Source organism: Neovison vison, chromosome 12, assembly GCF_020171115.1.
Source record: "Neovison vison isolate M4711 chromosome 12, ASM_NN_V1, whole genome shotgun sequence".
Lineage (NCBI taxonomy): Eukaryota > Metazoa > Chordata > Mammalia > Carnivora > Mustelidae > Neogale > Neogale vison.
In genome coordinates this window covers 120,512,918-120,657,096 of record NC_058102.1, presented here as the reverse complement: position 1 = coordinate 120,657,096, position 144,179 = coordinate 120,512,918, and the positions used below count along the sequence as shown (strand labels likewise).

The following is a 144,179-nucleotide window of genomic DNA, read 5'->3' as shown; positions in this document are numbered from 1 at the left end:
GCAGCTCTATAATTCAACATCTGTATACACTACAGTGTGATCACCATTACAAGTCTAGTTACCAAGCATCACCATACAGTTGGATTCCTTCACACCATGCCCCCTTCTCCTCTGGTAACCACTAATCGATTCTCTGTATCTTTGAGATTAATTTTGTTGGTTTGGGTTTCTTGGGTTTTTATTTGGCTTTATTTTATTTACTTATTTATTTTAGATTTCAGATAGAAGTGAAATATAGTATTTGTCTTTCTCCAGCATATTTTACTTAACATAATACTCATATTCTACCCATGTTGTTGCAAATGGTAAGATTTCATTCTTTTCTGTGGCCGAGTAATATTCCACGAAGCATCCACCTTCAGCTCAGGTCATGATCTCAGGTCCTGGGATCAAGTCCCTACCTCGTACTCCCTGCTCAGTGGGGATCTGCTTCTCCCTCTCTCTCTGCCCCTCCTCCAGCTTGTGCTCTCTCTCTCTCTCTCTCAATAAATAAATAAATAAAATCTTAAAAAAAATGAACAGGAAGAAATCGTGAACAACCTAGAAACTGGACACTCAGAAATACAACCTTTCTCTTGGTTATTTTAGGGATTTCTGCCCTTGCTTGGGAGCTGGTAATCCTTTTCTGTGAAGGATCTGGCTCTTTACTATCAAGAGCCAGATAGTTAATATTTTCTGCTTCATAAGCTATACTCCCAAGGACTCAGCTCTGCTGTTACAGCAGGAGGGCAGTCAGGGACAACAGCTAAGTAAAGAGGTGTGGCTATGATCCAATAAAACTCTACTCACAGAAACAGGATATCTTCCAGACTTGACCCTGGGGTTCTTCTTTGCCTACCCTGCTCTGGATGAGTCTGTGTATTTAGGAAAGCAAACTATTGTTGTGCACCTTGACAAAAAGCTCTGCCTGGCAGTGTGGGAACCATGCTTCAGAGCACTTCCCTGGTTCTTTGAGATGAACAGGAAGGTGTTGTGAGCCTGGTCCTGCCCCATGCAAGGCACAGCTTGCTTCCTTATGTGATGCTCAACTGTTTGTTTTTTCTTCCTTGATATGGCCAAGTGTTAATGTAGATTAACTTTGGGACAGCCTGTGAAAACTTATCCCAAGTCCTCTGGTATAAATGTAGCCCAGAAGGAGGATGCTCTGAGATGGGGTGGGTGATACACAGCACTCAAGGACACTGCTTAAATATGCACATTGATATCCACCAGAAATCTTGGTTGCAAAGGACAGAAGCTGACCCTAAGCGTGGGAAACAGAAATCAGACCGTGTTAGCAGGCTCTCCAGGACTTAGGGAAATGCTATGTGTCCAGGTTGCCTTGGACAGGAGCACAGCACAGTAGCGATGGTGATGGACGTCCCCCACCACCCCCACCCACCGCTCCGTCCTCGGGGCCCCTGCTTTGGAGTCAAAGCTCTGGGCACAGAGTGTGAGCCACACGCCATGCCTGGCTGCCACAGAGGTAGAAACAGAGCATGGGCCTTCCTGGTTCTGTTTGCCACCTGCCCTAAGACCACACTTCATGGTGGGGTGGGATTGCCTCAAAGCAAGATCAGGTAGCAAAAAGAAAGAAGACGGACAAAATGTTTTCATCTGCTACAACAGCCATACCATCTGGGTTTCATAGTCTGCCTGCCGGGGAATAGTAAAACCCGCTGTGAACTTGATGAAGGGAAGGACTGTGTCTCTGCTTGCTCTCTCAGGCCTGTCCTAGGTGCCTGTCTCAGTCCTCGAGTGATACAGGCTCATCGCTGATCATCTGGGAAGCACACCATGGACCCTGGGAGCTCTGGCCTGGTACAGCATTCTTAGGGCTGGGGTGATGAATCATCATGGGGTCACTGCCAATACTTCAGTAGGTCACACTTCTGGTTTTTTGTTTGTTTGTTTGTTTGTTTGTTTTTCTTTCCTTTGAGAGGGAAAGAAAGCACAGGGAGGGGAGCAATAAGGAAAGAGCATCAGGCAGGTTCCTTGCCCAGTGCAGAGTCCCAGGGTCCTGGGATCGAGCCCCACATCGGGCTCTCTGCTCACCAGGGAGCCTGTCCCCCTCCCCCCCCCGCCTACATCTCTGCCTATTTGTTATCTCTGTCTGTCAAATAAATAAAAATAAAATCTTTAAAAAATATGCTTGACATCACTAAACATCAGGGATATGCAAAACAAAACCACAATGAGACATCACCTCACACCTTTCAGAATGGCTAACATAAAAATATGCATGGAAAAACAAGTATTGGCGAGAATGAAAACTGGTACAGCCACTCTGGAAAACAGTATGGAAGTTTCTCAAAAGTTTAAAAATAGAAGTACCCTAAGATCCAGCAATCACACTACTGGGGCATTTACCCCCCAAATACAAAACCACGAATTCAAAAGGGTTACATGCACCCCTGTTTATAGCAGCATTATTTATAGCAGCCAAATGATGGAAAGAGCCTAAGTGTCCATCAATTGATTAAGGGATAAAGAAGAGGTGATATATATACACAATGGAATATTGACCAACCATAAAAAAGAATGAAATCTTGCCATTTGCAATGACATGCGTGGAGCTACAGAGTATAATGCTAAGCAAAATAAGTCATTCAGGGAAGACAAATACTCCATGTTCTCACTCAAATGTAGAATTTAAGAAATGAAACAAATGCTCAAAGGAAAAGAAAGAGAGACAAACCAAGAAACAGATTCTTAACTATAGAAAACAAACTGTTGCTTACTGGGGGGTGGGGTGGGGTGGGTAAAATAGGTGAAGGGGATTGAGTAATGCACTTGTTGTGATCATCACCAGTGATGTACAGAATAGCTGAATCACTATATTGTGCACCTGGAACTAATATAATATATATTAATTCTACTGGAATGAAAATAAAGTAAAATAAAATAAAAAGAACATAAACTAAAAAGAACATAAACTAAAATAAGATAAAATAAATTCCAGATTCCTAGGAAAGAAACTCACTGACACATTTTAGATCAGGTGCCCTGCCCTGATCCAATGATTTCTTAGCATTATCAGCTTCTCCCTTAAATAATGTTAGCAGGAGCTCGTAGTCCCAATGAAGCGTGTCAGGGTGTGGGGGATGAAGGTTGAGGAACAAGAGGTATGGGTTAGGTGAAGCAAAGGCAGGGAAAAAAGCTGACCAGACGATGTAGCTGTGGCCAGGACAGTCTGTATATTAGGAAACACATCTCTATTAAAAATGCACTGATCCAGGTGTACCTGGCTGGCTCAGTCGGAAGAGCATTCATTGGGGTTGGGATTTTGAACCCTACATTGGGTTTAGAGACTACTAAAAACAAACTAACTAACAAAAAGAAATAAAGAAAGAAAGAAACTTGCATTAAAAAATTCGGGATGCCTGGGTGTCTCTGTGGGTTCAGCCTCTGTCTTTGGCCCAGGTCGTGATCTCAGGGTCCTGGAGTTGAGCTCCAGAGAGCAGTGAGCTCTCTGCTCAGCGGGAGCTTGTTTCCCCCCCTCTCTGCCTGTGTCTCTGACTACTTGTGATTTCTCTCAAGTAAATAACGTCTTAAAAAAATCATAAAAATAAATAATGCACTGGGGCTACCTGGGTGGCTTAGTCAGTTAAGTTTCTGCCTTTGGCTAAGGTCATGATCCTGGGGTCCTGGGATCAAGTCCCACAACCCACTCCCTGGTCAGCGGGGATCCTGCTTCTCCCTGTGCCTCTGCCCCTCCCACCAGTCATGCTTGCATTTGTGTTCTCTCTCTCATGTTCAAATCAATAAATAGAATCTTAAAAAAAAAAAAAAGAGCACCAAATTGATCTAGCAGCTCCATTTCTGGGTGGATACCTAAAAGAATTGAAAACAAAGTCTCCAAGAGATGTCTGTATACCTGTGTCACAGCAGCATTACTTAAAGTAGCTAAAAGGCAGAAGCAACTGTACGTCAAGAGATGAGCAGATAATCCCAATGGGTACACACAGAGTAGAATATTATTCAGCCTTAAAAAGGGAGGAAATTCGGGATGCCTGGGTGGCTCAGTTGGTTAAGCTGCTGCCTTCGGCTCAGGTCATGATCCCAGCGTCCTGGAATCGAGTCCCACATCGGGCTTCTTGCTCAGCGGGAGCCTGCTTCTCCATCTGCCTCTGCCTGCCACTCTGTCTGCTTGTGCTCACACTGACAAATAAATAAATAAAATCTTAAAAAAATTATTTATTTATTAAAAAAAAGGGAGGAAATTCTGAGTCATGCGACTGCATGGATGCACCATGAGGACGTTATGCCAAAGAAAAAATGCCATTCACAAGGAAAAACACTGCATGAGTCCATCTCTATGAGGTAGCTAGAGAAGTCACATTCATAGAGACAGCAGAATGGCCAGGGGCTGGAGGCAGGGAGGATGGGGAGTTAGTGTTTCATGGGGCAGAGTTTCGGTTTGGGAAACTGGAGAGAGGCCTACATGAATGGGGTGATGGGTGTAGAAAGGGCTAAGTCTAATGGTTGAGGCGCTCATAGTAACTTTTACTTAATGGTAATGTAATGGTAACTCCTCCGTTATGTGTATATTTTACCAAAATCCTAAAAAACAAAATAAAAAAAATTTAATACAGGAAAAAGAAAACGCACTCAAATTTCCTAAGATACTAGAATACACCCTGACGCTTCCTGGCGGTGTACGGGAGAAGAATGAGGCAGGAACAAGTCAGCCGCAAGAGAAAGGGAGCCGGGGACAACAGTAGAAAAGACTGTACAACAGACACCTCTAGAAATGTTAAGTTGCTGATATCCTACCACACCTGCCTATGTAGAACATATGCACACAGACATGCACACATATGGACATACACATAAACATTCCTTTGTTGTTTTGGTGGGGTCACTGTCATAAATAAACTGCATACATTGTGACACTGTCAAGTGGCCAGTGGGGCACATCCCCAGACGATCAGATGATTTCAGGTGATCAGAGTGCCGTGAATCTAGCCACAGTGTTTCCATGGCAGATTTTATAGTATGTGAGAACTTCCGGATATAAAATCACTGATGTAAGGAGCACCTGGGTGGCTCAGTGGGTTAAAGCCTCTGCCTTCAGCTCAGGTCATGATACCAGGGTCCTGGGATCGAGCCCCGTGTCAGGCTCTTTGCTCGGCGGGGCGCCTGCTTCCTCTTCTTTCTCTGCCTGCTTCTCTGCCTACTTGTGATCTCTGTCTGTCAAATAAATAAATAAAAACTTTGAAAAAAATCACTGAGGTGAGCAAAACTAAGAGAAATACCAAATGAGAGGTGCAGCTTTCAAAAAATTGGCATAGGGACACCTGGGTGGCTCAGTCAGTTGGGCGTCTAAGAGTTCAGCTCGGCTCCTGATCTCAGGGTTATGAGATGGAGCCGTGAGTCTGGTCCGCGCTCAGCAGGAAGTCTGCTTTTCTCCTCTCTCTCCGTCTTCCTCTCCTGACTCGTGTTGTCTTTCTAAAATAATCTTTCTAAAAAATTGGCATATGCATATATATATAGTCACATATATAGTTAGTTTTACATAATATATACATGTATATAGTTGTGCAAAGTGTTTCTTCTCAGTTACTATATCCTAGGCATAACATCCTATCATTTTCTATCATAATTCCCAATCATAGATCACAGAAATATCCCCATTCATGTTAACCCTAATGCAGTTTTGTTTTTTTTTTTAAGATTTTCTTTCTTTCTTTATTTGACAGAGATCACAGGCAGTCAGAGAGGCTGGCAGGCAGAGAGAGAGGTGTTAGGGTCCGTGATCAAAGGAACGGGACTGACACAAAGTGAAAATCAAACAAAGCTTTATTTTGTGCCAAGCATCAAAAATCAAACTAACTGGTAGGGGCCATCTCTTACGAAGAAACAACGATGATGATCCCAACAAGGTCACTCCCAAGAAGGCCGCTCCAGATGAGGCTGCTCTGGACGAGGCCGCTCTGTAAAGGCTGCTCTGCAGACATGCCACTCCGGACAAGGCCGCTCTGCAGATGAGGCCACTCCCCGGTCAGAGCCGCTCCCAAGATGTGGCCACTTTGGATGAGGCCACTCCCAAGATGAGGCCGCTGCTGACGAGGTCGCTCCCCAGACAGGAGCTGCTCCAGGGAGGCCGCTCCCCAATCAGGGCCGCTCCCAAGAAGAGGCCACTCTGGACGAGGCTGTTCCCCGGACTAGGCCGCTCCCAACGATGAAGAGGCGACGATGACAGCGACAATGACAAGGAGGACAACAACCCCAATGACACAGACTCTGCTCCCCATGACTCCACTCTGACAAGGCTTCTCCCCTCTGGGGAGGCTACCGCTCTGGATGTGGCTGCTCGCCAACGAGGCCGCTCCCCAGACAAGGTTGCTCCGGACTAGACCACTCAACGACAAGGTCGCACGCCGACGAGGACGCTGCCCGGAATGACACCACTCCGGCGAGGCCCCTTCCAGTGGGGCCGAGGCTCAGGGCGACAAGGCTGCTCATGGCTCGGGGTGGCAAGGCCACTGGGGCAGCGAGGCCGTTCACGGCGGGGCTGCGGCTCGGTGGTGGCGAGGCTGCTGGCAGCTAGGCAGTTTCCCGTGGCTCCGCTGCCCAGGGCTGGGGCTCTGACGGCTTTGATGACTCTCCTACTCCTCCTACTCCTCAGCCTCGCAAACTAATCTTTATAGGGGTGGTTGACCCTGGCCCACACGCAGGGGGTCAATGGGATTTAAACTCACCTCAGTAAAAATATGCGTGCCCCACTGATTGGATATCTTCACCTGGCATGACCCACCCTTGTATCTAGGCTTTGCAAGTAAGTTCCTATGGGAGGGGCAGGGTCAATCTAAGTTCACTGCATAGGGTCAATCTAAGTTTACTGCAACAAAATGGCTCCCTCTGGCCAATTGGGCCCTTACATTCCCCCCTTTTCTTTGGAGATTAGTCAAATCCTTGACTTTTCAGCCCGTTCTATGTTATATTGAGCATGTAAGACTAACATTTTATTGCTCTAATTTTCTCTTATATGAATGACATTAGTGCACAGTTGGCTCATTTTTCCTAATTCCGTTCATCTAATTTCCCACCTATACTTTACATAAACAAGTAACAATAGGAGCAACAATAAACTCACAGTTTTTTTAGTCTTAGCTTTAGTCCATGGTCAGTGGGGCCTGTCGGCTGCAGCTTCCATCTCTGGGGGGCGTCCTTACTCTCGGCTCATTTGACGTGACTCACATAAACCCAGGCCCTAATGCCTTCTACTTTTACTGCCGTCGGTGTGGTCAAGGTAACAGTAAACGGTCCCTTCCAGCGAGGCTCCAAGTTCCCCACTTGATAGTGACATATCCATACCAAATCCCTGGGTTGGTAAGAATGTGGTTCCACCTCCGTCTCTGTCTCAGTGTGGGCAGTTTGGATTCCTGCGTGGGCTTTTTTAAAGACAGACTGTAATGCCTGCAGTGACTGGAGTCCAGACTGATCAGTCATTTCTGCTAGGGCAACCTCCTGTAGGCGAGAACAGAGCGTGGGGGGTCTCCCAAACATTATTTCAAATGGGGTCACCTTGTTTAAATAGGGTGTACATTGTGCCCTGAGGAGGGCGAAAAGAAGGAGATCCACTCATCCACTGCTAGTCTCCGGAATTAGTTTTGTCAAGGTCTCTTTAAAAGTCCGGTTCATTCTCTCTGCTTGCCCAGAACGCTGGGGCCAATAGGCACAATGTAGTTTCCAATTAGTGCCCACAACCTTGGCCAATGCCGTGAGACTGAACTCACAAATGCAGGGCCATTTTCTGACCCGATCGCAAGAGGCAGCCCAAACCTAGGAATTATTTCTTCTAGTAGCTTTTTGGCCACCACTCCTGCCGTCTCATGTTTGGTGGAAAAAGCCTCCACCCAGCCTGAAAAGGTTTCTATAAAAACCAACATATACTTGTGTCCATATTTTCTGGGTTTCATTTCTGTAAAATCTATTTCCCAATAAATTCCTGGTTCTTTACCTCTTTCTCTTTTCCCTCTTCCCATTCTAGTTCCTCCCACATTAACTGCCTGGCATTGAGCACATCTATCAACTACATCCTGAACCATATGCCCTAATTTAGAAACCTGGAATCGCTTGCCTATAAGGTCCTTGAGTTTGCGTATCCCCAAATGAGTACCCTGATGTGTCTGGTCTACTAACTTTTTACCTAGTCTTTGAGGAAGAATTATTTTTCCTGCTTTAGTCTTAGCCCAGTCCCCTTCGTAGTCTAATTTAGCCCATTTTTGTAAATACTTTAAATCTTCCTCTGAATAGTCCGTTTTTTCTGGTAGGACTAGAGCCGGGAGTGTAACCAGCTCTTGCACTGTTTCTCGGGCTACTTGCTTTGCGGCTCGATCTGCTAATTGGTTTCCTTTTGAAATCAGATCAGTCCCCTTTCGGTGTCCCGAGCAATGCATAACAACCACATCTTTTGGGTCCCAAATAGCCTGGAGGAGAACCAATATTTCTCCTCTGTTTTTAATTCCTTTTCCTTCTGCTGTTAATAGGCCCCTTTCTTTATAAAAAGCCCCATGTATATGGAGAATAGCAAAGGCATACCTACTCTCCCTATAGATGTTGGCGGTTTTACCTTTGGCCATCAGCAGTGCCTTAGTGAGTGCAATCAGTTTGGCTTTTTGTGCCGAAGTTCCACGTGGCAGGGCTGCTGTCCAGAGTTCCTGCTCAGGAGAAACCACCGCAGCCCCCGCATACCTCTTTCCACCGACCATGTAGCTACTCCCATCTGTGAACAGAGTCATCTTGGCATCCGGGAGGGGAATGTCTCTGAGATCCGGCCTTATTCCTGTGACTTGGTTAGAACCTCCCCACAGTCGTGTGGATGGTCAGCCAGCTCCTCTGGCAGCAGTGTGGCTGGATTTAGCACCACTGGAGGGCTGGAAGGTCACTCTTGGTTTGTTGAGGAGGAGGGCCTGAGACCCTGTCACTCAGGTGTTCATCATCCATCAGTTGGGTGAAGTCCAGAGAAGGCCCTCCATAGCATGGGTGATGGTCAAGATGAGATTTTGACCCAAAGTCAATTTACTTGCATCCTTGACCAGGAGGGCCGTGGCATCAATTATGCAAAGGCACGGGGGGAACCCAGCTGCTATTAGATCTAGTTTCTTGCTAAGATAGGCTACTGGCCTTTACCAAGACCCCAGAGTCTGAGTTAAAACTCCTTTGGCCACCCCTGCTTTTTCATCCACATACAAGTGGAAGGGCTTGGTAACATCTGGGATGGCCAATGCTGGGGCACTCAGTAAGGCTGTTTGTAATTCCTGAAGTGCTCCTTCTGCCTCAGCTGTCCACTCTATCATAGTGAGCCCTCCTTTTGCCAGTTCGTAGAGAGGTCGGGCAATCTCCACAAACCACGGTATCCACAGCCTACAGTAGCCCACCGTCCCAAGAAACTCCTTCACTTGTTAGGATGTTGTGGGGTGGGGCTATCGGGTGATCACCTGTTTCCTGGACTCAGACAGTGAATGCACTCCCTCGTGGAGATCAAAGCCTAGATAAGTGGCATGCTCTGACAGAGCTGTGCTTTCCTTGGTGACACCCAATACCCCTTTTCCTGCCGAGTCTGTAAGAGAGCTCTCGTCTTCTGCAAACATGACTCATAGTCCTCAGTGGCTACTAGCAAGTCATCAACGTACTGTAACAGAGTGACTCCTGGGTTGGAGGTTCTGTACTCACACAAATCCTCATATAGGGCCTCATTGAAGATAGTGGGCGAATTCTTGAACCCTTGGGGAAGTCTTGTCCAGGTGAGCTGGCCTTGGAATCCTTCCTGTGGGTCAGACCACTCAAAAGCAAAAAGGTGCTGAGAATTCCTTTGCTAAAGACATGCAGAAAAAATGCATCCTTGAGATCTAAGATGGTATACACAGTTCTTCTGGGGCCCAGGAGGGAGAGTAGGGTATAGGGGTTAGGCACTTTCGGGTGGATATCTTCAACCCATTTATTAACTTCCCACAAGTCCTGGACAGGTCGGTACTCCCCAGTCTCGGCCTTTTTGACGGGCAGCAAAGGTGTGTTCCATGGAAATTTTCAAGAAACTAGGATCCTATCTCCTCGGAGGCGGTTAATGTGTTTTCTGATCCCTTCCTTTGCTTCCCGGAGAAGGGGGGTACTGCTGAACGCGAACAGCCGTAGCTGTCGCCTTTAATTGTACCACCACTGCGGGTTGTTCCTTGGCCAAGCCAGGGGGCTTCCCTTTTGCCCAGACCTCGGGAAACTCGTCTTGTAGGATTTGGAGAAGGCTCCCCCTCTTTGTCTCCTCTGATTTTGAGACTGGCTTGTAAAGGAGGTATTCATCTACTGCTGCCATAAGCACTTGTACAGTGGGTTGTCTCACGGTTACAGTCATGCCTCCTTCCGAGAACTGAATGCCAGCTCTTAACTTGTGGGGGAGATCTCCTCCCATCAAGTTATATGGGGCATTAGGGAGGAACAAAAATTGATGTTTGACTATTCCCAAGGCCAAATTTAAAGTCCTTTCTGTTGCTCATTTATTTCTCTCTGTGCCATTTCCTCCTTGTATCCAAACTTCCTCTCCAGATAGTTTTCCCATAGGTTTAAGTAATGATGAAAATTGGGCTCCTGTGTCCACCAAAAAATCAACTGATTTCCCCTCCACTTCAATTTTTACCCAAGGTTCGGGGAGGGGCTCCGAACCATGGCCCCTTCAGTCTCTGGTGGAAAGCATTGCTGTCTTCCTTTTGGGGCACTCCCTGGCCCAATGTCCTTTTTCCTTACAGTAAGCACACTGATCTGAATCTAAGTCTTCCCGCCTGCCTTCTCTGTGCTTAGGCTTTTCCTTCCATTTACTATCCCCTACCCATCTCCTCCTCACCTCATGTAATGCCAAAACCTTAATCAGTTCTTTTGTTTGTTTTTCATCCTCTTGTGCATCCCTGTTGTTAAACACTTTTTCTGCTATTCCCACTAACTCAGTCAGATTCTTCCCTTTAAATCCTTCGATTTTCTGAAGTTTCCTCCTTATATCTGGCGCTGACTGACTGGCAAAGCAAGATTCATTGCCCTCTGATTTTCAGGTGCCTTAGGATCGATCGGGCTATACATTTTGTAGGCTTCAATTAGCCTTTCTAGGAAAGCTCCTGGAGACTCATTCTTATCTTGAGTCACCGTACTAATTCTGGTTTAGTACCAGTGCAACTTTTACTTCTGGAAATTCAATTCCAGGATTTCAACATATCAAAGACCTGTATTTGTTCTGAAAGTCTCCCATATGAATTTCCTTTAAGGCGGAATTCACCTTACGAGAGAATTAAAACAATTACAAATGACAAAAAACTCAGAATAGATATGGTTAAATATCAAATGATGACCCTTATCTAAACATTAAAACTTTAGGAAATGTATAGAACCTCTGGAGTAGTTACAGCATTTACCCAAGGTTTATCATTGATTTAGCAGTACTTCCTGAGTAACTTTGCATATCAGGGAAATGCCTTATGAGTCAAAGAGCTCTCATTTATAGTTCTGGGTTGACAAAGAAAACCATTTACATTTTCTTAGAAACATCTCAATCTCTAGTGAAGATTAAATATTAACCAATTGTGAACTGTTGCAATAGAAGTTAAGCACAAAACATGTTTACCAACAGATTTCAAAAGCACAAACGCCTGGGTGGCTCAGTGGGTTAAGCCGCTGCCTTCGGCTCGGGTCGTGATCTCAGGGTCCTGGGATCGAGTCCCGCATCGGGCTCTCTGCTCAGCGGGAAGCCTGCTTCCCTCTCTCTCTCTGCCTGCCTCTCTGTCTACTTGTGATCTCTCTCTGTCAAATAAATAAATAAAATCTAAAAAAAAAAAAAAAAGCACAAACCTAGTTCCAGCAACCTGCGCCCTAGCACTTCATCCCACTTGTCATCCAAGCAAAACTTCAAAGCTTCAAGTTACTGAAGACTCAGAAAGCTACTTTAACAATTACCCATTAAAACCCCGAGACAGACAGTTAACCATCAGCCCAGCCATCCCTCTGCCAACAGACCTCATGTTCCACCTGGGCCCATTCCACTTCAGATGCCATGCTTTCCCCGCCAGCAAGGGGGAGGGGCTAGGCAGTCCCTGTCAGGCCAGAGAAGGCAAGGAATTCCCCTGAAACAAAGGGAGTTTCGGCAGCTGCTTGGGAATATTCCTTAAAGTCTCTGTCTCGAGGTCGATTCATCCCACAGCATCAGTTCTGCTTACCAAAAGTGGCCCACTAGGCCACTCATATTCCACACCCAGCTCCAATGAGCATCAGCATTGGGCACTTTAACCTGGCATTAGACTAACCCCAGTTGGCTCCAGTTATAGCCCTTAACACACGAAATGAATGAGGGAGAGGCCCCACATCTATTATGAGGAATGGAGAGACGAAAGTCAGTGTCCCCTTACTCTCTGCTTTCCCCATTCCTTCAGTCATAACAAACAACACAACAGACAACAAAAAGACAACAACAAAGACAACCAGTCCCTCGTCAGGCTTCTTGTTCCAACTATATATAAATGGAGAAAAATACATGGCATTTTAAAACAAGTTTTCTCCTGGAGAGCAGGAGCATAAGTGAATTTTAGTTTTGAAAAATTCTTTCTCTAGTTTCAATTTTTCTACAATGGTATCACCAGGGAGCCTCCAAGAGGTGCAGTGCTAACCGTAGGCTTCTATGCTAATGGTGGAAGAGGGGAGCCAACAGGGTGGAGAAGAAGGGAGAATCGCTTGAACAAGGTTCTGGAATAGTCAAGACAGGAGATAGGGGTCACTGCCCAAGGGGAGGGCTGGCCTTCGCTGGGAGCCCTGAACTGCCCCCATAGCTGAGACAGTCCAGGAGAGCTGCAGGGAATGGCCAAGGTAATGGCCATCTGTTTGATGCACGGATGAATCTGACCAACTTTAAACCTTGCTGCTAAATTACTGGGATACGATCATCTCTTCTTCTCAAGAAAGAATGGCATATTTGAATCTGGGATTGATTGCAATTTCTCCTTCATATAATGAAAGAGTTTGCGGGCACCTGGCTGGCTCAGTTGGTGGAGCATGAAACGCTTGGTCTCCAGGATGTGGGCTCTGGCCTGAGCTGGGTGTAGAGGTTACTTAAAAATAAAATCTTTTAAAAATGGTCATAGGTGTGCACAACTCTTAAACAATTTAATTCAAGTTTCTTTGGTCACGCTCATTTGTTTTTAGCTGCTCAAATATGGCTATTGTTAAAAAATCATTTTCTTTAACTTCTTACACATCTGGGGAGAAGTATTCCTCGGATGGTTTTGAAAATCGTTGTGTTTCAGTATTTGTCTTCAAGGTTACTTTCAGTGTTTGGGGAAACCAAGCACATTGCTTGAAGAGGATTTTGCTTGAAGGTGATTTTGAAGTGATCTTCAAAAGTCCAACTTCAATAAGAATAAATACCAAATGCTGAAGGAGAAAGAAATGATCATTCTTGTGATAATGTTGGTTTCCTTTACTGTTCCATTTCAAATGTTCTCAGATATTTTTATTTTAATAACACAATTATTAAAGATGTGTACTTAAGAAATTTCCAAATAATTCAAATCACTGTTTTTTTTGTTTTGTTTTTTGTTTTTTAAACTGGGAACATTCATAAATTACCTACGGAGAAATTATTGTTCTAATTCCCCCATGGGATCTTCAATGAAACATTTTAAACCCATCATCCTTTAATTTAAGAGAGGCAGCAATAATTGGAAGCGTTCAAAGATTTTCTTCGTCTCTCTGAACAACCATCCACTTAAACCAGCTCACAGTAGAGCAGCTGGGATTTTCACACACTTGTAAAATGAGGTATTTGGGGGGAACATTAAAACTACAGGTGTAGGTAGTCTCATCTCACTGTCTGTTCCCATTGGTCAGGGAAGTCAAAAACTTTCAGGGCCTGTGTGGGTAAATGCCTTGACCTTGAAATAATCTGGGTTGGCCTGGATTGAATTTACATTTGCAGTGCCCACTTTCTACCAGGCGAGGGCGGTAAGGACCCACGGAGTGACCCATGCCTGATGGAGGAGCCCTTTTTCTCAGGAGCAGAAAGATGGAGAATCTCTTTGCTTTACCTACCAAAGGCCAGATACTTCACTTTTGAAAGATCCCCCCGGGGCTCCAAGCACCCCGGAATGGACCCCTTCTCAGGAGGAGACCCCCGGACCCAAAAACCGAGCCGAGTCCACTGGTCAGATGCAAACAGCACGAGGTTTATTGAGTAGACACAGGTACCTGCGGGCGGTCAAGTCTTAGGAGGACTCGCGCGCCAGCCCTTAGTTCAGGGCCTTTTTATGGGGTTTGGGGAAGCGAAAGCATACGTACAGAAGCGGAAGCATGGTTACAAAGTTTTCATTGGCTGGTTTGAATGTAAAGGCATACTTGGCGCGCGGGAATACCCCTGATTGGTTCGCTCAGCATCCTTCATTTACATAGTGGGAAGTTACTTTCATTGGTCGTTAACAAAAGGGAAACAGACAGTATTGGCTAGATTTCAATCCTTCATTAGCATGTAGACTGACCATCGGCATTGGCCAGACTACAATCCCTTATTAGCATGTAGACTGACCTTTCAACATTCCTTGTAGTATCTTATCACTTTTTACAACATGGGAGGAATGTTTAAGGGAGTGGGAGAAGGGGGTGTTGGCTAAGCAAAGAGAAGGGGGAAGGAGGGGGAAAGGGAGGGAGAAAACCCTTTTCATTCCCCCATTTTCTTTTTGGCCCGAGTAAAATCTTTTACTTTACTAGGGGCTAATCTTCCGCTGCCCTATTGCATGATATTGTTGGGTTAATACCATGGTTTGGACAAGCGACAATCTATCCTTTACGAATTGGGTTATTCTGTTAATGATGCATGGCCCGAAGGAGGTTATTAGGGAAGTAAACCAGGGTGAACGATTTCAAACTCCTTTATACCAAGACTGTTGGGATTCAAAGTCTCTTTTACGCTTATTTAGCCTTTTCTTCAATTTGTCTGGAGTTTCTGTTACTACTCCAGTCTGGTCGGCAAAAAAAACAGCATTCTTCTCTGAGAGCAGCACAAAGGCCACCCTCTTTTAGGAACAGTAGGTCTAAGTCTCTTCTGTTTTGTAAGGTAACTTCTTTGTTGCAAATCTCAAGGACATTTGCAAACAAAGGGAGACTTCTGCCTTACAAGACTGTGATCTCTGCAATATAAACATTTGTTCTTCTTTCAGGGCAGTTAGGGGTGCCTGTGAAATGTCATACATATTACCAAGGGGAGTGGGTGGAGAGGGGGTGCAAGGCGCCAGCCCCTGCTCCCTCCTCAGCCAGCCTCCTGAACAATTTTGACCCTTAAATCTTTAAGGTGGTTGAAGGTGGAAGGTCTTATCTTCTGTAACTTCTTCCTGCTGAATAGGGGCGTAGAGCTGACCCTACCTACTCAGGTCAACATTGATCAGTGGAGGAATGTATAGGGGAGTTACGAAAGGTGGAGGCAGCTGAATCCAGCGCTGACAGTGAAGAAGTATCCTTGCGCGTGGTAAGGATCATCTGTCGTGGTGAAGTCATTGCAGCAATGGAGTCTCGGCACCAAGTAGAGAAACATTGAACAAAGCAACATATTAAGGCTAATAAGGCAATAAGAATGAGAAGCCCAAAAAGGAGATTTGGCCGCAGTCCTCCTCCAAACCAGTAAGCTAACCAATTGCTGAGAGAGAGAGAAGGATCTTGTAGAGCCTTAATCTGGGCATTCATATCCTTTATTAATCCTGTGACATTTTTGTGATAGTCTGGGATGTACACACAACGTTCTGTCTTGATAATTGCACATATGCCACATGACATCCTCTAGTCCCAAAGATGGAACAAAAATGGATGCTAAGTGATCATACCATTTAAAAATAGATCGCATCCATCTTTGTTTTAAGTTGGGGAGATTAGCTGGAGTTGTAATGGTTTTAGTAATGCGCCCATGAATCCAGGCAAATCCCAAGGTACAGCGACCTATCCACCCTGGAGGAAGCCAGGGCCACAGGTTTGTTTCACATATCCAGTGGGGTCTGTTTGGAGCTGGCCATCTAATGCCAGGTCACCTTGTCCAGTCAATAGCCTGGAGTACTATTACTTGGTAACACATTTCTAATGATAGCCGTCCCAGATATCGTGTGTTATTTGCCCAAATATCACTCGTATGATTTCTTTGTTCCCAGCATAAAACTGCCTTCTGACTGAGCCGTCCAATCGTGGGTGTAAGCCACAGATATGCATCACAGATCTGATATACGCCATCTTCAGTATAGCGATAAGGAGGGTTTTGTAACTTAGGCCCATATTTGATTGGGGAGTTATGGCTTGATAGCAATCCCCTTTCCTTCCAAATAGCTCCATGGGCATGTAGTACCAGGAAGGCATATTTGGAGTCAATGTTAATGTTTATTCTTAGGCTTTGGCAATTGCAAAGTGCTAGTGAACACTACAGTATACCTAGCTTTTCTTATTTTTTTTTATGAAAACTATTGTCATCAGTAAACTGTCATTCATCCGGCATATCTGTAAGTATAGCCCAGTATTTAATTAGTCGGCCTTCATCATTCTTTGGTGGCCTTTGAATTCTAAGAAAAATCTGGACCTGATGTGAACTCATTAGTTAGGGGCTGTTTTAGGTTTCGCTAAAGCATCTGTTTGCAATTGCACCTCAACAGAGGTGGCCTCTAGGATAAATATGACTAAGGGATGAAACCAATAAGAAGACCTTTGAGTGGTCCAGCCTTAACAATATCCTGATTACAGAGGATCACTGGCAAGTGAGAAAACTTGTCAAGAGATAAGGGGAGTTCCCCATGCATCATCCGATCTAATCATAAAGAAAGTGGGGTCATCCATTATCTCTATAAGTCCATAGTTAATCCTATGGAGTGCAATAGGCTGGCCTTTAGGCAATTTTATTATCCCAGCCACACACAAGGTGTTAGTTATAAAATTGTAGGGGAATCAATCCCATTTTCCAGTTGTTTAATCATGTGCCGTGGGGTCTGCTAATATCCCCTCAAAATAAGATCGACTAAAGGAGCTATTGTACAACTTCTCTGAAGTTTACCTCAAATTATTTAGCTTAGGTAAACAAACATTTAAAGACAATCAAATCTAGAATTTAACATCCATAAAGGTGTGTTACTAAAACATAATTTTTCTCTCTAAAATAACCCTCATTTACAGAGATAGCCAAATCAGGACTAAGTCACTTGTGAAACAAGTCCAGTTTTAACAAACTTGGCCCATTATTTACATAAGCTCAGCAAGAACAGTTGAGTGTGATCATATAGATCTTTTAGAATCTGCTTTGCTGGAACTTCTTATAAGGAATCTCTAGGTTGAACTTCTAGTAGCCTCTCCAGGCCAGAAGCCAAGCCACGTACTTGCCATCAGGCATGCCTGTAATACCTGTCGATTTGGGCATATGCCTCTTCATGAGATTCTGCACCTACCAAGGAGTGACATTCTTTACTCACCTGGTGAGGCTGCTGGGAACTCTGTAAACAAGGTATCAGGCCAATAGTCCCAAGGGGCTTTATGGCTCCAGGTTTCATAAAGTCAACCTTAGTTCCTTTAAACTGTCTGGTCATATCCGAGTCTTTTCAAATATGACATTCCAGTCAAAGCCTTGGTAAAATAACCAGTTTCCAATGCTGTCCTGTTACAAGGAGAACAGATTCTTATTGAACTTATGCAAATGACTGATTGCCATGGAAGAAAGAATACTTACTGAGACCTTTTGGTTTCAGAGGGTTCAGATAGAGAGAAAAGTTGAATGCTTTGACTCGTTTACAAAGGAGCACTTTTACATCTCTATAAGTTACAGATAACTAGGAGGAAGTATCCCTAGTCTGGAAGAGCAAACATTAGAGAGAACCAGCAATGTTTAAAGTAAGACAAAACATTAAGAGACACAACACTATAATCTTTTAGTTCATTTAGTTCCATGTTACTAATTCTGGTGAATGCACCTTTAGTTAATTTTGGAAATCCTTACCCATTTCAGTTTTAGGATTTTCAAGTATATCAAATATCTGTATTTATCCTGAAAGTCCTTTATATGAATCTCCTTGAAGATAAAACTCATTTTACAAGAGAATTAAAACAATTATAAATGACAAAAACTCAGAATGGATATGGTTAGAGCTGAAGAGACACGGGAGTTTACAATTTAGCTGCAAGGAAATCAGGTTACTTCTGTGAGACATAACATTTCCCTAATTACAATATCAAGCGGTGATCTCTCCAAACGTTAAAACTTTAGGAAGTGCGTAGAATCTCTAGAATAGTTATAGTATTTTCCCAAATGTAACCCAAGGTTTATCATTGGTTCAGTAGTACTTCATGAGCAACTTCGCATACCAAGGAAAAGCCTGAGTTAAAGAGATTTACAACTTAAATCTTGTCAACATTTGCTAAAATCTTATAAAGTTTTGAAGCACATGCCTAAATATAATTAGGGATGTTAAACACCTGATAAAACAAAACATAGGAACTGAGTTTTCTGGGCAGGCAAAGAGGAAACCATTTACATTCTAGTAACAGCAGATCAATTAATCTAAGAAAACATTGTCCTTTTGAACAGAGACAATTTCAGTCGTGTACCAATGTAACTTTAAAACCCATCCATTTCAATCTTAGTCCATTCTTGACCATAGCTAAAATTCCTTTTCTGAAGATTTCCCTTCACAAACCTTCTACAACTTTCCTTTGCATTCAGGTTTTGTCCCAAGCCATTTCCTTCCAAACAACCATCTCATTTAGGACAAAATTTATCTTCCCTTACCTTCAACAAAATGTATTCCCATTCCTTAAATCTTTCTTACATATCTCCTACTTTCCTACATACAGAGTTTCCCTTTATTTCCATCAGTCTTAGTTACACTAAGCAGAACTTTGTATTCTTAGAAACACCTTTAGTTATTAGCCATTTGTGAACTGTTACAACAGAATTCTTCAGGTGGCAAATTTATGAATCAGTTAAGTGGAAAACAAGTTTACCAGCAGATTTAAATACTCTTAGTTTCTTTGCAGTTAAGAAGTCAAAAGCACAAATCTACATCCAGTAATTAATGACTTAGCATTTTATCCTGTTTGGTTAAGATATAGATGTCCACAATTCAATTCCGTTTGTCATCCAAGTAAAACTTTAAAACTTTCAGGTTACCAAAGACTTTGAAAGCTACTTCAGCAATTACCCATTAGAACTTTGGGACAGACAATTAACCATCAGTTTAGTCATTTCTTTGCTAACAAATTTTAATAAATAACACAAGCTTATTCTGACACCATTTACTACTGTTAACTTAAAAGACAGGTCTTATCTTAATTAAACCAACAAACTTAACTTAGTTCCAATAGTGATTTACGTTTCACCTGGGCCCACTCCACTTTGAATGTTTACCTGAGACATGCATGGGAAGATCTGGAGTGGGGGTTTTAGGTCCAGGGGGTGCTCTTTTTGCTCCTTGACAGTGGAGAGAGGAGCCATGGTGCATGATCTAGAGGCTAGTCATGCAGGCTGCACGCACGTTGGTGCAGAAACACGATAAGGGGGAAACAGAGGAAAACAAAGTGCTGCTAGGAGGCAGAGAAAGGATTCCCGGTTTTGGAGCTCATAAGCCCCAACAGAGGAGCAGATGCCATGCTTTCCCACCAGCAAGGGGGGAGGGGTTAAGCAGTCCAAGTCGGGCCAGAGAACACAGGGAAACTTCCCCGAAACAAAGAGAGTTTCGGCAGCTGCTCGGGAATATTCCTTATGGTCTCTGTCTCGAGTTAGACCAACCCCAGTTGGTTCCAGTTATAGCCATTAACATGGGAAGTGAGTGAGGGAGAAACCCCCACATCTATTAGGAGAAACTCAGAATCTCTCCAGTGACCTAAAGTGAGACTTAAGGGGGTGGTAAGTGTTTGCCCCATTTTAGAGTCAAAGAAAACACCAAGGACAATAAGTAAGACACACAAAACAGTTAACAAGAAGGACGCTGCGCGATTTCGGTACAAAACCGAAAGCAAAAACTCAAGCGGAGATCCCGGGGGTCCGGATTCCCCCTCTCCAACCAAGGCCACGTATCTCTCTGATACAGGCTGAGCTCCAAATGCCCCGCTGCCCCGGGGCCCAAATGTCCCGAAGGACCCAAATGTCCCGCCCGGCGGGACTACAAACGCCTCTGGAACGTCTTCCAGGGCTGCGAGGGAGAAGTCCGAGCCCGTCAGCTCCTTCTGGCCCTCGCCAAATACAAATGGATCCGATGGAACCCCAAACCAAACGCATGCGCAAATTCACAAGTAACAGGTTCAGACGCAGCCACAGACACAACGAACAGACACAACGAATAAAGTGCTGGCCAGCTTACCTCCTGACAGTGGGTCGGTGGTCCTTGGGTGGGGGGTCTCGTATCCCAGGACGAGCCCCCAAATGAAAGATCCCCCCGGGGCTCCAAGCACCCCGGAATGGACCCCTTCTCAGGAGGAGACCCCCGGACCCAAAAACCGAGCCGAGTCCACTGGTCAGATGCAAACAGCACGAGGTTTATTGAATAGACACAGGTACCTGCGGGCGGTCAAGTCTTAGGAGGACTCGCGCGCCAGCCCTTAGTTCAGGGCCTTTTTATGGGGTTTGGGGAAGTGAAAGCATACGTACAGAAGCGGAAGCATGGTTACAAAGTTTTCATTGGCTGGTTTGAATGTAAAGGCATACTTGGCGCGCGGGAATACCCCTGATTGGTTCGCTCAGCATCCTTCATTTACATAGTGGGAAGTTACTTTCATTGGTCGTTAACAAAAGGGAAACAGACAGTATTGGCTAGATTTCAATCCTTCATTAGCATGTAGACTGACCATCGGCATTGGCCAGACTACAATCCCTTATTAGCATGTAGACTGACCTTTCAACATTCCTTGTAGTATCTTATCACTTTTTACAACATGGGAGGAATGTTTAAGGGAGTGGGAGAAGGGGGTGTTGGCTAAGCAAAGAGAAGGGGGAAGGAGGGGGAAAGGGAGGGAGAAAACCCTTTTCACTTTAAACTATGATAAACAAAAGCGCCTCTCCTGAAGACCCCTGGCAACCCAGTCACCGAGTTCAGGATCAGGTTCCAGCCCTGGGATGATCAATTTGTGGGTGATGAGGTGAAGAATTAAGGGGGGAAGGCCCAGGATATTTCTGTCAACCTAAAAAAATCTGAGAGTTTGGGTGGGGAGGAATCATGGATAAAGGATAGAGAACCCAAAGATGAAGACCAAAGTGATGAGGAAGCAGGAGGCTGGCTGAGGACAAAGCAAAAGCTAGCACCTTGCACCCCCTCTCCACCCACTCGCCTCGGTATTACGTAATACATATGACATTCCTCAGGCACCTCTGGCTGCCCTAAAAGAAAAACAAATGGTTAACTTGCAGAAATCACAATCCTACAACACAGGATTCTCCCTTGGTTTGCAAATGTCCTTGAGATTTACAACAAAGAAGTTACCTTATCAATAGCCCAATTTCCAAAGGCACATAACTGTTCCTCAAGCCCTAATGTCGCCTTCCCCTCCATAAAAACTGAAGGAGGCTGAGGCAGAAGGAAAAGTAAATAAAGTTAAATTTCTTCTAAACCTAAATCTCACTAACAAGGACGCTTGATAGCAGGAATGTCACATTCCACCAGGAGACTCCCCATTGTCTTTATGTTAGTGCCTCATTAGAGGGACAGTGGCCTTGGCTTGATAGTAACCAGGCCTTCAATATCCTGACAGTCTTCTTTACCCCAATGGCCCTTCTGAACACCCCTTTGTCCTCACCTACCCAACTCCTGTGTATATAACCAGCCACTCCTCACATCCCTAGGACAGCATCTCTGTCTGGTCTGCCCATGGGTCCTGTCCCCGTGCTCTAATAAACCACCCTTTTGCACCAAAGACGTCTTAAGAATTATTTCTTAGCCATCGGCTCTGAACCTCACCCCACTGAACCTCACCTAGGTTCAAGAACTTCATCATTTTGGCGACCACGAAGGGACTGTGAATCTTTACATTTGGACTCTGAGCTTCGGTGTAAATTTGGTGAGCACTTTCTCTTTTCTTCCTCTACTCTCATTTCAGGGGCTTTTCAAGGAGTATGGTCTTATTGGAACACTTGCATGTCAATTGCTCAAGCTGTAATCCTCTAGCCCGTGACTATTCTACAGGGAGGAGAGCGCCTGCCTTTTGGCTGTAAGTTAGTACCCTGGCTGGAATGGCAATAAGACCCAGAAACTTGATACCCTCTCTTTATTCCTGTTCTTATAGGAAGTCGTCTCTCTTGGGCATGGGACAGCCACCTAAGTCACAAGGATGGCTGCCCATCTTAAGACTCCCGTGTGAGGTTTCCTCCTGATAGATCTAATGTGATCCCCTCCACATCCCTGGTCTAGTCACTTCTGGCAGAGGGACCTCCACTAGGAGCTGGCCGAAACCAGTACCCGACTGAAATAAAATGCAACCGGGGACTGTTTCCTAGGGAAGTTGGCTGCAAGGACCACATGTGTTGGAATGTCGCATAGACCATGATGGATTTCAGTCTTTACTGTTTCTTGTCAGTGTCTCCTACAGACTACTTAAAGCTATGAAATTGAGTAATTTCCCCTTGCCAAACTTTTCTAGTATTTGTGTGGGTTAAAATGGCAGGGCAGTGCAAAGTGAAGGATGGCACAGGATCCTAGTCCATTCACCAGGCACCCATCAGCAGACTAGGATGTGATGGGGAAGGGGAGGGATGCCGGCACACCCCCCCAGGGCCTTTTATGGCAGGAATGCCTTCTCAGGGAAGGCAGGATGGTGATCAACAACAATTTCTGTTGAGGGACACCTCTGGTCGCTTTTAACACATGGGAACCTCTGACTTCTCCTGCATGGGACGCCACCCAGGGGTCGGGGCGGATTTGGGTAATGGACCTTCTTTGCTTTTTAGGAACATGGGATCCTCCTCTTGTGTGTCCAAGGACTCTCCCTTGGGATGCCTCTTAACCCACTGGAATCAATTCAGACTGCAAGTTTTAAGAAAGAAAAAGATGATCTTCTTCTGTAATACTAAATGGCCTCAGTACTCCTTAGGAGATGGAGAAAATGTGGCCCGTAAATGGGACTCTAAATTTTAGGGCAATCTATCAGTTAGACCTCTTCTGCAGGGCAAAGGGAAAATGGACTGAAGTTCTGTATGTCCAAGCCTTTATGGTCCTAAATCAGGATCCAAACCTGCGGGCCTCTTTAGAATGTGTTTAACCCTCAGAATGTTTAACGGGCCCCTTCCTTCGCAGGATATATTGGATGATGATTGTCTAAACAGGCCAATTCCTCTCAACAAACCCGGGATGTTGAAGGAACTGCCAGACAGTCCCCAAAAGGAGGACACTGACTCTGATGCTATTCCTCCTCCTTATAAACCCCAAGAACCCTCTGCCCCCAGCCCCACTGGACATACCAGGAGCGGGACTCCCTATTTACCAGGAGCTCCATCTAAGTATGGGATGCATCCTCTTAGGGAAGTTACCAATGGAGAAACAGGCACAATTAGAGTCCATGTCCCATTCTCCATGGCAGACCTGGCTCAGATGAAACAACGATTAGAGCGGTATTCTGAAAATCCCTCTCAATTTATTGATGGCTTTCAGGAAGTATCTATTATGTTTGATTTGACTTGGAAGGATATATTTATCATTTTAACTCGCTGTTGCACCCCTGAGGAAAAGAGACGAATCTGGGAGGGAGCACAGGAGTTTGCTGATGAACTGGCAATGAGAGACAGGGGTCGTTACCCAGTTGGGGGTACTGCTGTCCCTAACATTGAGCCACACTGGAACTATCAGGAGGATAGTTCAGGGAGAGAAAAACGGGACCATATGATCACTTGTTTGATAGAAGGAATAAAAAAAGGACTTTCTAAACCTGTAAACTTTGACAAACTTCAGGAAGTTACACAAGGAATTGATGAAAATCCAGACCTATTTCAGGGGCGACTGGTAGAGGCCATCTGTAAATACACGAATCTGGACCCAGCCTCACCTGAGGGAACAACCATACTGAACATGTATTTTATAAGTCAATCGGCACCTGACATCCGCCGAAGACTAACTAAGGTGGCTCTAGGTCCTCAAACTCCCACCCAACACCTATTAGAGGTAGCAACCGAAGTCTTTAACAATAGAGATGTGGCCTTCAGGCAAGAAAAAGACCGGAGGACTAAATTGCAGGGTAAGATACAGGCTCAAATAATGGCTGCCACTGTTGCGGATTCCCCACAGAACCAGACTAACAAGGGGCAAAAGAAGGGGCTGGCAGCGGGAAAGGAACTAGGTGAGTCCACATGCCATACGTGTGGCCAGGTCGGACACTGGAGCAAAAGATGTCCGACCAAGCACTCTCCCTCAGGGCCATGTCCTGTCTGTAAAGAAACAGGACGTAGGAAGAGAGACTGTCCTCGTCTCCAGAGAGAGAGAGGGAGACAGGAACTCATCTCCCTGCCCGAGAGTCACGCCGGAGGAACTGGCATGACGGGGCCCTGAGACTGGTCCGGCTCTCTTTGTCATCAAGATGACTGAGCCGCGGCTTACCCTGGATGTGGGAGGTAAGTTTATCAATTATCTTTTTGATAGTGGAGCCACTTTCTCTGTCCTTATTCAGCACTCCGGCCCTACTTGTCCTTCTAGCCTTAAAATTGTTGGCATAGAGGGGGAAACTAAAACATGCCATCAGACAATGCTTTCAACCTGTAAATATAAGAGTCAATTGGTAACTCATGTTTTTCTAGTCCTTCCGTCTTGTCCCACCCCATTACTCGGACGAGACTTAAGGTATAAACTGGATAGCCGATTTGCTCTTACTATAGAAGAGGACGGTTTGTTCTCTTTAACGTCTGGAGAACTTGGTCCATACCCTACTATCCCTTTCAATGTCTGGAAGGAAGTAAACCCACAGGTCTGGGATATCCCAGGACGGGCTCTTACAGCCCAACTCGTCAAGTTGACCTTAAAGGACCCAGTCAATATACCTCATAAGAAACAGTATCCTTTAAAACCTGAGGCCAAAGCTGGGTTACAACTGCTTATTGATAAGTTTCTGAGACACGGTATATTAAAGCCTTGTCATTTTCCTTATAACACCCCAATTTTACCAGTAAAAAAGCCAAATGGAGAATATCGGATGGTACAAGATTTAAGAGCAAGATAAATGAGACAGTAATGCCTATTCATCCCACAGTGCCAAATCTGTAGACTAATCTCACCCACGTCCCTGGTGATGCCAACTGGTTTACAGTACTTGACTTAAAAGATGCATTTTTTTTTGCATCCCATTAAGTGAGGAAAACCGCTATTTGCTTTTGAGTGGACTTCACCCTCAAACTCACAGGCTGCTCAGTTAACCTGGACAGTCTTACCACAAGGATTTAAGAACAGTCCTCATCTATTTGGAGCTGTACTTAGCAAAGATCTCCATGATGTATCCTTATCCAAGGGGACAATAATTCAATATATAGGTGACATTTTAATCTGTAGTCCCACAAAGGAGACATCTGATGAGAATTCTATAACTTTACTTAACTTTTTGGCAGATAGAGGATATCGTGCATTCCCTAAAAAGGCACAAATATCTCAAAAAAAGGTACACTATTTAGGATACGAACTGACACCTGGTCGCCGTATTCTATCTACTGATAGAAAAAGGGCCATACTAGATCTCGAGCCTCCAACTACAAAAAAGAAACTTCACACTTTTCTAAGTATGGCAGGTTTTTGCCGCCTGTGGATTCCTGGGTTTGGACTTTTAGCCAAACCATTATCTGACTCAATTAAAGGCCTCGATGAGGAACCTTTGTTCTGGACTAAAGCTCAGCAGACAGCCTTTCAACATTAAAAACTAATCTTCTGTCAGTTCCAGCTTTGGCATTACCAAATTTGGAGAAAACTTTTACTCTATATGTGGCAGAAAAGCCAAGCCAAGCCTTGGGAGTTCTCACCCAAAAATTAGGGAATGAAACAAGGCCCGTGGGCTTTTTTCAAAGTCACTTGACAATGTAGCCCAACGGTGGCCAGCTTGTCTTTGAGCAGTGGCTGCCACAGCCCTCCCAGTAGAAGAAGCCTCAAAGCTCACAATGGGACAGTCCCTGACAGTGACGACTCCGCATCAGGTCCAGAGTGTCTTAGAAACCAAGGGTCACCAATGGATGATGGGAGGCTGCCTTACTAAATACCAGGCTATGCTCTTAGATACGCCTGAAGTAATACTTAAAACCCATCAAACTTTAAACCCAGCATCTCTGATGCCTCTTCCTGACCATCCTACCTCCATAGAACATAATTGCTCAGAAATTATTGATCTTGTCTATTCTAGCAGGCTGGATTTAAAGGACTCTCCTATTGAAAATGCGGATGATAACTGCTTTACTGATGGCAGCAGCTTTATGGATAAGGGAGAAAAAAGGGCTGGATATGCTATAGTTAGTTTAATTAAAACAATTGAGGCAAAACCTCTTTCAATAAACACTTCTGCCCCCCAAACCAAAATAATAGCACTTACTCATGCTCTTCAGTTGGCAAAAGGCCTAAGAATTAACATTTATACTGACTCCAAATATGCCTTCCTGGTACTACATGCCCATGGGGCTATTTGGAAGGAAAGGGGATTGCTATCAAGCCATAAATCCTCAATCAAATATGGACCTGAGATCATAACCCTTCTTGAGGCTGTACACCTGCCCAAGGAGGTGGTGGTAATTTACATCAAAGGACATCAAAATGATACGACCTTAAAATCTAAAGGAAACAATTTAGCAGACCATACAGCTAATGAAGCGGTGAAAGGTAAACAGATATTAAGCCTTATACCAGTCTTAACCCCAATGGAGTCCATAGCGCCAGTCTATTCAGACCAAGAAACTCATATTACTCAAGAGAGAGGATATGCTAAAAATGCACAGGACTGGCTTGTTAACAATGAGGGAAGATTTTTTATGCCTAAAAATAGCCAATGGGAAGTAATAGAGAGCTTGCCCCAGGCTACTCATTTGGGCAAAGATGCTTTAAAACATTCAATTAAAAATATATTTGATGGAGTAAATTTGACAGCCACAATAAAACAGGTTTGCCAACCCTGTATTATCTGTGCCCAAGTAGATCTGGAAGGTGCAGTTTGCCCTTCCCCTCTCTTAAAACCAGTCCAAAGGCATGGATCCTACTTGATTTCACACAAATGCCACCTTGCAAAGGCTGTAAGTATCTATTAGTATTTGTTGATACTTTCACCGGATGGGTCGAGGCCTTTCCATGTAAAACTGAAAGAGCCGTAGAAGTAACTAAGTTTTTTTTTTTAAGGATTTTATTTATTTATTTGACAGACAGAGATCACAAGTAGGCAGAGAGGCAGGCAGAGAGAGAGGAGGAAGCAGGCTCCCTGCTGAGCAGAGAGCCCGATGCGGGACTCGATCCCAGGACCCTGAGATCATGACCCGAGCCGAAGGCAGCGGCTCAACCAACTGAGCCACCCAGGCGCCCAGTAACTAAGATTTTGTTGTGAGAAATTATCCTTAGATTTGGCCTTCCACGATCTCTTCAAAGTGACAATGGTTCTTTCACTGCTCAAATAACTTAACAAATAGCCCAAGCCTTAAAAATTAAATATTTCTTACATTCAGCCTGGCATCCACAATCCTCTAGGAAAGTAGAAAAAACTAATCATACTTTAAAACGTCATCTTACTAAACTTAGTCTAGAAACGCAGGAAAATTGGGTTACTCTTCTACCAATAGGACTTCTCAGGATGAGAACTGCTCCAAAACAACCTCTAGGGTTCAGCCCTTTTGAGTTCTTATATGGAAAACCATTTATTTCTGTAGATCTGCTATTAGATGAAGATTATAATGCCTTACTAAATTATTCACTGGAAGCTGGTTTAATTCACAAGTTATTCAATGAGTATACTAATCATATACTCTCCAAACCTGATTTAACTATAACTGAAAACCCACACCATGTAAATCCTGGAGACATGGTTTACTTAAAAAATTGGAAGTCAGGGGAACGTGGGTGGCTCAGTGGGTTAAAGCCTCTGCCTTCGGCTCAGGTCATGATCCCGGAGTCCTGGGATCGAGCCCCACATCGGGCTCTCTGTTTAGCGGGGAGCCTGCTTCCTCCTCTCTCTCTCTCTGCCTGCCTCTCTGCCTACTTGTGATCTCTGTCTGTCAGATAAATAAATAAAATCTTAAAAAATAATTGGAAGTCAGATACAACAGAAAACCTACATCCAAAATGGAAAGGTCCATATCGGGTCATACTATGTACTCCCATTGCAGTAAAACTAGGAGGACATTCTTCATGGGTTCATATATCTAGAATAAAAATTGTGCCTCCTTCACAGGAACCCAGGAAACAAACTTAACATGACTTCGTACTCCTGCAAGCCCATAGAAGACCTCAAACTTCTCTTCAATCAAAAATGAAGGTTGTAGGGGCGCCTGGGTGGCTCAGTGGGTTAAGCCTCTGCCTTCGCCTTGGGTCATGATCCCGGGGTCCTGGGATCAAGCCCCACGTCGGGCTCTCTGCTCAGCAGGGAGCCTGCTTCCTGCTCTCTCTCTGCCTGCCTCTCTGCCTACTTGTGATCTCTGTCTGTCAAATAAATAAATAAAATCTTTAAAAAAAAATGAAGGTTGTATATATTCTCTTTATCTTTCTTTCACCTATCTCAGCTGACAATTCCTTTCTACAGTGGGCACAGCATTTTGCTGAACTACAAAATCAAACAGATTGTTGGATATGTGGAATTTTGCCTATTTCAAGTACGTCTGGGTTACCCTGGTTGTTTTCCCCTTTACAGGGCACTGATTGGCGTTCTCTGCAAAATTATATTTCAGATATAAAAAATGGAGACAATACGTACCGGAATAAATCTATTACTAATCAAAATGTTTCTTCCTGGCCCATGATCAGTAAAACATGGAATTCACCAGGACATAACCAAACTTTTTCCTATTCTCAAACTATTAAAATCCTAACTGACCTTACAAGCTCACAAATTAATACCCACCAACTAGGGCCTAAGCTACAAAACCCTCCTTATCGCTATACTGAGGATGGTATATATCAAACCTGGGATACATATTTGTGACTCACACCCATGATTGGATGGCAGTTTTATGCTGCGAACAAAGAAATCATACGTATGATACTTGGACAAATAACACACGATATCTAGGATGGCTATCATTAGAAATATGTTCCCAAGTAATAGTGTTCCAGGCTACTGAGTGGTTTGCTACTGATTGGGTAAGGCGACCTGGTTAGGTGGTCAGCTCCAAATGGAACCTACTGTGTATGTGGACTAACCTGTGGCCCTGGCTTCCTCCAGGGTGGATAGGTCGCTGTACTTTAGGATTTGCCTGGATTCATGGTCGCATGACTAAAACCATCACCACCCCAACTAATCTCCCCAATTTAAAGCAAAAATGGACACGATCTGTTTTTAAGTGGTATGATCACTTAGCATCCATTTTTGTTCCATCTGCGGGACTAGAGGAGGTCATGTGGCATGTAGAAGCCCTTAATAAATATATTACAAAGGCACTCAATGATTCACTAAACAGCATCTCCCTACTTAATACTGAAGTCTCACAGATACGCAAGGCAGTCCTACAAAATAGGATGGCATTAGATGTCCTGAGAGCAGCACAGGGTGGCACATGCGCAATTATCAAAGCAGAATGTTGTGTGTACATCCCAGACTATCACAAAAATGTCACAGGACTAATAAAAGATATGAATACCCAGATTAAGGCTCTACAAGATCCTTCTCTCTCTCTCTCAGTGATTGGTTAGTTTCCTGGTTTGAAGGAGGACTATGGCCAACAATTAAAAATCTCCTTTTGGGCTTCTCATTCTTATCACCTTATTAATCTTAATATGTTGCTTTGTTCAATGTTTCTCTACTTGGTGCCAAGACTCCATTGCTGCAATGATTTCACAATGACAGATGTCACAATGACAGATGATCCTTACCACGCGCAAAGACACTTCTTCACTGTCAGCGCTGGATTCAGCTGCCTCCACCTTTCGTAACTCCCCTATATGTTCCTCAACTGATCAATGTTGACCCGAGTTGGTAGGGACAGCTCTATGCCCCTATTCAGCAGGAAGAAGTTACAGAAGATGAGACCTTCCACCTTCAACTACCTTAAAGATTTAAGGGTCAAAATTGTTCAGGGGGGAATGATGAGGGAGCAGGAGTCTGGCTGAGGACAAAGCAAAAGCTGGCACCTTGCACCCCCTCTCCACCCACTCGCCTCCTCAGGCACCTCTGGCTGCCCTAAAAGAAAAACAAATGGTTAACTTGCAGAAATCACAATCCTGCAACACAGGATTCTCCCTTGGTTTGCAAATGTCCTTGAGATTTACAACAAGGAAGTTACCTTATCAATAGCCCAATTTCCAAAGGCACATAACTCTGTTCCTCAAGCCCAAATGTCACCCTCCCTTCCATAAAAACTGAAGGAGGCTGAGGCAGAAGGAAAAGTAAATAAAGTTAAATTTCTTCTAAACCTAAATCTCACTAACGAGGACGCTTGATAGCAGGAATGTAACATTCCACCAGGAGACTCCCCATTGTCTTTATGTTAGTGCCTCATTAGAGGGACAGTGGCCTTGGCTTGATAGTAACCAGGCCTTCAATATCCTGACAGTCTTCTTTACCCCAATGGCCCTTCTGAACACCCCTTTGTCCTCACCTACCCAACTCCTGTGTATATAATCAGTCACTCCTCACATCCCTAGGGCAGCATCTCTGTCTGCCCATGGGTCCTGTCCCCGTGCTCTAATAAACCACCTTTTTGCACGAAAGATGTCTTAAGAAATCTTTCTTAGCCATCAGCTCTGAACCTCACGCCACCGAACCTTACCTAGGTTCAAGAACTTCATCAAAAGGGCTGGCCTTGCTCTGGATGTTGACGACTGTCCACCCTGCCTCAGAGGAAATAGGCAGCAGCTAATAAACTAATTTCTGAGTCCTGGCCTGCTTTTCTCCGTGAGTACGGCGGTTTCACCAAATTACGTAAAGACATCCCTTCAGAAACTATACCATGTTTAGGGGCATCCAGGTGGCTCAATGCGTGAAGTGGCTGGCTCTTGATTTCAGCTCAGCTGGTGATCTTAGGGTCTTGAGATAGAGCCTGGCCTCTGGCTCAGCACTCAGCACGGAGTCTGCCAGTTCCTCTCCCTCTGCTCCTCCCCCTGCTTTCTCTCTCTCTCTCAAATAAATAAATAAATAAAATCTTTTAAAAAATAGAAATGATAACATGTTTATAAGGTGAGACATTCTGGAAGTTACTCTTTAAGACAAAGAAATAATGAGAAAAACGAGAGAGAGCAAAGAAACAGTGAGATGCTGTGTCAGTCACCTGCAGAGACTAGATGGGAAAGATATTTCAGAAAGAATTTCTAGTTCTTATAGCCATTATGGACAACAGTATGGAAGGTCCTCAAAAAATTAAAAATAGAACTATCATATGATCCGGGAATCCCACTGGATTCCAGTTCCAAAGGAACTGAAATTAGATTTCAAAGAGATATCTGCACCTCTATATTCATTGCAACACTTTTCACAAGAGCCAAGATATGCCAACAACCTAAGCGTCTGTCATCACGTGAAAGGATAAAGAAAATACAGTAGGCACACACAATGAAATATGATTCAACCCTAATTAGGAAAGTGATCCTGCCATTTGTGACAACAAATGACATTGTGACAACATGGAAGGAGCTTGAGGGCACAATGCTAAGCAAAATAAGCCAGTCACAGGATTAATACTACCCACTACCACTTATAGGAGGAATTTAAGAGTCAAACTCACGGTGTGGTGAAAAAATAATGAATACTGTTTTTCTGAAAATAAATAAATTGGGAAAAAAAAGGTGTGGTGAAAAAATAATGAATACTGTTTTTCTGAAAATAAATAAATTGGGAAAAAAAAAAGAGTCAAACTCACAGAAGCAGAGAAAATGGTGGTTACCAGGGGTGAAGAAGGGAGGGGAGAGTGGAGAGGGGATGGTTTAAGGCTACCAAGTTTTGGGTATGCTAGGTAAATGATTCTGGAGATCTACAATACAGTATAGTGTCTGTAGCTTGCAATGCTGCATTATCTACTGAAAATTTGCTAAAAGAGTAGATCTTATGGCTGTGTCCTTACCACCTACACACAAAATAATCAGGGCAAGAGTCTGGGAGGGGACTTTGAGAGGTGATGGATGTTTATGACCTTGATGATGGTGGCCGGAATCCTGTATACTTGTCTGTGAAGTATTTACACTGTTGGAAAAAGAAGAAAAAGAGACAGAGAAAGAGAGAGACAGAAAGGGGAGAAGAGAAAAGAAAAGAAAGAGAGAAAAGAGAAAAAATGAGAGAAAGAAGGAAGAAGGGGTAGGGAAGATGGAGGAAAGGAAGGAAAGAAGGGAGGGAGGGGGGGAGAGAAAGGAAGGGAGGGAGAAAGGAAGGGAAGAAGGAAGGAGCGTCTGGCTGGCTTGGTTGGTAGACCTCATACCTCCTCAGGCTGGAGTCATGAATTTGACCACCATGCTGGGTGTAGAGAGTATTCGAATAAACTTAGAAAAAAAAAAAAAGAAAGAAAAAGAACTTATAGTTTGTTTTTTTTTAAGATTTTATTTATTTGACAGAGATCACAAGTAGACAGAGAAGCAGGCAGAGAGAGGGGAGGAAGCAAGGACCCCTGGGGAGCAGAGAGCGTGATGCAGGGCTCTATCCCAGGACCCTGAGATCAAGACCGGAGCTGAAGGCAGAGGCTTTAACCCACTGAGCCACCCAGGTGCCCCTAGAACTTGTAATTCTTAAGGAAATTTAAAATAATACTAGACTATGTGGATCAGACGTGTTTCACAAAGTCATTTATTTCATGTACCTTTTTTTCCTTTTCAATGAAAGCCAATATGTTTCTAGTATTTCACACTGCAATCCCAACAAATTAAACGCATTTTTAAACAGCACGTTACATGTTTCTAGTATTTCACACTGGATTCCCAATAAATTAAACGCACTTTCTGAACAGCACGTTACTTCCAGGACTGAACATCTGAAATGCTACTTTGGCAGCAGAGAGACCGACGCGTGGGATAACCTAGACTGACAGTTTGGGAAGGTTGGTCATGTTTGGCTCATTTCTCATTGGGCGACCTTCACCGGGTTGCTAAGCCCTTCAAAACCAGTTTCCCTGCTTTGTGTGGCAGGAGCTCTGTGATCCCGGAGGGGCTGGACGCGCGGACAGGAGGTCCGCTCGGGTCCGTAGCCCAGTGCGTGGACCCTGAGGCCCCGTGCATCCCCGCACAGGGCGGAATCCCCGGAGTTCCGAGGGCTCGGCCAGGCCGCTTCGGCTCGGTGCTCCTCCTGGCGCCCCGAGGGAAGACTGAGGCCCGGCTGACTCGTCTCCTCGCGGGAGCCATGAACCAGTCCCATGCAGGCACTCGCCTGCGCGTCGTGCTCGGACACCTCGGCCAGCGCTCGGCCGGCGTCGGCGTATCCTTTGGGGTGCGCGTGGCTCGGGCTGCAAGTGTGGTGGCCTCCAGGGCTCTTGGCACAGCCGCCCAGCGGACTCTGCCCCTTCCTGCGCGCCCGCGTCCCGGCGTTGGTGTCAGCTGTTCCGGGCGCCCGCGGGCGCAGAGGCAGGGGAGCCGGGGGCAGAAGCGTTCCCAGCGCGGGTAGCCCCGAGCTCCCAGCCGGGGGCCCGGCCTGCCCGCTCGCTCGGCGGCCGCGTGACGTGCCGGCCTCAGGGGCTGCTGTGGCGCCGCCCCAGGCTTCGCGGCCCTGCTAGGGCCTGTTTCCCTGCCTGGCCCGGGGAGAACGGAAGTTCTTCCTGAGGGCCTGCTCTCAGCTAGTGTGGCGTTCTCTGCACTTGGCCGCGCGTCCTCCGACGGCCCAGAGTCCGAGGCGCGCGAAGCCCAGTCCCCGTCGCTCGTAAACAGGAGCGCAGGGCTGCCTGGAGCACCGGGGGCGGGCGGGCCGGTGGACCCTCAGGCAGCAGCGCGCTGGGGCGGGGGGAGGGAGGGAGGCACCGGCCCGCACCCTCGGGCTCGTCTTTCCTTGAGGAGAGCTGTGCGAGCTGCTCCGCCAGGGCGTCCCTGAGCCCCGCAGGAGTGGATACGAGGTCTCCCGCTTGTTCTTTCGGAGTTACTCTCGGAGGCGATGTGTGCGCCACCCGTGTCGGATCCCGGAAAATGTCACTACGGGACACGGACGTCAGAATCTCTATGGAATTGTTTCTCCTGCTCCGATTCAGTGCTCTCTTTCAGGGGGTACTTTGGGGGCGAAGAGGACACTGCGTGGGATTTCCCCGTAAGTGATGGTGTTAGGCTGTGTTTTGCTGTGTGCAGGATCCTGAACTCCTTCCTAAAAATGCTTCTACGAATGTCTCTTTTTACTTTTATTTTACTTTTACTTCCAGCCACGATGTAGCAGAACCACTGTCCACCTAAAATGCCGTCGCAGATCAAGGCGATTATGTAATCTCATTTGACCAGTGAAAACACAGAAACCGAGGCCAGGAGATATTAAAACTTTTGACCAAAGACATTTAATTAACGAAACCAGGGGTTGACAAAGTGTGTTCCCAGGACCAGCAACAACTTCCCCTGGAAACTTGTTAGACATGCGGATTCCCAGGCTCATGTGGACTCCCCATACTGCGGAGTGGGGCCCAGCATCTGTTCTCACTTGTTTCTGATACATGCCCACCGGTGAGAGCCACCAACGTGTGGGGACTGGAGATAACTGGAACCAGAATGAAGGTTTCCAGGTCCAGTCTGTGACTACTATGAAAATTCTGGGGTGCCTGGGTAGCTCAGTCCCTGAGACCTCTTGATTCTGCTCAGCCCTTGATCTCAGGTTTGTGATTTCTAGCCCGGCATTGGGCTGCATGCTGGGCAGTGAGCCTACTTAAAAAAATAATAGTAATTAAAAAAATATATTTGGATCCTGTTGGTGCTTCTCTAATAGTCTTGAGGCTAGAGCTGCTTTTTCATCTGTGTTTCCTAGAAGAGCACTATTCTGTCAATCTTCTACCATGGTGGAGATGTTCTACACCAGCATTATCCAGATCCATTGCTAGGATCCCCATGTGGCCACTGAGCACTTGAAATATGGCTAGGGGCAGTTTTCCTTTTCATTCTCCTTTTTCTTTTCTTCTCACTCTCTCTTTTTAAAAAGATTCTACTTATTTATTTGACAGACATAGCTCCCAAGTAGGCAGGGAGGCAGGCAGAGAGAGAGAGGAGGAAGCAGGTTCTGTGCGGAGCAGAGAACCCTATACAGGGCTCGATCCCAGAACCCCCGGATCATGACTTGAGCTAAAGGCCGAGGCTTTAACCCACTGAGCCACCTGGGCGCCCCTTTATTCTCTTCGATTTAAATAGACAGACGAGGCCAGGGGCTCAGGTATTGGACAACTCTGCCGAAACAGTCAGTGAACATGCGTGTGGTTGGGGCTTAAAAACAATCCTGCAAATCACGTGGCCGTCTCTTCCCAGCCTTAACTGGTTCTAAAGAGATGTGGGTTCTGGCATAGGGCAGGGCTTTTAAAGCATAAAACACAATGCATCTTTAATGCAGAGATGCATCGAGAAAAAAACAAATATGACCTATAATTCCAACTCTCACGGATCATTATTCGTCCATGTTTTGGTCTGTTTCTTTTCTGTGCATTTACATAATTACAGCCATCCTGTATAGATAGCTTTTTGCACCTATTTTTATCCTGTTTACTAACATTATATACTAAGGACATGAAACATTTCCACATCATTGAAAAAACTCTCCGAGGAAAGCAGTCACCACCCCAGAACCCACAATGGAAGGAGAAGAATTGTGGACTGAAATATTGCCTTCTGGCCACCACATCTTGCTAGTAGCTGACAAAGGTCATTAGCTCTTTGCCTAGGAAAACAGAGGACAATACTGTTCCCAGTTACATAAAGACAAGACAAAAATAACATGTTTAAGAGTAATGACATTTTTACACCCACTCCTTAAGCTAAAGAAACAATGAAAAAATTAGAAGAGGCTAAGTAAATTTGCTGTCGTTCTCTGGATAGAAAACTAGAAGGAATTTCTAGCTGTATCTTAAGATAGTTAAAATTATACTAAAAATTATACTAAAAAGTTAAAATTATATAAACTATGTGACTCATACTTTAGAGCCTAGCCACTGTTTATTTAATAGAATTTTTTTTTTGAAGAGTAACAAGTCAAGCTGTTTGTTTCTTGTATTTCAGAATGGATTCCCACTAAATTCAATTTCTCTTTGGAAGAGCACATTTCTTCTTACTGCTATATTTGAACCTTACAATTTTTATTTGTTCGGCAGTTTTGTGGAAGGAATAGTATGTGGAAGAAACTAGTGGAAGCTATGAAGTAAAGAGTATGGGTCGAGTCTGGCCTGAGGCCTGCTGGATGATCTGGGACCCAGTTACTGAGCCCTGTGAGTCTCATTCTCCTGCTCTGGGCAGCAGGGATGGTGATAAAGGTCTTGGGACTTTTCCTCTGGGCTCTGTGAAATGAGACAATGTAAGCAACCGTGCGTGCCTGTCCGCAGCTATGTGTGTAACCCAGTCTTCCATGATGAGAGCTAATTCAGGGCAGACTGTTGTTTCTAGAAAGAGTTGACTCCTAAATTTCATTTTATTTGCCTTAATTCACTACCTAGGTAGCTCACTGCATTTCAGGAGCTGTTTCTCCTAACAGTTTCCATCCTCCACAATTCCAGTAAGTAGATTGAATTGTCATTAGTAACCATACAATGTGTATAAAGCATTTCCTAGGGGTAATTAAGATATAAAACACATCTCATGTTGTCTGGTGAAAATTCATTACACAGGGGCACCTGGGTGGCTACTGGGTTAAGCATCCAACTCTTGATTTTGGCTTAGGTCATGATCTCATGGGCTGTGGGATCGATCAGTCATGGGTCAGGCTCTGTGCTCAGCAGGAAATCTGCGTCACCCTCTCCTTCTGCTCCTGCCCCTGCCCTCTCTTTCTCTCCCTATCTCTACAGAGAATAAATAAATTCGTTTTTTTTTAAAGATTTTTTTTTATTATTTGACAGAGAGAGACACAGCCAGATAGGGAACACAAGCAGTGGAGGAGGGAGAAGCAGGCTTCCCACCAAGCAGGGAGCCCAATGCGGGGCTTGATCCCAGGACTCTGTATCGTTCCTGAGCCGAGGGAGACGCTTAACAACTGAGCCACCCAGACGCCCCGAATAAATAAATTCTTAAAAAAATTCATTATACAAATCATCTGGTGCCAGGACAAGTTCTAATTAGAACTCAAATTATGAAAATTTAAAGATGACAGTAATTTTATATGTATTTTAAAGTTCAGAAAGAGGAAAAATATCAGAGTTGTATAATCTGATTTTGTTCAAATTCAGACATGTTATACCTGATTTAAGTTAGCCTATGGCTTGTGGTCCTATTGCTCTATTAGCTAGCGTCTTTGGTTTATCTTAAATTACCTTTGTAGGGGAAGACATCGATCTCCATGGAGTATTCTCATAGAGCCCCATTTCCAATCTGGAAGAATGGACTGGGTGATCTGAGTTTGTGCATATGCTATGCACTTACTTGGATTTTATCACTTTGATTTCTTCTGAGAAGATATGATCTAGACAATTTAAAGTATAAAATGTATTGAATTTGTCTCCTACCTGAACAACCATACGTAGTCATTATCGAAGAAATTTGAAAGAGAAGAAGTGGAATTAAGAAAAATCATTCACAATTCCATTACATAGAAGCAATCACTTAAAAAATGTGTTTTTAAAATTTATTTGCATTTTTTTTTCAGGTACCTTTTTAAAGATCTTATTTATTTATTTGAGAGAGAGAGAGTGAGAAAGACTGGGCGTGAATGACAGATCAGGAGCAGGGGGAGGGGCAGAGGGAAAAGCAGATTCACTGATGAGTAGGGAGTCCGATGTGGGACTCGATCCCAAGACCCTGGGATCATGACCTGAGCCAAAGGAAGATGCTCGACCAGCTGAGCCACCCAGGTACCCTGTGTCTTGGTTTTACACAAATCTAAGTCTATTTTATTATAGTAAGTCTGTACATGCTATTTTATGTTCTTCATTTTCTTAGAAGATTTATTTATTTAAGAGAGAAAGTGCACACATTGCAAGTTGGGGGAGAGGCTGAGGGAGAGACTCTCAAGCAGTCTCCCCACGGAGCCCATAGACCATTTGGGGGCTCGATCTCAGACCTATGAGATCATGACCTGAGCTGAAATAACCAGTCCACGCTTAACTGACTGAGCCCCCCAGGGGCCCCAGCTCTTCATTTCTAAGGCCGGTGTCCTATCCCATTGAGCAGATATAATTCATTATTCTTCTATTTTTTGGTAACAGTAGTAGTTACCATTTTAGATTTAAACCTTTTAAAAAATGTTCAGATTAGGGGCCTGCCTGGCTCAGTGGGAAGAGCATGTGACTCTTGATCTCTGGTTTGGGAGTTCGAGCCCCACATTGGGTATAGAGATTACTTTAAAAAAAATAGATAAACCCTCCCCTCTAGACTTGTTTAAAAAGGAAATTTCAGATTATTTTCTTAGAGTAAATAAAAGTAGAAATGCTTGGTGGAAGAGTATGAACATTCCTCAGGCTCTTGATACATGTTGTTGGGCGGTGATTTTTCAGTTACACTTATTTGTAATTCCTTTTTCTCCTTTAGGTATACTCGGGATAATAATGTTCTAAGCCTAGAACAGAGGAAGTTTTATGAAGAAAATGGGTTTCTCATCATTAGAAATTTGGTGTCTGATGCTGATATTGAACGCTTTCGGTACAGTAACCCTTCGTTGTTGTACAAAACTATGTGTGTTTGCAGTGGGAATGTGAGTAACATTAGCGTCTGTGTTCAGGTATTTTTTGGTGATTGGCCCATTGGGAAGCGGTTAGGGACATGAGCTCAAGATCCGGACTGGCTGGCTTTCTTCTTAGCCAGACTACTTCCTGTTGTGTGTCCTGGAGCAACGTACTTTCTACTCCTCTGTTTTCACACCTGTACAATGGGGATGATAATATTATCTACACCCTAGTGTTGTTGTGAGGACTAGATAAGGTGAAGTACACACAGATGTCTTTGAACGGGGCCTGACCCAGGCTAAGCGTGAGAGAAGTTATTTGCCGTTATTACTCAGGTACACCACAGCACAGGTGGTTCCTCACTGTTCTGTTGGGCTAAGGAATAGGGGAGTCCCCGCAGTGAGCTCCGGCCTCACAGTGAGGAGACAGGGGCTGCTGCGCTGGTCATTTTCTCTCTCCATCCTCAGAACTACTCAGCCTGACCTGGAGGTCAGTCTGGTGCAGAGACACCCCCCTGCTCTATCTCTGAGACTCTTTCCACAGAACTGGCCAGACAGGTGCCTGGAGCCTGCAGTCATGACATCATCTGCCAATTTAATTTTCTAGGAACGAGTTTGAAAGAATCTGCAAAGGGGAGGTGAAACCACAGGGAATGATGATAATGAGAGATGTAAGCATTGCAAAATCAGAATTTATTCCAAGTGAAAAGATGGTTTCAAAGATCCAAGTTTTCCAAGAAGATGAGGAACTCTTCAGATACTGCACTCTCCCTGAGGTTCGAGAACTTTCCTGCGTATTCTTTTTCTTTAAGTGAATAACGCATCTGCATGCTTGCCTGTAGAATTGCTTACACTTTATCTGGCCCCTCTGTTTTGTGGCTGGTGAGCAGTGGTTCTCAAATGGAGGTGGACATTTGGTGGTGCCTGGAGCTGTGTTGGCTTGGCACATGGTGGGGACCGTGTGCTTCTGTCAGGGTAGAGGTGGGCATGGTAGGTGGGTGAGCTGCTAATGGAGCCCAGAGATCCTACCATGTGCAGAATAGTCCCTCCCCCAAATGATGACTTATCGAGCTCCAACTGTCAGTCGTGGGCAGATGGAGAACCCTCTTCTGGAGTCTGGTCATCATTCTTGGTTGCGAAGGGCAGGAATTCTGCCTTAGAGACGGAGCCTCTCTCACTGTGGATATGGGCACTGTGGAGGGACACTGCAGATTCTACTCACTGGACATCCATTTATTGTTTCTTTTTGTCTAATGAACTGGTCAGTAGAGGTTTAAGTTTGTGTTCAGATTTAAACTCATTTTTTAAAAAATCAATATTTTTTAAGAGTAGTTCAGGTTTACAAAGATATCCACATAGTAGTACAGAAGGGTATAAGATGAAAAGGAAAGTCTCCCACCCTCCAGCCCCACTCACAGTAAGCTTTCTGGTGTCTTCAACTAGAAGTCTCTCATGGCTATGCGGGTGCATCTGTCTACCCCCACCTTTTGTGTCACATGGGAACATACTGGTTGTCCACTTTACAAGTGTAGTTTGTACACTTATAGTAGATCTTACACATCCTTCTATATCACTTATACATTCATCTATATTATACTTTTAAATTATTGTGTAACATCCCATTGCATAAATGTATCACAGTTTATGAACGATTTATTTAGAATGGTTTTAAAGGACACATTGCATATAGTACATACTGGAAATTATAACCCCAAGTGCTATTAGAGTATTTGCCCAATGGGGGCACCTGGCTGGCTCCACTGGTAGAGCAGGCTACTTTTTTTTCTTTAAGATGTATGCGTTAATTTTAGAGGGGAGGGGTGGGTGGAGGGGGAGGGTCAGAGGCAGAGGGAGAGAAAAATCTCAAGCAGACTCCCTGCTGAGCACAGAACCTGACATAGGGTGGATCTCTGGACCCTGGTATTATGACCTGAGCTGAAACCAAGACTCAGTTGCTTAACCGACTGAGCCTCCCAAGTGGCCCAAGCATGTGGTCTTGGGTTGTGAGTTCGAACCCCAGGCTGGTTGTGGAGGTTAATTATAATTTAAAAATTTTTTTTCAAAAAAATGGGACAACTGGGTGGCTTAGTTGGTTAAGCATCTGCCTTGGGCTCAGGTCAGGATCCCTGGGTCCTGGGATGGAGTCCTACATCAGGCTCCTTGCTCAGTAGGAAGCCCTTTTCTCCCTCGACTTACTGCTTTCTTTCTTGCTCTGGGAAATAATATGACAAATAAATAAAATCTTAAAAAAAACATTTAAAATAATTTTAAAAATAAAGAAAATTTGCCTTATAAAAAACACTGTGTACAGGTAAGCCAGCTATGAAGTCCAGACCCTTGGCTGGGGGACAGGCGGGGATATGACTTCCCAGCCTCAAGTCCTGCTATGGAAATGGAAGTTGTGTGCATCCACCAAAGAGGAAAATCTTGACGTTAGAGGCAGCACAGGGTAGAGTTAGTACGGCCGGGACATCCAGGTTTCCCACCGCTCTAAAATCTGAACCATGCACTTGCTGGTTCATGCAATGATTTTTAGGAGGTGGGTCCCGATTTTAGTAGTTAGGCATTTATTTTAATGTGTATTGGAAAAAATAACCAGCACATCCAACCTAGGACCTCAGGAATATTATTAATCAGGATAAGACGTAAGTTAATTTGGATAAATTGTTGGCTAACTATATTGGGCACCTCTGTAAAGTATGATAGAAATGGTAAAATGGCTCTTGAGGGTCACTGAGGTTTAGAAAATACTGGTCAGAGGCACCTGGCTGGCTTAGTTGAGAGACCATGAAATCCTTGATCTCAAGGTCCTGAGTTCGAGCATCATTGTTTTATTAGGGATTATTTAAAAAAGAGAGAAAGAAAATACTGGCCTAAGGAAATTGCAAAAGTTGACACGCATTATAAACAAACAAGTAGGATTTCTAGGATTTTGGTTTCATTTCAAGCATTTCCTGCTCAAGTTGCCAATATTCCTTCTACACAGGATCAAACAATGAGAAAGCAGTAGAGAATGCTTCATTTTTTGGAGTCAGACAGAATCGAAGATTCAATACCATCTTTTTCATTGAATTGGCTCCGCAAACAAGGGCAGTTTATTATCTTTGGGCTTATTTGTGTGGGTGTTCACTTTAAAGGATTATTCATCCATGGGGGCATTACTTTTCAGGGAACGCTGTGTGGGTTTAGGTGGGCTGATGCATAAAGCCCCCTGCAGGTAGTCGGCATACACCGCCGACTCCTTTCTGCATGTACCCCTCCCTCGGTGGGTTAGAGGTAAAAAGGTAGCACCCCAGTTGCTCTTCTCTTTTCCTCTGGGCTATGCATGGCTGTTGCACATTGGGGCCTCTCATGGTCCCTTGTTTTTTTCTTAAGTAGGCTCTATGCTCACTGTGGGGCTTGAACTCACAAACCCCAGCTCAAGAGTTGCATGCTCTACCTACTGAGCCAGCAGGGCGCCCCTCATGGTCCCTCCTTATGAAGAATCTTAGTGGGGGCAGAGAGAAAGCTTCCTGCTCACTGGGCAACTAAGGACAGTTCCAGTTGAAAGAAGGTTTATCGCTGCCCTTCCCAGTTGATTTCTCAGAGAAACACATGCTTCTCTCTTTTTTTATTTTTTAGATTTTTAAAAATTTATTTATTTATTTATTTGACAGACAGAGATGACAAGTAGGCAGAGAGGCAGGCAGCGAGAGGAAGAGAAGCAGGCTTCCTGCTGAGAAGTGAGCTGGATGTGGGGCTTGATCCCAGGACCCTGGGATCATGACCTGAACTGAAGGCAGAGGCTTTAACCCACTGAGCCACCCAGGCGCCCCCACCTGCCTCCCTTGTAGAAAAAGTGGTTAGGGTTCCAACTGCCTGGAAAAGCCTGTTTAATTCAGAGTCTTGCAGACATACCGTTGCAACTTTTTCATGCTTTCAAGCTTTGTTTGCAATGTTGTAAAATACTAAGTGGTTTTTAAATATATATATATATGTTTATTTGTTTGTTTGAAGGGCAGGGGCAGAGGGAGAGCATCTCAGGTCGACTCCCCACTGAACAAAGGGCCCAGTGCAGGGCTTGATCCTGTGACTGTGCAATCATGACCTGAGCAGAAATCAAGAGTTGGAAGCTTCACTGACTGAGCGAGCCAGGTGCTCCTACCAAGTTTTGAATGAAAGCATCTTGGCTCTTGTACAGATAATTGTACTTTGTGCCGCTTTTGTGCATTGGATTTTTCGTCAAACTTTTTTTCATCTTTTCCCTTAGATTCTGAAATATGTGGAGTGCTTCACTGGACCGGATATTATGGCCATCCATACAATGCTGATAAACAAACCTCCAGATTCTGGTAAAAAGTTATTATTTGTTATGGAGAAACCCTCGTCCCCAAAGAAATAAAAGAGGAAAAGAGAGAGTTTAAGGTGTTCTAAATCTAGCTGTGTGTGTAACTGCTTAATTCGGATAACTAAATATATTTGTCCTTTTACTTGTCTTAAAATAGCAAATATCATAACAATAGTGAGGTAGAATAGCAATTTGAGATGTTAACTGTAGGGTTATTGTTGGGTTTCTGGAAGACTGACTGGCTTGCTGCTCAAAAGTTTGGTTTAATAAACATGACTGTTCATATACTGTAGGCTCCTATTATTATAATTCTCAACCCTAAGCTTTGTTAACTATTTTACCAATGATGGTGTGAATTCTGTTTTCCTGATTGAAGATATTATTATTATCAAAATTAAGGCTTTCTTATAAATCACATTCATCACTTGACTTAAAATGTCTTGTGATTGCTAAAATGTAGCTCCTAAGATCTCACTACCAGAGAAACTGATTCTGAAGCGAAAACCCAGGAATCTGCACTAAAATAAAATTTTAAGTAGGCACCATGCCCAGCGTGGAGCCCAGCCCGGGACTTGAACTCATAACCCTGAGATCAAGACCTGAGTTGAAATTAAGAGATGCTTGCTTAACTGACTGAGCTACCCAGGCACCCCCAAGACTCTGCATTTTTAAAGCCAACAGCTCTTGGTCCATGCTGAGAAATTCTACTCTACTAGCAGTAATAAATTGGTCCTTCAGAATTCTTTATTGTTTTCCACTTTTGAGGCCAGGAGAGTTTTATGTGACTAGCCTGTAGTGTAGCACCATGAAACCTCTCCTACCCTGGATGTCTTGCTTAGAGACATTGGGGTTGGGCGTAGGGGAACAGTACCAAGTTCAGAGTGCAAAACAGGGAACCACGTAAATGTGGTTCTGTGATCTCTGATTCTACATAGTGACTGTTCACCAAGTGCTCTTAGTTCTGTGAATAACTTCTTGGAAGCCTTTTATTAATTTAGTTACTCGATAGTGTTTGTATCAGCCACTTAGAGGGCTAACAGGGAACTTCAAATTTGGTTACTCTCTTCAGTTGACCAAACTTTTCTTTGAGTGCTAGGCTTTATACCCAAACCAGAGTTACTAAGGAATAAAGCACAATAGACATCATAACATGTTATGAGTTGCTAGAGAATGGTGTGAATCCCTGGCTCACAGAAACCCAGAAAAAAAGTGTAGGATCTGGAGTCACCCTGTCGATTTGATATTCCAATTTGGTGCTTATCTCTCCAGGCTGATTGTCTGTAGTGTGGTTTCACTTCTTTGGGTTTTGAAGGGATAGACACCGATCTGGTTTTCAGGCAGAGGAGATGAATTCTGAGGTTCAAGTGTGGTTTATTTATTTATTTTTAAAGATTTTATTTATTTATTTATTTGACAGAGAGAAATCACAAGTAGGCAGAGAGGCAGGCAGAGAGAGAGAGGGAAGCAAGCTCCCTGCTGAGCAGAGAGCCCGATGCGGGACTCAATCCCAGGACCCTGAGATCATGACGTGAGCCGAAGACAGCGGCTTAATCCACTGAGCCACCCAGGCGCCCCGGTTCAAGTGTGGTTTAACAGCAGGTTCTGTTTCAGGCAAGAAGACATCCCGCCACCCCTTGCACCAGGATCTGCACTATTTCCCCATCAGGCCCAGCAATAACATAGTTGGTGCTTGGACAGCCATGGAGCACATCGACCGGAACAATGGCTGCCTGTGTGTGCTCCCGGGCAGTCACAAAGGCGACCTGAAGCCACATGCTTATCCCAAGTGGGAGGTATAAATCCCTTCCTTCCTTCCTTTTCTTTTTCATTCCTTCCTTCCTTCCTTCCGTCACTTCCTTCCTCCCTCCTAGGATTTTATTCATTTATTTATTTGAGTCAAACACAGAGAGAGACAGGGATAAAGGGAAACAACTCGTGATATTTGCTCGTGATACTTGTGAGAGGTGGCGTGGGCCGAGAGAGGTAGAGGGGGAGGAACACGGACATGTAGACTCTGGTGAGCACTAGCTCAACATGCAGCTTGATTTTGTGACCCTGAGATCATAAGCTGATCCCAAAATCCAGAGTCTGATACCTGACTCCCTGAGCCACCAATGTGCCCCTAGAAGATAAATCTTAACCAGAATATTTATTGTTCTGATTTTATTTTTATTTATTTATTTTTGAAGAATTTATTTATTTATTTGACACAGAGAGAGATGTTACAAGTAGGCAGAGAGGCAAGCAGAGGGAGAGGGGGAAGCTGGCTACCCACTGAGCAGAGAGCAGAATGCAGGGCTTGATCCTAGGACCCTGAGACCATGACCTGAGCTAAAGGCAGAGGCTTAAACCACTGAGCCACCCACGCGCCCTTTTGTTTTAATTTTAGATCTGATTCCATGCAGAACTTTAACAATGAGAAGGAATTTCCTTTCTTAGCAAAACATTGTTTCCAGTTTTGCAGCCAGGATCAGGGAAAATTCAAAGATGTCAGGTAGAATAATCATTTTTCTATCAACAAGTTTTGGAAAGCTGACCAGTGTGGGGAACTGTGTAGAATCTAAAATCATCAAGCTTCATTGCAGAGGTCAGATTAAACACCCACAACACCAGACACATGTATCAGCTGCCAAGTAATTCTTACCCACTGATTGCTAGATCTCAGTATAAAGACGAGGGAGGAATCATCTCCTTCCTGTTAGAGAGACCAGCGAAGGCTCTGGGGAAGGAAGAGTAGTATTCCACTGCCTGCCGGTTGCATGGTTTATGGATTGAACTATTGAATGCTTTTTTTTTTCAATTTATTTATTTTCAGAAAAACATTATTCATTATTTTTTCACCACACCCAGTGCTCCATGCAAGCCGTGCCCTTTATAATACTTTTAAGCCCACGAATGGTGTAAGATCAAATCGGCTCTTCCAGAATATAATCCTGAGACCTAGAGCAGGAGATACTGGAGGTGTGGAGTCCAGAGGCAGAGAAACCAGAGAGGAGACTATGCGTGTTGTAGGCCTCAGACAATAAATTCTGAAAACCCCAGAAAATCATGTGTTGTTCAGGTGGGAAGAATGCATGTGGGGTTTTTTTTTGTAGGAAGTAAAGAATATGGCTTTTAGGACTTGTCTCAATTAGTTAAACTGAATTCTTACACTAAGGATTAGTGCCATGTGAAAATCTTTGAGTCTGGATTCTGATATAAAATCTGAAATTGTGACATTCATAAACTGTTGAGGTTTATGGAAAAACTGAGTTGAGGTTTAGGGAAAATTTGTTGCAGGCAACAGAAGTGGGCTGCAGCTGACATAAGCCAAAGGGTGTGTTTGGAGGGTCACAGCACATGCTGATTCGATGGAAAGGCTGGCTGGCTCTGGTAAGCAGGAAAGTGGGAGTGTGTCAGTGGGAAGTCAGGATGGGGCACCTGGTGGGGGTAGTTGAACCTTGACCATGACCAATGCCTTTGATCAATCCTCTGTTCACATACAAAGTGATGACAGTGGGAGGTCAGATTGACTGCATAGGTTACATGTGCACCTAGCCAGGAGAGAAGTGCACTGGATGAAAGGCCCAACACAGTCCAGCAGGGAAGAATCCTTCCCCCAGAAGAATGTGAGACAGTCTTATGAAGGGGACTGGGATACTGTGCTCCCCCCATAACCATTACTTAAAGCAATAGCTAACATTGGAAGTAGTTCTAAAAAAGCACAGTGTTCTAATTTACTATTCTTTCTTTACTCTGGTTGTGACATGAGTGCTTTCTGAGCTGAGGAAACTTGAACATTTTCTCTCTTCTGGCTTGAGAAAACAGTTTGCTTCCCAGAGGTACCCCTGAATAATAGAAGAATGATTTAGGCAAAGTTATGGGGGAGAAGAATATCATGTGGGGAAAGTGTGATTACAGATTCATGCTGGAAAGGGGATCTCCCATGTTAACTTCAAAATGCAAAGTTGGTCTAGATCTTCATTTATAATTCGGTAATGAAGGATAAGTGGAAATTTCATATTCTTCATCTGGGCCCCCAAATCCAGGATTTTTACAACCAGATGTCTGAGAAGTTTTTGTATATTTACAGTTGCTTTGAAGAATCTTTTTATGTCTTTCTCTTGGCAGAACTTAGGAAACCTTTGCTTTTCCTAATGAGCCATTGACAAAATTCTTAATCATTGGGTTCCTCAAATATAGTCTTGTTTCTCTCTTATGTGTTCTAGGGAGGAGTTAACATAATGTTCTACGGGATTCAGGACTATGATAAAAACTGCCCCCGAGTGCATCTTGTGATGGAGAAGGGAGACACTGTTTTCTTTCATCCTTTGCTCATCCATGGATCTGGTTGGAACAGAACTCAAGGATACCGGAAGGTATGCATTCCCATCACTGTACTTTCCAAAGATGAATATATTAGAATCAAAAATGTCAAGATACGTGAAACTATGAGATTTGTGACACTGAACTAAACTGGCGTTTAGTCTGGTTTATTTACCAGGAAATCTATTTGCTACCTCATGCTTTTAGGTTCATATCAGTAAGAAGCCAGGTGACCTCAGGATCTTAATCCTGCTGATAATGAATTATGAACATTCATAGAATTGCTTCAGAAGAAGAACATACTTGGGATCCATAGCCTGTGCTTTTGGAAACAATGGCTGGCGTATAAAAATCATAAAATCTGGAATGTATATAGCTCATAGTAACCACATAAGAGGAAGGTTTATAAGAGCCTTGTTGTTTGGAAAATCATTTTTGAAGGGCAGGGGGTAGGGTGGGGGGACGGGTGAGCCTGGTGATGGGTAATAAGGAGGGCACAGATTGCCTGGAGCACTGGGTGTTATACGCAAACAACGAATCATGGAACACTACATCAAAGACTAAGATGTACTCTATGACAACTAACATAACAATAAAAAAAGAAAAAGAAAAGAAAAAATATCCATCATTGCACAATGCCAGCATTTGAAATAAAGACTAGATTGGACTCTCTACCAGCATGGCCCTCAGAGGTGTGCAAGCAGGGAGGTATAGGGACAGTGATATAAATAATATGATTGTTCCTGAGTTTCACTAATTTTGGCCTTTTTTTAAAAAAAGATTTTATTCATGACAGAGAGAGATAACGAGAGAGGGAACACAAGCAAGGGGATAGCTGGAGAGGGAGAAGCAGGCTCCCCATTGAGCAGGGAGCCCGATATGTGGCTCAATTCCAGGACCCTGGGATCATGACCTAAGCTGAAGGCAGACACTTAACCAACTGAGCTGCCCAGGTGCCCCTAATTTGGGCCTTTTATCATGTATCCTTAGCCCCAAAATTTAACTTGGAATGAAAAATGGAAATTTATGTGTATGTGTGTGTATTAAAAAGGGAAGCCGAAACAATAATCTGAGAGTTTACATGAGTCAGAAAGTTATAACACGTGCTACATGAACAGGATCACAAACTGAGATAGGATAACTACATATTGAAGATTCCATGTTAAAAAGTTGAGTATGAAATGATTACTGTATGAAAATAAAAGTTATATAATGTTAAACACCCCAAGTATTATGAACGCTAATACCCCAACTTTGCCATATTTCAATAGTGTTTCAGCTAGTTAAATGTTTGGGAAAGTATGAACCCTTAAAAAAGAAAACCACAAAAACACATGTACATGGGTGTGCCCTTTTCCTCTTTGGCCTCAGGTGTCACTCCTCCTTGGCATGGTCTGGGGGCTTCTGTGGGAAATGGAGTTTGTGACTCCACTGCATAGAAATTCGATGTTCTGGGCAAAGCAGGCAGTCCCTTCAGTAGGCAGTCGCCTCAAGAGAACTAACCTGAAACTAGGAAAGTGAGTTTTAAGTTTAGATTAGCTTATAACTTTTTCAAGAATGGAGAGAACCAAGTAACCTCCATCTTACCTTCAGACAGAAAGAAGATGGGGATCATATGTGATGCTATTGGACTCAAAGCGTCCATTTTATTTCAAAGGGGTGGTGTGTATATTATTGTCCTTTGCAAGGTATTTTGTGGGTTATTGTTTGTTTTCATGATCCGTAGCCATTGAAATGACAACTCACCAGAAACTCAACTGAGTAACTAACTTCCCTAAGAAAATGGTGAAGAACCCTAGAACACATTCCTGTTTAGGACTTGAGGACATCCACACAGTAGAAAGATCACATGTTGAAAAGTTAAAGTCCTCTTACTCATGTCATTATGTTCCCCGCCCTTTTTCAAAACAAGTTCGCAGGAAGCTAAAAACCTCTTGTATTTCTCAGTCAGACTTAAACTGTACCTGGGGAAAAAGAGATACTGAACCCTGAAGAGATTAACACAGGACATCATGGAACATTCTAGAAATCAAATGCTGAGTGAAATAGCTGACTTTCTCAAAGAAGTCTCCCAATTCGGTAGCTGGTGTTAATGGAATGGGTTTTTTCCCCAGTATTAACCCTGTCACTCTGCATAGGCAATTTCCTGCCATTTCGCCGGGGCAGACTGCCACTACATTGATGTGAAAGGCACCAGTCAAGAAATCACTGAGAGGGATTTTTCACCAATAGGAAAAAAATTATATGGAATTCCAGATGACACCAGACTTCAGGTATGCTTTTCTGAGATGATAGGTTAAGACTTTTTTGTCTTCTTTTCTTCAGATGCTTAACAACTCTCATACCTGTTGTAATTTAGAAGTATAACGTGCTTTGTTCAGAGCGCCTTGCAGAAGCATTGTTGAGACCCACTAAGAATTATAGTGGAATTTTACCTTGTACGCGCTTCCCCAGCTGGGGCATCTGAGCACCCCGTTGCTTTTTTATGTCTTTGGCCACCCTGTGGTATGCAGGCTATTCTGTTCCAGGATGGACAGGTAGAAACAGAAAACAGATCTGGAGAAGAGCAAATGAAGGACGAAGGCTACCTTCTTGAATGCACAGAAGGAAAGTCAGAGGCTTGGGCTCTCACCCATAGGCTTCCTTTATTTGTATAGAACAGAATATTGACGTATCTACAAATCCAAGGAGCCTCCCAGAAAGCCATTCCTAAGCAGGTTTTGTTTGGGTCAGTTGGCATCTGGAGTTTCATGGAGCAGACTTCAGAAACCACTGATGCTTATCCGTGGGGGATAGAGACATTATTTCATAGACTTTCTACTTAATACACATCACTTGTAAATTCTTTGTAACTAGAACATTCAAAGCTGATGATGATGGTCACCAGACAAACTGTAGTCAACACAAAAATAAACACACTTTCTTTGTAAATGAAGTCCATTTTAGCCGCTGAACCAAGAGGCTGATCTCATGTTTTAATTTGCATTCATCATAAATGCATGCATTTCCTATGGGGGAGACCCCCAAGGAGACCAAGCGTCATGATAACTCTGGGCCTTCCAGTACTCTGAAGAGTACCATACACCAGCACTAAGCTACCGTGCCATTAGGAGTCATCTTCTGAAACTCCTTCCCAGCTTAAAATCTGACTTCTCCCTTGCCCCTTCTCCCTTTAGCATCTATGACTCTATCTCACATCTGCAAAGGCTCTCATTTCACACCGTAGATGGTAGACCCTCTGTCCTCCTCCCTTGGTCCAGTGCTTAAAGTGCATCATATTTTGTCAAGTGGGGCTTCCGTGCAACACTCTGAATTTTAAAGCAGAAAAAAATGCATATATTATGTTTGTGGTTTGTCAGGTTGTAGTAAGTGATTGCCTTCTGTATTTATTTCATTTATTTGAGAGAGAGAGAGCGCAGGAAGGGCGGCAGGTAGGCAAAGGGAGAGGGAGAAGCAGACTCCCTGCTGAGTGGGGAGCTTACTGAGGGGCTGGATCCCAGAACCTTGAGATCATGACCTGAGCCAAAGACTGATGCTTAATGGACTGAGCCACCCAAGTGCCCCGCCTGTACTTATTTGAAAATGTTAGTCTTGCAGATATAGTTCCTCAGCTTTACTTAGAATAATGATATTAATTTCTGCTACATAGTTCTTTGTGAGTTATAAGAGCTCTTTCATATTTCTAGTCTTACTTTCTTCACAAACCCCGTGGATCAGTCATTCTCATCTTTTTTTTTTAAGATCTCTTTATTTATTTGAGCGAGAGAGAGTGCACACAAGCAGGGGGGGGAGAGAGGAGGGAAAGGGAGGGAATCTCCAGCAGACTCCTCACTGAGGGAAGAGCCTGAGACAGGGCTCGAACCCAGCACCCTGAGATCATGACCTGAGTCGGACACTTAACTGACTGAGCCACCCAGGAACCCCTCACTCCGTGCACTTAGGGAGAAACTGAAAAGTCCAAGAGGTTGGCCTGAGTGATGTAAGTGACAGAGGTACATTTTGGAGTCAGGTCCAATTCCCGAACTGTTTTTTCCACCTGACCTAGCTGTTTGCTCAAACATAAACAAGAAAAAAAAAGTCTGAATTGTTTTATTAAGAACAAAGGAAAAAGAAATCCCAAATCAAGCCATAACTCATGGCATCACTTGCATGTAGGAGCAGATCACTGTAAATGAGGCAGTGTCTAAAGGAACGCAGGACAAGGGGCAGTGTGGACTGTTGTGACCAAACACTGTGTTCAGCCTGCTGAAGACACCTGTGGTCAACAGCAGCACCAAATAACACAGGCTGACCTTCTGGGGACTTTGCTCTCTTAGTTTGGTCAACACTATTCTAGATGTGGGCAAGTACATTATTTGGAGTCTTAGAATAAGGTTTATTTACCAGTTGATAGGACTACTGTGCCGTTTTTCCATTTAACTGTCAGTGGATGCTAGAAATCTACTTCGTCTCATGCTGAACAGATCCCTGTGTTCCATCAACTGACTGTGCTTGGTTTTATTTCCAGGATGTGCTTAGATTTCGAGTGCGGCTGGTGAAAGGAAAGAGGATCAACTTATGAGGTAGCCATCGGCTTGAGCTCTTCGAGAGAAAACAGAGCAAATCAAGGTGCCTAGGGAAAATGTTTTTTAACAAGCTATCCTGATCTTTTCTATCACTTGTTCTCCAAATCATGACAGGATAAGGTACTTGCTGGTATGTGGTTAGTTCTGTGTGCAGACCTGTTGCTTTCATGGAGGAAGATATCTTACAGTGGCTGATTACTGTTTTCAGGAATACTGGGGGTTGCAGCTAATAAATGTGTTTCCTGTCTAATTTAAGTGTGTTCAATCAGTTTCTTGATTCAGTTAGCTCTTTGCCCAAGCAGAAAGGTATCCTTTGAAACTCAGGGTACGTGGACTCTTGCATCCCTCTTCTGGAAAACCCACCACCCCCTGACTTCATGGCACAAGAGATTTATCAGATCTAGAGCACCATCTAACACAGGCACGTGTAATGAAGGGCATTGTGGAGTAGAAATAAGGGGGATGCTTGTGCTCTGACACAGGATTTCTTGCATGACTTCTCCAACCCAGGCAGCCTCCTTAAAAAAAAAAAAAAGACTGGATCTTTCCAAGTTGTTTTTCTCTGTTCCTGAAGAAGGAAGACTAAGGTGGCTTCATCTGCTATTTTTTATTGGGCAAGGCAGCGGAAAACCCTCCACATTTATGAACGATACCTAAACTCTTTCAAACTACAGGGACAGTTTTAGATAGTTTAGGTTTCTAGTGGGCATGAACTGGCAGAATTTATTTTATTTTGAAGATTTGATTTTTTTTTTTTTGAGAGCGACCTACACACACACATGCACGCGCACGCACGTGCACGCATGAGCAGTAGGGAGGGGCGGAGGGAGTGGCAGAGAGCCCCCTGAGCAGGGAGCTCCACAAGGGGCTCAATCCCAGGACCCAGTGATCAAGACCTGAGCCTAAGGCACAGGCTTAATCCACTGAGCCACCCTGAGGCCTCATGGAGGGTGTTTTTATTTTAGTCAGTGCCAGATTTGTACACAAATTGGGGGCAGAAAAGAGACATAGTCTTGATTTTTAAAAATAACAATTTGCTGAGAAATAACAAGAGTTCTTTTCTTGTTAATCTGCTAAGCACGGGTTTTCCTAAAGAGTTTCACTGTTTTTGTCAGTTTCTTTGTGAGGGCAGCCTATTTAAGTTCAGGTCCAGCTGGAAACTGAAGGCAAGACTATCCCTGACAGGGCTCAAGGAAACTGCTTTACGGAATAATTGGACATAAAATGTACATGAGGAAAGCCTGTGCAAACAGCATGTATGGAGCCCTGTTTCACCAAAAAGCCTTTTCAAACTAATTTCAAATGTAAATAAGTTAGAAAAAATAAACTTCAATAGGAAAACCGTAGCACAATTTGTTGCTTCCCTTATGCATTTTTGAGCACATGCCAAGGAGTCAATCAGGAAACAAGTCATCACCCATTTTATCTGTGTTCCTCTTGTCCATTCATTCATTCACAAATACCCAATCATCCGTTCCGTGTCATGGGACTAGATGTGGAACAAAGACGGCACCGGGATGAGTTAGGACGGATCGTTTGGTCTGTGTGGACCCACCTGGAAAAGGTGGGAGCGAAGGTCAGCAGCAAAATGAAGAGCTGGAAGGGGACTATCGGGGCATCTGGGCAGAATAAGGAACAGCTGGTTTCACAGTGGGTGGAAAGGGGATTTACCCTGGGAGTATGTTTTATTTGCCTGGAGACTAACCTCAAAGGACTATAGGAGGTACTCAAAGTGCACACCAAAGCGAATAGAAAGGATCCTCTTTTATTTGTGAACACACAAATAAATGGAAAGATACTTTGTGCTCATGGATGAGAAGAATGAATATTATTAAAATGTCCACACTACCCAAAGTAATCTACTGATTTAGTGCAGTACTTATCAAAATTCCAATGGCATATTTCACAGAGTAGAAGAAATAATTCTAAAATTTGTATGGAATTACAAAAGATCCCCAAACCACCAGAGCAATCTTAAGGATAAAAAAGAAAGGTATCAAAAGCTTCCGCACAGCAAAGGAAACAGTCAAAAAAACAAAGAGGCAACCCACGGAATGGGAGAAGATATTTGCAAATGACAGTACAGACAAAAGGTTGATATCCAGGATCTATAATGAACTCCTCAAACTCAAACCACACGAAACAGACAAACACATCAAAAAATGGGCAGAAGATATGAACAGACACTTCTCCAATCAAGACATACAAATGGCTATCAGACACATGAAAAAATGCTCATCATCATTAGCCCTCAGGGAGATTCAAATTAAAACCACATTGAGATATCACCTTACACCAGTTAGAATGGCCAAAATTAACAAAACAGGAAACAACATGTGTTGGAGAGGATGTGGAGAAAGGGGAACCCTCTTACACTATTGGTGGGAATGCAAGTTGGTGCAGCCTCTTTGGAGAACAGTGTGGAGATTCCTCAAGAAATTAAAAATAGAACTTCCCTATGACCCTGCAATTGCACTCCTGGGTATTTACCCCAAAGATACAGATGTCGTGAAAAGAAGGGCCATCTGTACCCCAATGTTTATAGCAGCAAAGGCCACAGTCGCCAAACTATGGAAAGAACCAAGATGCCCTTCAACGGATGAATGGATAAGGAAGATGTGGTCCATATACACTATGGAGTATTATGCCTCCATCAGAAAGTATGAATACCCAACTTTTGTAGCAACATGGACGGGACTGGAAGAGATTATGCTGAGTGAAATCAGTCAAGCAGAGAGAGTCAATTATCATATGGTTTCACTTATTTGTGGAGCATAACAAATAGCATGGAGGACAAGGGGCGTTAGAGAGGAGTAGGGAATTTGGGTAGATTGGAAGGGGAGGTGAACCATGAGAGACTATGGACTCTGAAAAACAGTCTGAGGGGTTTGAAGTGGCGGGGGGTGGGAGGTTGGGGTACCAGGTGGTGGGTATTATAGAGGGCACGGCTTGCATGGAGCACTGGGTGTGGTGAAAAAATAATGAATAATGTTTTTCTGAAAATAAATAAATTGGAAAAAAAAAAAAGAAAGGTATCACCCTCCCTGATTTCAAACTATATCACAAAGCTATCGTCAAAGAGTATGTCACTCATACTAACACAAATACACAGATGAATGGAACAGATTGAGAGCCTAGAAAAGACCCACACATATATGAACAATTCATCTATGACAAAAGAACCAAGAACATATTATGGAAAAAAGATAGTTTCTTCAACAACTGATGCTGGGAAAACTGGAGAGCCACATGCAAAAGAATGAAACTGGAACACTGTCTTACACCACACACAAAAATTAACTCAAAATGAATCAAGACTTGAATGTGAGACCTGAAACCATAAAATTCCTAGAAGAAAACCAAGGCAATAACCTCCTTGACATGTGCTTTAGTGACTTCTTTGTGGGTATGACTCCAAAGGCAAGGGAAACAAAAGCAAAAATAAACAAATGGGACTCCATCAAACCAAAAAGCTTCTGCCCAGCAAAGAAAACCATCAACCATCAAAAAGAAAAGACAACCTACCAAATGGGAGATGACATTTGCAAACCGTATATCTGATAATGGGTTCTTATCCAAAATACATAAGGAACTCATACAACTCAACAATAAAAAGACAAATAACCTGATTAAAAAAAAGTGTAGGAAACCTAATAGACATTTCTCCAAAGGACACAGATGGCCAAAGGCACTAGAAAAGATGCTCGACATCACTAAGACGTCCCCCTGTTCACTTATATACATATATACATATATATCTATTATATAGATATCTATATGTGTGTAAGGTCCAGATGTACAGCTTTGTAATTCAACATCCATATAGACTACAGTGTGATCACCATTACAAATCTAGTTACCAAGCATCACCATACAGTTGGCTTCCTTCACACCGTGCCCACTTCTCGTCTGGTAACCACTAATCTATTCTCTATATCTTTGAGATTAATTTTGTTGGTTTGGGTTTCTTGGGTTTTTATTTTGTTTTATTTATTTATTTGTTTGTTTTTTAGATTTCAGATAGGAGTGAAATATAGTATTTGTCTTTCTCCAGCATATTTTACTTAACGTAATACTCTCACATTCCACCATGTTGTCGCAAATGGTAAGATTTCATTCTTTTCTGTGGCCGCGTAATATTCCACGAAGCATCTGCCTTTGGCTCAGGTCATGATCTCAGGGTCCTGGGATCAAGTCCCTACCTCGTACTCCCTGCTCAATGGGGAGTCTGCTTCTCCCTCTCTCTCTGCCCCTCCTCCAGCTTGTGCTCTGTCTCTCTTTCTCTCTCTCTCTCTCTCAATAAATAAATAAAATCTTTAGAAAAAATGAACAGGAAGAAATTGTGAACAACCTAGAAACTGGACACTCGGAAATACAACCTTTCTCTTGGTTATTTTAGGGATTTTTGCCCTTGGTTGGGAGCTGGTGATCCTTTTCTCTGAAGGATCTGGCTCTTTACTATCAAGAGCCAGATAGTAAATATTTTCTCCTTCAAAGGCTATACTCTCTGTGTCCCAAGGACTCAGCTCTGCTGTTACAGCAGGAGGGCAGTCAGGGACAATAGCTAAGTAAAGAGGTATGGCTACGATCCAATAAAACTCTATTCACAGAAACAGGACATCTGCCAGACTTGACCCTGGGGTTCTTCTTTGCCTAGCCCGCACTAGATGGCTCTCTGTATTTAGGAAAGCAAACAATTATCATGCACTTTGACAAAAAGCTCTGCCTGGCAGTGTGGGAACATTGCTTCAGAGCACTTCCCTGTTTCTTTGAGATGAACAGGAAGGTGTTGTGAGCCTGGCCCTGCCCCACGCAAGGCACAGTTTGCTTTCTTATGTGATGCTCAACTGTTTGTTTTTTCTTCCTTGATATGGCCAAGTGTTAATGTAGATTAACTTTGGGACAGCCTGTGAAGACTTATCCCAAGTCCTCTGGTGCCAGAAGGAGGATGCTCTGAGTGGTGATACACAGCACCCAAGGACACTGCTTAAATATGCACATTGGTATCCACCAGAAATCTTAGTTGCAAAGGACAGAAGCTGACCCTAAGCATGGGAAACAGAAATCAGACCGTGTTAGCAGGCTCTCCAGGACTTAGGGAAATGCTATGTGTCCAGGTGTGTCTTGGGCAGGAGCACAGCACAGTGGCGATGGTGATGGACGTCCCCCCATACCCGCCCACCGTCCCGTCCTCGGGGCCCCTGCTTTGGAGTCAAAGCCCTTGGGCACAGAGTGTGAGCCACACGCCATGCCTGGCTGCCACAGAGGTAGAAACAGAGCATGGGCCTTCCTGGTTCTGTTTGCCACCTGCCCTAAGACCATACTTCCTGGTGGGATGGGATTGCCTCAAAGCAAGATCAGGTAGCAAAAAGAAAGAAGACGGACAACATGTTTTCATCTGCTATAACAGCTCAGACTATGAATCTGGGTTTCATAGTCTGCCTGCTGGGGAATAGTAAAACCTGCTGTGAACTTGATGAAGGGAAGGGCTGTGTCTCTGCTTGCTCTCTCAGGCCTGTCCTAGGTGCCTGTCTCAGTCCTTGAGTGATAGAGGCTCATCCATGATCATCTGGGAAGCACACCATGGCCCCTGGGAACTCTGGCCTGGTGCAGCATTCTTAGGACTGGGGTGATGAATCATCATGGGGTCACTGCCAATACTTCAGTAGGTCACACCCCTGGTTTTTTTGTTTTTCTTTCCTTTGAGAAAGAAAGCATAGGGAGGGGAGGGACAAGGAACGAGAATCAAGCAGGTTCCTTTCCCAGTGCAGAGTCCAACGCCGGCTGGATCTCACAATCCTGAAACTGTCACCTCAGCTGAAATCAACAGTGAGACCCTCAACCGACTGCACCATCCAGGTGCCCCATAACTTCTATTTTTAAATAAAATTATAAAATAAAATAGAATGAGGGGCTCCTGGGTGGCTCAGTGGGTTAAAGCCTCTGCCTTCAGCTCAGGTCATGATCCCAGGGTCCTGGGATCGAGCCCCACATCGGGCTCTCGGCTCAGCAGGGAGCCTGCTTCCCCTGCTTCTCTCTCTCCCTGCCTCTCTGCCTGCTTGTGATCTCTGTCCGTCAAAAAAAAAAAAATCTTTAAAATAAAATAGAATGAAAAAATAAAAAACAGAGAAGAAATCAGAGAGCACCACATAAGGAAAACAATGTTTTCTGTTTTATTTTCTTTTAAATATTTTATTTATGTATTTGTCAAAGAGAGAGACACAGAGCACAAGCAGAGGAGCAGCAGGCAGATGGAGAAGCAGACTTCTAGCTGAGCAGGGAGCCAGATGCAGGACTTGATCCCCCGACCCTAGGATCATGACCTGAGAGAAAGGTGGACACTTAACTGACTGAGCCACCCAGGCGTCCCCATACAGATGCTCTTTACTCACAGTTGCAAAGAAAACCATGGGCTGTGTTTTATTTTCCTTGGTGAAGCTTGGAGGATATGCAATGGCAAATGTCTACCTTAGTCTCAATTCCTTAAACATCAGGGCTGGAGGCAGAAGTGGATGTCCCAACTCTTGTTAAAGATTTTATTTATTTATTTGACAGAGAGATCACAAGCAGAGGGAACAGCAGGCAGAGGGAGGAGGGAGAAGCAGGCTCTCCACTGAGCAGGGAGCCCCACGAGGAGGACTTGATACCAGGACCCTGGGATCATGACCTGAGCCAAAGGCAGAAGCTTAGCCAACTGAGCCCCCCAGGCACGTGTGGATGTCCCAGCCCTTAGGTGGGGAATGCTGTCCCAGGAGACCAGAAAGAGGGACAGGGACGTCAGGCAGGAAAGGGCAGGGAGTGCATGGCAAATGGCCAGTGTGTCACAACAAAGAGCCTGTTCCTTTATCCTAGGGCATTACACAGAGGCTTCCTGGAGTCACTGCTGTGGGAGGAAGAGTGAGGAGGCAGTTTAGCAATTTCACTGCTGAGCCTTCCCCTTCTATCAGGATAAGGATACCCTGTGCTTTGGGGTTGTATTTCTGGCCCTCTAAGCACTGCTAAGGAAGTTAACCTCTGAGATTCCTCTGTGGCCAGTCTGTACCATGTATGGGATGCCTTGGCAGTTGATTATGTTTGAATAATTTCAACTTCTCCTTTAACTAAAAGCAGCAGCAGCTAACACCTGTATTATGCATTACTATGCACCGAGCACTGATGTAAGCCCTGAACTTGTATTGATGCTTAAAAATATATATATATTTATTAAAATATATATTTATTTAAAAATTTATTTATTTATTTATGAGAGAGAATGGAAGGAGGGGCAGAGGAAGGAGAGAGAGAATCTTAAACAGGCTCCATACCCAGTGCAGAGCCTGATGCAGGGCTTGATTTCATGACCTTGAGATCATAACCTGACTGGGCAAGATTTGGGCACTTAACTGACTGACCCACCTAAGTTTCCCATATTGATGCTTTTAATTTTTGTAACAATTCTACAGTCAAAGCACAATCATTATCCCTATTTTACAAATGAGACAACTCAGCACAGATAGGTTAAGTAACATGCCTAAAGTCACATAGCTAGCAAGTGGTGGGGCCAGAATTGGAACCCCAACAACTGGGCCGCAGAGTCCTTGCCACTTTGTCATTGGAATAATGCATTAAATGATCATTTATACACTTTTAGTGAATGATTTTACTCCATATAATGTTAAGAACCTCAAATTTTTCCAAAATTTCAGCTATTCCACAATTTAACTTGTATTTCTTGAAATGCAACACTGGCAAACAGTAAGAGTAATCTTTAATATAGATATTGATCATGTTCATGGTAGTCAGTATTGTAAAGGGATTCTATTGAATGCACAGAAACTGTGTCAAGCAATCCATTGATAAATAGTGGGGAATGAATAGTTTATAGAATCAGAATATATAAGACATAACAGAGAAGGTCTTAAGGATCAATCCAATCTCCTGATTTCATTCATTCATTCAGTTATCAACACTCTGTGTGCAGGCATACACTAGACGTGAATCATGTAAAGATGATTAGGACATGCTTTCTGACTTCAAGGAACTCACCTCTGGGCTATGAGAGCCCTCAGCTCAAAGGGTGGTGGAGGAGGTTTTTCTCTGGGCTCATACATGTGTCTGCAATTTACTGATTGTTAACCAAGAAAGGAGAATTAAAAACCCCTAATGGTACTTTCCTGTTATATATAAATTGTTCTATATAAACATCTATAATAATTTAATTTCTATAAAGAGAATGTGTTCATATATTACAGTAGTTAAAAATTAATTTTTAAAAGTTCATGCAAATGACTCTTGGTGGTAAAACCACAATGTGTTTTATTTCACTAGGCTAATAAGCAAGGGGGTTTGAGGATTTCTTTTGTTTTGTTTTGTCCTACAGAAAATAGCAGATACTAATACAGAAGCAAGTCATTAAGTCTGAATCTGTTTGAGTTGGGCAAGTTCAAACCTTGGTTGCAGAACCAGTTTGAGCACAGGGGGACCTTTATGATGAGGATCCTGGGTCACTCCATGACATGGAGAGAGTTAGACCACCGGGACATAGTGCTTCAGGGAATCCAAGTCTCCCCTTCTCCCACAGCTGCTTCAACCTCTCTCCCCACAAACTAGCTTCTCCTGATGCTAGAAAGGGGCTTTCCCCACAGTGCTGAGTTTATGTCTCTCCTGTCCAACAGAGTAGTCAGACACTGAAAATCTTTGTTTAAATTTCAGATTCCTTGCAATCCCTATCAAAATACCAACAGCATTTTTCACCAAATTTAAACCATCCTAAAATTTATATGGAATCACCAAAGACCTCAAGTAGCCAAAACAATTTTGAAAAAGAAAAACAAAACTGGAGGTATCACAATTCCAGATTTCAAGTTATATTACAAAGCTGTAGTCAAAACAGTATAGTACTGGCACAAAAGAAGACACAGATCAATGGAACAGAATAAAACCCCCAGAAATAAAGCCATAATTATATGGTCAATTAATCTTAGATAAGGCACAAAGAATATCTAATGGGAAAAATTTTCTTCAACAAATGGCGCTGTAAAAACTGAGCAGCTATATGCAAAAGAATAAAATTGGAACCACTTTCTTACATTTATAAAATTAAATTTGAAATGGATTAAAGACCTAAATGTGAGACAGGAAACCATTAAAATCCTAACAGAGTGCACAGGCAGTAACTTCTCTGACATCAGCCATAGCAACATTTTTCTACATATGTCTCCTGAGGCAAGGGAAATAAAAGCAAAAATAAAGTATTGTGGACTACATCAAAATAAAAAGCTCCTGCACTGTAAAGGAAACACAACAAAACTAAAAGGCAACCTATGGTATGGGAGAATGTATCTGCAAATGACATATCTGATGAAGGCTTAGTATCCTAAATATATGAACAACTTCTGCAACTCAACACCCCAAAACAAATGATCCAACTAAAAAAATGGACAGAAGAAATGAACAGACATCTCTCCGAAGACATACAGATGGCCAAGAAGACGAATGAAAAGATGCTCGACGGGGTGCCTGGGTGCCTCAGTGGGTTAAAGCCTTTAACCAAAGCCTCTGCCTTTGGCTCAGGTCATGATCCCAGGGTCCTGGGATCGAGCCCCACATTAGGCTCTCTGTTCAGCAAGGAGCCTGTTCCCCCCCCCCCGCCTGCCTCTCTGCCTACTTGTGATCTCTGTCTGTCAAATAAATAAAAATAAAATCTTTTAAAAAAAATGCCCAACACACTTATCTTCAGTGATCTGCAAATCAAAACTACAATGAGACATCACCTCACACCTTTCAGAATGGCTAAAATTAAAAAAATGCATGGAAAAACAAGTATTGGCGAGAATGAAAATTGGTACAGCCACTCTGGAAAACAGTATGGAAGTTTCTCAAAAGTTTAAAAATAGAACTACCCTAAGATCCAGCAATCACACTACTGGGGCATTTATTCCCCAAATACAAAACCACAAATTCAAAAGGGTTACTGTACCCCTGTTTATAGCAGCATTATTTATAGCAGCCAAATGATGGAAAGAGCCTAAGTGTCCATCAATTGATTAAGGGATAAAGAAGAGGCGATATATATACACAATGGAATATTAACCAACCATAAAAAAGAATAAAATCTTGCCATTTGCAATGACATGCATGGAGATAGAGAGTATAATGCGAAGCAAAATAAGTCAGTCAGGGAAAGACAAATACCCTATGTTCTCACTCAAATGTGGAATTTAAGAAATGAAACAAATGCTCAAAGGAAAAGAAAGAGAGACAAACCAAGAAACAGATTCTTAACTATAGAAAACAAACTGCTGCTTACTGGGGGGTGGGGTGGGGTGGGTAAAATAGGTGAAGGGGATTGAGTAATGCACTTGTTGTGATCATCACCACTGATGTACAGAATAGCTGAATCACTATATTGTGCACCTGGAACTAATATAATATATATTAATTCTACTGGAATGAAAATAAAGTAAAATAAAATAAAAAGAACATAAACTAAAAAGAACATAAACTAAAATAAGATAAAATAAATTCCAGATTCCTAGGAAAGAAGCTCACTGGCTCATTTTAGATCAGGTGCCCTGCCCTGATCCAATGATTTCTTAGCATTATCAGCTTCTCCCTTAAATAATGTTAGCAGGAGCTCGTAGTCCCAATGAAGCGTGTCAGGGTGTGGGGGATGAAGGTTGGGGAACAAGAGGTATGGGTTAGGTGAAGCAAAGGCAGGGAAAAAAGCTGACCAGACGATGTAGCTGTGGCCAGGACAGTCTGTATAATAGGAAACACATCTTTATTAAAAATGCACTGATCCAGGTGTACCTGGCTTGCTCAGTCGGAAGAGCATTCATTGGGGTTAGGATTTTAGCCCTACATGGGGTTTAGAGACTACTAAAACAAACTAACTAACTAACTAAAAAAAAAAAAAAAGAAAGAAAAATAATGGGGGGTGCCTGGGAGTCTCAGTGGGTTAAGCCTGTGTCTTTGGCCCAGGTCATGATCTCGGGGTCCTGGGATCGAGCTACGCATTGGGCTCTCTGCTCAGCGGGGAGCTTGTTTTCCCCCCTCTCTCTGCCTGCCTCCCTGCCTACTTATTATCTCTCTCAAGTAAATAAAATCTTTTAAAAAAGAATCTTTAAAAAAAATTATGCACTCGGGGTGCCTGGGTAGCTCAGTCAGTTAAGTTTCTGCCTTCAGCTAAGGTCATGATCCTGGGGTCCTGGGATCAAGTCCCACAACACACTCCCTGGTCAGGGGGGAGCCTGCTTCTCCCTCTGCCTCTGCCCCTCCCTCCACTCATGCTTGCATTTCTGTTCTCTCTCTCATGTTCAAATCAATAATAATATCTTAAAAAAAAAAAAAGCACCGATCCGATGTAGCAGCTCCATTTCTGGGTGGACATCTAAAAGAATTGAAAACAAAGTCTCCAAGAGATGTCTGTATACCTGTGTTCACAGCAGCATTACTTAGAATAGCCAAAAGGCAGAAGCAACTGTACATCAAGAGATGAATGGACAAACCCGATGGGTACACACAGAGTGGAATATTATTCAGCCTTAAAGGGGGAGGAAATTGTGACTCATGTGACCGCATGGATGCACCATGAGGACGTTATGCCAAAGAAAAAATGCTATTCACAAGGAAAAACACTGCATGAGTCCATCTCTATGAGGTAGCTAGAGCAGTCACATTCATAGAGACAGCAGAATGGCCAGGGGCGGGAGGCAGGAAGGATGGGGAGTTAGTGTTTCATAGGGGCAGAGTTTCAGTTTGGGAAACTGGAGAGAGGCCTACATGAATGGGGTGATGGGTGTAGAAAGGGCTAAGTCTAATGGTTGAGGCGCTCATAGTAACTTTTACTTAATGGTAATGTAATGGTAACTCCTCCGTTATGTGTATATTTTACCAAAATCTTAAAAAACAAAATAAAAAAAATTTAATACCAAAAAAAAAAAAAAGAAAAGAAATCACACTCAAATTTCCTAAGATACTAGAAAGGAGTATATACCCCACCCTAATAATCTGATGGCAAAGGCTTCTCCCCACTTGGGAAGATTTCGAAAGGGGCCACCCATGAAGTCCAGCCACAGCTGGGTGCTCCTGCCTTCAGGGCCATAATGGTGCCAGTCCGGCCCGAGCAGAGGCAGAACAGTCCGTTCTGCACACAGTCCAGCACAGATTCCGGGAGCTTTGTGGTTCAGTCCTGCAGGGGTGGCTCACCCTCTGAAGAAACACTTTTCTCCTCACCAGGTGCCTTGGAGTCTCTCCTCATGGTCTAAAACCTGCATTTCCCGGCCGTGTCCCAGACCAACGACAGCGCCAAAGAAGCCACAACAAAACCAGAACAGTCCTCAGCTTTCCTAGAAGATTCCCTTAGGGATCCTCCTCAGACAGGCCAGAGGTGATATCCCGGCTCCGTTATTTACTCCCTGTGCTTGTCCTTCCACATCTTAGACCTCAGTTTCTTCATTTACAAGATGGAGCTTCATGGGGTGGGTAGTTAGGGAATGAAGTAAGAGCATTGGCTACATTTTTTCTGTTCTTATTGTTTGTTGAGACCTCTACTCAGACTTCACTTTAGCAAAGAAGATCTTAAGAAATGAGGTCCAGGGGCGCCTGGGTGGCGCAGTGGGTTAAGCCTCTGCCTTCGGCTCAGGTCATGATCTCAGGGTCCTGGGATAGAGCCCCACATTGGGCTCTCTGCTCAGCAGGGAGCCTGCTTCCCCACCCTCTCTCTGCCTGCCTCTCTGCCTACTTGTGATCTCTCTCTCTGTGTCAAATAAATAAATAAAATCTTTTAAAAAAAATGAGGTGCATATTACCACTAAAAACAAAGAAAACCACCCTTAAGTCAGTAACGACCATGACTTGGATGTTGTTAGAACTGGGCAGGGAAGAGGGATGCCCCAGGCCAGCTTCAGTTAGGGTGACCCATAGGCCCCTATTATTTGTTGGTTCCTCTTTGCTCTGATGGGACCAGAAATCTTCCTCAGAAAAAAAAACAACAAAAGCAAAAACACCTGCATCATCCAGGGCTTGGTAGACCCTCAGATTGTCTCCATTCATTCCTCATTATTTTCTTTAAACACTAGGGTCCTATATATATTATATACATTAAAACAGGTGATGATCTGCTTTTATTAAGACACTTTGCCTCATTAAATTCAGGTAACTTGGAAGGGATGTGGGAAATTTAGGCTGGGTGTGTGGAAATGCAATAATTAGAGAATTGGACACTAGGGCTTACAACATGGCAAAGAGAGCTTTAGAAGATCTTAGGCTGACCACACTTTTGAGTGATGTGAAAATTTTACATATGTTCCTGCCACACTTCTGACTCAGCGCTCAGAACTGCACTCCAAACAGTCTCACAGTCTCCCCCAGTCACACGAACAAACTCCCTTTCACATGCCCGTACACAGAAGACTTCCCTCACACAAGCCCGCATTCAACCACTTGTTGACTCTGGTACTGTCCACACAGACACCTTTTCATGCTACTCCAACACAGAAACCCAGATGCCCACCAGCACGGGCGCCTGTGTTACCTGCACGCTTAAGCCACATCCTGACGTTCAGGCCTCTTTCCCTCAGGTTTGTCTGAACGCTGTTGCTGCTTCTTCGGCTTTCTGCCAAAGTCTCCACATAAATCCCCTGCCGCAAGTATGTATCTGCTGACCATGCCCTGTTGGGCAGTGTCATGACCCCTGGGAGCAACAGAACTGAGGAAGAGGTGATCTTTGCTCTCAGGGAATTCAGAGTCTATTGGAGAAGGAGGATGGCGGTGGGAGGTGGGCAAGGGGGAACAGTGTAAAAATCGAAATATTTGGGGTGAGGCTGGTCCTAAAACTGAGGTAAGGATAAGGAAAAAGGATGGCGAAGGGCAGGGGGGGAAGTGAGGCCCAAGGAAGAGAAAGTGTCTTTAACCTGGAGAGGTCAGGAAAGGCAGGTGTTGGTGAGAAGGGAGTGCTTGAGAATAATCTTGAAAAGTTAAAAAGATTTTACCAGGTGGGGAAGTAGGAGAGGTTGCTCACCAGAGAGGTTATGAAGAATGGGAGAATCCGCATGGCACGGCCAGGGTGTGATATGCCAGAGCAAAGAGGGGAAGACAGGGTGGGGGCGGGGGGACTGGGAGGTAAAACAGGGCAGATGATGAAAATGCTTTTTTGGTTTGCAAAGGAACTTGGAATTTACTCAGTATTCAGTGGTGAGTCACAAAGGGTGCTTTTGGTGGCAAGGAACAAGAAAAGTTGATTCTGGAGGCAACCAGTAACAAAACGGATTAACTCATATAACTGGAAGCCCAGAGTAAGGGCACGATATGCTCAGTGTCATCAAGGCCCAGGTTATTCTCACCTGTTTCCTATTCTGGCCTCATCATGTTGCTCACGATCGCAAAATGGCTGCAGTGGCCTCCGGCACTGCATTCTCACATAGCATCCAGAGGCAGAAAAGAATTACCTCTCTTTTTTGTGTCTCCGTGTGTGTGTGTGTGTGTGTGTGTGTGTGTGTGTGTGTGTCTCTCTCTCTCTCTTTTTTTTTTTACTTACATAATCTCTACACTGTACAATGTGGGGCTTAAACTCACAACTCCAAGATTAGGAGTTGTATGCTCTTCCGACTGAGCCAGCCAAGAGCTCCTCTTTGTGTCTCTTTTTAAAAACTAAGAATCTTGTTCCAGAATCTTCACCATTCCAGTGAGCTTCCTTTCACTCCTCAAGTTCATATTTCCTTTCCCAAATGAATGATTAGCAAGAAGATGGAGTCCAGGGGTCCTGGAAGCCCATGACTGGCAGAGGACTGGACAAAATCTTGGCTCTGTTGGCAGAGAGGGAGAGGTGAGGGTGGTGGTGTGATGCAATCAAATTTGCAATGCAGAAAAGTGACTGGGACAGTAGTTTGCAGGATAAGAGAGAGACATGAGAGTGGAGGCGGGAAAACCAGTGTTAGAGGTGTGAAATGATAGCCTCTATCAGGGCAAATGCATTCAGGGAAAAGGGGACTAGAGGGGATGGTATTTAAAGATTTCATTTATTATTTATTTATTTGGCAGACAGAGATCACAAGTAGGCAGAGAGGCAGGCAGAGAGAGAGAGGAGGAAGCAGGTTCCCCACTGAGCAGAGAGCTGGATGCGGGGCTCGATCCCAGGACCCTGGGATCATGACCTGAGCTGAAGGCAGAGGCCCAACCCACTGAGCCACCCAGGCGCCCCAGATGGTATTTAAGACATGGAAGAACTGGAAGTCTGATGGCCGATGATGAGCGAGGAGGAGCTGGGTGACCCCTGGTACCTCAGGGCACTCACACTTTCCTGTGCCAAATTCACCCAAGAGACCTCAGCACAGCTGCTCTGGGCCTCTCCAAAAGAAGCACTTTCCAAACTTGTCGAGATCCCTCGGAGAGTGGGGGCCCATGTTGACGAGACGCATGTGGTTCCTTCTGCCATTAACTCACCTTCCTCTTTGAAATCTTTTAACCCACTGACAGTTCCTTTGCTGCCTCTCCCACTCGTTCTTTTTCCTGCCCCTCATCTGTAAATCTGCATCTGCCTTAGGCTTCTTAGGCCAGAGAATTTCAGAACAGGGTGCCTGGGATCTTGCTTGGTGTGTAGGCCACAGACCATTTTAAGAAGATCAAGACCTAGGTCCCCAATTTCCATACATTCTCTTCCCAAGTCTGTTCTGTCCTAGAATGTGCCTGGATAGAGGTGTGGGTTCTCCTTTCTACATCTAACAAAAAACCTTCCAAAATCTTTCTGAACCTTATTGAGATTTATTGCTCCAGGGAGTAAAACCCTTCAGAATTATCTGCTCTGAGGAACTTCTGGTGAGAATAAAGTCAAAGAATGTCAGAGGGAAAAGCCGCAGGCAAGGGGATTGATTTCATCACAGAGGCAAACCCAAGGTAAGGCTCCATGCCTTACCTACTTATCTTAGAAGCAGAACTCAGAAGATGGCTGTCCTAGTAGGTATATTTGCAAATTTATTTAATCCAAAAAAAAAAATAATAAAAAAAGTCAGACTTTTGAAAAAAAGTCAGCCCCCTGCAGGGGGCTGGTTTGATTTTATAATGGAGCAACACAATATTCTTTGCTCTGGTTTGGTGGGATGTCCCCTGAAGCAATGAACAAAATACACAGCTCCCAGTGTTTTATAAAATTAACGGGAGTTATGCTTGCGATGAAATTTTTGTTGAAATATTTTATTAGCGGGGCGCCTGGGCGGCTCAGTGGGTTGAAGCCTCTGCCTTCCGCTCAGGTCATGATCTCAGGGTCCTGGGATCGAGCCCCGCATGGGGCTCTCTGTTCCGAGGGGAGCCTGCTTCCCTTACCCTCTCTCTCTGCCTGCCTCTCTGCCTACTTGTGATCTCTGTCTGTCAAATAAATAAATAAAATATTTAAAAATATTTTATTAGCAAATAATAATTTAATAATAAATAATTTTAGAAGTCTTGATAAAATTCTTATTCTATTTTCCAGAAACTGGGAGAACAAATGAATTTAGTGACAGGTAACAAATCCTTTTCCAACTCTAGTGGTTTCCAATTCTGTGTTTTCATCAAAATTGAAAGAAGGCCTAATAGACCTGTCAGCTGATAGGTCTTTATAAATAATATTTCATGATAGATCACTAGAGATTTTTGGCTTATAACTCAGAAGACTTTAAAAGAATTGGGTGACAGCTACTATACTAAAAATCCTTGTCTCATCTATGTATTTACAAGAAAAATACAGTTTCATCAGTTCATCAGTTCCATCAGTTCTTCTATCAATAAAAATGAAAAAAGAGGAAAAATACTGTTGCTGAATCTTGTCCCAACCTAAAAAGAATACTCACCCACACATATATAATCTAATTTGCAAACAATGACACTCATTTCACAAAGAAGTGTTTAATGAAACACCTACAAGTCAGCAACTGTTGTTTCTAATTTAGTAAGTAGTAATTATGTTGTTTGATCAGTTATGTGCTAATATTAACTATAATGACAACTCAATCCAGAAGAAAAATTCTAACACCAGTGATTATGGTTTCAGAAAAAAACCCCAAACACCAAAAAACACAAAACACTGATAGAGAAGTGTGATATGGTGATAAATAAATTACTTAGAAGCTTAAAGATACACAGCATTAGGAAAATACTTTGTGAAGAAGTGGAATGGAAAGGCTCTAGAGTCTTGCTATTTGCCATATCAGCCCTACAGATTGCAAATAAGGGTTCAAGGATGAAGAGGGAAGTATACCAAATTTCCAAGTGTTAAAGAAGAACATGTTCATGCATTTTTTTTTTTTAAGAAAATGGGTGATGGTGGCTGTGAAATCACTACTGTATTTGGATTTCCTTCCATATATTTAAAAGAGCAATATGGTAACTCTACTTAAAAATATGAATGCCTATAATATGCCTAAAGTCACTTGTAATTATTTAAATGTATAAGCAAACTGTAGCTACCACCTTAAAAGGTGTGAGGAGAATCCCAGTTTTTAGAAAACAAAATTTTTTAAAGTAGGCTCTACGTCAACACAGGGCTCCAACTCATTGCCCTGGGATCAAGGGTCATGCGCAAGTGACTGAGCCAGCCAGACGTTCCTCAAAAGTTTTTTTTTAAGACCTTAATGTTGAAAAAACATGACAGTCAACAACTGCAGAAATCAAAGTGAACCCAAATTTTTATCGACATACACCAAGTGCTGGCCATAAAACAAGTCTCCATAAATTTCAAAGGACTGAAATCATGTAAAATTGATTTTCTGACCATACATTTTATTGCAAGAGTTATCTGGAAAATCCCTATCTGGAAATTAAACAACATACTTCTAAATAACACATGGGTCAAAGGAATCACAGCGGAGTTCAGAAAACATTTAGAAACAAATGACAAAAACACAACATATCAAAATTTGTGATATGTAACTAGAGGGGTACTGACAGAGTACTCTCTGACTTTAAATGCTTATATTAGAAAAGAAGAAAGAAGAAAAGAAATAAGCTTATTAGAGTTAAACTTCCCTCTTAAGAAGCTAAAAAAAAAAAACAAATAAAAGAAGTAATAAAGAGTGTAAGTCAATTAAATAGAAAATGGACAAGCGGTGGGGGGGGATATCAATGAAAACCAAAGTTGGTTCTTTGAAAAGATTAATAAAATCAATAAAAAGAGAAAATGTGAGTTTCCGATTTTAGGAATGAAAGAGGGTCATCAATACACAGCACAGAAACAGGAATAGATTAAGAACAGGATATTATGTGCAGCTTTCTGCCAATAAATCTGGCAGCTGGCGTCAAATAGAAGATCTGAATAGCCATATATCCATATATCTAAAAGAAAATGAGGCTGTAGTTTAAAACTTCCCATAAAACTCCAGGCTCAGAGAAAACTGTTAGTTCTGATATCTTCACTAGTGAATTTTATCAAACATTTGCAGAAGAGATGATGTGAAATCTTACACACAGTCTCTGAGAAAGAAGAGGAGGAGAGAATACTCCCAAACTCATTCTAGGAGGCCAGCATTACCTTGACACCAAAAAGTAAAAGATATTCCAAAGTAACTACAGACCGGTTGCCAGGAACACAGACCTCAAAACTCTAAATAAAATAGGAGAGGTACAATTCAGCAGAAAATAATCAGGATAATCTAGTATCACTAAGTAGGGTTTACTACAGGAATATAAGGTGTGGGTTTCACATTTGAAAGTCAATCAAGGTAATCTATCATATTATCATATCATAAAAGAAAAAAATCATAGGATTATCTTAGTAGAGGCAGTAAAAACATTTGACAAAAAAGCCAGTTACAGTAATGACAAGCCAAGCCAGTGAACAGGCTAGAAGTAGAAGGAAATGATCTCATTCTGATAAAAGACACCTGCAGAAAACCAACTGCTGACACCACACTTAGTGAGGAGAGACTACACTTTCCCCGGAATGGTACTCTTCCACTTCTAAGCAACCTCTTAACCATAGACTTCAGTTGCTGCGCTAAGGGAACATAAAGCATCCAGATTAGAAAGAGAGAAGGAAAACTCATTCACAAACAACATGACTGCGTACAAAGAAAATCCTTAAGTATCTATAAAAGCCTACTATAAAAAGGAAATTCAACAAGATTGCAGTATAAAAGGTCAACACAAAAATATATAGCATTTGTACATATTAGTGGTAAACAGAAAATAAAAAATCTAAATTCCATTAAAAAAAACCCATAGGGACGCCTGGGTGGCTCAGTTGGTTGAGCAGCTGCCTTCGGCTCAGGTCATGATTCCAGCGTCCTGGGATCGAGTCCCACATCGGGCTCCTTGCTCAGCAGGGAGCCTGCTTCTCCCTCTGCCTCTGTCTGCCTGTGCTCTCTCCCTCTCTCTCTCTGATAAATTAAAAAAAAAACAAACCCATAAAATACTTAGGGATAAATTCAACAAAAGTTGTGCAGAGCCTCTCTACAGAACAGTATGAAACATTGTTGCAAGGCATTAGAGGATCAAAATAAATGGAAAGGAACATTATGCCCCTGATTGGAAGACCCAATACTGTTAAGATTGCAATTCTCCCCAAATTAATCTCCCTAAAGTGCTTCTAAAATGTATATGGAAGTAGAGAAGCATGCAGAATAACAAAAGAAGAAACAACAGTTGGAGGTCTTATGCCATGCACTGTTAAGACCTTAAAACGTCATAGAAATCAAGACAATTGTTATTGACTTAAGGGGAGACAAACCGATCAAAGGAACACAATAATCACACAGAGACAGGTGATTTTTGACAGATGCAGCAAAGCAATTCTATGGAGAAAGGAAAAAAATTTTGTCAAATGGTGCTGGAACAATTGGATATCTGTAAGGAGAAGAAACAGAATGTTGACTCCGATCTCATACCAGACACAAAAATCAGCTCAAGGTGGATTATATAACACTCATATAAGAAAATAGAGAAACCTTGAATGAAGTATTTAAAAATTTGTAACTGACAAAATATTGTATCAAGAACATAAACAATCTTTAATAATAACACAGACCAATAAAAAAAAACAATGAGCAGAAGACTTAAACAGAAACTCTACAAAGGAATACATACAAATGGCCAATAAGAACATGAGAAAGTGCTCAACATCCTTAGTCATCTGGGAAATACAAACCGAAACCATAATGTGATATGGTTTTATTAACACTCACTCAACCAGCTAAATTCAAAATAGTAACACTGCCAGATATTGGTGAAGACGTGGAACAACCGGAACTGGTCTACATTGCTGGCTCCTTACACTCTCGATTTTGAGCCGTAAAGGCGACATTTCAACCTTCACCTACTGCTCTGTCTTGTTCTTAAAATTTGTGTAGGACCCCAGTGAGGAAAAGGGGGTCCTCAGCAATCTTATCTCTGAAATGCTGATAATCCCCCCACCACCATGAGGTTGAAGGTTGTCCTGAGAATCAAATGTAGTGATTCTGGCCTGGAGGCCAGACAGACCCCCTGTGCGATCACACATAAGCTCGCTCTCATCTTTTTTTTTTTTTTTTTTTTTTAAGATTTTATTTATTTATTTGACACAGAGAGAGAGAGGTCACAAATAGGCAGAGAGGCAGGCAGAGAGAGAGGGGGAAGTGGGCTCCCCTCTGCACAGAGAGCCTGATGTGGGGCTTGATCCCAGGACCCTGAGATCATGACCAGAGGCTTAACCCACTGAGCCACCCAGGCGCCCCTCTCATCTTTTTCCTGAACAGTTACTCATATACTTGGAACACTCTGTCCCCATCCTCTTTGTGCCACATGACAGCCAGTCTCTGCTTCTCTCGCTCCCCAGCTATTTCTATAAGGATGAGAGCTCAAGGATTGGCCTCCTTTCTGCCCAGGCTTCCAGCAGCTGCTTCTCTATCTGTCCATCTCTAGTTGCCCTTCCTAGAATCAGCTAATCCAAGACCTGAAAGTGGCAAGGATCTGGGGCCTAGGGACTTTTCTTTTTCAATTTTAACAATTTTATCATTATTGACAATTCATGCTGTAAAGACTCTGTAAGATCTTAGAGTAACCACTTCCCTTGCTTTACTTCAGCAAAAACAGAAACCAAAAAAATAAAAAATAAAAAAAAATCAAAACAAATTAAGAGCTAGGCTCCTGAGTTAGGCAGCCAGTTGGGTAGCCAGGTAGCCAGACTTCCTTGGGGACTATCTGGCAGCCTGCCCTGGCAGCAATGGCCATGGCTTGTCACTTGCTCTGAGTTGCCAGAAATGTCAGGAGAAATGATGACCTGAAGGATGGTGTACATGTAATGAGATGTCAAGGGCAGCTGTTTCTAGGACAGATTTATTATATGCTTAAGGCTTTGTTTATATGCAAATGAAAATGATTTTTGAGCTCCACGCCCTGAGTTTGGCTGTTTTTCAAAAGGGTGGTAATCAGAATCTAACTAGGTCATAGGATGAGATGCCATTTCTTTCTGATATTCTCACTGGTCAGAACAGATTACCCTAATCTTTCTAATCTGGTCCAAAGTTGGACAGATGAGGGACACGATTTTCCTTCTTCCGTGTGTCCACATCTATATTTATCCTTCCTGTGTTGGATTTTTTTGCTTTATCAAAAGCAAATAACCCCAGTTTAGAATGCTTCCCCTGGTTCTCCCTCCTGAGGCATTCTGTGTTCATCCTTCAAAAACTTGCATCTTTCTCTATACTGGTACTCTGCTAGAAGCTTTCCTGCTTACAGTGACCACTCTCTTTCCTAGACAATTCTTTGTCCCTATCAATGACTGGTGCTCACAGCCTATTATGTTGTAATTTAAAAACAAAAACAAAAACAAAAATAACTGTTTCCAGTTATTTATCTGTCAATTGGCCAGTATATTATTTGAGGGCAGGGCAGTGACCCAAATATGTAATACTTATTAAAATATGCTTTTTCTTGGGGCGCCTGGGTGGCTCAGTGGGTTAAGCCGCTGCCTTTGGCTCAGGTCATGATCTCAGGGTCCTGGGATCGAGTCCCGCATCGGGCTCTCTGCTCAGCAGGGAGCCTGCTTCCCTCTCTCTCTCTCTGCCTGCCTCTCTGCCTACTTGTGATTTCTCTCTGTCAAATAAATAAATAAAATCTTTAAAAAAAATATGCTTTTTCTTCTTTTTTAAAAGATTTTATTTTATTTTTTAAAAGATTTTATTTATTTATTTGACAGAGAGACAGAGATCAAGATCAGAAGCAGCAGACAGAGAGAGAGAGGGGGAAGCAGACTCCCTGCTAAGCAGAGAGCCCGATGTGGAGCTCGATCCCTCGATCCCATCCATGATCCTGAGGTCATGACCTGGGCCGAAGGCAGAGGCTTAACACACTGAGATACCCAGGCACCCCAACATTTTATTTTTAAATGATCTCTACACCCAACATGAGGCTTGAACTTACAATCCTGAGATCAAGAGTCACATGCTCTACTGACTGAGCCAGCCAGGTACCCCAATTTATGCCTTTTCTTGGAAATGGAATTGAGTTACTGACAAAGAGTTACCACTCTAGCTATGGACTCTCTTGCCATAAAGTAACCAATTCAGATCTTCCCAAAGCAGGCCCTATATTTAAATAGGTGCTCCATGAATAAAGATGGTATGGTCAATTAAATTTGGAGGGATGCTGGGATTTTCCAGCTGCAGGACTTGTCAGAATCTTTAATATGCTTCTGCCTTGTGAATCTGGTCCCCAAATTTATTTGACCCTGTAACCCTTTCATCTTCAAGCATTTTGTAGTGTTAGTGTGTCCAAACTTTAGGGAAGCTACAGCCTAATATATTTCCTGGTGCTGGGGTACCACTGGGAAGTCACAGAAGATGATGCTTTCTTCTTCCAAGTTAGATGCACTTTGACATCTACTAGGAGGAAGAAGGCTGGGGTCTTACCTCCATTTCCAGTCCCTTTGGTTTCCCAGGCCTGCCATGCAGGACTTAGCGTAGTAGAGCCCCCACAGAAGCTTGCCTTCAAAGCCATCCCCACGAGGATGGCAAGACAGGGCCCTCTGTGCCTATTTTCCTCTCGTCACTGCCCAGACTTCCTGACATGGCTCGGTTCCTCTCCTCCCCAGGTCTGCCTTCAGACGTGCCAAGCTGCCAGAATTGAGGAGAGCTCAGAATACAAGCCATACATTCACCAGATTCCTGGACAGACAGGGACCCTAGCCAGCTTGGCCCACACTTCTTATCCCACAGACCTCACTTGTATGTTCTTCCACAGACCATGCCAATGCATCCTTTCCCTTCCTTTCTCCGGAGCGGAGACCAGAAAGCCGCTCTGTGCTTCATCTCCAGAGACAGAGAGAGCACGCCTTTGTTCAGAGAACTGAAGGACTCCTGGCACCAGCTCAGGCCCAGGTTATCAATAATACCTCTATTCCTGCAAAGACATGCCAGACCCTGCCCTCTGGGCACTCTGTGGCTAGGGGGAGGCATGATACCAACAAGGAAAAGAGAGCAAGCATCTGTAGTCTCCATGAAGGGATGGGTGCACTGGAGTGGTCACAGGCTGGGAGGAATTCAGGGGGGAGAAATCAGATGGGTGTTGAAGTGGCTCATTCAGAGAGCTGAACTTGATCTAGAAAGCAAAGTTACTTTAAAAATAGCACTTTGGCTTTTTCCCTTGGGATTAGAAATGATTGTATGACCACTGTACAAAACTTGAAAAAAGAACCCCCAAAAAACTAAAGGAAGAAAACCAAGACCACTCCCTTACAAGTTTTTTCAACACACACACACACACACGCACACATGCACACACACACACATTAATAAAAAACTGGAGGAACACCTGGATGGTTCAGTCAGTTGAGCATCTGAGTTCAGCTCAGGTTTTGATCTTGGGGTCTTGGGATCGAGCCCCCCCATCGGGCTCCCCATTCAGCAGGGAGTTTGCATTTCCTTCTCCCCCTGATCCTGCTCTCTCTCTCTCAAACAAATAAAATATTTAAAAAAAAATTCAGATCAGTCTCTGAATGTGTGTGTATATATATGCATGTACATATGTACACATGTATGATCAGTAGATATATATACTTTCACCAGCTGTTCCTAACCTTAGCTGTTCATTATAACCATCTCAAATGTTTATAAAAGATATTGGTGCTCATACTTCACATAAACTGAACAAGAACCTTAGAAGTTGGGATGATGGATGTTAATTAGCTTGATTATGATGATTATTCCACAATGTATACATCAACACAGTTGTACAGGTTAAATACAGACAACTTCTGTTTGTCAATTATACCTCAAAAAATCTGGCAAAAAATAAATTCAGGGATTTTTAATCAGCACTTACTGATTACACACACACACACACAAAGGTTGAGGTCCAGGCACTATGTATTTTTACAGCACCAGGGAGATCTGAATGTATAGTCAAATGTGAGATCCCTATCTCTAGACCTTCAGAGCAAAGTGAATGCACCTCCATCCATCCAAGGGTGAAAATATTTGAGTCCCTCCATATGAGGATTATGGTACAGTCCAGAAATTTAGTCTCTACCTTGCTCTACGTTGGGGATCTGCTTTGGCTGCATCTTGGGAATTTGGTCATGGGGCGGTGGCCTGGTGAGACTGGGGTTTGTGCTGGAATCCGGCCTCAGTGAGATATACCCAAGTCTTGCTAGCTGGGTCAAGTCTTTGGATCTAAAGTAGCTGCACTTGATAAGCTATTATCACGTCCTAGAGCAATAAATCCTTAGCAGTGGACTTCTTCCCATAAAGGGTCATTTTTAGGATGGGTTTTGAGCCACTCTGATCAGGATGCTCTTTAAATTCCTGACAGGTCAACTTCTGAGCAGTGAAGATTTGGGCTGTGATACACCAATGACCCCAGACCCCAAAGTGTTACTACCAAAACATGGGCAGTGCAGGAAATGGGCAGTGGTTCAGTCTCTTAGGTCAAGAGGCAAGAGGCTGCTGACGAAGGTGGGAGAAACTAGGTCTCAGACAGAAGGCTCAGCTTCTAGAGATGGGGGCACAGGCTGCTATGATGGAGGCAAGATGGGAGTGGCTTAGTACCCTGCTCTAGTGGCTGCCATCGGTAGTAGAGCAAAAGTCCTTCACTTCATATCTCTGGTGGGGAGATGGGCCCCGGGATCCTCTCAGTCTAGGGTCTTAAGTCCAAGGTGTAATGAATCTCAGGAATCTTAGTGACCAGCTCTTTCTGGAACCATGAACAAGAAGCACAAGGAATGCAGTTATGACCTGCCCAAGGCTCCCCTTCACAAACTTGAACCACTTCTATATCCCATCCTCTTCTTTTCCTTCCCCTCTCACAAAGGATTAGGCCAGTTTTTGTCATTCAGTGCACTAAAGATCTTTTTATACACTCTATTGAGGCCAGCCAAAGTGATTAATTTTCAGAATAGTTATGATCTATCCCTGCAAGGTGATCTTCCAGAAAAAGAGGGTCAACTCACCTTTCCCTTATACCAATAACTGACTCTACCATACCCTATTCTAGAAGAATCAGCAAAGCCTGAGAACCTGTTAGTAGAGCACCTCTGGTAGAGCATCCGTTTGCCTACACTGTTACGGCTTCCTCTTGTCAACAACCATTATGACACCATGTGGCCAAGTCTTTGAAAACATTTCCAGTTGATACATATCCGTCTCTGACACATATCCCTAACATATGCCCTGCTTTGTAGTAGGTATGGGATTTTTGTTCTTAAAGATTTTATTTATTTGAGAAAGAAAGAAGAAGGAGGAGGAGGAGGATGGGCAAAGTGAAAGGGAGAAGCAGACTCTCCGCTGAGCATGGAGCTGGACACGGGGCGATCCCAGGACCCTGAGATCATAACTTGAGCCAAAGTTAGGTGCTTAACCAACCGAGCCACCCAGGCGCTCATGGTATGGATATTTTGACAGTGGTTGGGGGTAGTACATCACACAGAAAACAGAACAGAGGTGACAAAGAGAAGAGGTGGACAAAATACAAGACAAGTTCAGAGGAACAGTGAATAATCAGAAAGCCCCGAGTTCAGAGTGATCGGTGATACATTTAGCTGGCACAGGACAGGCACTGATCAATCAGAATCAAGGCTGGCTGTGGGAGCAGAGCAGGATTCTGCAGGCTCCCTGCTGGGCCAAACATCACTCCTTTCAAGAATGGATTGTGGAAAGCATGGGTTCTGGGGGAGAGCACGGAGCCCTGGCGGCAGTAGAGGGCTTTGGGAAGATGGCTCAGGAAAGTGGCAACTTATCTACCTAACAGGAAAGTATTTTAATATTTTAGTAATAGTATAGCCATCAGAGTGCTTGCCTCCTGATATCAACCCAGACATGGGTGCTCTCCTAGCAGTACTCTATGCAGCTATAGAATGTTCCATGCCTTTTTCTGAATACAGACATCTCCTCTCAGGCTTAATTCTTCAGGGAGACCTCTAGAAACCATTTTCATAGGGACTAATAATATTCTGTAATATGGGAGAGGAAAAGCTGTAAAGAAGTTCCATAATCGTGCTCACTTTGGCAGCACATATACTAAGAAGTTCCATAACACTCTGGCTAGGCACTTAGAGAAATAATGTCTTTTACAGGAAGATAAGAAATGAGGAAGGTTTCATACAAGTCCTGACTCATGAAGCTCTCATTTTCCACACTCAACTGTGTCAACACAGTCAGCTCTGGAGGCACAACAAAAACACTGAAACACTTTTCGTAAACTGTCACTCTTGCCCAAGAAACAAGCCTCCACATTCCGTCTAAGGTGTTTTATTCTCACCACTCCTGAGACCTGAGGAGGTAGCAGGAAAAATGCTCATCTATATTTGTTATGGGGACTCCTGAGGAAGTTGAGTTCTGGGGATCCCCCAGTTCCCAGGATCATGAGTCCCTCTTTTGGTATAATCCTTAATTCTCCCTATCAAATGGGCAGGGGGATCAGGCTCAGGAACATAATTAGTCCATTGAAAATGAAATGATAATTATGTTTATGAACATAAACCTATATTTATGTCCTATACACACACATATATATATATAAAAGAGACCCATTTATTTATTTTTAGAGAGACAGAGAGAGTGTGCGAGCAGGGGGAGAGGCAGAGGGAGAAGGAGAAGCAGACTCCCTGGTGGGTGCAGAGCCTGCCTCAGGGCTGGATCTTACGAATCTGAGATCACGACCTGAGCCTAAATCAAGAGTCAGAAGCCCAACCGACTGAGCCACCCAGGCACCCCAGAGCATAACATATTCTTAATATTAGGTGCAGAAAATGGGCTTTTACATATTTGTTTTGGAAGAACACTTAACATGAGCCATCGCATCTAGTGATCTCATTTTACCTGAACACACTGTCTCCAAGGGCCATTTCCACTTACATGAGTCATGCCTGAAGACCCTGGTGGATCAGGTGATATGTTGAACCGATGACCTTGTCAGAGTTAAGATTGTAAAAGACAAAGTTAAACAGGCAAAGAAGACCTTATTTAGGACAATTGCAACAGAGGAGTGATGCTAAACTCAATTCCACTGAAGAAAGGACCTGGAGGGATTTTAAGAGGTGGGGTAGGGGGAATTGTGAACTGCCCTTCACAATTGGAGCAAGGTGCCCACCAGAGCCAGATGTTTTTCCTCCCACAGAAATTGGGAGATAGGGGTGCTATCTTGTTTGATATTTTCGTTTTGAAAAGAAAGTCCCAACGTCCCTAAGAAAGACAATCCTGGATTGAAAAAGCAGCACGAGACTAGGAGAAGAGATCTGCATAGATTTCAAAGGGGCAGAGAAAGAAGTTACAGTTGCAGTTTTCTAAAGTAAATACTCAAAGAAAAGGGAGGTCAGGGGCCTATCATCATGAAGAAAACTGTCTAAACTTTGGTCAAGTTGAGGAGAATGTTAAAGCCAACTAGATCATCCTCTAAGGCAATCCATAAGTGCTCCACAAAATTTGTTCCTGCTGCTTGAGAATAATCCTGGACCCAGTGATACGTTAACTTAGAAATTCTGGGTCCCCATGTGAGTATCTTCTTATGAATAGCCCACTGAAATAAGCTTATAAATGTTCCCCTTTAATGCCCTCACTCAAGAGTATTTTCACTGACTAATTCAATAAACATTTATGAAGTACCTATTCTGTGCTGAACATCATCTCCATAGAGTAAGAGAAACTTCTCTTCAAAGAGATCTCAGAACACTTGAGAAGGAAGATGAGTAAATGAAGTTGGAAAATATAATGTGAAAGTTCCTCAAAAGTACAAAGGTACCATATGACCTAACATCTGCTCCTAGGTATTTGCCCAAGAGAAATAAAAACGTATGTCCACTCAAAACTGTGCACAAAATGTTCATAACAACCTTATTTATGATAGTCAAAAGGTAGAATCAACCCAAATGCCCATTAAGTGATGAATGGATAAATAAAATATGGCATATGTGTACAATAGAATATTATTCTGTAGCAGGGAGAAATGAAGTACTGACGAGGGCTACAACAGAAATGAACCTTGAATACAGTCACAATGCATCACAGATTGTATGATTCCAATTAGATGGAATGCCCAGAACAAGAATATCAGAGACGGAAAGTAGATTAGTGGTTGCCTAGGGCTTTGGGGGTTGGGAAGTGTCTGCTAATGGGTATGGGATGTCTTTTTGGGGTAATGAAAGTGTCCTAAAGTTGATTGTGGTGATGGTTTAACATATTCACAAAATTACTATTGTAGGAAAATGAGAAGGTCACTGGATTTGCCATTAGAAGATCCTAGAAGTGTCAGGTACTTGATTTGTCCAATGCATGTCCTTCGAACTTCCTCCTGTGTTCTCCACCTCATTGAATGGTCTTGCCATCCAATCACCCAGTTCCCCAAACCAGAAACACGGGACTCATCTGAATGCATACTTCCCAGCTTCTCGCTGCCCCTAGCTAATCAGTTGAGCCCTACAGATTCTTTCTTCAGTCTTTTGAAATGCTCTGTCTTCTTCATTCCTGCTCCTCCTGCCTTTTGCTGACACCATCTCCCACCTGGATTAATGCAAAAGCCTTCCCTAAGTCCTAGTGCTTAATCCCTCCCACCCTCCACATCACTGGGATGATAGTGTTCCTAAAAAAGCCCTCCTGTCACTTGTCTGCTCAAAATCATTCAATGGCTCATGACTGTGTCATGATAGTAAAAACATATCCAATGCTTCATGTGCATCAAGCACCATTCTGACTTCAGATGTGTTACCTCCAATCCTTACATCAGTCTGTATGACAAAGGAGGGGAGTAGGCATGGAGAGGTAAGTGACTTGCCCAATGCCATGCAGCTGGCCAGGGCTAGAGCTTCAGTTGAGTCCAGGGCGCCTGGCCAAGGTCTGTGCTTAGTCTACACACTAAGCTACCTCACAAAGATGGAAACCAAACTCCTTCCTGTGACCTCGGTCCTGCCTATCTCCCACTCTCCATGTTCATGGGTTCTGTTATTATTAAATGGCCTGCATTTCCTCAAAATGGCCTCATTTAGCTTTGCCATGCCAAGTATGACCAAGAAGTTAACTGAAGAGACAATTGAGGGACATGACTCCCATGGGTTCCCCTCCTCTCCCTATGCCTTCAGGTAGGTGTGGGCTGTGCTCTAGGTCTAGTGATGGCTGCCATTAAGAAAACTCTAAGCAACGTTCAAAGTACAATTCTTCAACGAGTAACAAAGAGTTGAGGATTGTTCATAATAAATGACGTCAAGAACATATCTTCAAAGGGACTACACTCCGATGGCCCTACAGAGCTCTGATCCCATTGGTGTTCCCACTTCTAGGAACTCACTTCCTCCCCTACATGAGTTGTGCCTTTGTCTCCTTCTAGAGACACATGCTCAGCTGTGAGCTCTTTACACACTGTGCACTGTTTCCCCTCTGCAGTGAAAGGCAGACTGCCTCTTTTCCTCAGTCTTGAAAGGGCACTGGGACCCCACCACAGAGGTCTGTGTTTTGCTTGACAGTGAACATCAGCAGGGGGATACACTCTGGTTACTGTTGTAACAGCCTGTGTGTCTATGTGAAGATTACCTGAGGGGGTCTTCTAGGCTTTCTGGTACTTCCTTGCCTGATATCTCAGTCAGTCTCCCACTGAGGCCAGCTCCCTTCCCCCCACAGGCTTCAGCCTCCAGGATGAGGGTCCCCACCTCCCCTGAAGCAGATGCCAGGATCTCTTTGAGTCTTTTGAATCACAGACTCAAGGGCTGGGCATTCCAACAGCAACTCCTTGGGTGCGGAATCCTGGAAAGGCCACTCCAAAGCTGTCTCAGCTGGCTCTGCTTCTGTAAAGGTTTGCAGACGCCAAAAACATCTCCAGTGCTCCAGGAGGAGCAGCCAATGGAAGCCGCAGCTGAGACCCCTCCCATGCCCCCCCACAGGGGGCATCCAGGTCTCCTGCCTCCCTCCCTCCTGGCATGCCTGGCACAGACGTGAGGAATCTGGTGGCTGGCTTCAGGGTCTGTAGAACCCTCTCTGTCCTGTGGTTCCCAAACAGAGCCTCAGCCGTTCCAAAAATGGCCTGGAGACAGCTCTTTCTGGCCTCCTGTCTCTCAGCTGCTGTGCTCCTGACCAGTGAGTATGGAGAGGACTGGTGTTAGGTGAGGCTGTTCAACTGGTCCAAGTAGAAAGAGGGGGTGTTTACTGTTAAGAGGGCTGTGCCTGGTGTGTATGTGTGAGTGTGTGTGTGTGTTTGTGTGTGTGTATTGTAACACAACATAGAAAGAACAGCTTACTTGGTGGTTTCCTGGGGAGACTGCTCTGGGGCTGGGATGTGAGGGTTCCAGGGACCCACACTGGGGTCTGGTAAGTCACAATGGTGGGGAAGGACTCCCAGCCCAGCTCTGGGTGAGGGGCTCCCTTTGAGGTGCTGTGTCCCTCACCCTGTGCTCTCCCACAGTGCTGCAGGAGGGGACTGGTGCGTCAGTGGGTACCCGGCAGGTGGCAAGACAAGATGTCCAGGAAGGTGAGTGCAAGGGCCACCTAGGGGTGCAAGGCAGGGAGGCCAGCCACTGTGGTGGCCCTAGCAAGCCTGGGTTGGTTGTGACCGGCCTCTCTCGGGTTTTAGATGTGAAACAGAAGATCTTCATGCAGGAATCAGATGCCTCCAATTTCCTCAAGAAGCGGGGCAAGCGGTCCCCCAAATCCCGAGACGAGGCCAACGGTAAGTTTGCTGGAGGTCTGCCTTCTGCTTGCCCCTCCCATTCCTTTCTCACAGTCAGCTGGGCTGTGGGGACTACAAGGAGACCAAGGAGGGCCTCCACCTAGGCCATTGGGTATCCAAGTGATGGAGGCTCTGAATTAGGAATTCCACATTTCCTCAGCTGCAGGTCACATCATGGACTACACTGACAGGGTAAGGAATGAAAAGGGGTAGTGCTACATCGAAAGCACTTAATAGAGACTGAGATGCCTCCCAGTATCAGGTAGTTTCAAATGGAAGCAGAAATAGGTTCTAGTCAGGAGAGAACACAGTATCTAGGTGTGTGCTTTCTGGGGGTATCAGACAGTGCCTCAGGCACAACAGCTACCAACAGCACTAGAGGAAGGGAGAGGGCACCTGGGACTGGGAACTGGGACTGTGGAGTTGGTGACAGCTTCCTCTCCTTGGCCCCAAGTTTCCTTATTTATAAGCCTCTGAAATTGTAGTATTCAGCCAGTAGTGGTTTTTGTTTTCATTTTTTATTTTGGTTTCCAATGCCTCTGGAAGGCTTTTGAGCTTGAAAGTGTGTCTCCCTCTCAGTCTGAAGTAGGCCCTGGCATCCCCTGCCTGGCAGGGACCCTCATTTCCATGACCTGCTGACCCTTGAAGGCGTCTGAGTTTTTTGCCCTTGAACTAGATTCTTCCAAGGACTCTGAGATCTGTCTCTGAGTGAGTCTGTGGCTTGATTCATTACTTGCGTGTGTGTCTGAATAAACTCTTTGTGTCCCTCGGCACGCTCAGCAAGGCTTACTTGCTCAGTAAAAATAACAGGACTGTTTTCAAATGATGAAAATTTGTGGAGATGAAATTCCTTTCCCCCAGCCCCCAACCAACTGGGTAAGTACGAATTACACTGGGAAAATCTCCAGGCCTCACCCAACTTGAGATTGAGAAGTTAGCAAACATCCAGAAACACAGGAAGATCTATGATGAAGGCTGGGCAGTTTTTGATGGAAATCAGAGAAGCAGCCTCTTCTTGTAGGAAAGGCAAGTAGTTTCCATCCTCATAAGCTGATTCAGAACCACGAGGAGTGTGATGAAGCCAGAGGTCCCTCACCTCAAACAGAAGCTGTGTGTGTCAGTTGTGGCGGTCCAGGACAGCCTGGTGAGGACGTTAGGATGCGCCCGAGTCCCATGCATGGACAGGAGAACAATGCTCAGTTATGTCTCAGGCTGGGTGAAAGGCAAGTGACAAAGATAGGCTGGAATCTGGAACCAGGAAACAGGCACCTGACATCTCTAAGCTTCAAGGTGAAGATGCAGGAGGTTCCTTTAGGATGACAGGAGGCACTCAGAATGAAACGCAGAAGCTGAGAGGGGATGTACACAATGCATGGTGTCAGTGTGGCATTTTGTCCAAAGAATTAAATTGTTCCTAGCCCTTGCTGAGTCAAGGGCCCCATTTGTCATGCTCCCAGAAAGGCAGTTTGGGAAGATGGCTTCTTTTTTGAAGTCCATAGAAATGGAAGATGCTTCTTTAGGAATTGGTGATGCCTCATTAAGCACTTGCTTCCTACACTCCAAACCCCTTTCTCTCCCATCCCCATGGGGTTTCTGGGACCTGGAGCAATACTGGAGCTCAGGGTGGGTCATAAGGGGGATGATAAGGTGAAAGGTGTGTTCTGGGCCAAGTAGTGAGTGTGGGCTCTGGTTTGTCCCAAGCTATGCCTTGACCAACTGTGTGACTTTGATTAGGTCACTGAACCTCTCTGAGCCTCAATTCCCTCCTAAGAAATGTGTGGATATGGGGCAAGGGGGGTAAGTGTGGGGGAAGGACTGGAGAACCAATTCCTTCTGCCAGACTCAAGAGTCCTACAACTGTATCAGTAAAGACATAGTGTGGGAAAACCGTGGGATTTACCTAAGAAATCTGCACTAAGACCAATTCACAGGTAACTGGATTTTTTACTCTGAGTTAAATAAAATAATGTAATATAAATAACAGGTATTTAATTAATTCACTTATTATGGTAGGCCCCTTAACTTTCAAACATTTCAGATGGTTCATGGTATTAATTATGAAACGCTCCATTGTTTGTCCTAGCACCACTGTAATATGGGGTGGGGCAGGAACCCAACGCTTCCTCAGTTTCTCTGCTTCCATCATCACTGGTCTCCCGACTTCCTCCTGCACAGCTAAGCTGATGGGGACAAAGGTGCCTGGGTCTCCCCTTTGATGTGATCATACCAGAGGAGTGTGAGGTGTCCTTGAGGGACAGTTCCTGCACCAGACATGGCCTTCCTACTGTTGTGGATTTGTCCAGTTGAAGCCCAGTTAAAAGCAATTGTTTTGATACTAAGAGAGTTTTCAATAATTTCCTTCAGACAACCAGAGCTCTCATACCAAAGAGGTCAAGATTTAAGGCTAGAAATAGATGAACCTGGAAACTATTTTACACCAAAAGATCTCCCAATCTAGAAAGACTTTTTTCAGGCTAAATTGAAGCAAGTGAGGATCAGCTGCACCTGCTGGTGAAGTGTGATATGGTGTTTGGGTGGGGTGGGAGTGCAGAGGGGATTCCCACTGGGGCTCAAGGTGCTGCTGGGGGGCTTCACTGTTCAACTGGCAAGGAATGGTCACCATATTTATACATTCTTGGTGACAGTTTTCAGTTATCACTGGGGGTATTTTTTCTGACCACAGAGGTATGTGCCCCAATGTTACCATGTCCGACTCTTGGTTTCTGCTCAAGGCAGGGTCATGAGATCAAGGCCATGGTCAGGGTTATGAGATTAATCCCCATGTCAGGCTCCATGCTCAGTGTAGATTCTGCTTGAGATTCTCTTTCCCTTTCGCCCTTCTCCTCTCCCTGTTCTCTCTCTCAAATAAATAAAATTTTTAAAGAAAAGTTTATAGCCAACTTTACTAGAATGCATTGCTTTACAAAATAAGGGATACCAGAAGTCGGTATCTTCAACATCAGGAAGTCGGTATCTTCAACATCAGGAAGTTTACCTGATCATCTCATATTCTGCACCAATTCCCTATTGTTGTGTGTCAATGGACCCCAAATTTAGCAACTTAAAACCATATTTACTGTCTCCTAAGTTGCTCAGCAGTCCAGATATGCCTTAGGTGGGGGTCTCAGGCTCAGCACCTATTCCAGGCTGTAGTTCTCTCAAGGCCCAACTGCAAGATCTGCCTTCAAACAAGCCTCAATGCCTTGCTGACTATCCGTCAAGGCCACCATTTTCTTGCCATGAGTGGGCCTCTCCGAAAGACCGCTTACAACATGGCAGCTGGCTTTGCTCAGAACGAGATTCCATCATGTCTGCCGAAGAGAATCATTAAGGCCAGCCCACACAAAGGGAGGGAACAGCCTAAGGACACGTGGATACCAAGGATCCTTTCAGATCTTCCTACCTCATTTTTTCATCCCCAACATCACTGTGCCCTGTATACATTTCTATCACAGCAGCCATTCTGCTGGGTATGATATTTTTGTATTTTTCTCCTTATCTGGATTATAGGCCTCTAAAATAGAGGGATAGAATCTTTCTTACTTGCCTTTTTAATCTGTTCCTGGCACACATTTTGGCTGTGACAGCTGCTCAAAGATGGACTTGAAGGTATTAACTTGAAATTAACTTTATTATTTTAAAATAATTTTATTTATTTTTTGGAGAGAGGGAGTGCATGAGAGAGAGAGAACACAGGCAGGGGAGGGGCATAGGGAGAGGGAGAAGCCCAATGGGAGCTTGGAGCCCAATGTGGGACTTGATCCCAGGACCCTCAGATCATGACCTGAGCCAAAGGCAGATGCTTGATTGACTGAACCTCCCAGGCATCCCCAATGTGAAATAAACTTTAAGATGATTATTCCTTCTAGAATTCATTTCTAAATTGGATTTCTAGTTTCTAACTGACCCAGTATACTCAGATGCACCACTAATTTTATGAGTGAAGCTAAACTGCTTTTCTCATTTGCAAAACGTGGTGCTTGGATGGGGTGAGTTCCTGGTTCCTTCAAGTTTTAAAGTCTGTGCCAGGAGTAAACCATCTTCGCGAAGCCCCCCAAACCACCTCTCCCCACCAGGTTCAAGTTTCTCAGGCCAAATGATCAGTATTCCTGTCCTCCTAAATGCGTGCCTCTGCCCCCATTCTTGCTTCTTACCGTTTCCCAGCGGAGAACAGGCAGAAGCTGCGGGCTGACGAGCTGCAGAGAGAATATTACGAGGAACAAAGGAACGAGTTTGAGAACTTCGTGGAGGAGCAAAATGATGGTAAGAGCTCTTCAGCCAGTGTCTTCGGGGAAGTGGGCCTCTGGGGGGAAATAAAAAGTTGCTTCCACTTCTCCCTAAATTTGAATTAGAAGAGGGACGGGTAAGAGAGGCTCTTTCCTCAGTTCACATCTACTGGAGTCTTGAAGGAAGAAAGTCACACAAATGGCTACAGAACTTGAGAAGGAACGGAAGAGGACACAACACCTAGATTTCCACTGGCTCTGGGAATTTTTGGCTGATCATATCTTCTTCCACTTGGGGATTGAGGTGGTGTGCCCTGTCTTAGTGCCTATGCTAGTGGGTTAGCTCTGGTTACAGGTGTGTTGGAAAGATTTCAAACTCACTTTCTACTCCCCTGGATTCACAGCAACATAACAGCTCTAGGAACTACTCATTCTGGCTTCCATTCACCTATTCACTATCATCAGTATCTTTTTTTTTTTTTTTTTTTTTTTACAGATTTAACTTACTTATTTGGCAGAGAAAGAGCACAAGCAGGGAGAGCAGCAGGCTCCTCCCAAGCAGAGAGCCTGATGTGGGGCTTGATCCTAGGACCCCGGGATTATGACCTGAGCCAAAGACAGACACTAAGTGTCTGACTAAGCCACCCAGGCAGCCCTATAATCAGTATCTTATCTGACCGTTGTAACCAAACCAGGAAATCCGACCTCAGAAAGCAACTCACCCACAGTGTTGGGCACGCTCTAAGTTTTATATGCTTTGCGCAACTGCTCTTGTCTTTCCTAAGTATCTTATCTGACCGTTGTAACCAAACCAGGAAATCCGACCTCAGAAAGCAACTCACCCACAGTGTTGGGCACGCTCTAAGTTTTATATGCTTTGTGCAACTGCTCTTGTCTTTCCTAAGCCTAGGCTTTGTGTCAGGGTCTCTTGCCAACAAACGACACACTTGATTCCCTGCCTCGGCCCTAGGGCAGATAAGCTCCTGGCCCAGCTCAGGCAATGTTGATTTCACCAATGCCTCAGAGGTGACAGCTGGGTGTGGGCTTGGGCGGGGGCAGAGGGAGGTGCTGTTTCTGAACCAGACTCCATGGCATGGGATGGCACTTTGCATCAATTAAGTGTCCTCAAGTGTCACTCACACCAAAACTCCATAGAAATACTTATTAGGGCTGAGGCTAGCAGGCCAGAGTGTATATTTATGTTTATTTCTGTTTGGTCTTTCCCCCACACTTCCGGAAGAAAATGCTCCTGGGCAAGCTCCTGAATGTATGAGAGTTTGGGCAAAAGGCCCCAGTTTAGGTGACCTTTGCTACAGAAAGTCCTTGATTTTCATTCTGATGTCATGAGCCTCCTGGCGTGTATGCTCTGGTTGATTTGGGAGATAACATTCTCTGAGGGCTTCTCTTGGGAACAGGATAAAATCACCTGGTATTCAGGGGCTGCAGGTCATGCCCACTGGCTCACAGGTGGCACCTGAGCCCTGCAAACAGGATCCCACCAACTCAAGCTTTCCTGGGAACATCCTGGGGTGGGGAGATAGTGCTAGGATGTTGTAACTCAGAGGCAAAATATTTCTGTTTGGACAGTTGTTTACCCTGGTGGAGAGTTTGGGGAGAGGCATTTAAAATATGAGTATGTGGCCTGAAAAATTCCTTCAGGGTTTTTTTGTTTTGTTAACTCACTGTATTAATAATAGGACTTTATTTTGAGCATTTGTAAATGTTTCTAGTCCCCATACCTAGCATCTGCTTGGAGAACACTCACTGTTTTCCCTTTCACAATGAATTAGGGTGAGGGGCCAACACTCAAGTTTAAAAAACTCAGGCTTAGAAAGGGTGCCTGAATATCCAAGGTGCCATGGCTAGTCAGGGATTTGAGCCAAGGTGTTTGCCAGCCAAGAAGTGTTCTTACAAATGAAGGATGATCGGGTTCATGGAGGTCTTGGGGGACCTTCTTCCATCTGGGAATTAGTCCCTGAAGTGGGATAGAGTGAGGAGTGAGGTAAGGAGGGCATGCCCTCCCTGCCCCAGTGCCCCCGCAGCTGGATAAAGAAAGGAGGCAGAGGTCAAGCAGGTCCAGCCTGCCAGAGGGTAAATGTTGATGTGAAACACATTTCAATTCTCCTCCTCTGCCCTCACCTCTGACCCCTCTGAGCGGCAGCACCAACTGTGGTAGCCGGGTTGGTGAAACCTCTCCTCCAAGGCAGCACGTTCAGTCCTTCGCTGATGCCCCCACATACTCCACAGTCAGGATCCTGTTTTTTGATTGGCGATTTTTCATTTGACCATATCACCTATTCTCAGAATAAATGGCAGCAGCTGCAGGTTTGTCCCCACCCCTTAAGAACAAATGCTAAAGAATGACTGTGGATAAATGAAAGGCCTAGAATTTCCGAAGGCATAAGTTTAGGCAGGTGACCTTCCTGAGAGCTTGAGAAGTCAATCTTGCAGGCCATCAGCCCATTTGGGACACCAGAGCTGTTCTGGGAAAGCTGTGGCTCCTGGCTCTTTCTCTACTCAAAACCACCAGTTTGATGAGGCAAAGATGCCTTTATGCCTTTGAGTTCTGAGTCTGGAAGTGTCAGGATAAACAGTGTGTTGAGCTCCTACCCCTGAGGTCTGTGTGGGAGCCAAAGTCTGCTTCCACCTTCAAAGTCAGAAGCCTGGGTCGGCCCATCTGGGCTTGGCCACATGACACCTGGCTTGGCTAAACGTGCTCAGGCACAGGTGGTCCCTTACACAAAAGCCAGGCTGTTTGGGCCTTTGCCAGGGAGAACTTCCCTTTGTCTAAGTGAAATGGTATGTGAAGAAAGCAGCATGACCTAGAAAAATAAAATCAATTCCTATGCCAAAATCATGCTCTCAGGATTGGCAAAGAGTAGCCGATCTATCTGGCCTAAGAAAGGTCGGAAGACCCAAAGCTCCAGCTGGGGCCTCACTCTAAGCTCCAGGCTGTCCTGGGGTACTAAGTCCCAAAGGCAATTTCCAGCATCAAGGGTAGCACCGATTCCAAGCTCAGAGAGGAAGGAAACATACACAGCAGCCATGATGCCTGAATACCCAGCTGTAACAAGGGGTCCTTCTTGTCGAGGGCATCTGCTCTCAAGAGGGCTAAGGACCACACGGACACACATTTTCTCTGCATCCTGTTCGCCCAGTGCTCCTGTTCGCCCAGTGCTCCAGATAATGAGGTTCACAGGCTTTTTGATGGTGAAGCCCAAATTTGGAAAAAAAAAAAAAAAAAGTATGACTTTTGGGGTCTGAATCCTTGATACCATTTTTTTCTGTTAGAACGTCCTTTCCTCCCAACATTTTCCACAAATACTTAAAAACTGTGGTAAAATTTACATAAAACCTGCCATCATCACCACTTTTAAGTGGACAAGTCAGTGGCATTTGGCTCGTTCACACTGTCGTGCCACCAGCAAGACTGGATTCCTAGAACCCTTGCATCACCTCAGAGATGAACTCTGTACCCATTATGCAACAGTTAACTCCCCATTACCCACAATCCCTGCTCACCTCTAGTACATTTTGTTCTCTACCAATTTGTCTGTTCTAGGTATTTTATAGAAGTGGAATCACACAGTACGTCTCTTTGTGTCTAGCATAGACACATTAACATTGAACGTGTTTCAAGTTTCATGCATGCTGTAGCATGTTATTAGAACGTCCTTTTTATGGCTGAATAATACATATGTATGTGTATAACTCTTTGTCCATTTATTTGTCCTTGTTTTCACTTCTCTTAGGTATATACATGGGAGTGGAATTGTTGGGTTATGTGGTAATGCTGTTTACCTTTTGAGGAGTCTTACGGTTGCCTTTTTACACACTGAGGGACTTGCAAAATCTGCTTGTGCTTTTATGGTCCCTAACAAAAACAAGCATGTGGACTTGGCATCAGGAGCTTAATCTTACAATTGAACAAAGTTGTTACCCAGAGACATGTCTGATTAAAGACAGCAAAATCAATACTTTCTTACTAAAAACTCCCTTCTGTTCTTTTTACCCCTTTACTTGGAAAAATTTCAAACACATGGATAAGTATATAGTTCAGTGAACCCCCATATAACCACCACCCAGAATCAATGATTATCAAATTTCCCTCCACTTTGCTTCACCCACCCCCTTTCTGGATAGTTCTTAAAACATAATTTTATTTTTAAAGCCTGAGAAAAAATTACTCATAATGCAATCACTTCCATAATGTCATTTTTTAACTAAAAAGCCTGTTGTCTCTTTCTGTTACCGTTTTGTTCTCTTTGTACTTCATTTCTTTGTTGTTGCCTCTCCCCGCTTTGTGGGCTGTGTAAGTGAAAGAGCACAGGCGGGGACATAGGTCTTCATCTTGACTCTACTGCCTACCAGCTCTGTCTCCTGACTGGACTTGGCACCCAAAGTGACCCAGCATTCTGTCAGGTCTTTAAACTCAGACATTCTGTTCTGCACTGTTTGCTCATGTCGCCACAGGGTAGGTAGTTTGGATAGATGGCTGCCAAGAACTTGGTGGCTTTCAGAGAGTCCTCTCCATGCTAACACGACCATTTTATCTCTGTTCCCCAGAACAAGAAGAGAGAAGTCGGGAAGCTATCGAGCAGTGGCGCCAGTGGCACTATGATGGCTTGTACCCATCATATCTCTATAACCGCCACCACATCTGATCTCATCTTGACAGACCACAGTGGAGCCTGAAACTCACTACCCACCCCAGGTGTTTGAACAACACTTCCACATGAACAGGCGCCTTCAAAGGGTCTCAACTTGGGACCTGCTGTGGTAAACACACATGCCTTTTGCTCTGATGGATTAAGATACCCTGGCTTTCGCTTCTTTGCAGATGATTTTCAGAGGTGGGCTAACACCTGTGGGGCTTCCTAGCACCAAACCCACAGTGACTTCCCCTTACTTAGCCATTGTTCCCACAGTAAGACTCCTGTCCTGTAGAACAATGCAAAGGATCGCAGTAAAGAGAAAAGATGACGTTTGCTTACAGCTTAGAAATAAAAGTGCTGAGTCGTCGCTGTGTATCATCTTGTGAAATCTCAAACCGAGTTATGCCAACTTGTCTCCCTGAGGCTGACTGACACATTACTCACTGACTTAGGCATTTGAAAGCCTGAACTCAAGGGATACTGCTCATGGTTTTCTCAGCCTGTCTCAGCAAGTCACACAAGTGAAAGAGAAATGTTAACACAATTGTTTAGGTTAAGACCATTCTCCAGGACTGTTACTGAGCCCAGATGCTTCCTCACATCTCTGAGGAGTCTCATGGTTCAACTGTGGTTTCTTAACTACATCAAATCAAAAGGGAGGGTTATAGCAAGGCCAGCTGTAACCAAAACTATAAAGCAGAAGAAATTTAGCTTTGGTATTACCTCATTTTCCCTCCTAGTGCCTGTAGGCCTTGGCTTAAGGCTTCCATAGCATTGTGTAACAAGCTGGGTGGCTTGACACAATAAAAATGGATTCTCTTACAGTTCTGGAAGGTGGAAGTTCAAATTCAAGCTGTCAGCAGAGCCATGGGTGCTCCTTTCTAGGGTAGAATCCTGCCTTGCCTGCTGCAGCTTCTGGTGGTTCCAGGACTCCCTGGTTGGTGGCAGCGTCACTCCGATCTCCGCGTCTGTTGTTACAGGGCCTTTTCTGTCTTCACAGAATCTTGCCTCTATGTATATGTGTCTCTTCTCTTCTTGATATCACTTTTTTTTTAAAAAGTCAACCCTATACTCAATGTGAGGCTTGAACTCACAAACTCAAGATCAAGAGTCATATGTTCTACCATCTTTTAAGGACACCAGTCATGTTGAATTAAGGAGGGAGGGGGACCCAACTTAGCGTCTAACAGCATCCCTTTCTTCTCTCCTGACCACCCCACTGCCTGCCCCAGACTTACCGTCTATCTTACTTTATCTTTGCTTTCAATTACCCTCAGGAATTCCCTACTGAGAATGCAGAACAATCAAAAACAACTACAACAGGCACTTCTGTGGGGACACAGTGCATTAGAAGATAGAGGACTCTAGATGAACTACAAGTGCCCCGTCTTAGCCATCTCCCTGTTTCCACCCCGGGCCCTCTGTTTCCCCTGAGACCTGGGTCCCTGGCCTGCTGGTCCAGCCTGCTTCTGAGGTTGGGATCCCAGAGCAGCATAGATGGACTTTGCTTTAAGGAGAAGCTGTTCACTGTGGTAAAATACCCCATCAGAGGGGAACCTGGGTGGCTCAGTGGGCTAAAGCCTCTGCCTTCAGCTCAGGTCATGGTCTCAGTGTCCTGGGATCCAGCCCCACCATCTGGTTCTCTGCTGAGCGAGAAGCCTGCTTCCCTCTCTCTCTCTGCCTGCCTCTCTGCCTACTTGTGATCTCTGTCTGTCAAATAAATAAATAAAATCTTAAAAAAAAAAATACCCCACCAGAGTTGGCACAATTAGAGCAGGCCATTTTATAATGAATGCATGTATTTTTAAGTAATCTTTTAAAAGGCTGATAAAATCTAGTGGTGAAACAATGATGCATATTCCAGATCACCTCATCTAGTCAGCACCGTATTTTCTCACACAAACTTCAAGCAGGAGCTGAACCGGCCTTGGGAAGGTAAGAAGGGCATAGGGAAAGCTCTATCATCAAACACTGTCACCCAGGCAGGTGGATTAGAGGAGCTGTATTCTTCTCAGGAGTCCTGGGACTCATACTGTGCAGACTCAGGCTTGGGGTCCAAGTCCCAGCACGACAAAAGCCACAGGAGTGCCCATTTTTCTCCGTGCTTGTGTTGATGATGCACTTATGTTGAATTTGCCTTAAGCATGGAGATAGGTAGCCGAGCCTCCGGAATCCTCTGATTATGCTCCAAAGAGTTTACTCTGAAGTCGTGTTACCAGTCTGCACCTTTGCAGTCTGTGAGTGTCTGAACTGGATCTAACTTGAATGGTTCCATAAGGAAACCAGGAGAGTAAAGAAAACTTTCCTCCGAATTGAAAAAACATGCACATGATACTTAACGGAGAACTGCTAGTTCACCACTTAAAAATGTTCTTCACATGTTTACTCATCCTCACCCAATTTTTTTTTTAACATTTCCCCTGTAAAATTATTTCATTTAAGTATGTGGTCAATGTAGCAAATTCAAACGACAGAGAATCCATTACACACCGGGTGTCTGGCTGACCTGACTGGCTCAGTCCGTAGAGTGTATAACTCTTGATCTTGGGGTTCTGAGTTTAAGCCCCACGTTGGGTGCAGAGATTACTTAAAAATAAAATCTTAAAAAAAAAAAAAAGGGAAATACATTACACATGAGTTTTTCCTTTTTGCTTCTTTAATTCTACTCTGAAGTAAGCCCTGTTGGTGGTTTGGTATGTATTCTTCCACTTTTCCTGTCTATTTTTCACACACATAATCCATCCTTTCTAAAGGCAAAATAACACTTAATTATGCAAATCCAGATGGCCCCACAATCAGTGCAGAAAGGAACTACTTAGCAGATCTGAGTTGGTCACGAGGAACTGGCTGGTACCAAAGCTGAGTTCTAGAAGCTCCCTCTTTCTAACAAGGTCTAGCAAGAGTATTTGCCTCAACCAAGTAGCTCATTATTAAGTTGTCACAGGCATGTTCTGTGGTTCTTTCCATAAGCAAGGAGAGCATGATGGAATTGAGTCCTTTTTACTATAATCCTTTTCACGGTGGAGCTGGTGCAGCTCTCCCAGCTTAAGCACACTTCTCTGTGAGGTAATGGGTGCTTAGAGAATTGTTTGTGCTCCTAAGTTTTCTCCAGTAAGCCCTATTTTGTATTTACATCATATGGCCTAGTGTTTGCATGTGTCTTTGTTCCCCGTGAATGTCAGTGACTATGCCAGACTTAACTTACCTCTATTAGTAAAAGAGGTTTCTTGAAAAGAAATGATGGGTCATAACTTACACACGTTAAACTGGACAAATGAGATTACACTTTGAAGAAATTATATGTGCTTTCTGTCACTGGACACCTCTGCTGGTCCTTTCTTAAACAAGCAAGCTGAGAATACTGGCAGAAAGGTCTGGAATGGGGAACTGTTTCGGGATACACTGTCCATGGTGTTTCCTCAGACAGAAAATGTCCCCTTCAGCTCTAGTCTCCAAATCACACCCCATCTGCAGGAGCCACACATTTCCACCAGCTACCCCACAGCCTTTCGGCCTGTTTTCAACAGAAAGGCTCTTTACGAAATCTGCTTTTCTCTGCAGCCTTCACTGAAAGGACCCCAACAGCTTTAAATGAGAACACGATCACACTGGAAGAAACTGGCATCAAGAAAAAAATTTTGCAGTTGCCTCAAAATCTCTTTACTATTTACTCATTACCTGATATTTATTTGAGAATGAATATTTCAAAGTTTCAGAACATAAATCTAAACAGAAAGGAATGGAATTCTGCTATTTGCTATCTCCCTTTTCTGATCTTAAGTGGAGAACTCAGTCAGCTTGGGCAGAACAAAGGTCAGGGGTATTTCTCTCTGGAATACTGGGCCGGAGATGTACGCAGGGGCCCCATCCGCTTCCTACTGCACCCTTGACAGTGGCAGCACAGGGAGCCCTAGCGAACTGGCCAGATATACCTCCGCCTCAGTCTTGCTCTTGTGGGTGGGGCTCCTCTCAGCACCTCATCTCACACCTAGAAGAGAAATTCCTACTGAGCGGCATGTAGGAGCAACACAATCCTGTACTTAGCTGGGTTACTAAGTGCGAGTAGACATGGCGAGCCAACCAGCTGCGGCTAAAAGTTGGGTACCAGCCATGCAGCCTGGCTGACTGCTAGCTCTGAACCCGAGGCAGGACTGCAGGCTGCTGGCCCAGGGGGACAGGTGAGCTGGCCCTTTAGCCACACGAAGCTGCCCTCCTGCTTGGCCAGATCCAAGAGCCTTTCAGTTGGTAATCCTAATTTACAAGGGGGAAGGAGTATGGTTACACACAGCTGTGCAATAGAAAAAAAAAAAAAAGCAAAGTGTTGCTCTCCACCTTAGCCATAAAAATGGAGGAGCCACATTTTGGGTCCTTTTGGTTATAACACACCCAAATGCCTTCTAGTAAGAGAGCCAGCAACCAGGTAGAGCGCCGCTGATGGACTCATACCCACAGCCACCCACACCTGCAGGAAGGGACGTTGAGGCCAGGCAGATGACGAGAATCAAGAATGGTTTGGCTGAGTAGCCAGTTTAAAACAATAAAACAGCCTGTCCTTGCCTCTTTAATGGCTATGCTTGGAATGCTGGCTCCAGATAAAGACCTCTGGCAGAAAAAACAAATCTATTACCTCATTTTACCCCCATCCATAACAAGGGTCCCATTATACCTCAGCATTTTCAAATTCTGCCCTGAATTCCTTCACTAAAAACCAATCACAGTCATTTTTCCTGGGCAAGGAGAAACAAGCCAAAGGTAACACAATCGGGAATCTGGACAGCCACATTTACTAGGAAGTAAGTAATGGAGCAATCCGTATTTTTAGAGACTGGCCTTGTCAAAAGTGTGGCCTTTTGGACACTTCCCTAATCTTTCATTACTCTCTCCTGGTCCTTTAGGGATTCTAGGCAAGTTGTTGAAAACAAATTTGTCAAAGGATGAATTGGTGAAAATTTATTACTTTTATTTACTTTATTTATTAAGAGTTGATTTGTTTTTAAGTTCTCTTTATACACAATTACGGTGCTCAAACTCACAACCCCCAAAACAAGACAAGAGTTGCATGCTCCACTGACTGAGCCAGACTGATGCCCTGAAAACATTATTTTAAAAAATTTTTCATTTACTGTTTAAGAGAGACAGCGAGAGCAAACAGGGCGGGGCAAAGGGCAGAGTGAGAGGGAAGAGTATCCTAAGTAGGCTCCATGACCAACACAGAGCCTGAGGCAGGCTCTATCTCAAGACTCTGAGATTATGACCTGAATCGAAACCAAGAGTTGGCCACTTAACTGACTAAGCCAGCCAGGAGCCCCGAAAACTCATTATTTTTAAATCACTATTTTTTTTATGTTGCCATTTGCTTTTTCCTGCTTCTTTTTTTGGGGGGGTGGGTTGGGGAGGGGTGGGAGTGTGTGCATATGCTCCAGGGGAGATTTTTAGAAATTATTATCATATGCCTTTGTTTACTTAGGTTTTTTTTTGGGGGGGGGAGTGGCCATTTTTGTGAGCTTCAGAATGATTTTTTTAAATTTAAAAAACATGGTACATGCTCTTTTATCAGTTTAATTTGGTTGGGTAGCTCATTTCTAATTCATTTTCAACCAATTGTACTCTAATTCTCTGACAAGTTTTTCATAATTTAGAAGTTCTTAAGGGATTTGTCCAAAAGCAAACTGGTTAAAAATATGGATATTCTAGGATGCCTGGGTGGCTTAATTGTTAAGTGTCTGCCTTTGGCAGGGGTCATGATCCCAGGGTCCTGGGATTGAGTCCTGCATCTGGGTCCTTGCTCAGCGGGGGAGCCTGCTTCTCTTTCTGCCTGCTGCTCCTGCTTGTGCTCCCTCTGACAAATAAATAAATCTTTTAAAAAAAAATATGAATATTCTAGTTCACAACTGGTAACTTTGGTATACACTGTGATCTTACAATGTATGAACACTTTCTTTTTTTTTTTTTTTAAAGATTTTATTTATTTATTTGTCAGAGAGAGAGGGAGAGAGAGCGAGCACAGGCAGGCAGAGAGGCAGGCAGAGGCAGAGGGAGAAGCAGGCTCCCTGCCGAGCAAGGAGCCCGATGCGGGACTCGATCCCAGGACGCTGAGATCATGACCTGAGCCGAAGGCAGCTGCTTAACCAACTGAGCCACCCAGGTGTCCCTAAATTAAGAATATTTTGATTAGGTAATATATACATATGGTTTAAAGATTTAAAGGACAGAAAAGAATATAGTGTCCTTTTGCCTCCCAAAGAAAACCATTATTCCCAAGTCTTAAGTATCCTGTAAGTGATCTGTGCACTTTAAAGTATCTAGCTATATTTTTTCATTTTTGTTTTATTTTTTTCACATTTATGTTTTAAATTTAAAATTCATTTTTGACCAATGACGTTCACTTTATTCATTAAGGCAACTTTCTACCATTAAAAAAATCTGCATAGCTAGAGTTGAGAAGTTTTCATAACGTCATAAAAAGAAAGCTTTTTTTGGAAATGACAGTGTTTGAACAGATCTGTCTGAAAAGAATTCACTTAATATGTAAAACAAAGGGGGAAAATTGTTTTCTACATAATTTCTCATTAATTTAGAGCAGTAATAACAAATCTCAAATGACACACTGGTGAGTATGAATCATTCAGGGAACAGGCCCCCAGATGTAAAACTTTCCTAAATAAAAATGTATGTAAAGAACCTAGATGTCCATCAACAGATGAATGGATCAAGAAGATGTGGTATATATACACAATGGAATACTATGCAGCCATCAAAAGAAACGAAATCTTGCCATTTGCGACAACATGGATGGAACTAGAGCGTATCATGCTTAGCGAAATAAGTCAAGCGGAGAAAGACAACTATCATATGATCTCCCTGATATGAGGGAGTGGTGATGCAACATGGGGGCTTAAGTGGGTAGGAGAAGAATCCATGAAACAAGATGGGATAGGGAGGGAGACAAACCATAAGTGACTCTTAATCTCACGAAACAAACTGTGGGTTGCTGGGGGGAGGGGGGTTGGGAGAAGGGGGGTAGGGTTATGGACATTGGGGAGGGTATGTGCTTTTGGGTAAACTGGAAGGGGAGATGAACCATGAGAGACTATGGACTCTGAAAAACAATCTGAGGGTTTTGACGGGGCGGGGGGGTGGGAGGTTGGGGTACCAGGTGGTGGTTATTATAGAGGGCACAGCTTGCATGGAGCACTGGGTGTGGTGAAAAAATAATGAATACTGTTTTTCTGAAAATAAATAAATTGGAAAAAAAAATGTAGCCTCATTAATATGAGGCAATGAGGTCAGGGTACACTAGCTTAAGATTTTATTAACTCATGTTGGTTGTTTATCACACACCCAGTGCAGAACTGTGGTACTGAGGGGCAAGACGTTTTATATTTTGTAAAGTGATAACCCTAAAATATTCTTTGATTGGTATCATGAAGTCACTGGTCAAAAAAACAGTTCATTCCTTTATTAAATCACTGAGGACACCCTTCCTATACCTTTAACACAAACTGCCCAAATGACACAGATACCATTGTTGTTTTGGCATGATTGATAATTATGTGAAGATAAAATTCAGCACAACCTGAAAATGAACTCAACCCAGGACTTGACATGACTTCCCCCTCTCAAGGTCAAACTCACTGGTGCTCAACTGATAACATCACTAAGGGATGCATGAGAAGACAAACAAAACCCACACTATTATTTATAGATCTTCTTGTTAAACCTTACTCAGAAAACTTTGACACTTAATGGTAAAAGGAAATGCTTTCCTCTTCAGAATAGGAACAAGAATAACATCAGTCACAGACAAGAACTGCAATGTTAAAACTTTTCAGGCAGCATGATTCAACATGTAGAAAATCCTCAGGAATCTATAAAAAAGCTGCTAAACCTATATATAAGTTTAACATGGTCCCAGGATACAAGGTCAACTGACAAAAATGCATTGTATTTCTATATACTAGCAAGTAATAACTGGGAATTGCAGTGCAAAAAGTACCCCTTACAATACCATCAAAACCGTTAAGATGTTTAGAAATAAACAGGACATAATATAAATACAGTACTTGAAAGTAGGCTATCTTGGACATACACATGGCCAGCTACACCACTAGATTGAAGAGCCAGGCCACCTCTGCCTCCTCCTGACAGTTTTTTGAGATTTCAGTTGATTTTTATAACTGGCCACTTGTTTTTCCTCTTCAGGGACTTTAAAACCCCACTCATATGTTTTAAACTTACCCGTAAAGCGTGAGCCCATGAAATACTAACCCCAACCCCGACCCCAGTGAAAGCAGAGCCCGAGGCTCATGTGAACCCTTCTACCCGCGATCTTGCTGTTTGGTATGCTATGTGATTTCCAGGGGTTATAATTTATAAACCTTTATTTTTTCAAAGTTTACTGATGGTTATTGTTGAAGGGCATCTTGCAACCATAATAGGAATCACAAAGGCGAGAACAACCACAACACTGGCTATTCATATGCTGAGACAGGCACAAATACTACTAAATGTTGCTGAGAAAAATTAAAGACTTAAATAAAGGGAGAGATGTATTATATTCACAGATAGAAAGTTTTAAGATGTCAATCTCTGCAAATTGATCTGTATATTAAACACAATTTTTTTTTATTAAATATTTTACTTATTTATTTGAGATCGAGAAAAAGAGTGTGTGCACACGTGGAGAGAATCTCAAGCAGACTCCATGCTGAGGGTGGCACCTGATGAGTGCTCAATCTCATACCCTGAGATCCTGACCTGAGGTGAAACCGAGAGTCACATGCTTAATGAGTCACCCAGATGTTCCTTAAACACAATCTTAATAAAAATTCCAGTAGGGATTCCCCCCCACCAAGTAGAAATCAGCATGCCACTTCTAAAATTTACACTGAAATGCAAAGGCCCTAGAATTGCCAAAACAAATTTTAAAAAATAACAAAGGTGAAGGACTAACACTACGTGATACCAACACTTGTTACAGTTATAATCATTAAGACAGCATGGTACTGACATAAGGATTGACACACACTGTATGCATATATCATTACTGTAACAAAACGGAGTTCAGAAGTGGACCCCAAAATACGGGATCAACTGATTTTTGATGAAAAAGGAAAAATAATCTAATGGGGGAAGTGCTCATCTTTTCACTGAGTGAGGCTGTAAATAAGTGTCCATTCGGAAAACAACGAACCTTAACCATTATACTTCATGGCTTATACAACAATTAACTTGAAATGGACCATAGATGGAAGAGTGAAAGCTAGAACTATAATAAAATATCCTACAAGAACATCTTTGTGACTGCTAAGGCAGGTAAAGAAGTTTGAAAGACAAAATGCATGAACTAAAAGTGGACCGTCTGATAAAATGGACTACAAGAAAGTAGAAACCTACTCTTTGAGACACTGTTAAGAGAAAATGAAAAGGCAAGTTTTACACTGGGAGTAAATATTCATCACACATATATCCACAAAACGCTTGTATCCAGAATATGGGAAGAACACTTTTTTAAAAAATTTATTTATTTTTATTAGTTTCAGAGTAAGAATTCAGTGATTTATCAGTTGCATACAACACCCAGTGCTCATTACATCAAGTGCCCTCCTTAATGCCCATCACCCAGTTACCCCATCCCCCCATCCACAGCCCCTTCAGCAGCCCTCAATTTGTTTCCTAGAGTTCAGTGTCTCTTATGGTTTGCCTCCCTCTCAATTTTCAACTTATTTTATTTTTCCTTCCCTTCCTCTGTGTTAATCTGATTTGTTTCTTGGAGCACTGGGGGTGGTGCAAAAACAATGAATACTGTTATGCTGAAAAGAAATAATAAAAAAAAAGAATTAAAAAAAATACATGGAAGAATTCCTACTCAACTCAATCAATCAGTAAACAGGTATTCTGCCAAAGAAGATACAGGAATGCCAACAACACATGAAAAGATGCCAGTATCAATAGTCATGAGAAAAACGTAAATTCGAACTGCGAAGAGATACTGCCACGCACCTATTAGAACGGTTAAAACTTAAAAAGTATCAAATACGGGTGAAAATGTGGCGCAAATTGAATTCTCACACATTATTAATGGGTGTGTAAAATGGCACAACCCCTTTATTTTTAAACATTTTAAAAGATTAATTTATTTTTAGAGAGAGAAAGTGCACATGCATGTGCAGGGGGAGGGGCAGAGGGGGAGGGGCAGAGGGAGAGAAAGAATACCAAGCAGACTCCCTGCTGAGTGTGGAGCCCCACATGGGCTTGATCTTGAGACCCTGAGATCAAACCTGAGCCAAAATCAAGAGTCAGATACATAACTGATCGAGCCAACTAGGCGCCCTAGTGCAACTCCTTTAGAAAATATTTTGGCAGTGTCTTTCTTTCTTTTTTATTTGAGATTTTATTCATTAGAGAGAGAGCATGAGCAAAGGACTGGGGGAAGGGGCAGAGGAAGAAGCAAATTCCCTGCTGAGCAGGGAGACCGACGCAGGGCTCAACCCCAGGACCCTGGGTCATGAGCGGAGTCCTAGGCTGATGCTTAACCCACTGAGCCACCAGGAACCCCTAGTTTAGCAGTTTCTTATTAAGCTAAACATACATATAAACACACATCATAGTATTTGACCTGGAAATCCCATTCTTAGGTATTTACCTGAGAACAAAAACACATAGTCACAGAAAGCCTTCTACCTGAATATTGGTAGAGATTTTATTCATAACAGCCCCAAACTAAAAATAATCCAACTCAGATGTCCATCAACAGGTGAATAAATAAATTGTGGGGCATATCCAGCCACTAAAATATTCAACAATAAAAAAAAAATGGACTACTAATATATGCCACAACACAGATGTATTTTGAAATATGCTGCATGAAGAAAGCCAGATACAAGTGTGTGTTCTGCATGATTCTATTTAAGTGAGATTCACAAGAACGGCAGAAATTATGGGGACAGAACATGGATCTGTGATGAGTGGGGGAGGACAGAGAAAATCACGTAAGTCACTCGTGGGATGGAAATGTCCTACATCTTGCTTGTGGTGGTGTCTAGGTTCATCAATATTTTATAGTATCATACAGTTAAAATGTGTGCCTTTTACTGTGTGAAATTTAGGCTTTAATAAAGTTGATTAAGAAAGAGAACAATATTTGCTTACTTTGGCAGCATGTATACTAAAACTGGGAAGAAAAATACCAACAGAGAAGTCTTTGCTCAAGCATCATTACCACAGCCTTTATTCCCATCTGAATTTCAACTTACATTTTCAAATCCTTAATCAATATCCTAATCTGCAAAATGGGGACACTGTCTATCTGGTCTTGTTTTAGAAAAAATTATACAGTTGCTCATTATTTGTGGCTTCCCATAATTGCTAAAATTTATTAGCAAAATCAATAATCAATATTTGGGGTGTCTTTTTGGCCATTTATGGATGTGAAGAGCAATGAAAAATATGAGTTGCCCAATGCACACATTCCCAGACAGGGTCAAACAAAGTGACATTCTTGTTTGTTTCAGCCCTCATATTGTAAGCAAATGTCCTTTTTGTTCATGTTTTTCAGACTTTGTGCTTTTTGTGGATGATCTTGCTATTTAAAATGGCCCCAAGCATAATGCTTAAAGTTCCTCTAGTGTTCTTTATTACAAGAAGGCTGTGTGTGCCATCTAGAGAAGATACGTGTGCTAGATAAGCTTTGTTCAGTCATGATGTATAGAGCTGTTTGCTTTGAATTCCATGTTACTATATCAACAATATATATTAAATATGGTGTCTAAACAAACACATGTAAAACAAGGTTATGTATGGGTTGTTGACCAAAATCTGGTAAGAGGCTCTTAGAAACCTACCCTTATATTCCCTGCTAGGTACAGTGACTCAGTATCTGCTAATTCCATTAGTGATGGCTTTACAAAATATAATTACTGTGAATAAAAAAAATAAACTATACATATATTATTAGCTCTGTCCTTTCCTGAAATGGTTTTGAATTTTTACCATCTTGATTACTGTCATCTGGCTTTTCTACAAAAGATAAGTCAAGGGGCACCTGGGTAGCTCAGTGGGTTAAGGCTCTGCCTTTGGCTTAGGTCATGGTCTCGGGATCCTGGGATCAAGCCCCACATAAGGTTCTCTGCTCCGTGGGAAGCCTGCTTCCTTTTCTCTTTCTGCCTGCCTCTCTGCCTGCTTGTGATCTCTCTGTCAAATAAATAAATAAAATCTAAAGGAGGAAAAAAAAAAAAAAAGTAAGTCAATGTGGTCTGACCTGTGCAGGACACAGCAGGCCATGTTCCCATTTTGATCTACATGGTTTGACACTGTGGTTATACTCTTAGCTTTTTATTTTAAAGATATACTTATTTATTTGAGCGGGGAAGGGTTGAGGGGGAGAGGAAGAGAAAGAAGCCTAGCCTCAAACAGATACCCAGTAGAGCATGGAGCCTGAGATCATGACCTAGGCTGAAATCAAGAGTTGGTGTCTCAACCAACTAAGCCACCTTAGAGCCACCATAAGCACCCAGGTGCCTTTTGGCTTCTTTTAATTCTCAAAAATTTCACAGCATTTCCACAAACTGCTATTAAGTTAACCGATTTCTTCCATTTTGAGCCTATTATTTTCCTTAGCTATATCACTGTTTCTTTCTTCAATATTAGTGAATATGGAATTTCATTTTTTGAGCCATCCATCCTTGAGAGCTGTATTGTTTCCAAATCTCTACTCATGGGATCAGAGATGTCTATTTTACTTGTTAAGTAGAGCTCTAAAGGGCTGCTATGAATGACATACTTAGGCAAACAGATTTACCCTCTGGACTTAAAAATCCATGTTCTCAGACACATTTAATCTTCAATAAACAATCAAACTTTCCATATGTCATCAACTTTTACACGACCCAGTTCATGAAATCTCTTCCTGTCCACTTGGCTATGGATTGGTCAACTTGTAATGTTTTTATAAGTTGAAAACTTTAAAATTTTTAAACTTTCTAAGTTGCCTCTGAGGAGCATTCCACACTGATCACTCAAAAGCTCCTTATTTGCTACTCTATATCACTGTTATCTAAATTACTTCAGTCTTCCTTCTGTTGTTTGGAAGAGAAAATATATTTAAACAAAACTCAAGAGAAAGGTGATTAAAAAAAGATAAGCCACCTGTTTCCTCTAAATAAAAAAAGGCAGGGGCAATTTGATGGTTAGAGTGGGTTAAGCTCCTGACTCCTGACTTGGGCTCGGGTCACAGCCTCAGGGTCATGAGATCGAGCCCTGTATCAGGCTCTGAGCTCAGTGGAGAGTCTGCTTTAGATTCTCCCCCCTCCCTCTGCAAACTTGCCCCAGATTGTGTGCTCTCCAAAAAAAAAAAAAAAAGAAAGAAAGAAAGAAAGAAAAAAAGCACAGCACAAACATAATCTGCTGTGACAATCAATCAGAACATCTAAATCAACTTCTTCACCATGCAATACAAAGTTTCTGTTTGCTAATTTAGGTCACTGCGTACTTACTCTGTTTGGATGGCCTATGACAACATGATTACACAATAAGCCCTACATTGCCAATGACAGGTAAGGAAAAACTAAATACACATTTTGGATTTAAATAAAAGCATTTAATACTCTGATAAAGATAATAGGACTAAAAGACTGATCTCACTGACAAATCATAATTTCAATGTAAGCAAGTACATCCCCGTCTGGCCCACCCACCCCTTCTCATCACTGATCTACAAAAGCACATTAAGACCTCCAATGAAAGCTCCCAAGATCTAGAGTAACTGAGAAGTAATTCAATGATTTTTAAATTATTATAGTACCTTACAATTCTTATATATGACACACAAGTGAACAGGGACTCTGATGGTACCCTTGGTTCAAAAAGGAATATGTTTCTTTCATGAGAAGGGGATTGCTCAAGGAGTAGCCTGGAGTTCAGGTCCTTGGCAGCCTCTCAGCTGTGACCTTCTTCAAATACATAGCTCTATTTTAAGCTTATGGGATAAACAAATCTACTGTAAATGAGCCATTAAAAATATTGCCATTTTGAGTGCCTTTGGTCCTTATTAAGAATTAATAAACACTTTGTTCTTTTCTTCATTAGTTAAAAGTTAAAACAAACACCTCTTGGGAAGGGAAATCCTCCTAAAAATACAGCTTTTGCAATATAATCTTAGGAGTAACACAAGTGTCAGACACAGCACCCTCTACTCAAATTGAGTAGACAGAGTTTGATGAAATTTAAGGCATGTACATGTTTTTTTCTGGCTCCTATAAATCTAAATCAAGTATCTCCCACAACCAGCTCCTATAAGCATTGTGTGCTACCATAATACCATCCTGGCAGAAACCTGATCTATTTCTAGCTAGAGTTTAAATCCCAATGTAATAATAATCCTACCAATTTACTCAATCTTAGGATGATATCACCATTCACTTTGGAAAATCAGGTTGCCTGGCAGAGGAATCTCCTAAACAGCATTTTTGGGGTGCTAATTTGCACATGGTTTGACCTCTAACTCTTCATGTGTATGATAAATTATATCTGCAAATCTCAAACTCCCTGAGTTCTGAGATGTTTCTGTTTCTCAATCATTGTTCACAGTTTAAATTCTGCATTCATTTTAGTTACAGGTTTTGAAATTTCTTTAAGCCATATATAGACAAAGTCATACTTTAAAATGATGAGATTTTAGTGTTTCTGTTAAAGAGGTCCACAATATTGTAAGGGCACAGAGAACCATATAGATATGAATTAAATGTCATGTGAGTCAGTGAATTAATTTGCAAAACAAAAGAGGTAAAAATAGAAATGAAAGAAGGAACTTAGCTTGATGTCAAAATATCAAGATTATGTCAAGGTTGATGAGTATAATTATTTATATGGGAAAAGTCATATTATATGAAGAATTTGAGTGCTGAAAGATATATTTCAAGATCATTTACTCCAAGCTTTCTCATTTTCTAGGTAAGAAAACTGAACCCCAGAAGAGGCATTCTTTTGCTTCTGTGTGCCCATATAAATACCAGAATTTTACTCTGATTAAGAAGCAACACTGCACACTCTATACCCAAAATATAAAGAAACACAGCTCTCAGTTTACCTTCCAGTTTCTGAGCAAAAAATCTACACGAATGCAGCCATCAATAGCAAGAACATGCAAGATGATGGTATTCTGATTTACCACCTAAAGGTCAATGTTAAATTTGATATCAAACCAACACAACAGAAAACAAGTAGGCAAAACGTGTAAGCTTAACAAGTATTTGTTTGGACTATGTCAATCAGGAGCAAACAGAGCCAACACTCTTCCTTTTCCAGAGCCATAAGAAGCCATGTAGGCCATAAGTACCTGTTTGAAGTCAGGGCTATTTAAGGCTATTCAGAAATTTGGCATGTTCTTCTCCTCGTGGTAACAGGGTTTCTCCTCCTATCTTTGGTCCTGTTTTTTCCTAGAAAAAATGAAAATAGTTTAGTGAGAAATGGGTCAACATATTTTGCATGGATTACTAAAACTGGTCACCTTGCAAACGACCTACCTTTAGCATTCCGTCTCGTTCCCATTTGAAGAGGCCACAGTTACTGAAACAGAAAAGGGGATTTACTCAGTAGTGAGCTGGGACGCAGAGTCAACTGGGTTCACTGCACTTGCAGGAAGAATATTCCCCATTCAAACAGAAGATGATCAAGGTAACACTCCTATTACAGGCTGTGCTCTAATGCTACTGAAAATACACACTCCAGTGATTTGAGAAATGGTCTTCAAATCTGTTAAAAGCTAGATACTTCAGAGATGGAACACTCAGTGATAGTATACAGGGTATGCACACAGCAGGTGATGCACACAAGCTTGGTTTCCCCTGCTGGGCATCGGGAAAAGACTCAGAAGAGGAAGTTAGCCCTCTGATGCCATACAGTCAAAGACTTCTCCCTTCCCCTCTTCTGGAACTAAAAGCTTGTGATAAGAAAGAATTATTCTTCCTCCTGATCTGCCCAATCCTTCTCCTCTTTTCAAACCTAAAGATGTTTACTTCTTATTGTTCAAAGGGCCTAGAGACTCTTATTCTCTTTTTTTAACATGTTATGTGAGTCTGACCCTGAGCAGAGATGTGGCTACTACAGAGAAAGTTTATTTTCCATGATGTTCACTCTGCTGAAATAAACAAAAGAAACTGTTAACTCACTGAAATATGGCTGCCGACACTCTTGGATTTGAGAGGCTCTAGGGCACAGGGGATTGCCCTACCTGCTTCATCCTTCTTCCTAAAAGTCTAGACTACTCCAGCCCTGAGAGTCTGTCTGCATACTAGTGGCCTTGGTCCTAAGCCTCTGCACCACCTTCCTTGTCTAGAGACTAGCTCATTATCAATTGAGAGAAATTTTCTAGACTATTGGTAGATCAATGATGAAATTACATATAACAGAAATTCCAGTTGGGGGTCAACAAATTACTACCCATGAGCCAAATCTAGCCTGCTACCTGCTTTTGTAAAGAACTTTTCATTTAAACATAGCATGTCCACTTGTTTCTGTATTACCTATGACTGCTTTTGAGCTATAACACCAAAGCTAAGTAGTTATGAAACAGACCGCCTGGTTCATGAAGCAAAATATGTTTACTATCTGGGTTCTGACAGAAAAAGTTTGTCCCGTTCTGCTCCAGGTCAAGAATTGACAAGAAAAAGTCTAGAAAAGCAGTTGTTACAAAAATCACAGCGCCACCTGGAGGATGGAAAAGCATCTTGCTCTTCAATTTGTGAGTTGTACTTCCTGCTTATTAACGGAATTTTTCTGATTCTCAAATGTTTTACACAAGCTCTTAAGTAAATGTTTTACATAAGCTTATAAAATATTTTGGAGAAATCAAGTATCAATATACAGATAGATACTTTCAACAATTATAATCAAGATCAAAGCAATTTCACAAACCAACCCCCCACAAGGTAATAAACTAGCATGGGGTCTGGGTCCCCTCCCTAACCCCAATCAAGTCTGGAGACACTTGGAGTGAAGTAAAGAAAACCCAAACAAACAAACAAACAAACAAATAGGTGGTGAGACTATCCTGATGAGACATTCTTGGGTAGACTGAAGGTGATCTTGAAAGTGCCTCAAATTCCAAAGACTCATAATAAATTCTGTCCTTTAAGAATAAGCCAATAAAGTCAGAAATTATTTTTAAAAAGAATAAAAATCAATCCCATATATTTGAAATTTAAACAACATTACTAACCATTGGGTCAAACAGGAAATCATCAAAGGCATTAAGAAATCCTTTTTTTTTAAATTTTTAATTTTTTATAAACATATAATATATTTTTATCCCCAGGGGTACAGGTCTGTGAATCACCAGGTTTACACACTTCGCAGCACTCACCAAAGCACATAACCTCCCCAATGTCCATAACCCCACCCCCCTTCTCCCAACCCCCCTCCCCCAGCAACCCTCAGTTTCTTTTGTGAGATTAAGAGTCTCTTATGGTTTGCCTCCCTCCCAATCCCATCTTGTTTCATTTATAAAAAAAAAAAAATTATTTATTTAAGTAATCTCTACACCTAATGTGGGGCCCGAATTTATAATCCCAAGGTTGCATGTTCCTCCAACTGAGCCAGCCAGACACCCCAAGAAATACTTTTAATTATAGGCCAAACGTTGTGGGAGACACTAGAGCATAAGTACTTAGAGGGAAACATGGAGCTTTAAACACATTGATGAGGGAACAAGAAAAGTTAAAAATGAGTAACCTGAGTGTAAGCAATTAACTGATGTTAGCAAAAGGATACAGAACAAACCCAAAAAAACAAGGGCAGAAAGATTAAGGACAGAAATCAGTAAACAGAAAGAAAACCAATAAATACTAAGAGACTTAAAAGATGGTTTTCTGAAAAGAAAAAGAGAATAAAGAGACTTCTGTCAAGGTTGATCTTAAAAAAGAGAAGAAAAATAATAGCGCAAAATACAGTAAATGTCTATTAATAAAAAATAACAAGAAACAGATTAAAAACAATGAAAGTTTATTAGGAACAACCATACATCAATACATTTAAAAACCTAAATGAAATGATTAAAAGGAAAAATAAAAAGCTGAAATTGGCAGAAGGGACCATGAAACTGAAATGGTTATCAAGCCACCTTGGGCTCTAAAACCTGGGTCTGGGCCTAAGCCTAAATAACTTGACAGTTGAGATTTATTAAAACCTTAAGAAATAATCGCTCTTTAATATAAATTATTTCCAGAAGCTGCTCAGTTCATTTTATGAGTCTCATATAATCTTTGTTCTAAAACCAGGTAAGGCCTATATAAAAACAAAAGAACAAAATAGGTCTAATTTACTTACAAATATACAGTGGACCCTTGAACAAGATGGGAATAGGGGTACTGCCCCACGCAGTTAAAAATCCTCACGTAACTTCTGACTCCCCCACAACTTAATTACTCATAGCCTATTACTGACTAAAGCCTTACTGATAATAGTCAATTAACCCAACTTTGTATATGTATTGTATATCATATTCCTACAATAAAGTAAACTAAAATAACAGTATGGAGTTTACCCAAAAAATAAAAATTAGAACTACCTTATGACCTAGTAATCCTGCTACTGGGATTATTCAAATAAAATGAAATCACTAATTTGAAAAGCTATATGCACCCCTGTTTACTGTACCATTATTTACAATAACCAAATTATGGAAGCACACACCTACCCACTCATACACACACACAACAGAATATTACTCAGCCATAAAAAGGGAATAAGACCGTGCCATTTGCAACAACATGGATGGATCTTGAGGGTGTAACAGTAAGTGAAATACATCAGTTGGAGAAAGGCAAATACCATATATGTAACTTAAGAAACAAAACAAATGAACAAAGAATAAAAGAGACAAACAAGAACAACAACAAAAAAACCCAGACTCTTAAATACAGAGAACTGGTGGCTGTCAGAGGGGAGGCTGGTGGGGAGACAGAATGGATAAAGGGGATGTCAGATTTAAAAAAAAAATCAAGGGGGCACCTAGTTGGCTCAGTGGGCTAAGCCTCTGCCTTCGGCTCAGGTTATGATCTCAGGTTCCTGGGATGGAGCCCTGCATTGGGCTCTCTGCTCAGCAGGGAGCCTGCTTCCCCCCCTGTCTCTGCCTGCCTCTCTGCCTACTTGTGATCTCTGTCAAATAAATAAATAAATAATCTTAAATAAATAAATAAATAAATAAAGTAGGGTTTACCCAAAGAATGAAAGGAAACTTCTGGGAGTGATGTCACTATCATAAGGAGTGCCGTTCCTTTCCTCTCTCCCCCTTTGGTTTACAAGGAAGTAGACATCTATAATCCCTGACCCCTGCAAAATAAAAAAAGCACCTATGCACAGCATCCAGGTCACCAAGGGTGGATGGGAGCAAGGAGGGCAGCAAAGGAGGAGAGTGGTCATGGAAATGGCGGGTCAGCAACACCCTTTTGGCAGGAGGTGGAGGGTGAAGGAGCTGAGTGGGGGTCAGCCACCCACTCTGCAGCTTCTACAGCTACAGGGTCCCGTGGAGGGACCCCAGGAAAGTGTCTCCTCCTTCCTGTCCAGGCATTTGGCCCATGGACTTCTGGGCTCACCCAAATACCCAAATGCTAAGTACACAACTCCCCTGAGTTGGCCACTGCCCCCCCTCATTTTTTTTTTAAGTGCTCACAGCCTAGAGAAACCAAAAACATGTGCTATAGTGCCACCTTCTGGAAAAGAAGAAAATAAGAAAATGCTCCTAATTACAGGTTGAATTGTCAGAATCAGAGTGAACAAAACTTAGCCCAAGATAGGTGTTCATTACTACAAATGCAATTACAGAGACACTCTTCAACAGGCACCATGAAAAACCATGGTTATACAGTATTAAAAATAAAAACAAAAACAACCTGACAATTTTCCAGCAAAGGAGCCTAAAGAATAGTGCGATCTAACCAATAAAGAATTTAAAACAGCTTTTATGAAGAAATTCAGTGAGCTACTACAAGAAAATTTAGAAAGGCAACTCAATGGCCTCAGGATTAATGAACAGAAGAACTTCACAGAAGAAATTCTAAAAAAGAGCCAAACAAATTCTGGAGCAGAACAACTCACTAAATAAGATGAAGACTGCAAAAGAATATGTTGGAAATAACAGCAAATCAGATGGAAGAGAGAATTAGTGAATTAGAAGTCAGAAAACTAAAAATGATTCAGGTGGAAGAGGTGAGAGAATGAAGATGTTAAAGATTTTATTTTGTATTTGATAGATCACAAGTAGAGGTAGGCAGAGAGAGAGAGAAGGAAACAGGCTGCCCGCTGAGCAGAGAGCCCAATGTAGGACTTGATCCCAGAACCCTGAGATCATGACCTGAGCCAAAGGCAGAGGCTTTAACCCACTGAGCCACCCCGGCGCCCGAGAATGAAGATGTTAAAAAAGAAAAATCCTCTGAGATGCCACATCGAAACAGATCCCAGTGTAAAAGCCGATGTAAGAATGATGAGTATTCCAGAAGGGGAAGAGAGGACAAAAAAGGGGAGTTTATTTAAAGAAGTAATAGCTGAAAACTTCCCAAACCTGGTGAAGGAACTGGATACACAAATATATGAAGCTAGTAGAATACCTTCTTAACTCAATGCAAGAAGACCTCTCCAAGAAACAATTACATCAAAGCTGTCAAAAGTCAATGATAAAGAAAAAATCTGAAAGGCAACCGGGGCGAAAAAAAAAGATAGCAACCTACAAAGTATCCAGCTATCAGATTTCTCAGCAGAAACTCTACAGACCAGGAGAGAGTAGAATGACATATGAAAAACATTCAAAGATTAAAAACTGCCAGCCAATAATACTCTATTCTGCAAAGTTATCCTTTAGATGGGAAGGAGAAATAAAGACTTTCGCAGACAAACAAAAGCTGAGGACATCACCACTACTAGACCTGCCTTATAATAAGAAATGCTAAAAGCTCCTGGAGCTGAAACAAAAAGAAATACACAAAACTCCGATTAAGGTGATAGTCAGAATTAGAAAACTGTTAACCCTTAACTAGAATAGCATATTAAACTCTTAATTACAGTATAAAGATTCAAGGAAAAGAGAATTAAAGTATGGCTACTACTTGGTGATGACATCGCAGTACAAAGGAAATAATTTGTATCATAAAATATAAAAGGGGAAAAGAAAAAAAGATGAATCCTTTATAGGTGAAGACAAATTGCTGACACCAGAGAAAAGATTATTTTACCAAAAATATGTTTTATGTGAACCTTATGGTCACCACAGGCAAAGATCTAGAGAAGAGACACAAAATATAAAAGGTGGGGAGACTGAACAAATCACCATGGAAAAACCACCAACTTATAAAAGAAGGCAGAAACAAACGGAGGCAGAGGCTGTTCCGGTGCTAAGATTCTGCAGCCCACCTGAGGACAAAATGTTGGAAACTGCAAATCTGACCTCTGCCTTATAGTTTCCTGCCGGCTGCCGCAGCTGCCCTTTCTGATGGTGGAACCAGCAGTTGGAGAGGCCCGGAGGGGCCAGGGGGAGAGCAAGACCACACAGGCTCCTGGCCCAGAAGCTCATGTCCGAGCCCTGTTTTGCCAAGGAAGGGTCGTCCAGTGGCCCCAGACCCCCAGAACCTGTGTCCAAACCACACTAATGGGCTGGCTCTGGCTAGGGGGTCAGTCCTAGTTTCCTGGCTTTTGAAATTACCATCCTTTAAAAAACAAGACAAACAAAAACAGCCCCCAAAAAACTCCAAAAAACAACCTTAGTGCATTTTGAGGTCTAATGGCTGAAGAGCTCAAGAGTAATAAATCTTTAAAAAGCAAAAAAAAAAAAAAAAAAAAGAAAAGAAAAAAATTCTTCTTTGGGAGACCAAACAACTAGAAGACAAAAGATAAAATAGCAGTAGTATATCCTTACCCATCAATAATCACCCTAAATTTAAATGGATTTAATCCATCAATCAAAAGGCAGAGTGCCTGGATGGACGGAAAACGACCCAACCATATGCTGCCTAAAGGGGCACGTCTCAGCACTAACAACATACAAAGTTTAAAGGGAAGGAATGGAATATCTATTAATAAGTTAGAAACCTCTCAAATAATCTAATTTTATACTCAAGAAACTAGAAAAAAAGAAAAAAGAAGTAAGTCCATATTTAGTGGCAGAAGGAAGGAAATAATAAAGATCAGAAAAAGAGACCAGAAAAAAAGAAAAGAAAGCAAGCCTGATTCTTTGAAAAGATAAACAAAATTGACAAATCTTTAGCTAGACTAAGAAAAAGAAAAGATTCAAAATTAGAAATCAAAAAGGAGACATTACACCTGATACTACAGAAATACACAGAATCATCAGAGATGACTATGAAAGATTATATGCCAACAAATTACATAACCTAGAAGAAATGGATAAATTTCCAAAAACCTACAATCTAAGACAGAATCAAAAAGAAACCAAAAATTTGAACAGACCAATAATGAATAAACCAGCATCACTCTGATTCCAAAACCAGAGAAGGAGGGGCACCTGGGTAGCTCAGTGGGTTAAAGCCTCTGTCTTCCGCTCAGGTCCTGATCCCAGGGTCCTAGGATCGAGCCCCACATCGGGCTCTCTGATCAGCAGGAAGCCTGCTCCCTCTTCTCTCTCTGCCTGCCTCTTGGCCTACTTGTGATCTCTGTCAATTAAATAAATAAAATCTTAAAAAAAAAAAAAAAAGTAGACAAACTATCTTTGATGAATATAGATGCAAAAGCTCCCAACAAAACATTAGTGACTCGAGGTGCTTGGGAGGCTCAGTGGGTTAAAGTCTCTGCCTTCGGCTCAAGTCATGATCCCAGGGTCCTGGGATTGAGCCCCACATTGGGCTCTCTGTTCCGCAGGGAGCCTGCTTCCTCCTCTCTCTCTGCCTGCCTCTCTGCTTACTTGTGATCTCTGTCTGTCAAGTAAATAAATAAAATCTTTAAAAAAAAAACCCCAAAAAACAAAAAACATCAGTGACTCAAATTCAAGAACACATTAAAAGAATTATACGGGGTGCGGGGTGCCTGGGTGGCTCAGGGGGTTAAGGCCTCTGCCTTTGGCTCAGGTCATGATCTCAGGGTCCTAGGATCGAGCCATGTGTTGGGCTCTTCTCAGCAGGGAGCCTGCTTCCCCCTCTCTTTCTGCCTGCTTCTCTGTCTACTTGTGATCTCTCTCTCTCTGTCCAAAAAAAAAAGAGTACCCAATGGGGAAGAATAGTCTCTTCAACAAACAGTGCTGGGAAAACTGGGGAAATACACACAGAACAAGGAAATTGGACTATTATCTCACATCCCTCACAAAAATTAACTTAAAATGGATGAAACACTTACATGTAAGACCTGAAACCATAAAACTCCTCAAAGGAAAGGTAGGGAAAAAGCTCATCGATACTGGTCTTAGCCGTGATTTTTTTAACACAATGCCAAAAGCTCAGGCAAAAAAAAGCAAAAATCAACAGATGGGATTACATCAAATTCAAAAGCTTCTGCACATCAAAATTAACAAGTAACAAAGTAAAAAACAACCTACAGAACAGGAGAAAATTTTGCCAGCCATCTATCAGACAAGGGGTTAATATTCAAAATAAAGAAAGAAGTTCTTCAATTTACTAACACATTGATAAGCTAAAAGATAAGATCATACAATGAAGAGAAGTTACCTCCCCACAATCAGAGTAAACTGTAAATAAAAAGGATTTTCCTTAAGTTGGTAAAGGTTATACTTGGAGGAGAAATTTGTGAAGGATACATTCACTTTAAGATAAAGATCAAGAAATGGAAATAGTTAAAAAAAAAAAAAAAAGAAATGGAAATAGTATTGGAGGACCGACCAGCCCTATCAGGAAAGACAAAAAATAGAGGGTGTAAGGATGGGAACAAAACAGGTTAAAACTGTCTTTATTTGCAAATGATAATTATGTAGAGAAATCAACAAATTGCTGGCATAAGAGTCTGATAAGCTTGTCAGAGGCAAGTTCACCATATAAAAAATTAATAATATTTCTCTACATCGACAGTAAGCAACTAAAAAATACACTAGAAAGTAAGCTGCCATTCACAGTATCAACAAAAGTGATGACACCTCTAAGAATTAAGAATACTCAATATTTCTGTGGAGATAATTATAAAAATTTATAAAAGCCATAGAGGATGGGATGAATAAATGGAAAGATACTCCAGGATCTTAAAAGGGATAATTTCATATATAAAAGACATTAGTCCCCACAAAATTGTTTTATTCATGTAATGTGATCTTAATTCTACTTCTGAGTGGCATACAACTTAGTCCCTAGACTAGTGCTCTGAGAACAACTAGAAAACCTGAATGAAATAAATATCCTAAAGGGAGTATCGACCACTGTGGGAGAACCCCAATCTCCATCAACAGTTCCACAGGTGGCCCTCCACCAGGACAAGACCCAGACTCTCAGCTCCCCGCCTGGCCCAGAGTCCGCCAAACCTCCTAGGGCAAAAACAGCCACAGAAGTTAGCTCATCGCTCTAAGGTTCTACCCTGGTTCTGGTTCCCTAGTTCTTGTCCCAGCAATTCCAGGACCTTCAGAGAAATGATTTCTGTCTTTCATTCAACAAACATTTGTAAGGACCCCCTATGGGCTAGGCAGTATACTAAGTATTGAGGGTAAAGCATTGAAGAGCTCAGGATCCCTTCCCTCCATGAGCTTTTAGGGATGGCCTGAAGCTTTAAGAGTCATGGAAATAAGGACTGACCTTAAAACAGACTGTCCAGCGTTCTAGCAGAATGGCATAACATGGGAACTGAAAAGAGGATTTAAGAATGCCAGGCGAGATCTCCTACCTGCAGTGCTTTTTGGGGAGCCTATCCAGGGAGATGCTTCTGTTTCCACAGGGACACTTGAAAAACCTCTTTAGGCCGTCATGCCAGTGGTAGTCATGCTGCTCACTGATGCAGGTCTCCAAAGGCTTGAAGTGGGTATAGGCACACTGCATAAAACCAACGGGAGGACACATCTGTCAAGAGCCTTGAAGGAGAAACTGGCTAGCTGCTAAAAGGGCAATCTGTTCCATGAGGACTTCTGTTTTCTCGCCACTGCTCAGGCAGCTGTGAGCAGAGCAACCATCTTATCTATTAGCTGCAGCGATTTCTTCAGTCTCGCACACTGATGCCACTTTTTCTTATGTTTGCCACAATTTTTGATCAGGAATGAAGTACACAATAACTTTCTGTAACATCAAAACAAAAGACCCAGAAACCTTTCGATAGCTTCATCAGGTCTGTCCTAAATTTACTGCCGTTGCTTGGTGATAGGACATGGACACTGGGGCCTCTTCAGTAGCCCTTTTATTTCCTCTTAAAAAGCCTCAGAATAGGATGTAAGCTTATTACTACTCCTATTTCATAAGCAGCAGAACCAAGCAGAGATAATAATAATTCACTTGTAATTTTGATCCTCAAAAGGACTGAAGAGTATAGGAAACAATAAGCAGCATCCAGTCTAAGAAACAAAACGCCCTAGCACTCCTGAAGCCCTCCCTGCACCCCCTTCCAGGCACTGCTCCCCCCGCACCCCAAGGGTAATCACTACCCTCCTTTCTAGCAGCAGAGATTCATTTGACTGTTTTGAATTTTGCATAAATGGAATCGTATGACAGAAAGAAAAGAAAGAAAGAGGGAGAGAGGGAGGGAGGAAGGAAGAAAGAAGTCAAGAAAAATGATGGGTGAATACTGAAAGAGCTGCTGGGACAGAGCACCGCGGTTTCTGGTAATGAGAGTCTAGGTAAGTAACTTTTGGTTCTGGCAGCCTCAGAAAATACAGAGCAGAGTGGTATGCCAGCTGTGGTAGGCAAAAGAGCCCCCCACACCCCTAGAACACACACAACCTGCTCCCTAGAACCTATGAGCATGTGAGGCTACATGCAAAGGGGGACCAGAGTTGTTAGTTGATCTTAAAATTGGGAAATGATCCTGGATTGGGTGGGCCCAATGGAATCACAGGGGCCCTTAAAAGCAGAAGTGGGATGCACAGGGAGGAGGCCAGAGGATGTGAGAAGAGGGCTCGGCCTGCCATGGCTGGCTCTGAAGATGGAGGAAGGAGCTGCAAACCAAAGAATATGTGTGGGATTGAGAAGCAGGGAAAGGGAAGTAAATGGATTCTACCCTAGAGCCTCCAGAAGGAAGACAGTCCTGCCAGACCTGGATTATAGCCTCATGAGACCCACAGAGACTTCTGGCCTATTGAAGTGCAAGATAATAAAGTTGTGTTTAAACCATTAAGGTGGTTAATTATTTGAGCAGCAATGGGAGACAAACACACCAGCTATGTCCTTAGGTTTGCTGTTTTGTCAGAGTGCAAGCTGTTATCTCAGGAAAAACGTTTACTTATTCTGAATTTTCTCAAGGAATCCCTACCTTTTAGTGACAGCTGGTTCAGGGCCATCCCCTAAATGTAAAGGAGAATGTTGAGGTTTGAAAAGGAATAAAGACTGAGAAAATGGTACTTGGTAAGCTAAGCCGAAATTCCTCCTCTCTCTCACATGTGCTTAGGAGGAAGATGAGTCAGGCAGGATAAAATGAGTGGTAATGGAAGGATACGGTTCTGCAAGAAATAGTTTTTGGTCCTATTTTATCAGTGTTCAAGGATGGAGGGTATATCATCTTCTAATAGACTAGTGTAAAAATTCTGCAAACATAGAAAATAATGCAATTTATCCTTTGCCTTGAGATTCAATTTAGCAGGTTAAGCCCTGAGTACAAAGGGTTAATAGTAATTGGTCCTAACAGGTGATGCCAAAGGAAATCATTCAACTGATGTCCCAGGACTGTGAGCTGTGGATTGAGGGTGTGCTAGAAACTTGAGAAGCATAGGTCAGAAGAACTTGGGTCCAATGGATAAGGCTCGCCTGCCGAACTAGGAGCTGTGTTCAAATCAGAGGAGAATCTCACCACCAACATTCTGCCACCAGAGCTTGGAGGCCAAGCAGGCAAGCAGCCAGGTCCTTGGCTGTCGTGAGCAGCTTGCTTTCCAGCATAAATAAATGACCTGTGCAGGACTGCAATCACAAGACAGGGCCCCATATCCCATATATCTCCGTGTTGCGCTGAGTCACTAGAAGTCACAACAGCTCCAAACAGGGCCCAGGGTTAGAAGCATCTCCACTCACCGTCTTGCATGTCACTACTCGACATTTCACCTCTCTGATGCTTCTCATCTTTTCTTCCATTTGTTCTTTTTTCACCAATGGCTCAAAATAGCGTTCCTGCAGCTCAGCCTCAGCCTGCAACGACAAGGCATACAAAAGACCTTGCACCAAATCCAAAATGTATTCAGGCACCAATTCAATAATCATAATAAAAACCACCGAAGAGGCAAGCTGTTATGAGGACACCTGATAAGAGCTCAAGAAACTGCAAACCAAAAGATGATCACAAGGAGACATAAGCTCTTATTTTTCCAAAAACAAGTATAAAATCATCTGGCGATTTTTAAAATACCAAATACAAACTGAAAATACTAACATCATTAACAGCATCACCGCATCAAGAGTGTGTACCAGAAGGAAATTATTTCTCCTATGCCACTACAGACTCAAGCCAAGGAAGGTATTCAGTGCCTCCCCATGCATGACAGCCCAGTCTATTCCATACTATCTGCCAGACCAAGCACCTGGCAGGAGCAATCCTTGGTTGTTTGGAACAACAGGGAGTAGTTGTGAGGGCAGAGAGAGACTGACAGCTGAAGGTGATCACAGCTCAAGAGTAAGAACAGCTGCACAAGGCCCGAGGTGTCTGGTGGCCACAGAGGCCAGGAGCTCAGCTCTACAGCCTCTCAAGGTTGGCCCCAGCTTCTCTCCTGGCCACATTTCAGGTCTGGTAGAATGGTGGGATACACAACTGTCTCATTAGTCAGTAGTTTATCAGAAGAGCAGAGCACTCAGTGCACTAGCACTAAATAGGGACTGTACTGCCCCCATGGAGACATTATGAAAATTGGCGGGAGCACTTTTTTTGGTCATCCCAACGACTGTTACCCCTGCTACTTGCAGAGACGGGGAAGCTGCACCCACAATGCACAGAACAGTCCCTCCATATGAAAGGATTCTTCTGACTGTTCTAGAAGTCATCCACCCATATGGATGAAAAACCCAATTATAACCCTTAAATCTAACTGCTTTATATACAACCCTACAATATTTGTGCATGGTTCAAATATACATTGAATAAATATATCAAGAGTACAACTAGGAAAATCCTGTGTATATGGAAGGACAACTGTAGTTTGGTGTCTTCAAAAGTTCCTTGGATTATTCGCAGTTTATTTATTTATTTATTTATTTATTTTTTAAATATTTTATTTATTTATTTGACAGAGATCACAAGTAGGCAGAGAGGCAGGCAGAGAGAGAGAGGAGGAAGCAGGCTCCCCGCTGAGCAGAGAGCCCAATGCAGGTCTCCATCCCAGGACCCTGAGATCATGACCTGAGCCGAAGGCAGCGGCTTAACCCACTGAGCCACCCAGGCGCCCCGATTATTTGCAGTTTAAAAAAAAAAAATTACACTGTCTAAGAAACAGACCCATGGTCTTTAAGTCACCCAAAAAAAAAAAAAAAAAAAAAAAAACACCACACCTAAGGAGACTTCATTTCTATTGTCTCATTTACATTTATAATCTTCATTATTACTTCTAGGATAGTTATGCCTACATATTAACATAATCAACTATATACTTTTAATATAAGTATTTTCCTTCCTTCTTTACAATACACATAGGATATTCTTGAAATTTATAGTTAGGTTAATTTATATTACCCAAGAATCTTATTTCAGGGTAATAAGGGAGCAATCCGAAATACACGGCTTTGGGAGCAACTACTCCCAACTGGTTGGTAACTGACTTACAGTATTTGAAATCACAATATAAAAATACATGAATGGGTAAAAAAAATCCCTCCCCATATAGCAGGACAGAAAAGAACAGCTATAGTGGTGAACTGCTTAAACATCATGCAAAGCCATAATTATGAGGCAACATTTTTTATAACATTGAGGTCCATTAAAATAATGATAAATGATATTCTTCAAGTCAAGGACAGAGACAAAGCTAAATTCTATCAGAAATATTCCTGTTCTTCAAAGTTAACTCAGACATATAATACATCTTGGTTGAGGTCGAAGAAATAAATTCTTAGTCTCACAACAAAGTGCCTCGAGTCTGGAAGGTATCTCTATCATTTCTGACCTTTTGAGCTCTTACCTCTTTAAGTAACCCTGTGTGCTTCGATTTTGCTTTTAGAATTTTCTGAAATTCCTCAGATTCCATGTAGGCAAGTTGTTCTCTCCTTTTTTTCCTGGCAGGCTCTAATTCATCTTCAGCTAGAGAAGAAAGGAAACAGAGTAGCCGTCACAGAGGAATTTTGGAAAGCCAGGCAGTCTTATGAACTCTGTTTCCTCTAGTTCTCTCCATCTCTGCCAATCAGGCCCCTCAAACTTCATTTACCCCACTAGGTACCAGCAGAGGAAAACTCTTCAGGAGTAAACTGAGAAGTAGGGTCTAGAATATGGGGAATGGCAGATTTGACCACTGGATCAGAACCTCTTTCACCTTAAGATAGGAGTGGACTATGATGATAGGTAACATCGAAAAAAATCTTTTAAAATAAATTGATGGTTAAGTATTACTGCCAGCTTCAGAGTTTTCAAAGTAAAAATGATAATTTGCAAACAAAGAAATTCCACTGCTTTCAAAGTAAATCTTTACACTAATATATCTGTGTAAAGATCCATGAGTAATCTTTTTCTCAAGTTTTTAGATTATGCATAATTTCATTTCAATTTAATGTGCTTATAGAAAACGGTCCATTCCAGTTTGCAGAGATTCTCCTTAGGTATCATACAGAGAGGCCACTTTAAGTAAAACAATGACTTCCGGTATCAGGGATGGTGATTATGGTTTGGAACACCTCCTCACAGATGGTGGCCTTTCCCACTACTAACTCTGAAATCCCCAGTACCTTGAGGAGAAAAGGTGTTCTTTTCGACACGTTCCTTTACTTCCAGGACATCCTGGGGGTCCTTTTGCTTCTTTTTAATGCTGTTTGGGTCTGTTTTTGTAAGAATCTGGCCTTTTGCCCTTAATTTGGTTATAGCAGCTAACTAGGAAAAAAAGATAAAAATCTTAATTACGAGACAGATATCTGTCGCCCTATGTCCCTTTTCTAGATATTAATCCAGTGAATTCTGCTTTCAAATACAAATCAGCAAAATATACCTTCTTTTTTGCCTAACATTATTAACCCAGTCATTAAAACTGTAAAGCATGGAGACAGGTCTATAAGCTAATAAAATTTCAGTTTATTTAAATATTAAGTTAAACATCACTTATACTGTGGGCTTTCAGGACCCACAGAGGAATCACAATTAAACAGAATGAGGATAGGGTCCTAGCTCTGCCACTTATTAGTTTGTAACCTTACACAAATTACTTAATTTTTCAGCCTCAGGTTCTACATTTATAAAACGGAGATGATAGTGTTTACTAGGTTGTGCAGATGAAATGAGAGAATGAATGCAAAGCACAAACCCATACAAACAACATGTGTGTCTCAATCACAGGTACATGTGCAATTGTTCTGTTTTACAGTTTATTTGTTCAGTAATCTCTATACCCGACATGGGGCTCAAACTCATTACCCCAAGATCACATGCGCACTTGTTATCACTACCATTACTGCAGGTGCAGCTTTGGCTTATAACAAGCCTTTGCCCTTCACGTGGTGCAGCGGCTAACTAGAACAAAGAGAAGACAGGCTCTCATTAGGGCTCAGAGTGGCTGAGGAAGAGGAGAGGGGGGTTCTAAGCACTCCCAGCTTCCATGTCAATCAGAGTAATTTAGCTCCTGTGTAAGACTTCTTTTATTTATTTTAAAAGATTTGACAGAGGGAGACACAGCAAGAGAGGGAACACAAATGAGGGACTGGGTGAGAGAGAATCAGGCTTTCCGCCAAGCAGGGAGCCCAATGTAGGGCTGGATCCCAGGACCCTGAGATCATGATCTGAGCCACCCAGATACCCCAAGATATTATTTTGTAAGATTTCTTTTACAGAAGGATTCTTTAAACAACCATTTTACAATCTTGCCTTAACAAGTCCCAGAATTTGTTTCCTTTGGGCTAGCCAGCATTTAGGCCATCTTCCTCAGCCTCACAAGAACAGTGTTGAGAACAGATAACATGCTTGGATTAAATCAAATGTTGATACTATTATCACTTGAAATTCCTTTGACTCTAATTATCGTGGTCAAGAAATAGCTGTTACTGTCTGTCTTTCCTGATCAAAGATACAAAAAGTTTGCAACTCCAGCTATGTCCTACAGGATGCAAATTCAAATGTTGTCAATAGATGCCACTTACCTTTTTGGCTTCTGCTAAAGCACTCAGTTTTGGTCTTGGTGGTGGTGACTCATCAAAAAAGAGAATATCATCTCCTTCTGAGATGCCTCGCCCAAGCTTGGGCATCTGTGTTGCTGGCGTTCCTTCCAGGCTGGGCAACGCAGCCCCCATTTGCAAAGACTGAGAAGAGGCCCATTGAGAGGAGGGTGGCACAGCTGGGCTCTTGACCCCACTTGAGCTTTGGAGAAATCTTTAAAGAAATACACAGCCACAAATATGCAGACTAGGACACTGTAGGCTAGGCCACCAGCTGATAAGTAGTCATTAATAAAGTAGCTGCTGCTTCTTGGTCAAGAATTCAGATTAGCACACACTGAGAACATGCTGGCTTTACTAACTCTGGTTAACGGATTATTCATTGATAAGTTCTCATTTCACCTGTTTAGAACTGATTACTATTTTTGCTAACTGGCTTTCTAGTGGGTGCCTCTCTATAGAACACAGCCCTGAAGGTGAGATGTGGGCTGTATTCCTAGCTCTCTGGTTAGCTGGGACCTTCAGGAACTCATGGAATTTCTCTGTATTTTAGTTTACTGGGAAGGGATAACACACAGGATACATCTGAAAGTCCTTCACAGAAAGAACCTATAATTTGCATGGTGATTAATTTGGTAAATAGCCTTAAAGCCTATTAAAAAACAACAGTTGCCACAAACTATGCAGTCCAGAACTCTCATTTAATAAATGAAGAAATTAAGGCCCTATTGCTCGTAAGTGACAGGCTGAGGTCTAGCACGGGGTAATCCCAGGCCAGGATTGTTTTCACTACCACATGCCCACTCTTGTAACCTCCCTGTGAGACCCTGACCAAAGAGATGTTTTTTTTGGCTAGTAAAATTCTGAAAAACTTCCAACTGTAATACCTTCAAATGAGCAGGTGACCCCTATTTCACATAAGGCCACAACTTCATGTATTATCTGTTTACATCATCTGTAGTCACATGAAGAACACCTCTAGAGATATTCCATCAGCACCTCAAATTCACCTGCCTGAGGCCAAATCTATGCTCTGGACTTTTCCAAAGAGTTTCCTGGTGACTTAAAGTTGACTTTCCTGTTTATTGACCATCTATCTTTCCGTGGCCCAGATTTGGGATAACTGTTTTAATGGGGGCAGAACAGGTCAGAGCCCAAACCTGACTCCATCACCAACCAGTTCTCTGGTGCTCAGTTACATGACTCATAAAACAAGGATAACAGCCCTTCACAGATTACGCTAAGGCCTGAGTGAGACACTGTCTTTGTGCAGTACACGTCTTCATACACGTGACACGTCTGTAGATAGTTACTCTTATCACTCTTCTGGTAACTTTAGTGCAAGAATCTTTGATTCATCTACCTTCTGCACTGTTTTCCACTTGTTTCTGCTTCTAAAATGACTCTCTACTTTCAGTGCCTGATTTTTACCATCTACCTGAACAACTGCAAATTATTGGCTTAGCCTGTAAGTTACAAATGAATTGTGGTAGAACTAAGAAATGAAAGGAAACAGGTCAACATGCGCTTTCCCCTTTTCCAAAACCTTCTTAGAGAGTTCCTTCTTTCTCTTTTTCCTTGGGGTGTTAATTACTGTAACCTGTCCCACCTGGTTTCAGGTTCGACAGAAACATAGAACTCGAAAGGCTATCTTCTTAGGTTAAGTTAAAATTACTTTTGAACTTTCAAAATTAAAATGGTAGTCAACCCAAAACCTAAAACCACATTTTGGAAACCCAATAAGACATTCTGAGGATCCCTGAGATCTAAATATGGGATATTAAAATAGTTATTCTTACCGTTTCTGTATTTCTTCTGACCTCTTCTTCCTCATCTCCAGCATGCGCTGCTTCTGCTGCTTCAAGAGGGCTGATGCTGAGACAGATTGGAAAGCAGGTTTCGAGCTCCCCATCACCCCTGAAACACAAGCCACAGACTGAGTGGCTCTGAGGGGCCAGGAGAGCACAGACGTGGGGCTAGAGCAGGGACAGTTGACTCTACCTGATAACCTGGTTTTGGCTAAATGTTGTTTTAAGTTTCTGGCTCCAAATGTAGGCAAGTCCATTAGTTCCCTGAATTCCTCAGAGCAAGACAAGCTCTTCTGGGGTATTCCTGGAATATACAAACATCAGCTTTAGAGGATTCAAAGTTTTGGCAGTTTGAGATTATGTGACATTACTTTTAAAACTCTGCATTCACAACTTAGTCGTTTGTAAATGCAGTAGATGTAATGCCAAGAAAAAAAGAATCCTTAGCCTCTAGTAGACTAGTAGGACTGCAAAGGTGTGACAAATAGATCTTATTTCAAGTGATGATTAGGACACCAGTATCTGTATGGTCATTTCCTACACTACATCCAGAATGTTCGCTATGGGTTGGGTCTATCCTAGGCCCTCGCCACTGTTAGGAACAAAGTCCCCAGTGAAAAGGGCAGAGGTGCCATTCTTTGACTTACACCTTTTTTAATGAGAAGGTAACTGATGAGTATCACCAGGAACCTGATACTACCAATTTTAATACTGGCCATTAAGAGTTAGGGCAGATATATCAAGAAAATCTACAAAGCATCTACTCAAAGATTCGGCCATGATTAATATGCTGTTTTCCCTTAAGATGCTGCAAAGCAAGGCAGATTGTTTCAGCTTAGGCCACATCACTCACTAGCTATAGTGATGAGTGGATATTTATAACTTAGGGCATGAATAACTGTGACCATTTTCATTTCAATGCTAAAGACTACATATTTAATCTGCACAAATACAGTATCAAGAAACAAAGTTACCAAGTTTTTGTTGGGTTTCCTGAATGATCAAGTCTGCCCCCTTAACAACCAGATCAGTCAGAGTGGTTTGAATCTTCTTTTTAGGAGCAACAGCAGCTGCACTGGAATGACAAGAGTCACCCCCCAAAAGGAAAGTCACTAAAATTCAATGCTCTGATGAGGTAAAGGCACAGAAGTATTCATTTATTACAAACTATCAAAGTTTCTCAAAGCACTATATAAGAACTGTCTTAATACCACAATCCTACAGCATAGCTGGTGAATGCATTATGTCAGGCAACCTGCAAATTTGGTGGAGGCCATTCCGGAAAAGCAAGATGGCAAAAGAAATTTAAAAAATATGACACCATTTTGATCAAGTGGCTGGAATTTATCTTAAAGAAATTAAGGAATATGTAAAAACTTAGGATATTAATGGGCTAAAATATTGTTTGCAATGTTAAAAGTTAGAAGCACGATTAATGTTTATCCATTAAGCATTATGGGAATAGTTTTATCACACAGCCATGTAAAAGACTATGTGTCACCAAAAAAAAATGCTTTAAGTGCATATTCAAAAAGGAAAATATTAATTATTTTATGGGGGCAGGGAAGTTGCAAAGTATAGGTCCAGTATTATCTCACTTTATATTACTGGAATTTTATACACATGGGAAAAAAACATCTAGAAGCATATACAGCTCTGTGTGTGTGTGTGTGCGTGTGTATGCATGTGTTCACAGATAGCAAGGAACTAATGATTATCTCAGTAGCAGAATTACACCTAGTTTTTATCATCTCCTTTTGGCTGAACTGCATATATACAGATACATTCTTATAATGTAGGACTATTGGTTTCTGCAGTTTGGAAAAATATGGACATTACTTTAAATCTTAAAAATGTGTTTGATATAACAAGTCAGGTAGGAGGTGAGAGTCTTCTTGCCCAATTTGTTTGCCTGGGAACAAACTATTTTGTTCTTGGACCAGGGGTAGCTCCTTTGAGACAGGTTCCCACCGGTCATGTCCTCAGATATGCTTTCTACCCTACAGTGGCAAGGCCATTGATCACCTACTTTGGGGACTCTGTGGAGGGCCTGAGATCCCCAGAACATGGCCATGAATGTCTGACTCAACAGCATTCCACTCTATTTAAGGCTTTACTGCTATTAAATCAGAGTTAAATGCGGCTTCCAAGAGATCTGCCACCTCACTGTAATAGTCAGGAGGGGAATGACTTACTTAATGGACACCAACACTGAACTTAACATACTTTTAATGGCCATACAATCAGACCTGACAAAGTTGTACTACTTACTTTAGTAGCAAAATAAGAAGCGTGGGCTGTGTTAAAGACTATCATGACAAAATTTAACTAATATCTGCGCCTCCGTGTTTTCCTCTCTACCTGGAAATAAAGTAGATCCTTGTCTACCTTGTTCTAGCCTATGAATTTATGAAAGATAAAACCTATACAAGTCTTCTAGGACCATTACAGAAAAGTACAACCATTGGGTTTATTCTCAAAAGTAGAGAAGCAAGATCTCTGTCCTGAAAGATTCCCCAGAGAATGTCTTACATTGAGGCTGCATACGATGCAGAAGAAACCCCTCCATAGTAGAAACCATCCTGACACAGTCGTTCTCGTAGGCTGGTGCCTTTGCGGGCAAACTTCTTTGGAATTCGTCCTCCAGAGAAGGTGGACTGCAGGTCGGCTCGCCTGGCACTGAGCTTCTTGTACTGGGCTTGGATGTGATACTGACAGTACTCACAGTCATTCTGCAAAAGGAAGAGCAGCTGTCTCAGGGCTAGGGCGACACATCAGGGGACAGTGTCAATAAACACTATTCCTGGGGTGCCAGGGTGGCTCAGTGGGTTGAGCCTCTGCCTTTGGCTCAGGTCGTGATCCCGGGGTACTCGGATCAAGCCCCGCATCGGTCTCTTTGCTCAGCAGGGAGCCTGCTTCCCCCCCATCTCTCTCTGCCTGCCTCTCTGCCTATCTGTGATCTCTCTCTCTCTCAAATAAATAAATAAAATCTTAAAAAAAAAGGAAAATAAACACTATTCCTTTCTCCCTGCTTCAGGGGCACTAATGAGTGTACAGCTATGCAGCGACTTCCATGAAATTCCACTTAAAAGCTCTAGTTGGGTGAAAGAAAAAGTGATACTGTTCACCACATATGCCCTTTTGCTACTATGGAAATAAAATCAGCTTCTAGAGTGAACCTTGAAAACATTATGCTAAGTAAAAGAAGTCAGACACAAAAGGCGACATCACCAAGGGATGGAGGTGAGAGGTAGAGAGTGGTTACTTAATGGGTATGGTGTGTTTCTGTGGGATAATGAAAGATTTCGGAAGTAGAGAGCTGGTGTTTACATGAGAGTAAATATGTTAAATATCATTCAGGTGTATATTTAAAAATGGTTAGGGTGCCTGGTTGGCTCAGTGGGTTAAGCTGCTGCCTTCGGCTCAGGTCATGATCTCAGGGTCCTGGGATCGAGTCCCACATCGGGCTCTCTGCTCGGCAGGGAGCCTGCTTCCCTCTCTCTCTGCCTGCCTCTCTGTCTACTTGTGATCTCTCTCTCTGTCAAATAAATAAATAAAATCTTAAAAAAAAAGGTTAATTGTAGGTTATATGAATTTTACCTCAATACAAACTGATTTAAGAATAAAAGAACATTGGAGTGCCTGGGTGACTCGGTCTGTTAGGTGTCTGACTCCTGATTTTGGCTCAGGTCATAATCTCAGGATCGTGAAATCAAGCCCCGCTTTGGGGCCTGCACGGAAGGTGGAGTCTGCTTAATATTCTCTCGCTCTCCTCCTACTCCTCAACCCCTAAGAGCTCTCTCTAGCAATCTTAAAAAAAAAAAAAAGAATAAACATTAGGTTCTAGTGAAATTTTTCTATTTTCCTCTGGCTGCCTCCTGGACAATGTTACCCCTTCGGTGAAGGAAAAAAGGGAAACATGCTAATGAATCATTGGGTGGCTCTTAGATGCAGCAACAACGGGCTTTTAATGATTGCACTGCTATGTAGAAATATGTCAGGCACTTCCTGCTGATACCTCTTTTTCCAACTATTTCCCTCCTGCTATTTCCTGCTCACTAGCTCATCTGTGAGGCAGGAATGAGGGAACTACAAGGAGACAAAACAAAAACTTGCCATTTAATCTGTTCAAAGAGCTCTAATTAGCACCACTTCGCACCCACTAGGATGGCTGTCATCAGTGACAAGACAAAAACAAGTGTTGGCCGGGATATGAAGAAAACGGAACCCTCCTCTCTGCTGGTGAGAATGTAAGAGCCACTTTGGAAGCCAGTCTGGGAGTTCCTCAAAAGCTGAAACATGGGGTTATGGCACAACCCAGAAATTCCAGGTTATATACCCAAGGAAACTGGAAACATCCATCCATCCGTGCACATAATAACCTGTGCAAGAATGCTGAGAGCAGGGACACCTGGGTGGCTTAGTCAGTTAAGTGTCTGCCTTCGGTTCAGGTCATGATCCTGGAGTCCTGGGATCAAGTCCCACACTGGGTTCCTTATTCAGCAAAGAGCCTGCTTCCCCCTCTGCCTCTACTGTTCCCCCTGCTTGTGCTCTCTTTCTCTCTCTCTGACAAATCTTAAAAAAAAAAAAAAAAAAAAAAAAAAGATTGCTGGGGCGCCTGGGTGGCTCAGTGGGTTGAGCCGCTGCCTTCGGCTCAGGTCATGATCTCAGGGTCCTGGGATCGAGTCCCGCATCGAGCTCTCTGCTCAGCAGGGAGCCTGCTTCCTCCTCTCTCTCTCTCTCTCTGCCTGCCTCTCTGCCTACTTGTGATCTCTGTCAAATAAATAAATAAAATCTTTAAAAAAAAAAAAAAGATTGCTGATAGCAGCAGTATTTATAATAGGACCATTGACTAATGAATAAACAAAAGCAGTCTGTGCATATGATGCAATATTACTCAACCACAAAAAAGAATGAAGTACTGACGCATGTGACAATGTGAACAAATCTTGTAAACATCATGCTAAGTGAAAGCCAGACACAAAAGGTCATTGACTGTACAATTCCATTATATGAAATTTCCAGAGAAGGCAAATCCAGACAGAAAGCAGAGTAGTGCTCACCAGGGCCTGGGGGAAGAGGGTGATGGGAGATGACTGCTAATGAGTATGGGGGTTTTTTGGGGGGTACTGGGAAGGGGTCTGAAATTACATAGTGGTGATAGCTGCACATCTCAGTATTAAAACTACTACACTGCACACTTTAAAAGGATGAACTGTACGATATGTGAATTATATCTCAAGTTATCATGACTATTATTTTTTAAAAAGCTCTAAGAAAATACATGTTGAAGTTCAGAGATTAAAATAAGGTTTTCAGTGCATTTCATTACAGTGTTTGTTCTCTGGCATTGCTCAGAATTGAGGGCAAACTCAAATTCCATCTTCCTTATACTTCCTAGTCAGTTGGCAGTAAAAGATCACCTTATTAAATCCTTCCCTTGTCCTCAGTTTTTCAAACTGGCAGTTACTCACCACACACTGAATTTTCTTACTTTGGTGCTTCTTGTTTTGTAGGAAACTCTGTTGCAAACAGATTATTACCACTAGGCTATCTACAATCTACACCCATTAGATCCCATCTCCAGGAGAAACCATCCCAACAGGGTGGAAACCAACCAAATTAACAGTCTGTGTACACGGCTGTCCATTCTTCTTCTTTGCTTTACAGGTTCCCAGATCAAGAGCTTCACCCATGATTAAGACCTTCTGAGGATGATCAATAGACAAACACACCTGCAGAGAAGACACAGGGCGGGAGTTAAAAGCCCACAAAGGTATGCCTTTTCATTGGCAAGAATAAGTAAGAGGCTGGCTGGTGGGAGTTAGCAAGGCTTTAGCAGTCTACAGGAATTAGAAACCAGACACTGCAAAACAGCTGTAGGAATAGGAGACATGTTCAATTCTGTACCCAATATCCATTCTCTCCTGTCTCTGCTATAGAATCTGGATCTCACTTGGGCTGGCCAATGCTCAGCTGCAGGTGACGGATCCTGTTCATTTCCCCATCATCCCGTGAAGCTAGCAATGGTCATGGGACTGTGTTCTGGCCAAGAGACCGACACAGGAGTTCCCGACAAAAGCAGACAGGGTGGTGCTCACTCCTGCCTTGAATGGCGATGTAAGGGAAAGAGCTTCAAAGCCATCCAGTGGAAGAGGAGAAGGCTGAGAGGCTCACAGACACTGGTCCTGACATCACTACATTGTCTACACTGGGATTATTTATTATGGGAGAAAAACACACCCCAATGTTTACCATTAAAACAAACTGTAGTGTGGGAGCCTGACTGGTCAGTTAAGCATCTGACCCTTGGTTTTAGCTCAGGTTGTGATCTCAGGGAGATGAGCTTGAGCCCTGCATCCAGCTCAGGTTAAGATCCTCTCCCTCTGCCCCTCTGGCTTGGGCTCTCTCTCTCTCTTTAAAATAAATAAATAAATCTTAAGAAAACAAAATAAAACAAACCAAAAAAACCTGTAGGGAAGTTTTTCTCTATTGTTCCTAAACTCATTTTGAACCAACAGATGATTTGCTGCCATTCTATGGTGAAAGGAAGAAGAGAAATAACTCTGCCTCTCACAGATCTCTGTCTACAATAGCAGAGAAAACTATACTGCTGCTTAAGAAGATAAAATCACTCTGATTCTAAGTTGCAGCTACAGCTGTACAACTAATGGAGTGAAGTCCCGTCAACTAGAAAAATCCTTCCTACTTGATGCTCCCAATGGAGATCTGTGAGAGAGATGTAAGAAGACCTGAGCAGAATAGTTCAAAACACTCCAGGAAGCTTGGAACTGATGTGGAAAGATTTAACAAGAGAAGTGGTTATGAAACACTTAAGAGTAGGTGGAAATTCAGAATATTGGTGGGTGAGGAACAAACAAAAAGTCAAATTAGTGGAGATATATAAAAGCCTGATTCAGTATCTGGAGGTAGACAAGTTTTTAATAGAACTTGGTTAAGCTATAAAGACAAGGAAGGATGGAAGGAAGGGAGAGAGGGAGGGAGGGAGGAGGAAGGAAGGAAGGAAGGGGGAAAGACAGACAAAAAGGAAGAAGGAAGGAAGGAAAGCACAGAAAGAAAGATGGAAGGAAGAAAGAAGGACAAATGGAAGGATGGAAAGAAAGAAAGAAATGAAAGAAGGAAAGAAGGAAGGAAGGAGGGAGGGAAAGAAGGATGAAAGAAGCCATGGAAACAGACTCTTACCTCCTCTGAACCATCCTTGGGCTTCATGGGGTTTGCATTGAGCAGCCCTATGACAGTACCCTGTTCAGTCTTCCAGAGCTCTTTGTGAACTTCTCCAAACAAGAACAATGACACACACCGTGTCAGGTCACGAAGATCATTCAGTCGCCAGATACTAAAAGTTTTCCCCTGGAAAAAATATTTATTCTTATTTTTAATAAATTTTGCACAATGAGCTGTACTGTCTCCATTTATGGTTCAAGTGCTCTACTGTGAAAGCATATATAAATATAAACGGCCCTGACTATAAAATCTTGAGAATGTCTGTTCATTATAAATTAAACCTCTCTCTAGGCTTTAGTATTTATTACCTTTCTCATTTTAGAAGTGAAGGTGAAGTAAGGCAAGTCAGTAGCAATGTTAGTGAAGTCTCTGATTCTCAGGTCTAAATAGTCAATGGGATAGTATGACCTTTCTAACTATACACACACACACGCGTGCGCACACACACACAAACACACGGAGTATTAAAAGGACCAGAGGAGGTTGTGGTACTACCATTTAATAATTTACTGATATAAATTTAAAGGATCTATTATTTAACCACTGGTTAATTATATTATTAATATTAATAAAAAGATGTCAGCTCTGTGCTATTCAATCTTTGCCTAGTTTAGAAGAAAAACAAAAGTATCATTTAAAGACAGCTGGTTACATTTAACTGTAAAATTTCAGAAGCTTTACATATCTGAAGAAATGCAACTCAAAATGCTAACCATTTATATAAAAATTTCTACTTCCACAGTTATTACTTAAACAAAAAAATCTGAATCAAACTATTTTACACAGGTATCCCAGAACAGGTGTGCTCATAGGTTATGGTGAGTTATTGACTGGATACAAGTGTTATGTTTCCATGAATTTGTACAAGGTCTTTCTTGGAAGGGTTCAGATAAAATTTCACACCTGTCATTTCAATGTCATTATAGCCACTTGTGACACAATTAAGAACTTAATCAAACGAACCAGATGTGTTCACATTCACCTTGACAGTTAGAGGGCTAGATCAAGACCCACATAACAATCTAAGGTTGACCAAGATCTCAATTAGAGAATGAAATCAGGATTGAGCATGATTAAGCATAGTATTTGAGAGCTCAGAGAGAATTCTGGTATAACCAAAAGCCAATTCTTTCCTTTTACAAAGAAGGAAATGGACGTTCTCAAAGATTAAAGATCAACCTAAGTTCACATAGCTAGGGAGATTGAGGCTCAGGCCCCAGGTTTTCTGAGTTGCCAGGCCACAAAGTCATATTCCTGTTACCTCTCAGTCAAGTGCGATTTTAAAATCTGTTAGAACTTTTCTAAGATCCACTGTACTGACACAGGATGGCAATTTCAGAACTTCTGAGACTGACCTCTTCCTTCTAGGCACACTCTCTGGAGCATCTAGAAACTCGGCTTCTCTCCCACAAGAGGGATGACAGTGTCACAGGGGCAACCACATGTACCCCCAAAACAATGACAAGTGAAATGCAGCAGTAATAATACAATGAAAAGCCCAAGGACTCTGTACAACCAGGTCTTATTATTGCAGGGCATTCTTTACAAATTTAACCTTTAGACAGCAATCCAACAATGGTGAGGCAATCTGCGAATTTACTAGCAGCATTCTCAAAATAAAATATTAATAGGCTTAAGGTAGAGAAATCATGAATATGAGCACCCACAGTCAGCATGTGATGGAGCAGTTAAGAAATCAGTAGGCTTACACTATTAGAACTCTGTGGAGTGATTTTCTTCAATATAACCCCGAAAGTCACCCAGTCTACTTCTTCTAGCTGCTCACTTGCCATCTTTTCCTTGAGCTGAGATAGTCTGATCAGTTTTCGGCCAACCATTTTCTTGTTCATCTCTGTGGAAGACACTCGGGGCCGCCTGGGTCAAGACACCAGCGAGGATTAGATTATTATTCTAATTAAGAGATTACCTGGCATTGTAGGAAAAAAAGCACAGATAATTTTCTTAACATTAGTTACCAGAAGGTACTACTATCCTGGTTAAACTGTATATACCTTTACGGGCTTAAAAATAGTCTCCATCACGGTTTCTGATTAAATAAACTATTATTTATTTGTCCACTTCCTTTTTACAGATACATGATCTTTTATTCATATTAAATGAATAAATGAAAATGCATTCTTTAAACATTTCACAATCAAACTGTACTGAATGCTATGGCTCATCTTAATGCCAAATTTTGCCAAATTCAAGAGATGTTAGTGTTAAGTGGATCTGCTGTACAAACACTTTATTTCAAAAAGGCTTAATCATTGGGAAGGAGGACAAAGCATTTAGTGATGCCATAAGAACCAAATGTGAGGGCTCTACAGTTACTGACCTGAGCCTCAGGCCTGAGAAGGCTTCCACAGAGACCACTGTTTGAGCCGGTTCCCCTGAACTCCTGGGGGTTCCTGTGCTGTGATCTCTGGCCAACCCACTAGGTTTGTTTCCAGGAGTAGTTCGGAGTGGTTGGGGAGGTGTACTTGTCATCTTCGAAGATGTACTTTTGGGCTCTAGAAAAAGAGTTAAGTTAAGTGAAAGGAAAAAATCCCACTGATCCTTACAAAATTTGTTTTTATAGAACTGCTTCTTTTAAAATCAACATATACAATAACAAAATCTCGAGAACAAAGGATGCCCACAAAACCATTTCTGTACTATCCTCTAAACCTCTGCAGTGTAGCCCGAAAGAACTTCCTGTGACAATGGAAAGGTTATACACTGATGCTGTCTGATATGGTGGCCACTGAGCACTTAAAATGGAATAGTGTTTCCAAAGAAATGAAGGTCTAATTTTATTTAATCTAATTTAAACTTAAAAAGCAACATGTAACAGGTGGCGGCTATATTATAGTGCTGCTCTCAAATACAGATCCTTTGTGCAATGACATTGACTGAGTATTCCCCATACACAGATTGCTGTGGTAGACTCCACGAGGGAGTAAGAGCCCTCCTTCAGGGATCAATTAGTGATTTGTGTGTAGATCAACTGTGACCTGAAGAAAACCCAATGTTAGCTTCCCTTTCTTTGTTTCTGGTTTCATCTCATCCCATTCTGTTCCATTTCATTTCATTTGTGGTGGTGGTGGGGAAGGGGGTGGGGAACTAGGAGGACCAGGGTATTCTACTGACTTGGTTGCATTAAATATCCCCAATTTAGGTTTTTTACTTCAGAAGTGCTTGATAATGTTCCTGAAAGTCAGGATATTTTGGATATTTTCCTTAATAAACGTATTTTCTCTGAAATAACACTGTATTGTTTTATCCTCAAAGAGACTTTGGGTCATCATCATAAGCTTCCAGGGTCAGGACAACCCCTAGAACTTTAGAATCTCTAGAAAGCCTGCCCATGCCTCACCCCCTCAAAACTTAACTTTGGATACTACTTAATGAAACACCTTATTAATGTCAAAGGTCCTAAAGGGAAGGATGCCATTCATAAATGGATACATGGAATATATAATTTGTTTCAAATGTGACTATGGAGAGGCTGTTATTCTCTGCTATTGTGTCTTATGCCACTGCTATTTAAAAGGGCCTTTTTGAACATGAGTGATCAATAATATGCTGTTTACTCTGAGTAACCAGACCATTTTGTCTTAGATCTTTCAAAGTATTACCATGTGCAAACTGAGGCAGTGTAACAAAATCAATACATAGGGGTCATAGATATTTTTCATTTTAACTGTGTGCTTGCTTCCATGTGGGCTAAACCAGAACTATACTTGAGTACACGTCTCTACTCTGGGCAAAGAAGCCTTTTCTAAAGAATGGACCATCTGCTTTAATACAACCTGGTTTCAAATAAAACTTAGCCATTTTAAAAGGAATCTGTGCTTGAACTCAGGGGCCTGAAGAGTCAATCTCTGGTTTGCCTGAGAACTCAATCCAGTGGTTATACTTACTATAATTCAAGTCAGCTGAAGACTATAGAGTTTAAAAAAATTCAATTCACTGTTTTAGTAAATTTAGCTACTCTTTAAGGAATTTCTAAGCACTCTGAGATGTAGAGAAAGATTACAAAATACACCACATGGCTCTCATTCCCAACAAATTTAATTTTCTCAATGGGCAGATAAGATAGACCCCTGGCCCTCCCCCACCAGAAAGGTATGACAGTGCCCCCTGTACACAGATATGACAGTGCCAAATTGACTTTTAAATAGAGCAAGAGTAGTGAAAAACCAGAGAGGCCTTGACTACTATACCTGCAGGTGAAATCTTTGGTGTCCGAGCCACTCGCTTGGTTTTTGGTAGAGCGGGGACATCGAGCTCTGCAGAGAAGCATGTCGACTCCTGAATTCTCTGAACTTTCTTCTCTTTAAGAGGGGAGCGTGGAGACTTCTCTACTTTATTAAAAAAAAAAAAAAAATTCACAAAGAAAATTTAGAAAGGGGCTCAAAGTCTATTTTACCAACAGCTGAATGCAGAAAAAATGCTATAATTTCTTAACAACAGAACTGCACACTATTCCTAGAATTACAGTTTGATTACCAGATTTAGGCAGAAGGGGAGGACTTGCAGGCTGCTTAAGTGTTGCTATTTTTAGCTGTTCCTGTAAGGATTTCATCTGTTCTTGTAACTTCCTTAATTCATCTAGGGAAGAAAAAAATGTACTGATTTAAAATCCACAGCAGAAGAAATATTATACATGATGAAAATGTTGGAATTATTTTTGGTGTCCATTCCCCACCTTAAAACCCTGAGACCCACAATATATTCACATACTGAGAACTACCATTAACTTTGGTACTTCAAAGAGGTTCTTCAGGGAAATATACTTCATATTTTCAGTAATCAAGCCTCTAATACCTAAGCTAGTTACAAACTGGTACTACTGACAAATATCACAGAAGCATATTCCCAGCTAACAAGTTTTTAGGTGTCAGGGAATGATTATTATATCATAAAGTGAATACCATAATTAATGCAATAAATGTGGGCTCCTCTATTAGAAGAAATAGACAACCAGTGAATTTGATTACAATTTCAAAATATGTGAGACAATGTCACAAATTAGAAAAGAGCACTCCTCAAAGCTTCTGTTCATAAATGGCCTCCTGCCCAAATAGGAGGAGGAGGAGCCTACAGTCCTACCCCTGGCTCCACACGCATATAAACCTCTAAGTGAGATTTTTCTGTAATAGGCGCGAAAGCTGGTGGAGCCATTCTGGGAAGGACTAGTTATAGCTGGCTGACACTGGGACAGGGGCCTCTGCAGCCTGAAAGGTCTCATCTACTAATTCCCACCCTTTTTTTTGGCCAAGTCATTTATCACCACCCTGACTCAGCAGCTATTTTGATGAAAACTGTTGGCTCCCATCTAGTGTATCTTGAAGAAATTGGAAAAGCAAGTAGTTAGGGCACCTTGCAACTCTTGATTAGTTTTCCCCTGATTGGGAGCAGGAGCAGGGAGGACTTGATTTTTAGGTGATTGCTGTGTGGGAACTTCTTCTTCATCTGTTAAGTCCCCCATATCTCCAAAGAGAGTGGCCAAATTTTCCTTTCGCTCTTCAGTCTCTCCCAGGTCTCCATCAGCAGCCTCCTCTGAGTAAGATTCACCATCACCATCTGCATCAAAGAGCTCATCATATGCATCGGGTTCGCCATCCCCCTGGATCAAGGAGTGACCCTCTTCTAGATTACAATCCAAGGCAGACTCATTCTCCTCCAGCAGCGCAGTCAGCAGAGACAAATCATCTTCCTCCCCTGTGCAGAAAGAAGGACAGAATGTAAACGTACCTGAGAAAAACCAACAATGACAAGCACAATGAATTAAAACATACACCATTAATAAGGCAATTGAAATGACTCTGCTGATTCACCATTTTGCCTGGTGAAACTCTTGTTCTTGTGTCCATCTTTCATCTCCCCAGGTGCTTAGAGGGCACTGGGCTAAGGAGGAAGAGGTTGGTATCTGCTGAGTGAACCCAGTGCACTATGCACAGGGCTGGGTCCTTTCACCTGTGCTATTTCAGCTGATAAGCACCTGCCTGCATGCCAACTTCCAAGAAACCCAATCCATAATAATGGGAATAATCCAAAAACAAAGTAAACATACATTTAGGCTCTTTTTAATTATTTGAGGAAAAAAAATTTCAAGTGTAGGGAAAGCACAAAGAATTACATAAAATGTACTTGTATTTCATCACCCAGAATTAGCCATTTGTCATGTTTGCTTGCCTTTACACTGCATGACTTAAAAAAAAAAGTTTATGAAGTTTATTGTGCCAAATCTTAGCCGATTCCTTCCACTGCGCCTCCATGCCCCACTGCAATAAGTGTCATAATTTTGGTATATCATTCTAGTCTATTTTTCACTTTTTCATTCAACATTGCATGTATAATTGATCTAAATCAAAACATAGAGTTCTAGTTTACTTCTTTCAGTGACTAGAGGGCATTCCATAGTAAAACTATCACATTTTATTTTAATCCAATCCACTCCATATTTGTAATCCAATCCAATATATGGGTCATTTCCAATTCTTTCCCATCACAAACTATCCAGCAACCATGAATGTGTCCTGCAATATGTGTGAGTTTCCTGGAACTATCTATCAGAAGTGGAATTGCTAGACTATTGCATTTGCACATTTTTCAACTTTCCTAGATACTGCCAAACTGGTCCCAAAGTGGTTATACCCTCACTAGCATTGCATGCAAGTACCATTTCTTCCTACCATCTCACCAAGATCTGATATGTCACTTAAAATTTCTTGCTAGTCTGATGGATGATTTTAAAAGGCATCTCATTGTTCTGATTTGCATTTCCAGAATTCTCGTAAGGCAAAGAATTATGTTTATTGGCCCTTTGGATTTCTTCTTTCTTGATTTGTTTATTTTCTGTCCCTCCCCCCCTTTCCTCCCCTATTTGGGCATTAGTCCTTAATAAATCTGAGCCATTTTAAAGCAGAGACATTGAGGCTATTTCACACACTCCCTTCACCTCAAAGATAAGGGCTGAAGTACAGAGAGGTCAAAGGCCTGTTCAGGACCATATGGTGAAACAGGTCAGCACAGGAGCCTGACTTAGGATGGAGATCTCTAGGGGTGCCTGGGTCGCTCAGTGGGTTAAAGTTTCTGCCTTCAGCTCAGGTCATGATCCCAGGGTCCTGGAATTAAGCCCTGCATCCCCGCATCTCGCATCTCCGCATCTCCCCTGCATCAGGCTCTCTGCTCGGCGGGGAGCCTGCTTCCCTTCCTCTCTCTCCGACTGCCTCTCTGCCTACTTGTGATCTCTGTCTGTCAAATAAATAAATAAAATCTTAAAAAAAAAAAAAAAAAAAAAAGGATGGAGATCTCTAGACCAATATTCTCCAAACCAATATTCTTTCCACTACTCTGCACTCTTAGCAGATGGAAAACAGTCAGTAGCCAAACTCATGGCCTAGAATCTGATAAAAGGGTCTAAAGCTTAAAGTCAGAGGTTGCATTATGATTTATCTGAATTGCTGAGGCAACACTCCAACTGCAGGGTGCAGCAAGAGAGAAGAGGCAATTTGGCTCCCTGTGCTCTGGGTGAGACAGCCACATTCCCTCAAAGAGCCAAGAGGTCCCCCTCTGTCTAGCTGCCAGCTATGGAAGACAGCACACCCCAAGAAGAGGCCTTGCCTCACACCACTGGGAGTCCCAGGTGACAAATGTGGCCAAGTGGCTCCATACCCTTTCTTGAACCCATTTTCTTTCATGAGAGCACCAGGTCTAATCCCGTGATACCGCCCATCCTGGTTTAACTCAGTCACCACAGAAAATCCTGTCTTTTCCATGTTATGTTGACCCAATCTCCATGTTTCCTCATTCCATTTATACACTGGACCCTCTTCCTTTTAGCTCCTCAAGGACTTAAGCCTATACGCACCAGCCCTCATCCCCACATCACCCATTATTTCCTGTCTTTTGGAGCATTTCTCTCAGCATACAAATCCATTCTAGTATCTTCCATTGTACCAACTACCTGATATTTTCCTACTTATTTGTTACAGTCTTGCTCTCTGTACTAGAATAGAAGCAGGGATTTTGTTCAACCATGTATGCCCAAACCAGTAAATGCTTTGATTCCACCTGTACTGAACCAGATTATTAACACCATGCTAACCAAATCAATGTTTATTAGATATGATGATTTCTTAGAGAACACATACCATTTACCACTTACTCTCATAACTGTCTCCCAGCAAATAATTATACTTTATATTAACTGCCCAGAAGGCAATTTGATGATTTTACCAATGATTTTACTATTATTTTACCAAAGGTACAATCAATGTCACACGTTATTATAGCGTGAGGAATTTCAACATTTGGTTCTACTTTTTTTGAAAAGGGCAGGGTATAAAATTAGAAAGGACTATAAGAGTTTAACCCAGAGCTAGATAAAACCATTTCAACAGACTTCATTATTAATTGTGAACTCTGAAGTCAAACTGCCTGGGTTCAAACCCCTGCTCTGACAGTCTCACCAGTGACAAATTACTAACCATCTGTTTTCCAGTCTAAAAAATACAGTTGCTCGGAAGACTAAGGAAGTTAATATAAGTAGGGAAGAAGTTAATATAAGTAGGGACTTTAGAATAGTGCTTGGCACATTATAAGTACATGCCAACTATCATTATATGAAAGACAATCAATGCTGCCAGGAGATAAAATCCCACCTGACTGAAACAAATAACATTCACTGACTGAAGTGAGATCTTCTCTGAACCACTGAGAAAATACTTGAGAGTGGGGTATACCTATTTTCACTATTTTGCAAGTAAAATAAATAAGTCTGTGGACAAAAGGGTGGTTTTCCATGAAATAAAGAGAACTTACCATCCATGCTGTCAAGAGAACAGTTGTGATTGAGAGCTTCAAAGGAGAATCAGGTGCCCACGAGATGGCAGTAATGTCAAATCTTGGCTAGGCTATGAAATCAACATAGGAAAAGTCACCCTTGATTGTCCCCTCTCTCACATCTCATAGGCAACAAATCTAGGATCTCACAAATCCTACAGGCTTGAAGCTCAGAATTCATCCAGAATCTGATCACTTCTCATCTCCACCTACCAACACCATCTCCCTTTATCTTGACTTCAAACTATGGTTTTAGAAACTCAGTTGATGTATCTTTGTAGGGTACTAGATTACATGGATGGGACGGATTTGTGAGCAAGTATTATTGAGAGTGGTCTAAATATTAGGGCTACAATCCCATTTTATTTACTATGACACATGTGACGGCTACCTTATCCATAGCAGTCTAGTGGGTGGTTCTACTCAATTGCAGCCTTAGTCACATCAGGATTTCAATTCAATACTATTCAGCAAAACTCAGTGTTGGCAGAGCTAAGAAGGGTAAAATCATACGTTCTGTGCATTGCCCTTCTTTCATTTAATTGACTTTTTTTAAAAAAGATTTTATTTATTTGAGAGAGAGAGAGCATGCACAAGGGGAGTGGGGGGCAGGAAAGGGAGAAGCAGCAGCAGCCTCCCCGCTGAGCAGGCTCCAAGCAGGCTCCATCCCAGGACTCTGAGATCAATGACCTGACACAAAGGCAGACACTTAAATGACTGAGCGACCCAGGCACCCCCATTAAATTAATTTTAATAACTGCAAGAAAAAAGCACAAATTTTCCAAGCTATTATTTAACTGATGAGCTTTACAGCTAACCTTGGTATGTCTAATATCAAGTATTAATTATGATGCTTTCTTTTTATTCCACAAATATTTCTATGGAAGTACCGTGTGCACCACACTGTGTTGAGAGTCTCCTGGGAAACCTGCTGGACTATAAGCTTCCTGAGGGTTAGCCAACTGTTGTATTCATCTCTATAACCAACGCCTTTTCCCCCTCAAAGCTGTGTACTCTACCTCACCCTCACATTCAGGACCACCCAACAACTGCCATCAGGTCTGTCTCCAAAATACTGCTCTGTCTTTTGCCTGAACCTACTGCATGGGCTTCTGGTATTGGTCTCTTTGTTATCTCTTCTCCAAACAGCAGCCACCATAATCTTTTCTTTTCTTAGTAATTTTCTAGGAACGTACATTGGATCGTGGTATTCCCTCAATAAAAAGTCTTTAAAGGGGGGGCCTGGGTGGTTCAGTCCCTCAAGCGTCTGGCTTGGCTCAGGTCATGATCTCTGGGTCCTGGGATCCAGCTCCATGGGGGGCTCCCCACTCAGTTGGAGAATCTGCTTTTCCTTCTCCTGCAGGAGCTCTCTCTCTCAAATTAAAACAAAACAAACCCCCGCAAAGACCTCTTTAGTGATTTTTCATTGGTTGAACCAAATTTAAAAGTCTATGAGGAAATGGACACTCTGTCCCTTGCCTATTTCTCCTCAGACTAGACTGCCTTCATCTTCCCGAACACACTGAGTGCTCTCAGGCCTCCGGCTCTTTAGAAAGCGCCCCCCTAGCTCCTCCTCATCCCTTCGGTTCCCCCGTAGGCATCGATTTTTCTGAGCCTTCCACACCACCCTACCTGAGCGGCCCCGTTGGCACCCTCTCACACCTCATCCTTTTCGCGACTTTACTACACTTTCCACTGCGGGGTGCTTGTTTGTTATGTTACTCTCTTGAGATTCTAAGCTTCGTGCGGGCATAAATAATTCATAAATAATTTATGTCTGGAGGCCGGCAGAGGCACACATTCAAGGACTATTAGCAAATCATGAATTTAAAAAAAAAAATGAATGTTAAGTCCACAAGGCACGCATTTGGCAGGCATTTTAAAAGCCTTCTTCAGGAAAAAACCAAATCCGGCCCTTTAAGTAGAGACGACGGCCCGACGCCTGGCATCCCGGGTGCTTCTGAGAGGGGCCCCTACCTTTCGGTCGCTCCTCAGCCGGCGCCCACCCGGCCGCTCGGACACCGCGCTCGCCCAATTTGGTCTCGCCCGCCTGACCTCCCCGGGCTCCGCGCTGCTCGCCCTCGGAGCTCTTCAACCTTCCCACAGACCCGCGTGGCGGCCGCCCTCCCCAGCTGCCCGAGGGCCACCCCCACATCCAGACTCCGACTTCTCTCACCCTCTTCCGAACCGGTTCGCGTCCTACAGCTGGACCCGCCAAAATTCCAACATGGCTCCACCCCCCCCTCTGACGCCAGACGCACGCCGGCTTCAGGCCGCGCTGATTGGCTAACGTCAACGTTCTTGGCGAGGACAACCGGGATGAGTTAGCGAAATGCCGGCCTTGCGTTGGGCAATCTGATTGGTCCACGTGACGGCGCTCCCTCTTTGTTGGGGGTAAAGAACTTCCGGTCGGTGAAGGCTTGCGTTCCTTTAGATAAAATCACGTGTTCTGGCGACCCCTAGCGTCGGGAAGTCGTCCTGTAGGGTATTTTTCCTGGCGGTGGAAACTGAAATCCTGACACTCTGTGGGACTGTCATCCAATCCTTCTGAGCTTCATTTTCTTTTTGTGAGGTGGAGGGTAACGCCTGAGGCCAAGCCTGCACATACACACGTAAACAGGGAGCACATTCCAGACGTTTCTCCTGGCCCCACAAATGTTCTGTGTTGGACTGATCCTAGAGAGGTCTGAATAAGCTGGATGATTATTTCACAACCTCTTGTGTTCAACTGAGATGACTAGACTCAAACAAATATCTGGTTCACTTTTAATTCTGTCTAACTTTGGGGAACTAACTTACTCCCTTGGGATTCTGCTTCACCATCTGTAATGTGAGATCTTAAGTCGATGACATTGTTTGATGCTATAGAAATCACTCTTCACAGAGGAATTTGTGGTCCACAGGTTTGGAGAATTTAAACTGGCA

General features: G+C 42.8%; 3 protein-coding genes across 8 annotated transcripts; 2 read left to right on the top strand and 1 right to left on the bottom strand.

Moving 5' to 3' along the window:
* Positions 1-33,199: 33,199 nt before the first annotated feature.
* On the top strand, positions 33,200-52,272 carry LOC122892051 (phytanoyl-CoA dioxygenase, peroxisomal-like). Of its 2 annotated transcripts, XM_044228182.1 has the most exons (9): positions 33,200-33,483; positions 36,665-36,723; positions 38,688-38,798; positions 39,428-39,596; positions 43,070-43,151; positions 44,759-44,940; positions 47,356-47,505; positions 49,591-49,725; positions 51,960-52,272. In XM_044228182.1, exons 1-9 carry the CDS (start codon positions 33,409-33,411, stop codon positions 52,011-52,013), a joined length of 1,017 nt encoding a protein of 338 aa, XP_044084117.1. In that variant the 5' UTR covers positions 33,200-33,408; the 3' UTR covers positions 52,014-52,272. The 2 variants fall into 2 exon arrangements, with proteins under 2 accessions (XP_044084117.1, XP_044084116.1); XM_044228181.1 differs by lacking the exons at positions 33,200-33,483; positions 36,665-36,723 and adding an exon at positions 34,230-34,299.
* Positions 52,273-82,344: 30,072 nt separating this feature from the next.
* UCMA (upper zone of growth plate and cartilage matrix associated) lies at positions 82,345-92,056 on the top strand. Its single transcript, XM_044226924.1, has 5 exons — positions 82,345-82,496; positions 82,822-82,887; positions 82,990-83,085; positions 87,250-87,348; positions 91,878-92,056. The coding sequence occupies exons 1-5, from the start codon at positions 82,439-82,441 to the stop codon at positions 91,973-91,975; spliced, it is 417 nt and encodes a 138-aa protein (XP_044082859.1). The 5' UTR covers positions 82,345-82,438; the 3' UTR covers positions 91,976-92,056.
* Positions 92,057-95,741: 3,685 nt separating this feature from the next.
* Positions 95,742-143,470, bottom strand: MCM10 (minichromosome maintenance 10 replication initiation factor). Of its 5 annotated transcripts, none has more exons than XM_044226303.1 (21): positions 143,232-143,420; positions 141,234-141,325; positions 137,787-138,128; positions 136,914-137,015; positions 136,628-136,768; positions 134,758-134,932; positions 134,129-134,294; positions 132,378-132,545; positions 130,793-130,909; positions 127,707-127,906; positions 126,149-126,249; positions 125,368-125,478; positions 125,166-125,283; positions 123,352-123,580; positions 121,954-122,095; positions 121,197-121,315; positions 119,107-119,220; positions 116,783-116,928; positions 107,488-107,530; positions 107,301-107,400; positions 95,742-95,954 (listed from the first exon to the last, which is right to left on the bottom strand). In XM_044226303.1, the coding sequence occupies exons 2-20, from the start codon at positions 141,238-141,240 to the stop codon at positions 107,317-107,319; spliced, it is 2,625 nt and encodes an 874-aa protein (XP_044082238.1). In that variant the 5' UTR covers positions 141,241-141,325; positions 143,232-143,420; the 3' UTR covers positions 95,742-95,954; positions 107,301-107,316. The 5 variants fall into 5 exon arrangements, with proteins under 5 accessions (XP_044082238.1, XP_044082237.1, XP_044082236.1 ...); XM_044226302.1 differs by lacking the exon at positions 95,742-95,954 and adding an exon at positions 101,739-101,778; XM_044226301.1 differs by lacking the exons at positions 95,742-95,954; positions 143,232-143,420 and adding an exon at positions 143,431-143,470 and having other exon boundaries at positions 105,542-107,400.
* Positions 143,471-144,179: the final 709 nt, after the last annotated feature.

Excerpts from the sequence above, each read along its gene's own strand:
- LOC122892051 (XM_044228182.1), top strand. The coding sequence starts at position 33,409 with ATGAACCAGTCCCATGCAGGCACTCGCCTGCGCGTCGTGCTCGGACAC. Across the intron at positions 36,724-38,687 it reads TTCCATCCTCCACAATTCCA|GTATACTCGGGATAATAATG; the intron begins GTAAGTAGATTG and ends TTTCTCCTTTAG. Across the intron at positions 49,726-51,959 it reads CAGATGACACCAGACTTCAG|GATGTGCTTAGATTTCGAGT; the intron begins GTATGCTTTTCT and ends TTTTATTTCCAG.
- UCMA (XM_044226924.1), top strand. The coding sequence starts at position 82,439 with ATGGCCTGGAGACAGCTCTTTCTGGCCTCCTGTCTCTCAGCTGCTGTG. Across the intron at positions 83,086-87,249 it reads ATCCCGAGACGAGGCCAACG|CGGAGAACAGGCAGAAGCTG; the intron begins GTAAGTTTGCTG and ends ACCGTTTCCCAG. Across the intron at positions 87,349-91,877 it reads CGTGGAGGAGCAAAATGATG|AACAAGAAGAGAGAAGTCGG; the intron begins GTAAGAGCTCTT and ends TCTGTTCCCCAG.
- MCM10 (XM_044226301.1), bottom strand. Across the intron at positions 134,295-134,757 it reads TTCTCAGGCCTGAGGCTCAG|GCGGCCCCGAGTGTCTTCCA; the intron begins GTCAGTAACTGT and ends GTCTTGACCCAG. Across the intron at positions 126,250-127,706 it reads GCATCGTATGCAGCCTCAAT|TGCAGCTGCTGTTGCTCCTA; the intron begins GTAAGACATTCT and ends TTGTCATTCCAG.